The sequence below is a fragment of the Camarhynchus parvulus genome, chromosome 5, assembly GCF_901933205.1.
Source record: "Camarhynchus parvulus chromosome 5, STF_HiC, whole genome shotgun sequence".
Lineage (NCBI taxonomy): Eukaryota > Metazoa > Chordata > Aves > Passeriformes > Thraupidae > Camarhynchus > Camarhynchus parvulus.
In genome coordinates this window covers 47,111,153-47,255,331 of record NC_044575.1, presented here as the reverse complement: position 1 = coordinate 47,255,331, position 144,179 = coordinate 47,111,153, and the positions used below count along the sequence as shown (strand labels likewise).

Below are 144,179 nucleotides of genomic sequence, written 5' to 3'. Positions count from 1 at the left end.
CTAAGAGAAGCCTGGATATTCATTGAAGGTTTGCTGATTTAATTTTTTTCCCCCAATAATAGAGCTGTATATATATGTGGATACATATACATAAATACAAATACTTTTTTATCAGAATGACCTCTATGTACTAATATAAATTCAAGTAGTTCTGCAAAATTTAAAATAATTCCATCTGAATAATAAATACATAAAAATGTATTTTTCACTTTTTGTGTTAACATAAGGTTATCAAAGACTTTTTAATGTAATTTTTTAGAGAAACAAAACCTTGTTTTTTACAGGCAACTGCAGTTACATTCTAGACCCTCTTGATTTGTTCCTCCCATGAGTCAGCGAGGCTGCTTCGATGATGTGATTTGTTAAATCACACTGGTGACTGCAGCCAAGAAAGATCACATACAAAGGAAGACTACTGGTTACTAGAAAAGCAAAGTAGCTCCTGATACACAGTTACACAGAAGACAAATGCGTCCTGAGACATCTAAATAAAGTTTAGTCAGATGTCTCTGACTGACAGAGCAGCTGTTGGTACGCCACAGCAGGCTCAGGCAGTAAAACAGACTGAGGCTTTTGTGTTGTGTATGGTTTACACCCCAGTATTGTGTTAATTCATGCCTTGAAGAATAGAATGTTTGGGCTTGGATTTCTTCATAATCCTTCTCTTGGTTGTCACTTTATCCCTACAGTGTTAGAAGCAAGACTTCTAAAATGAGCACTGATACAGAAGCCCATCTGTGGACACTCATCCAAAATCCCCTGCAAAGTTTTGAGCAGTGGAAGCCATCGGTCCAGATGCTTCTGGAGACTCCAGAGCCAGAGCTGGCTCACATTGAGGTAGCAAAGCTGTTGCTGAGTTCAGAAATGTGGGTTTGACCAAGCCTGCCTGCAGCTGCCAGGCAGCAGCAGCTGGAAGGTGCTGCCAGTGTGGCAGGAACCCCCCAGGAGGGATGGAGCTCTTTACTTGGCGCCAGCTGTAGCATATTGCCGTATTTCTGCCTTCCCTTTGGTTAACTGGAGTGTCAGCTGAGCGGGCTGCAGAAAGTGCTAGGTATCTTTAACAGCAATGATAATATTGTTTAGCATTAGCCCAGATCTCCCTGGGTGGGAAGTTTGTGGACTCTGTTAAAGAATTATGTGGTGATATAGATGTGGGGTTAAAATGCACGATTAGTGCATGTTCCCAGCAAGGTGTGTTTGTTACTTTGTCATCCCTGTGATCTCCAGAACAAATGTGTCTGTGAACAGGGATGGAATTTATCCTCAGGATGAGCATTCAAGCTGTCCTTTCTGTTGGTTGTTTAGGCCTCTCCTCTGCACAGACAACTCTTTCCATAGTACAGCTTACCTCTCTTTCTGTTCACAAAATGGATGCAGCTCTGGTGCCTCTAACATTATCAGGAAGATTTTTCCTTTAACTGGGCACTGTCCAGGTACCTTCTGTTACCCCTTGTTGGCCCAGCATGCTGTTTTTACCTGACTTTGTTGTACTGCTTTGGTTGTGTGACTTGCGTGAGAATAATATGGTTATATGATTTTTTTTTTTTGTATGATCTCACTGGAAGAACTTTTCTCCTTCAGGCTGCTCTAGCTGAAAGCTCCCAGTTCAAAGAAAAGTTGATGACATTACAGGTAAAGAAAGATGTGCTAAACAATGTCCTTGGTGAGGAAAAAGCAGAGTCTTTGCTTCAAGAAGTAGCTGAAGCTTCAAAGGAGAGAGAAATTCTACACAAAAGTCTGCTGCAAAGCAAGAGCAAGCTCCAGGTGAGCTACAAAACCCATATACTGACTTTGCCTGTGATAAAGACAAAGATGAAGTCTTTACTATGCCAGTTTTATACATATAAATTTAGTACTAATCCCTTTTCCTAGGTTGATCAAATATTCAAATTAATTTGTCATCTGTTGCATAGTATAGCTCAGTGTTTGTCCTGAATATGAAGCAGATATTGACAAAACACAATGCCAAGGTATATCTATTAAATGCTGGACCTGTTTTCTTATTTCTCCATCTAGAATTTGATATTGCAACATAAGAACTTTGATGCTGGTTTTGCACCATTGCAGAAGAAATTATCTGCCATCAAAGCCAAATTAGATCTGGAGAAGGAACCATGGCCTGACCTCTTGGGTAAAAAGACACAACTCCAGAGACTCCAGGTACATTACAATATTGCTTGGCCATGTTATCCTCAGCTAACTGTGGTTCCTGTTTGTTCATATTTTCCTAGCATTGAGAATTTGGTATCTTTCCCCTCAATTGTGTGTTAGATAATTTCATTTGGTCCAGTTTATAGCATGAGTAAATGAAATTAAAGCAGTGCAGATGAAGCACTGGCAAACTGAGCTTGAAGGAAGGAAGAAGCAGCTGGAGCTGTTGGTGGTACACCTTCTTGGGCTAGTTTAATTGCTAAAGAAAGTGTATCCTGACACTTCCCACTAGCAGTTGGTTCAGGTTAACTTCCTCAAAAGAGTTTCCACTGTTCCACTTCCTTCTGTATCCTCCTCTTTCTGCTCTTTACCTTGTCACTTAGCTGTGACACATGCTGGATTTACTCCATGGCTGATTCAGCTGCCCAAGATTAAAAAAAAATAATGGGAAAAGACGAGAATGTTTTGGTTAGTGTTTTGAAGTGGTTCGGCAAAGGAGTAGAGCCTGTTGAAGGCATACAGTGGGATTACATACCTGGGAGAGGGAAGAGAGGAGCAGGAGGAGAAGGGAGAGGGGATGTGACTGCCACGGTGAGCTGTGATGGTTCACCTGTACTGTGGCACTTCATCCTTGGTGACCACAGGGTGTTATCACCACACTTCTTTGCTGGTTATACTATGGCTCCTTTGGCACTTCTCAGCAACTTATCTTCTTTGTTCCCAGTAACATGTAAAGGACATCCAACTATTTTTTTCAGAAACATTTACTCTTAGACATAAAAGCAATTAATTTTCTCTAATGGCGCTGGTTGTTGCTGTGGTTTTTTTTCTCCTCACACTGTCAAATGAAGCTACCTTTGGTGTATGTTTCTGAAAGTCCATGCCATGCCTAACACACTACACACATGGAATCTGTCTTTTCCTCTGCAGATGATCCAAGATGACTTGGCAGAGCTTGCAATTCACATGGAGGAGGTAGAGAAGCTTGTTCAGTCAAATACCACACACAGGCATGAAATGAACCAACTCTCATCTGATTCTCAGGCCCTGAAGAGATCACTGGAGGTAACATAAGGAAGTTTTTAGTTGCCTGGGGAGTTGTCAGTTGCCTCTATTTAAAAATATTTTAAATCCTCTTTGAGCAAATGACATTGCGTGCTTTGAGTGACAGATACTTTTATTTCAGGGAAAGAAAGCACTGAATTCTTAAGACTTTGCTAATTCTTCCAGGTTTCTCTGATTATCTCTAATGTGATTTCCCTTGGGGATAGGATGCCACCCACATGGATTTTGTCTATATAAACTGTTTCTGGAGTGGGCCTGATATTGCTGACCAAAAGAACTCATATTATCATGGTGGTGCTTGCACTTCACAGATTACAGGAGAGGGGGTTTGTACCAAAATGTTTGGGGGTTTTGTGATCTAGAAGTTAATGAGAGAAAAGTGCTGCATTTGCATAAATACTTTCCTTGTCCTGAGGCATTTTGTAGCTTGCAAACATACCTATAAAGTGACCTACAGAGCAATCTCAGAAGATTCTCAGAAGAGCTCATGAAGTTACCTTAGCTATGCAGTTCACTATAAAATTGTGTGTGTTTAAGTGTTATCTGAGCATGCACTGTGGAATTCTAATTTCAATTTCAATCATCCCATTTATCACTGAACTGAACTTTTGCCAAATAAATCTGTACAGTCTTTTCTGATTCAGAGAGTGTAAGATGTATTTGATATTGACTGGGGTACAAAAGCCCCAGACATGTAAAGTCTCTATTCCCTTTCAGCTGAGAAGGAAGGGAGCTATTCTAGTTCTTAATACCCCCCCGTGTGGTTGAACTCAGGCCTGCAGGAGCTTGGAGGTGTTTTCCACACTACTGATGCTAAAAAGATAGGGTTTTTTGTCTCTCAATAATAGCTGCTTTTTTCCTTTTTCCCCATGAGGTTCTGTGCCCATCATAGTGTTAGAGCCAGTAAATAAAGTACTTTTGGTCTGTCTTTGGTTGCTGACATCTTTTTATCATTTGTAGATGATGATACAGCAGAGTGAAGACCACGTTCAGAAGCACTGGGCATATAATGACAAACTGTCTGACCTCCAGCAGTGGATCTCAGTAACCAGGGAGAGGATTGACTCCTGCCAGGATGCTGATGGGGAGCAGAACACCGAGGGCAGGCTGGAAGACCTGGAGGTGAGAAAAGCATCTTAGTTTAAGATGTTAATTATTCACTTTGCAGCATTCAGACATTAAGAGTGGGGGTTTCTAGTGAGGATTTGGTGGTTCAGGAGAGTAATGATGTGTGTTTCTCCTGCAATAACTGTTGGCTGCTGTTGCCTCTATGCTTTGGCCTGTGTTGTGGGATGTGCAGCCATGTAACAGACAAGAGCAGTGAAAATGAGTGTTGAGATGGATAAATTACTATCCAAGGATAGGTGGTCTGTTCCTGTCAGAATTATCTCTCTGAGCAATACCTGCCTTTGCCTGTGTGTACTCATCATTATATTGAATATTCCTGCCATTTTAGCTGGCCTTCTACTTGTTGAACTGAGCTGGTCCAAAGCTGCCAGCTTTTCCCTGTGTACTTTGCATGTTAAATTCACTCTAGTAGAATACTTCAACTGGCAGCTGTCTCCATATGGGAGACCAAAATCTTCCATGGGAAGGCTACAGAAGGAGGTGCATTGACATCTTGCACCCTCAAAGTCCTCCCATCAGCTCTTTGACCTATGTTGGCTCTTTGGAAGCATCCATAGCATGTTTTTTTCCCTCTAGGTATGTTCTAGCTAGTGCCAACAAAACCAGCATAGTCCTGGACTGAACACGACTTTCAGTCTGACATAGGCTCCACTTTACCCAGGATACTTAGGAGTAATTTCAGGGCTTTGCATTTCAGAGATTGCTGGCTGAGTTTCCAGATAAGGAGATCCAGCTGCACCTTGTGGAAGCTCATGGCCAGTTGGTCATGGAGAATTCTTCTCCAGAGGAGACTGCCCATGTCCAGGCAGAGCTGGATCAGCTGAAGGAGTCATGGAAATCACTGAAGGAGATGGCAACTGGGTGAGTGCTCATGTAGGTCTTCCCTATGTCCCTTCCATGGGGTTCTTTTTACTGCAGTAAGAACAGACACACATGAGGCTTTATGCTCTGTGCTGTGAAAGTGAAGAGCCATACCACAGTGCTAGAAGCAAGATGAGATTTTATTTGTTTGTAAACTGAAAATGATTACTTTTAAGAAAACCTTTTTAAGACTCTGTGAACCACAATGTCTGTGAATCTTCCTTTACCTCGTGTTGGAGTAGGCACTGTCTTATGGCCTGGCTCACTCTTGTTCTGCCAGTCTGTGGCAGAGGAAATTTGGCACAGACTGGGTGACTTGTGCTGTTCTGTCTCATCTTCCTGTTCTCTTTAGAGAGGCCTCCAAGGAGGATGTATCTGCAATGGGATTTGTGCCTTTTGCAAACCTGCAGAACTATAAGCAGAGCTAAAAATCTTCTCTTTAGCTGGGAAATGAAGACTTAATTTAATTTGCCTCCACTGTGTTGTGCTGATATGCTGCTCATATTTGCTAGTCTGTATTAATATTTAATGGTGTGCTGCACATATGATTGTATTCATACATACTGTCAGAATAGGCACAAAAAATAAATTACAAAATTGAGGAAGGTTTGATTGTACTGCCTCCTGTAAACAGAAAGAAATGTATATTGCCAAGATGTTATTTTTAGTCCCCTAAATAAAAGAAAACAAAACACTTAGAAATGTCAGAACTAGAGTCCTGGTGCAGCTGTGAGACATTCTGGTTGGGAATAACTTCAATAGTAATATTGTTATTAGTATTAATAATTATATAATAATAACAAAAATAGTGCTGTTTCCCCAGAGCTGTCTCCTATAGCCCCAGTCCCCAGAATGTGGATGTTCACTGCACTGATATCTCTGGTTTTGTGTTTCCAAGCCTCCTCAAAAAGTGGCAGTTAAGTAGACCAGTGGCTGACAAGAAGAAGAAAAGAGCATTTGTGGACAGCAGATGGATGTCTAGACCTGCTTTCCACCTTTTTGATGTCGACCCCAACCATAAGCAGGTGAGATGGGGACTCTGTGTCTGCCTTCATGTCAGCTTCACAAGAGCAGTTTCATTGTCTTCATCTGATATGTGGGTTACAAAGTTGGAAGTTAAGATTTCATAGTCCTTCAGAGGAAACTTCTGACATAACAGTGAGGGCTTTTTGTTCCTGTTGTTCTGTATCCCAGGAGAAGATGGGAGAAGGGCAAACTGCAAGCAGCCACTTGAAGCTCCTACGTGACTTTGAAGAGTGGCTCCGAGGAGAAAACGCCAAACTGACCAAAATTCTTGCTGGGACTCCATCTTCTGCAGAGGAAATTAAGGAACACCATAGCAAACTTGAGGTTAGTTTTCAGGGGGTGAATGGAGAGAAATACTGCAATAAGTGTGAACTCTTTCAGAATTAAAAAATTCCAAACAACAACAAAACTCAGAACCACTCCACCTACCAACCAAAAACCCACAACCCCCCAAAAACCCCAGAAAATCCTCAAGAACAAATAGACAGAAAATTCAAACACTATACACTCTACTGTATGAGACTCTAGAGTAGATGAAGCTCAGGAATTTAGGACAATTTTCATCCTTTCTACTAGGAAAGATATGGCAGAACCAGAGTAGAAGGGAAAGGAGCACCTGGCATTTATCTGTTGGGCTGGACATTTCCAATGTGCTATGCCAAAGGTGTTCATTAAAAGAAGCTGATTAAAATCACTGTCAAATCAATATTTGTTCTCACTCTTCCTGTGGACTCTAGCCAAATGCCATGGCAATTTGTTAGATTTGTTGGATTGTTAGAAACTAAACACAGGAATATCCAAGGCTAGAGGAGTCCTGCAGGTGAATTTCATATTATTTCAGGCCAAAAAAGCAACAACAAAAATAAATGTATGTGTAAACCACTGTTTTATCAAATGCTGATTTAAAAAGTGGGGCCTTCCTGAATCCTGAGTTGCTGCTGAGCCTTGTCTTTGCCTTTAGGAACTGCAGTCTCGTGTGCCTCATGGTCAGCAACTCTTTGAGGACCTCCTTCATCTTCATCCTGTGGTGGGAAGTTCTGAAGACCTGGAGGAGCTGCGCTACCAATGGATGCTCTACAAATCCAAGCTGAGAGAGGCCCTGAGCTCACCAGTAAGTGACAGCTGCTGAGCTCTGCCATTGCTCTTTCAGGTTGCTTCACATTGCTAGTCTTACTTCAGCAGTATTCATGTGCAATCTGCTTAATTAAGAGTTGTGTGCTTTTTCCCTTTGTACCCTATGCTCAAGAGATTTTGAGATGGAAGTTTCAAACCAGAATAGTAAATGGCAAAGAGTGATGCAGCTGGGATCTGAGAAGTGTTTGTGTGTGTGAATACTTTGGGTGTGTGCCTGGTTCTGGGCACACGGATTTCTATTTTTTGCCCTTTCTCCACCCAACATTCTCCACAGAGTTATTTTTTGACAGTTCCTGCAGTAAGAATATATTCACTGTTCATTATTTGTGCCTCCTGCTGTGAGACAGAATAGTCACTGAGTGAACTGATTCAAAGTAACTGCACAAAAGGACTTAGTCCCTTTTGAAACTGTCCTTATAGGTTAATAATTTGGAATGAAATAAAGATGAGACAATTTAATTCAAAAACCAAATTATTAAAGAAGTTACCTAGTTGTTATATATAAGACATGCTAAGGGTGGCAGAATTCATCATCATATATAAGATATTCCAGGGCATGCTAAAGATACTTCTATGTTCTTAGCATAAACATATATAATTATTAATTAATACTTTTCTAGCTTAACTACTCACATTATCTGATAAGATTCAAGATACCATAATCAAAGGATTAGAATTTACAGGTTTGCATTTGGTACTTGCTGTATATGAGGGCTTTCAAACTTGAACACCTAAAGTTTGAGACATTTTAAAATTTTCTGCCTTGAGAAACCTTTTCTTGAAATCCAGAGCTTTTTTAGAATATGAATCCTTTAAAATGGATGGAAGGTAAGCATGACTTTTATTAATAAAGAGCATATTTCTGTGTTTGCCATTGATTGTAATGACTTATGGTTTGTTAACCAAAACCTTCTGTAAGCATTAACATAGTCAATAGGTGTCAGTAAAGTCAAAGCTATTGCTGGGAGAACTGCTCATCTCATTCAAGTAGTCAAGAACCTAAAAACATGTCTTCTTTCTGCCTAATGTTGTTAAAAAGCCCATTAAAAAAATCTCCTGCTGGTTCACTCTGTCCAGGTGACCATGAATATGAAAGAAACATCCCCTGTGTGGTGAATACTCATTTGCAGGCTCCTCTAGGATCTTAACTTCATGCTTCTTTTTTTTCTTTTCTTTTTTTTTCTTTCTTTTAAACAGAATGCTGGATCTTTGGAGGAACCAGACAGATTCAGAAAGGCAAGACAGTTTCTTATTATTAAGCTAAAAAAATGTTTGACCAGACATTTTGCAGAAAATGGTTTTAAACTTTTCTGAAGATTCCTGAAATCAATTAGCTTATTAAGAGCCACTCTTAAAGAATTTATTAATTCTTTCCAGATTTTTAAATGAAAAAATATTCCAGAGTTTTTACTCTTGAACTAGGCTTACTATATCTCTAGAAACTAAATATCCATTTAGAGAGACTATTTAGGAGAGGAGGGAAACTCAGTTTTTATACATCTACATGCTATATGAATTTAATTCATTTTTCAAAAGAGACCAAGAAAGAGCCAAAATATCTGTCTAAAGGATTTAGTGGTTAAGTGCCTAAAAAAAGTTTTGAAAATGGGACTTCTAATTCTTTAGACGCTTCTGAAAAAAAATGCTTTGGATCAATCAGCCCACCTTCTTTCTAATGCAGAAAGCCAGAGAAAGTCAAGAGATTTGTCTAATGCTATTAGACTAAATCCTTATTCTAAGCAGCAGAATTTCTCCTGTGATGGATTTTCTTTTTGAAGTGATGACATAAGAAACAGAAGCAGTACAGGAGATGATAAGGAGAAGCTAAAAGAAAACAAAATACTGCCAGTTTCTTATTAAACCAAGCAGTACTTTTGATCCCATTTTCATAAAGTCAGCAAATTTTTCTGTCACAATTTGCTTTGTTTGTAGAAGCTGTTCTGCTTTGTACTGTCACCTCACTTTCCATTTGTGTTTAGAAGGAATAGAATAAGGCTTTATTTGCCCAACACAAAGGAGATTGGATGAATAATGTGTTGCAGGATCATAATCACATAGTCATTCCAAGGTAAATCAAACCCTTGATTTCTCCTGGTGCAACACCTCTGTAGAAGAGACCAATATTTAAAGGGTGCAGTACAGTGCACTTCAAGGATGGCCAGAAATCAAGACTTTGCTCATTCTGATGAGATATTCCTCTTATTCTCAAATGTGGAGTAGCAGCTCCAATATTTTTACCCAGCAAAGTAGTGACCAGTTTTAAGGCAGTTCTCACACCTTCCTCAATAGTTTTGGCTGCAGTTCAGCCTTGCTGAAGACCCCCAAAGACTTTCTGTTCTTGCCTGTCTGGCTCAGCATTAATTGTTTCAGCCAGTAAGGTCACCAGAATTTTTCAGGCTGGAAAAACAATATGACATTTTAATACTTGGTGTAGAGGCAGCCAAACATTTAGTAGTGCTTCTTTTCCCTAGAAGAGGCTCACAGGGATATTCCAGAAGACTGACCAGGGAATTCTCTGATTTCATGTTGTATGATTGGTCAAGTTGTTTGTAGGGAAAACAAAACAAAAGCTTTAGGCATAAGCATGTCTCCAGTACAGTTAGATGCCATTTTTAATTCATCTGCCTCGCCTGCCTTGGGGTACATGGTATTTATTCACCCTTACATTCTCCAAATTAGACTAAAGTCTTCAGTTAGTTTTCAGAGATACTGGCTTAACATAATGGCAGGCAGCAAACATTTGTCAATTAGGCCTACAGCAAGAGCACAAAAAAAAAAATCCACTCTGTGAGTTTTTAATAGCTACTGAGCACAAAGAGAAACAGCTCAGGGTGGAAAGGACTGAAGAACTGAAATACCTCATAAGCATGAGGGAAATGGCTCCCATTGCACTAACAAGTGATTTGCAGTTTCCCTTCAGCCAGTACAGATGTTGCTGTAACTTATACCCTGCTCACTTCAGTGAGATTTCACTGACCTCAGGGCTTTTATTCTCTGTTTAAACAGTAACACTACAACAAGAATCCAAGTGCTGGAAGCAGAAGTGTCTTTTTTTTTTTTTTTTTACATTCAGGTTTTATCAGGATGTGATACAGTGTTGCCATAAGATTTTTGAGCACCACTTAAGAGAGCTAGAAAATAATGTTGATCCCTTTTGGGTGTATCACTGTTTGGCCTAGGAAAAGAGGAAAACCAGGCCAACTGCAGAATTCTAGGCTATGGAGTTTACTTTAAATTCAGATTTAGCACCTAAAATGTGGCTGGAAATGAAAGAAAGATTAAACAAAATATTTTTGTATGCATGAATATCTTTTCAAAGCTATGGTAAAGGAAGCCAACTACCTTGAAGAGAATGGCTGGTCTCAGGAGTTGGTATCTGCAGAAAGTGCAGATGGCTGCATCACTGTGCTTGCAACAACCAGTGAGTTTGTATAATATAAGATCAGGTTATCTCTAATTTGTGAGCTCCCTCATGCTCTTGAGTCACACAAAATCAGCAGAAGTGGCAGAAGTTGAGGTATTTTTGGAGTGCTCTCTGCTTTTTGCAGCACAAGGTCCCCAGTGACTCTGCTTGTCTCTCCTGTTGGAGCTGTGAATATTTTGCAGCAGCAGCAGATCAACATGGAGAAGGGGAAGACCCAGCTACAACCATTCTCATTTTACTGCCTTCTGGTTTTATTCCATTTCTAGCCTACATGGCCGAATGTTGGGCAGAATAGAGCCTACTCCATGAATAGTAATGTGCTTTTTTTCCTGATCATTCATCCATTGCTGAGGACATGGCCCTGCCACTGGTGCCCTTAGGAGCAGAACAGCCTAATGATTGTGATGTGAGTGACTTCTTGTTGATTAACTAAAAGCAGTTGCAGGAAATTGCACTGGCTGCAGTGAATTTTTAGCAGGTGCCAGTGACAGCCAATGTAGATGGATATTTCTGCAGGGTACCTAGCACACTCAAGAACATAATCAAGCAAGTGCTCAATAATAACTATGATAAATTGTACTTTCAAAGGTTGGCTCCCAGCTACCTGAAAATATTCCATGAGCATTCTTAGCATAAATAGGAAGTAGAAGGCTCATTATTTACAGGTCTAGGTAGCACTGTTTGATTTATTTTCTCAAGTTCTCAGAGTAATTACTTCCTTGCTAAACAAACAATCTGGCTTTATTGTTTGTACAAACAAAATAATTAGAATTCATTACATCAGTGGTCAGCTAATTGCTTCCTTTGAGATTCTGCTAAGAGTAATCTCCTGTAACATACAGGCAGAAGGAACATGTAATTTAATCTTCTTTAGAGACACCATTGATCTGGAGTCAATCAAATTAATGCAGTCATTCAGGAAACTGCAAAGCAAGAGCTGCCACAGCTTGCCAGGAAGAAAACAGTGCTGTGCTCTGCTCTGCCCAAGTGCAGATATGATGAGAGTTCCTCATGGCAGAAAAGCACAGCATTCTGTGGTAGTGCCTGTGGTAGTGATGCCTCTCTACTGAAAGTGGTTTCCTCAGGTCCTGTTGGTGTTATCCCCTTGAAATCTTCTGTACAATTACAGTCTTAGTAAAATGAAAAAGACTTATAAAAAAGTTTAATATCTCTCCATTATTTTTTTCATCACTCTGCCTATAAGCCCGTGTTTACCTGTTTTGGGAATTATGCCATGACCCAAACACAGGATGAAGGGCGTCTTAGCTTTAAAAATTAGCAGATAGACTTATTTTCTCCCTGCAGTGATGTTTGCTCAGAAAGGAAACTTAGTCAAAAAAACCTCAAAAAACCCCACCTCCAGAAAAATCCTACCTGCCCATTCCTAACTCAGACCCACTGTTAAGTATGCTGAGCCAGGCAGCAGCATCCCCTTCCTTTCCCAGCAGGCTCACAAGCTTCCCTTCATATTACTGCACCTGGGAGACTCCCTGCCTGTGTGCTCTGATTTCTGGAGGTTTCATGTCATTTTCCAATTTACATTGCAGTGTCCCCAAATGTTAGATAGCTGGGGCTCTTTGTTTGTTGTTTATCTGGTCCTGCCAACCTGTGCCTTGCCAGTGCTCTCTGCCTGCAGCAGTGCTGGTGCAAGGAGGTGCCATCCTGCGTCCCAGGACACCTGGTTCTTACTTTCCTTTCATGCTTGTGTGGTGTTTGTTAGGCAAGTGGTTGGTACTCCCTGCTTTATGTGAAGAGATGTGTCCTTTAGCTGCAGATTTTCACCAAGGAGATAGCTTAGAATGATTTTCTCAGCAGATATAATTTCATGTCCTAACTGAAAGGTAAAGAGAGAGAGATTTGTTGAGCAATAGCAGAATGCAACCACTTTTCAGTATACACCTGAAAAAACAGGTTTTTAACACAACTGTAAAAGGCACTGTAAGAAAAACATTTCTAATCATTACCTCTAATTTTTATACCTATTATTTATTTAAAAGTAAGCCATCATATTTTAGAGTCTTTAAATAAAATGCAAATATATTTAAATTATGTATAGTGACTGCTGAAGTTTAAGAAAGGTTTGATCTTGACTTGCGAGAAGTCACTTTAGAGAAGTTTCCAGCAAAGCAGCTGGATACATACATTGTTGACATGATACACCAGATTTTGACGTCAGTAACTTCTTCTACAAGTTCTAGAACATTGTGTCTTTCTTTCAGTTTTTATTCTTTCTATGCTTATTTTAATTAGTTTATTTCAACTTGCAAGGATGAGTGGAAGCTGGAAATTGGGAAAAGTTGTTTTACTCGCCTGCCTTCAGTGCTAGTTTAACAGATCAGGCTGTAGCTCTTGTCCTGTGATATGCTCCTCCTGAAACATGTCATGCTGTATGTGCACACAGAAGCTAACCTTTATAAATCCATTTGTGTCACAGTGGCATATGGCACAGTGCTTAGTTCTAAGTGACTTTGCAGCAGAAATTCTGAAATACCCACCATATGTGGCTGCTGAAACCTCAGATACGAACTGCTGGCTTGTTTCCTGTTTCTTTTAAATGAAGCCTCCCTGGAAGATTCTAGATTATCCCCCAGCCATGGTGAGGTACTCCAGAATCTGCCTTAAGGAAGAAAACAGTCTTTAATTTGCCTGTACACTTACCTATTTACATGCATATGCTTATGCATTTCAGAATTGAAAGGAACATTAAGGTTGCAAAGTCGAGCAGTCTGAAGATGGAAAATGTCAGAGCTAAAATTGCTTCTATGGCTGCAGTTAACCTCTCTTCAGCATTCTGGTTCATTCTGGTAGCTCTTTATGCAAAGGAGAATGATAAGCACAGGGATCAATGGGGTCCCAGGCACCCCCTACTTATTCCTCACTGCTGGTTCCCTACCCTGGGCAGTGTTTACTTTTAGGAAAATACAGCTCTGAACTCAGGGTCTTGCTGTCCTTTTGCAGAGGCCACGTAACCTCTAATCAGCAGAGGCTGATCCTAGTTCCTGATGTGGTTTATGGGATTGTGCTTTGCCCAGGAGCATGTTGGATGCTCAGTTCTGTGGTGACAGTAGTATCCAACTCCCCTAAATTATTTCCTTCTTGAGAAGGCCAGCTGTGATTTGCAATGTGTTGTTTATCTTGGAGAGGGGCATTCATGGCTCTGAGTTGAGAACTGATGGGAAGCCCAACTCCAAACAATCTCACACTGAGGTTAAAAAAAAACTATTTCCTTTGGTTTGAGAGAGCAGCCTGTGATCCCCCTGGAACTGATCTCTTGTTGTCAGTAACCTGCCTCTGTGAGTGACAGCTGAGGAAGTTCCCAGTGGGATCCCAAGTGGCAGAAACACAGGGCCTCTCAGAGACATAATGCCACTGATAAGGCAGCTGCTTCACCAAAACAAGTGGTGCTGCTTAATACTCCTGTCCAGGCATACTCCTCTCCAGGATGAAAGATTCCTTTCAGTATGGCAAGCTGTTGTTTCAGCCTTCCTGGCAGCTCTAGTTATTCTCAGAGGAATCATGAAGTGGTAGAATCCTTACCTGGATAGGTGATCCTTTCCAAGGCCTAGCTATTCTTCCTGTTAAGTTATTCTTCTGTCCCTATTGCTGTAGTTTGAGCCCAATATGTTGTGACCTTTCCACTGTGGAGGTAGGCCTGGATTCATCCTGCCTAGGCATTTAATTTAGGGTTTCACATCATCATGATTTTTTCTGAGAACATAGATGATGGTTGACTCTCCATCTCTTGTAGAATGAACTAGGAGCCAGGTTCAAAGCTAACACAAATTATTTGTTCTTCATGCCAGCTGGATCTCCTTGCTAAAGAACATTGAGGACTCTGTGTAGTTTGTGTAGGTTTAAGAGGAAACTGGACAAGTATCTGGAAGAAAGATTCCCTGAATGTTAAACAGATGAACAAGCCCTGTCAGGCTCAGGAAACTGCCTGAACTGAAAGTAGCTGGAGGCTGAGAATATTAAGGAGAAATTATTTGTGCTTGCCTTACTACCTATGCATCTGTGCCAACTGCTGTAGAATAGAGGATCCTTGGGCTGGGTACAGCCCTGGCACGAAGTAGAATGGCTGCTGGTGTCTGTGTGTCGTGACTGTAGGACACTAAGGCACTGGGCTCTTTACCCCTAGGTAGAGCAGGAGTTTTCAGGCAGCAGGAAATACTCTGAGGTAAGAGGAATAAATCCAGACTAAATATTTTTTCTCTGCTGGATGACTGACTCAGTGGTGCAGGTATGATTTTTGTCAGGCACGCTGGTGACATACAAGCAGCAGCAAAACCCTGCTAATGAGGCTGGTATGAGATGCTATATTGCTCTGCTCTCTCAAATAGCCAGATTAACTGTGTGTTTTCTTATATCCTGGAATGTGGGCAATAGCAAACCGGGGGGGGGCACTGATTTTTAGTAAAACACTTCAGCAACCTACACAGGAATATTCTGTAGCAAGTTCTAAAGTGCTTTTCTGCTGTTTCCCATCCAAGTGATTTTCCACGGTGCGTTTGGCCGGGAGTTATTAACTGCAAACAGATTGAGCTGCTGAGCACTCCCTGATCCAAACCCAGGCTTGTCACTCAAACACCCCAACATGAATCAAGTACAAATGTGAATTCTCACAGCCAGTGCAGTTCATTTGGAGCAAGCATGCATTTAGCATTACACAAAACACAGCCGTCCACCCCTTGACAGTCCTTGCTTGTCCTAGTGTTTTGAGGGAGAAGGGGGAGGACATTTACTCCTGATGGTGAACTTGAAAAGTATATTTTCCTTTTAAATGCCAACCTATTCCTTTTCCATGTGTGTTTCAAAAATATCTCTGACACTTTGGCTCAGTACCCAGGTATTCCAACTGTTATTCTAAGATGGTGGAAATTAAAATTCTGTTGACTTCACTGGAGCTTTGCCAGTTTTTCTCAGAGGAAGATTTGATTTCAGAATATTTAGTGGAGTCTATATCTGACACATGCACTGCAGGCACTGTGGGTGCTGGGTGGCAGCTGTACTGATGCCAGTAGCTGGAGTGATTGGGAAAGGGAAATTCTACTGTGTAGCAAGGGTTGTGGTTCCAACCTTCTCATGTTTCTCATCATCAACCTTCCATCTCATATGGAAATTATATATTCAAACTGTGTCTTGCAAAGGTAGAAGTGTGTTAGGCTGCTGTCCTTTTCTAATCCTGAGTGATGTGCTAAAGGGTTGGAAGTGTGTCCTGGCACTAGGACCCTGATCACTTTGAGTCCAGTAGAGCAGAGGTTTGTGCCTTGACCTCCTGAATTGCCTGTTGGGGCCATGGTCCCAGGTCACTACATCCTAAAAGCATCTCTTTTTCACATCACAGGTCTAAAAGAATATCTTGACTGAGTAAAATCGAAGTGCTATTTTTTTCATACTCAGAAAGGGAGTCAGTGCCTCAAATTTTCCACGCTTTTCCAAATGTATCATCTTTCATATTGAAATTTACTGTGTCTCCTTCAATTTTCTTTTATCTTTTAACACTTCTCATAGTTTCACCAAAAAAAAAATCCAAAACAAACAACAACAACAACAACAAAACAAACAAACACAAAAAAACCCAAAAAATCACCAGTTCACCAGTTGTTCCAGCAAGCACAAAGCAATGGAACTAATGTAGGTTTCATGTCACAACAACTTGGGCATATAACTAATGAATCCATTTGTAAGATACCTGCTGACCTCCACAGACAAGTAGTTCCTGATCCTGACTTTATTTAGTTGTTCCTGTGCATAATCCCACTGCAGACACTGAATGATAAATCTCCTGTGGATTTCAGTGTGTGCAGGTTGAGGCCCTCATTTATTAAGGGTTTATCATTGCAAATTTGCTGAAAACACCAAACCCTCACAGCTCCTGTGGGCCTCATTTTCAGTCCTGCAGAGGCATCATAATACTATGTTTGCTATAGCTGAGTCATTCCCATGACAACATATGGAGTCTAAAATACAACATTCTGACCTTGCTGTGTGATCAAACAAAACAGAGAAACTGGGCAATTAAGACAAAAGTTCACTGAACACAAATACCTATAAACCCAGCAAGTAGGTGGGAGAGAAGCAGCAGATAAAGAGAAAATATTTCTCCTTCTCTGAAGTTCTGCCCCAAGGTAACTGTCTCTCCACAGATTTTTTTAATGCTAGGAGCTGCTGTGGTTAGCCTGAGCATCCTCCTCTGCAGAAAGCTCAAAGGAGAGCAAATGAGAGCTTGTTAATAAATCCATTTTGCATTAATTCTTTCTGGGGGGTGAGCTGTGAAAAGCAATACTATTTTACAGCTTCTTCCAGTGTATCTAAAAGCACTTTGAGAAATGATGAGATTGAAATGTTATTTGAGTTATTAATAGTCTGCTATAGAAATCAAGGCAGAGTCAGTGAACTGCTCTGAATCAAATGCTGGATTGGTAGAAGAATCAGGGTAGGAAAAACGGTGGCTAACTGGCAGTGTGGTCATCACAGGAAACCAGTGCCAGGCCTGAGTGGCACTGAGATAAGATATCTGCACCCTGGGCTGTGGCAGGAACAGAGACAAGGCACAACTGGAAACACATTTCCCACCAATTCATAAGCAGAAAGATGTAACAGGGAAGAGAGATGTTGCAGCTGGCCTGGCAATGAAAGAATAGTTTCATATTGAAGCAGCTTTCAAAACCAATTCTAAAGGATTGACAGCAGTAAAACAGTTTTAGGTGTTGCTAGGAAGACTGGTGGTCCTTACAACTGTGTCAGTGAGAGGCGAATTTCTAAGTCCCAGTTTGAGTTTGTGAGAACATTTTTGAGGATTCCAGTTGGAGTGGACTATTGAACTCTCAGGATCCTTCCCTGTAACAACATCAGCATTAAGACTTACTGTGCCTTAGTGGTAGGACAAAGAGCATGGTTTGAATCATCCCAATGCAGAATTAACTCAAATTGCATCTTCAACTGACAGAACTCCAGCTGTTAATATCTACAAACAAACTTGCTCATGGATTCTGAAACCTGGCAAGAATCTTTTTCCATATAGATAGGGCACTCTGATAAATGTATTTGTCATATTGCTGTGTATTATGGATGCAATGAAGAATTAAGAATGAGAAACCTTTGTCAATGAAGACAGAACTGTGGATGACAGTGCACTGGTTTACACTGAACACACCAAGAAGTGGCTGATCCATGGCATTACAGAGACAAGCCCAGAGAGCTCCAACCAAGAGCTGTGGCTCTGCTCTTGTGCACAATAAATTTAGCATTGAGTGTAAACACAGAAGACCCTCCAGGCTTTGTTCAGTCCTTAGGCAGATGATATCCATGGGGGGAGAAGGATTTCAGGTCTGGACTAGAGAAGGGAAAGTCTCATTAGTACAGCTTTTTAAGCCTTGTACTTTGAGAGCAGGTCACAGTAGGAACAGGTGACATCTGTGAGGCAGCCAGGTTGGTGAAGCTTTGATTTCATGGGTAAATAATCACTGTACCCAGGGAACTTGCCCAGTGGTGCTCAAAGTCAGTCCCACTCACACCCTGGCATGTAGACTTTATGCACTGACAGTTCCAGTGTCCAGGGGCCTGAGTCCCTCAGGGAACAAATTACAACCCAGGAGCTGTGGGCCAGAAATGGTAGAGCAAGCAGCTGTTGCTCTGCTGCCTCTACATCTGCCTGACACAATAATTAAATCTCATCAGCCATTCAATATAATGGAAGCAAACCAACTACAACAGAAGGGTTTTGCAGCACACCTGTCTCGTGATGTGTAACTGCAGCTGTATATTTACCTTTGTAATTAATTCTGTAGGCATTTATATGGAATTACAAGAGACTGAGTAATTTAGAAAGCAGTGGAAGAGATCATTAAAAAAAGTGAAAAGCATAATTACTTTCTTCTACCATCAATCTCCTCCATATCTTCTTTGCTGATGTTTCCCATGGATAGTTTATGTTCATTATATTACCTTCTTAGCAAAATTATCTCAAATTTCATTTCCAGGTTGGGAAAAAGGCAACAGTGCTATAGTGGGACAAAGGCATTGCCTATTAAACACCCCACAGTGAGCAGAAGCCCAAATTTTGCTGCAGGACTGACATTGCCTGTAACTGGAACACAATAAATTAATTTCCTTTTGTGGAAAACGTGGGCCCCACTCCAGTGGATGCTCTGTGCTGACATTTATGATGTAATCTGGTACCTTATGTAGCTGATTAAGAACTGTATTTATGTTCATTGTATAAATCCTAGTTTGATTAAATAAGTGGGTTATTGAGCTCTTTTTATCAGATTTCTTTTCAAGAGAGTTGATTTTTTTTTTTTGGAAACACACAGTTCAGCTCATTGGCAGGAGTTACCCAGGAATCTTGCCAGTGGAAATCTCCATTCTTAATTAATCTTTTCTGAATTCTGTAGTCATAGATACATTCTCTCCTGGTCATGCTAAACCAGATCAAATTTATGAGATAAACTGACCTACTCTAGGTCTGCACCAGTATAGAGCAAGGTGTAATGGGACTCCTTTGTGTGTGTCCCCAAGGGCTGCACAGAAATAGGTGTGCCTTAGTGTCTCCTTCACTACCAATGCTGTGTTTCTCTCATTCCTTTGCATTACATAAAGTTTTAAGCTGGGCCTGGTAAGGTATAAGGCTTACTGAGGCAGGCTGCACTGTGGGGCCTTTTTTCTGCCCTCCAGTCTTGCAGACCCCAAAGCCAGCGCATGGTGCTGCAGGGCAGATGACTTGGGGCTGGAAGAGCTGCAAATGGAGTTCCTTTGTGCTGATGGAGAGCAGAAGCTGTTCCTCTCTTCCAGGCACCAGCACTCTCATTGTACTGACTGGAAAGTAGCAAACTCAGACCTTCTGTGCTGTGAGGGGACCGTCAACACCCTGGGCATGAGCGTATGTGACTCCCACTTTGGAAAATGGGCTTGGAAGCAATTCTAGAAAGTTTCTAGAAAGTCAGCAGTGTTTTCCTTCTAGAAAATTCCAGCAGGGAATGCTTGAAAATATTGAAATATTCTCCTAAAAGACATAATTAACTTCAGTCAGCTTCAGTATGCCCAGCACCCAGGCTGGATCCTCCTAAGCCAAGGACTACAGGGGCTGTTCTGAGCTTCTCCCTGGCAGTTTGATGTGTTTGAAGTAGACCTCCCCAGCAATGTATTTGAAGTAGACCTCCCCAGCCATGTCTTTTTCTGAGCTGCTCTTTGCTTTGTGTTTCCCAGGAGCGCTCTGGAGGCCCGTGCTCGTTCCTGCATCGCGTGCGCCGGGCAGCGCTTCCCCTGCAGCTGCTGCTGCTGCTGCTCCTGCTCCTGGCCTTCCTGCTGCCCCTGGCAGAGAGAGACAGCCACAGCTGCACCCTGGCCAACAACTTTGCTCGCTCCTTCAAGCTGATGCTGAGATACGAGGGCCCTCCTCCAACGTAACCCCTGGGCACAGCACCAGGTGACGGCAGAAGGGCAGAACTCTGGTTTTAACTGCAGCTCACGTAGGTTTTAGGGCTTCTAACACATGCCAACGGGCTACATCACATAATGCAACTTAAGATTAATCACTTTAATCAGGTATTTGAGTAAAATTAATATTTTTACAATTTTTTTATTATTGTAATTATAATATGTATATAGAGATTGTGTATGTGTATGTATGTACATATATATATATAAATGCATATCTGTGGTCAAACTAACAACCACCATCCACTCATCCACTGTTTAGAGATAATTCTGCAACATTTCTGCCATCTTTCAGCAAGCAATACTGAAGGATGGTGTTGTTGTGGGATTTTCTGGGTGATTTTTAACATCAGATTTTGGTTTACAACTGAAGTCAGAGCAAGTATGAGAACATGTGGTCATGTACCAGAGTGTAAACCAGAGAGCAGGCACAGTAGAATCATGAGTGGTTGACATTCAGCCCAAGGAAGATCTGGACTTCTCTCTTTGAAATCTTGAGCTGATTTTTCAGTATCTGGATAAAGGGATTGCAGAAGCTAATAGAAATGTTTCTACTGACTTCAGTAGGAGTGGGAGTGGACCTCCTCTTGTTCTTATTTTTTACAAGATTTCTTTTCCAATTACTGTATTTTCCAGCCCACCTGAATCAGGAGAGGTGGAATACAGTGGGAAGAAAGCTAGAAAAAAAAAGAATATATTTTTTTAGCATCTCTCTATCAGGAGAACTTTTAAAATCAGATCATAATTTTCTGAACAAATTTGTGAGCACTGAACAAAACCTTGTATCACCAATGTTGTGTATAAAAAAGAGTAGGCTCTTTGTTAGATTTTTGTGTTTGTGGGGTTTTGTGGTTTGGTTTGTTGGGTTTTTTACTTTATAAAGAGGCATTTGGTAACGGATTATAAAGCCTGAACAGTGGGATGCAGCCTGGGTCGGTGTCAGTAAAGCAAAAGTTGGAAGTACTTTAATAATACCACCCTGGAAAGAAGATTCCTACCTAGAATTCTTTTGTATTAATGGTTTATTGAAATTGTGTAAACTGATTGTATCAAACATAGTCAAGCATAGATTTCTGTGTAATCTAAACTCTAAAATTATGGCAACTTGTCATTTATTTACCTAAGCCTATGTCTGATTTATCAAATTTTTGAATGTACATTATACATTGCCTTTAATGTAAAAGCAGTTCTCACTTCAGAGGGATGAAGCCATTCTTAGTGGTGTCTTGCCTAATTGACTCCTGGGAGAAAAGGTAATTTCTAAAAATGTATGCCATTTCTGAGAGCTCTCCCTTATTGTCTCATGGTTTTAGCTACAGTAGTAATCATGAAAAAATTAACGAAAGAAACAGTTACTTTCCCTCTCCTGGCTATGTTGCAGGAGAAATTTCTGTGTATCAGTATGGGGTACTTGGTGTTGTTTTCTGCTTAAGGTCTAAAATAATATTGGAGCTGACAGACTGAAGGAGGAAGGCACTTATTTAACAAAATCATTAAAGTTCTGTTCAAGAAGCAAACTTGTGTAGAATCAGGAGGCATAACAGCACGGAGCTCAGTTTGGGCACAGGATTAGGAGAGCAGGCAGTGTGAAAGAGGAGCAGCAAAACGTAAAGGGGAGAGGTGTCCATCAATTTGTAAAGCCTTAGAAAAGGAGTCACAATTAACACACAGGACAAGAGCACAGGCTCTGTGGAGGAAAAAAATCTCAGAATCCTTTTGGCTCCCCTTCCCTTCTGCACTCCTGGTAATATTACATATTAAACAGCTTTTCTTCAGTTTTCAGGGTTTAAAATGGGGCGAGTAACAGGGCTTCTACATGTTCTGAGGAGACTCTTCCACCACCAGCACTGTGTCACTGTGTTCCTAATTATGTTTCTGACTATACTAGGTTTGCTAGTGTTGCATTAAAATGCCAAAATTCTGCTAAAAATGTAAAGAGTGGAAATTAAAGGAGAGACAGCAGGGATGGTGCAGGTATCACTCAAAGAGCAAGGGGAGCATGGAGCAGGAGCTGAGCTGATGTGGGTTAAAACCCTGGCTGTCAGGAGGCGGCAGAAGAGCTCTCAGGGCAGGCAGGAGGGACTGGAAGCAGAAAGGTGAGCAGAGTCCAGGTATGCCGAGCAATAAGACATTCACTTTGGGAAGTGAAGGAAGGCCTGTGATTTCTTTCCTGAAGGAGCCAGATGGAAGGGAGCTATAATTTGTCAGAGAATGGGGCATAGTAATTCCTTCCTTGCAGCCATTCTTTCTGGTGGCTCCCTCCTCCTGACATACCTCCTGCTCTCCTGATTAGCAGTGCAAGTGCCATGCACATTCCTCTAAAAATTGCTGCCAGCCCCGGGGGAAGAAACCCCTGTGGCTGCCCAACAGGGAGTTAATCATCACACACATCTCCATGTCAAATTAAATCTTCCTTTAGAAAAGAAGTGTGGGGGAAGAGGGGCAGTAACAAAACCTGCTCTGTGTGGTTGTGGATGTGTGTAGGTGTGCACACACCTTTCTGTGATGTAGCTACATTGCAGTTCTCTGGGTTTTGCTGAGCTGATCCAGGTGATGAAAGTAAAATACCAGTGAGAAAGTAAAAATAATGAGGAAAAATAAAGTTGCAAATGGAAGTCAGTAGGGAGATGGAAAATTTTTTTCTCTGAAAGCACAAAATCTCACATCAGATTTCTTTCTGCCAAGCCTTTCGGATCTGGGTAATTTGTATGGGTTCACAAATGCATTTGACACCATGGGAGTGTGTAACAGGGAGAAAAAAATTCTGCACAGAAGATCTTACAAGAACAACTGCATCATCACCTTGATGTTTCAGTGTGGTGGCAGGTTTAAAAAAAAAACCAAACAACTAAATTAGAAACACACTTTTGCTTCTGGGTTTGCAATCAGTTTATTCTGGAAGTCCCCTGTCTGTAATCTTGGAAAGTTTTGCTTTAAATCTCAGTCAATCCATTCTCATTAACTTAAATAATCTAAATATATCTCACAGAAGTGATGAATATTTCTACTTATTTGCAATCTAAACTATCCAAAGCACAGGACTTTAATGTTAATATCACTGAAAACAATTTAAGTCTTCCATAATGTCATTTACCTCACCTGTCCAAGGCAGGTGTGAGATTTTTCTGGCAAAGAAAGAAAGAAGAAAATCTCAAAAGCTTGAGATGTAAATGCAAAATTTACTTTTGTTTTCATTCTCTTGGGGTTTTTTTTATTTCTGAAAAGCTTGCAATACTGATTCCTGGAAGTGTGTGTAAATATTAATCAAGTCAGTAATTGGAGTAATAAGTCCAGCTTCCAGGAAACTGTACAAAGATCAGATTCCTCAAAACAGAAACTAAATCCAAAGGATTTAGTTTTTAAGGACTGGTTTCCAAACTACTCCTTAAAATCTTGAGCAGAGTTCCTCATCTTTGCTCACAGATGATTTGGTGGTGATATGCTCACTTTTGTGCCTATAAAATCCCCAGCTCATACATCTCTGACATCCAGATGTAACTGAGATGTGTTATAGCTCAGGTTCAGACTGGGGCCACTGCCTTAAGCCTTGCCTTGCCAAAACATGGGATGCACAGAGCCCTGGATGTGTCTGCAGCTGAGGACTTGCACTGTTTTGCCCCAATGCAGTTGCAGCCACAGTCAAAGGGTGCTAAAAGCCTCTGAAACATATGGAGTATGTTTGGGGTTGTGAGTGGTGTGTGCACCTGGCCTACACTCCCTGCAGACACCCAGCCTGTTCAGAGAGCTCTGTCCCAGCTCCTGCCTGCACTGTGGCACCCAGGAGCTGCTTGGCCACATTAATGACCCTGAGGGGCTGAAGGCAAAATCCTGCACTCCACTGCCCATGCATTACAGCAAGGCATTACCCAAAGGCACACTCCAAACCCAGCCTTTGGCATGAAAGCAAGGCTCATTTGTAAACTGTAATTGATTTTGAAGCCTGATGCTTTCCAGAGAATTTTCCATGGCAGCAATACATTGAGGTAGAAAATTGCTATTGTGCCGCATGTCTATTTTAACAGCCCTTTCTCTCATTCCAGCCAGCAATTTAAATGATATTAAATATTATTTATATATGCCCTCTCCAGAAATCCCTGTGTGAAAAACATCTTCAGTTCTAAGCACATGCATTAGAAATGTTGTATTCCTCTGCTAGCTCTCAATCTCCAGAGCAGTCATGATTTCTACCAAGTGCTACTTTATTTGTGCTGACTGACAGCTTAGAAGACTCAAATATTTGAGGCTGTAAATAAAGCTACTAGACTAACTAATAAAGCCATCTAGTGATCACTGAATAATTTGGACAGCTTTTAGAATGGCTCTATGCTTCTCCTTAATCTTTTTGATGGAGTATTTGTAGACCTCAGAGAGAAGAAATGTCTCCAAAAATTGGCCATTCCTAGACAGACAGATGGTGATCTCTGTACATCAGAAGAAAGTATTTTCTCTTTAGCTGCTCTAGACCTCAGGAGTTTGCTACATCTGATGTCCTTTTCAATATTAAATAGGGAATGCTTTACTTTGATGTGTGTGCATACACATCTCATTAGCACTAAAGAGATTTGAAGAGTGAGTTCATGTACAATAATTCTTTCAACTTCTGTCGACACAAGAGAGTACATTTCCTCTTTTCTTTGGGAAAAAAACCAACCAAAACTGCTGTGTGACAGAGATTCCCAGGCCAAACAAAGCCTTTTGGAATAACTGAATATTACAGACTGAAACTAAATTATCCACCATAGGAAACTGGAAAAATAGTTTGCCTTTCAAGAAATGCTGGTATAAAACCCCCAATAAGCATGTCTTTGCCAGGCATCATAGATGTCTTTCAAGTCATAGGTTATGTACCCAGCTGTGTGTAAGAGCTGCTTTTGGAGGGTTGACTACCCCATGGACAGCATCATTTGCTAGGGTGCAGCTGAAAACATATTTGTCCAGAGAACCTGTACCAACTTCTTCCAGAATTGCTGGGGGCTGTTGAGGATGTTCTTAGCAGCTCCCAGGCCACTGACCTGCTCTGAGCCATTACAAATTTATTGCATTAATTCATCTATCAGACGTTGGCAACTCTCAGAAACCAGTTTATTAAAATACTAAAGATAATACCTCTGGTGCAGGCAACATGATTCAATGAGAACTCAATCTTATTACTTTTGCCATATTTAAACCAAGATATTTATTGGTTATATTGGAATATAAACAGGTTAGTTGTAGATTTTGGGTAACAGCAGGATGTTTTAGGCATGAGGCATTTTGAGTACATGTCCATTTAAGAATTGTGGGATCATGTTGCACTTGTTGAACTGTAAAACAAAAGAAAGTTTCTTGAATTAAAAAAAAAAAACCCAACAACAAAAAACAAACAAACAAAAACAAACAAACAAACAAACAAAACCCCAAACAAACAAAAAAAACCAACCACCAAACAGAAATCCCTCCCTAAAAAAAAGTAGGAGGGAATAATCTGTCACAGAGTTGGGTTTTTTATTATCTCTTTTCTATCCAATTTAAAATATGAATATATGTCTAGCAGAGAGTTAGCAGTAGATCTGGAAAACAAGGAATATATATCAGGAATATACCAGTTCAAACTGTAGCCTAAATGGCACTTCTGTTCCCTAACTGCTTCAGCAAATGCCAGATTTTACCTCATTGTATCTGTGAGATAAGCACCCTCCTCCTAGTAGAGTGTGGGTAAGGTGAAACTGCACAGCTCAAGGTGCAGCTTCCCAGTGGAAACAGTTCTTCCAAAGGCAGCCTGAAATCTCCATGCAAGAGGAACTCATAGGTCTGGCACAAGGAGAGCAGTCCAGGACTAATGACACAGGCACAAGGGCTTTGCCATCCCAGGGCTCTGCCAGGCAGAATTTTGACAGCAGCCATCAGTACAGTTCAGTTTCATGTCCCTGGCTGTGGAAGGAGGCTCCCCTCAGGGTGATTCACTCCAGCTGAGATTTGAGCACTGGAAGTGTTTTTTTCTCTTCATTAAATGCAGAAGAAACTGCTAAATTAAACCCCTCAGTGACAGGTTAATGGTAGGTGGTGGGTGCTGATGCTCCAGGAAAAGAGGCAGGAAATGCTATTATAGATGGAAAGCTACTCATGATGGTCTCTGCTCAATCCTCAGGAGGCAGAAATGCATTGTAGAACTGAGGTGGGACTTTTTCTGTTCCTTTTCAAGTAAATGTCAGGTTGTCTTTAGTCGTCTGGATTTTGAGGGCAAGCCTATTCAGTGCCTTACTGCATGCTAGTGGCTTTCTGGCTTCAGAGCCATTTACACCAGTGAGTTCCACATTATTCCAAGCTGTGTGATAAAGGTATTCCCCTGAACTGGTTTTGGATCAGAAACCTTTCGTCTGGGGACTGGGGATGGTTTGATTTTCCTTCTTTTGGCCATTTTGTGCTAAATCCAAGGAAGCAGAAAGACCAGCACTACCCTTTCCGGGCCATGTTTTGTCTTTCCTTCTTTTATGAGAGCAGAGGAGATTTGGCTTTGCTTCCTTTCCAAAGTAAATTATCCCAGTATTTCATTCTTCTTTTCCTGTTGCAGTTCTTCCACAGCCTAGGTCATTCCTATCACCTTAAGTGTTTCCAGTAGCCATTCTTCCTCAATACCTAGAGAAAAAATCTGGTCCAGTTTCAATAAATTTAAAATCCAGTAATTTCTTCCCCCACTGCAGTTCCTCCTGCAGATGCTCTGTCTGTTTCTGCTGTCCCCTGTGTCAAACCAGCCTTCATCACTATCTGGGGCACTGCAGTCCTGGCCAGCCATTTCTTCCAAGTCTCCTGGCCATGTCTTGCCCACATCTGCCTTCAGTTTTGTCTCAGAGACTGCCCTTAATAGTCACATCTGCAGACAGGAGTGTGAGGCTGCCACTGAACAAACAATTATTAATAATGAAAACCTCACTATTAGTATTGTTCATAGCCTGCCCAGAGCCTTTTTCTCTTCACCTCTCCAAGCAGGTTTTGATGTGTAATCCAATTTCTGTGTGCAGAAAATTGCCCCTCAGTCAGCACAGAGGGCTGGTGGTTCAGCTGCAGCTCTGTTACCCTCGCATTGTCACTGCTGGGGTAAGAGCTCCCAGGTGCTGCTCAGCCAGGCTCTGTGCCCTTGAGCTGCCAGGAGTGTTCCACTGTCATTGTTATACACCCTAAATAAGCCAGAACCCCTTTTTCTGACCTGGGAGGGAAAAAAAGAAAGAAAAGGAAAATGATCGCTTTTAACAAACTGATTTCACAACTCATTTATCAAGCCCTATAGCAAGCCATTTATTTCAGCTCCTTTTTCCTCCATGAAAAGCTGTGTGTTAAAAGGGAGAGGGAGTTTGGAGAGCAGTGCCACCACCCTCAGCAGCACTTTGCTGGGAGGCCTCCCTCTGGAACTCAGGGGTTGGAGCTGTTATTTCTCCTGAAGTGATTCCCACCTAAATCAAATTATTTCTTTTGTCAAGTCGAATAAGCACTGAACACCACAGACTTTGTTTCACTGCAGATATGAGTGAATGCCTCTGTATGGTACTTTCTGTTGCCATGAAATATATATCTATATATGTGTGTGTATATATATATATATATATATGTAGGTAATGGGGAGCGTAATTATTGCTCTACTTAGGGTGACATTCCACTTCAATGTAACTTTTAAGTGCAGCTTTTAAGAGAAACCTTGTCTTAAAGGGAAGCTGGAAGAGTTTAGAGGTACATGTTGTAATGAGCTTTGATGAGATTTAATAAGCTTTGAGTTTGGGTTTCAGTCTTTAGGCTGAAAAGCACCCAAGATGATTTTTCCATCCCATTCCCAGATCAAACCCTGTAAGAATTTAACCTGGGAGGCATTGTTTGAACACTGGCTGCTCCTGAAGGTGTTTGCATGTGCTATGTATGTGTCTGTCCTCAAACTCCAGCCTCCATTTTGTACATGAGCTTGACTGGAAGGCAAAAGACACATCTTTGTCTTGCTCCAAGATCCTAATGGTAATTTTTGCCTCAGTAGATGTTTTCCCTTTGATAAGTGTGAGTCTTTCAACTTTTTTTCCCTTTTAATTTGTGTTAACTGAGTTTATGGGGTGATTCCAGGAGGGCACACTCCATCTGCCCAGCCTCAGAGCTTCCCTTTCAGCAGCAGACCTTCTTCTCATTTGTTTACTTGGCTGTACTGGACCACTGTGAAGCAATTACACAAGCAATAATGCAGGTGTTGCATTTTTCTGTCATTGCCTTTTGTGAGACATAACTCTCCACTGACTCTGTAGAGTGGTAGGAGACCCAGAAGCTGCATTGTGGTTTACTGGCAATATAACCCATGCCCAGTGCCCCTGCAGAGGTCCTCCCTCCTCAGAGCAGTGGGCTGTCTTGGGCCCAGTTTAATTCATAAGCCTGGATTTTAAACAGTTTTGGATCCCTTCACCAGCACTCCATCAATCTTGCTTCCATCAGTTTTTGTGCTTTTGTTTAGTTTCAAGCTAGAAGAAAGTGTAAAGAAATGTGCTAAGACTCCCATATAGGGTGAGTATATATCCCATATGTTTCACAAAAAATTATGACAAAATGAAGGGATTTGCTCTCACATTGAACAGAATTATTAAGAAGTTCTAACTGATAAATTAAATAGTTTTTAAGAACAGCCTGGAGGAAAGTTTCTGCAATCAAACCATTCTCTGCTTTTAATTTAAAAATCAGCAAATACTGAGGTACATTTTGCTCCCTTCTTATAGAAGTGACCTGAAACTAAAATGTGAATTCTACTTAACAGGAGGTTTATTGATGTAAATCTACATTTCACCAGCATGTCCCATGTTAGATCACCTGCCTGTGGGCACAGGGAAAACCAAAGGCTGTTCACAAGAGAAACTCATATTATGAATGGTTTTAAAATTCTTCAGAGCTCCTATCCACTTCCAAATGTCAGTAATGGGGAGGATCTGAAACCTTCCTCTGAACCCTGTCATTTTGCATGTTGAAATCCTGGCTTGAATTCAGGTCTCCACTTCAGCTTTTGTAAATGTTAATATTCAAGTAGAACAAAAACCTTAGAGGCAATTACAGCATGAACATCTCTTCTAGTTTATGTATAGTAGCTGATAGCAAAGTCTGCAATAATAATCTGTGTTTATACATGTGCTGTACAGTGTAACCGTTGAGTACAAAATACCTTTTAACTGTCACAAGAAACTAACTGGATTGATGTCACTTTTTGCTCGTATGAATATAATTATTTGCCTTGCGGGGACCAGTTCTACTTTTGTCATGTTATTTATGATTTTTGAATAAAATGGTGATAAATTAGGCTTGTTTCTAAGGTAAACAATACTGGAGCCAAGCAGCTGTCTCTGGACATGTGCATGTTATCACAGCTGATATCAAGTCCACGTCTGACTCCTTGCTTTGCTTGGACCTTTCTTTAACCTTTCAGGCTTATTCAGGGAAATGTGGACCACTCTATTTTCTTATTAAAAATATGGCTTTGTGAAAAGCTGAACTTATTTTTTAAATCCTTTCTTTTCTGGTTCAGAAAGACTGTAACAATCATATTTTTCTAAACTGCCTATTGCTTGTGTTGGGAAATTATATAGAGATATATATTTTGCTCTACAGATTTCCATGTACTTTTGGAACTCTTTGTTTTCATAGATAAATCCTCCTGTTTGCTACAATTAGCTCAAAAAGCTGTAAACTTCTGTATGCTGACTCTGTGTAATTCTATAAAAATGCAGCTGCATCAAAAGACTGACGTTATGTTTTATGTAAATTGTTGGAGCTAAGTCATCCTGAGTGTTATGCCACGCAAGAGGTACAGAAAGAAATCAGGTCATTGTTTTGAAAGGCTGGACAGTGTTATGTCATACTGCCTCAAAGTCCCAGATGAAAGTCAGGGGAATTTCTGCTAGAAATGGTACCATTTTGGGCCATGAGTCTGTAGTTTTTTTACACTGTTTAAAACCTTATTTGAAAATTACTCCCATGAAACTTCATGGGAAATACTAAAAATAAGAGCCTGTGGTGTGTGAATAGCTATGATAGAATAAGGACCTTTTCTAATGAAGAACAGGACCTTTTAAATACTTAAGAGGCTATGATTTGAGTATTTCAGGACAACTTTTTGTGTTCTTTTCTGAGCTGTGGACTCCTCCTGTGTATTGTGGATTTATTCCATAGCTGAAATGCCAGATTAAATTGATTTAAGCCCCATGAGCAGATGAAAATAATAGAAAGCAGTGAAATATTGCAGAAAATGGCCTGATTTCATTCTTCAGAGCAATAGTTAAAGTAACTCACAGCCTTGGCTTCTTTGCACCTCTGAAGCAGAGGCCCTTGTTTTGTACCTCAGCTGTGGTATAACATGGAAGGATTTCTGCTCTCTGCTTGGAAAATACTGTCTATTTCTTATCCTTGTCAAAGCATAATATTTCCCAAATAAAAAAAAAAATCTGATTCTTCAAGACTCATAGGGGAGTTAAGGGGCAGCTGGAACCTTCTGTGATCCAGCCACATTATTCCAAAAGTTTATCCCTCAATGACAAATAAAATATGATGTGACTTTGCTGTTTGCAAGTAGGATCAAGAGACTGGAAATTCATCACCCCAAGCCCCTGCCTGTTCTGTGATGCTTCAGTGTTACCAATGAACTGTGTTGAATTGGACTATAAAATCAGAGTATTTTATTGCATGTGTCCTTTTTTGAAATGAAAATATAGTTGTATTTGATGTTGCTGTTATAGTGCAGTAAATAAACACATGTGTATTTCTTTTTAAGGACTTTTAGGTTATTTTGGGTGGTGGCTACACACTTTTGCTGTGCTTTTTTCATATAATTAGAGTATTTGGGCTGACCTAGAAACAACCAGAACAAGTGAAGCAAGGATAAAATTTGCTGCTTCCTGCCTCTCTGCTCAGGTATCACTGGAAGATGGCTGTGCTAAATGTAGCTGCTTTATTCTAGTCCTTTGAGATTTAACAGAAAATGTCAGCTTTTTTGTAAGTTATTTAAATAGAACTCTGCTGGACCTGAAGAAGATGTGAATTTGCTAAATCATATTCTGATTCAGTGTGATTTCTTACAGCATTGGCCCCTGACACTTTCTGTGAGTTTCTCCTCAAACCCAAACCTGCTAAGACAAAGGGGAGGGTTTTTTTGTGAACCTTGGGTTTGAAGTTAACACCAATCACATGTAGTGAGCTAACAGTTTGTTAGTGCAAGCTCTGCTGATCTCTCTGAAGAGCCATCGCTGCAGCGTGTGTGTATGGATGCACAACTCTCATTAGCATCCAGGTAATTGCTGCTTTCTTTCCTTAGTCTTTATCAGAAAAAGTCTGCCAGTATCCCTGGTATCAAAGGGCTCCACAGGCAGTTCTTTCTGGACAAGTAGAAAACCACTACAATTTTTTGGTGAACCTGTGGGTTAGGTTCCCTGTTGCCTTTATGAACACACGGGGCTTTATGCAGGTCTTTGACTTCTCTCAGGCATTTGAACCCTGTGATCTTGTGCCTTCCTATGAGCTGTCTCCTGCTAAGCCCCCAAAAGTACAAATGCAGACACTTGGCTGATCACAGCCAAGGGTCAAGGTTGGAGCAGCAGCCCAAATTCCTCCTAGGAGAGAGCAGGGTAAAACAAGGCTGGGGCTGTAGGGAGAGCAGAGTGTGTCATGGTGGGACAGTCACATTCCCATCAGGGCTACAGTTGGTGTACAAAAGAAATTTCTGGTTTTACAGGTTTTCGTTTTTCCTTTGCAATGTATTTTTTCATCTTGCAGTTTGTTTTTTGTGGAGCCAGCCCGCTTTGTTTACATCAGGCCTCTTCTTCTGGAACCAGCAAAAAAACTTGGGGCTTCATTTTGTCCCAAACACTGTGCAGAGACCAGGAAAGGCCTTTGTCCAGCAGGGAGGAAAAGTTCCTATGAACAGATAACACAGCTCATGCTTGTATGCGGAATTCATATTTTGTTGATCAGGTTCAGCCTGCAAACAACTTTACAGCTGATTGGTGAGAGCTGGGACAGTCAGCCAGAATTATTATAAACACTTTTAGAGGACAATGAAATACTCCAGGTAGTTATAAATCTCCAAAGTCATATATTACTGCAGAAACACCTGTTTTAGATAGCAACCCTGCTGCTAGAGGATGGAAGTTTAGGTTGTAGCAGCAAAAGGTGGCAAGTTCAATAAATAAGAATAATAGGGTAAGACCCTCAAGTGGAGTAAATCAGTGTAGCTTCATTGAAGCTGTTGGAACTGAGTCAATTTACAGCAGTAAGAACCTGGCTTGTAGTCAACAGGGATTTTACAGAATGTTTAAAAACTCTCCATTTAGAGAGTTCTCTGCCTTATGTCTGTGCACTAAATCGCATCCACACAAAGTCCTTGCTGGTATAATGAGGTCATTTCGGATGTGAGCGTTCATTATGTGCTTAGGTAAATTAAGGGGAAAAAAATACATCATTAGCAAAGTCTTAAATAAAGGATGGAGCAAGGTTAGCGAGTGAGAACTATTTAAATAAAATCAATCTCAGCCCTGGAGAGTTAATGGGGAGTGGCTTTCTATGGAAAAAGGCTGATGGTGTGTTGATGCTGCACATAGAGGCTGAGCACTACAGCCATGAGAGATTAAAAGCAGAGACTGAGGTTTTTTTCTAGGCTAATATTTCAAGCTTTCTAAACTTCACTCTGTAACATACCATGAATGCAGCCCAGGTTTCCAACTTCAGAAAAATGCTCTGATAAACACATATTGCTGGAGCAAATGAAACTGAAGGCTCATCCAGTTTTACTGTAGCACTCGTAGTATTAAGAGGGATTGTAATATAATCCTCTTCAATGAATAACCCTAACAGATGTTATCAGGGCTGCTCTGTACGAGCTGTGGACCTCTTGCTAGAACTCCCTCTGTGGAAGTCCAGTTCATAAATTGTCCTAATGGGCTGCCTGCCTCGTCCTGCCGCTGCCGTGGCATGAAAGGAGGTGCTTACCAGCGGCCTTGAAAGGAGCATTATTCCCATCTGCTTTTCATTACAGCACTGCTAAATATTTCATGCTTTTTGTTTCACAAACAAATAAGAGCAGAACTAATCTTTTTGTTTAATGTTCGTTGATTGACATCTCAGGGAGGAAAAAAAGTTTTGGGTTTGTTTCGATTTTTTCTTTACTTCAGATCTCTGCAAAAGCTTTTAATGGAAGATAGAGCAGATTTCCGTCGACTTTTCTGGTGGGCTTTTTATGGCACCATTGATACAGGAAAAGATATGGGGGAAATCCAGATGATGAATGTGCTGCTCAATCAGCTGGGATTTCTTTGCTTGCAAGGAGATAACTCGATGAAGTGCAAACAGAGACAGGGAGCAGACGTTGACTGCTTGTCAGCTATACACAGAGCTATCTCTGGCTGGGGCTGCTGGAAAACACAGCAGCTATTAGTCCCCCTTTGCCCTTTCACAGCGCCCTGTCGGAGGGTCCCCAAGCGCTGCAGCCAGAGCCATCCATTAAACCTCAGGGCAGCAAGTCTGTTAAATTGCTGCTTCTTTACAAGGAGGGGGATGGCAGCCCTGGGAGGATTCAGCCTACGCTTTAACCCCCTGGTTCCCTAAACTCCCACTGAAGGGGATGAGTGAGGGCATTCCTGTGGGCATTCTGCATCTCCAGCAGCAGGTGCTGTCTCTGTCCAGAGGGATGGATGTAGGTGACCCAGCTCCACACAGGGACCTTCATCTCCAGGGCAGAGGTGGGGAGGGGGTCAGGAGTCCCCTGGGGGATGTGCAGCCTCCCATCAGGCCTGTGGACATGCTGGAAGAAGGTTTTGAGAGGTTTCTTTCCAACCCAAAGCATTGCCAGGCATAGAGAGAGGGCTCTTGGCTGATGCTGCTCCACTCAGGTGGCTGTGTTGGCTGGTTTGTCTGGTATTTGGACAAATACCTTCATTAGAGCACCCAGTGGGCTGTGTCAGCTCTGAGGCCTAATTGCAGGGTGAGATGAAAGTGTGAAATGGCCCTCAGAAAGGGCTAAATACTCTTAGAATCATAGGATGGTTTGGGTTGGAAGGGACTTTTAAAGATCACCTCAATCCAACCCCCACTCCTGCCATGAGCAGACACACCTTCCACTAGACTAGGTTGCTAAAACCCCCTCTGGCCTGGTCTTGAATACTTTCAGGGATGGGGCATCCACAACTTCTCTGGGAAACCTGTTTCTGTGCCTCACCACCCTCAGAGTAAAGAATTTCTTCCTAATATCTAATCTACCCTCATTCAGTTTAAAAACATTATCTTTTATTCTATTGCTATCTCTCCATATAAAAAGTCCCTTTCCCTCTTTTTTATAAGCCCCCTTTAGGCACTGGAAAGTGGCAAAAGTTCTCCCTGGAGTCTTCTCTTCTCCAGCTGAACAAGCCCAGCTCTCTCAACCTCATGGGAGAGGTGCTCCAACCCTCAGATCATCTTTGTGCCCCTCCTCTGGACTCACTGCAGAACACAGTCCTGGACACAGGACTCCAGGTGGGATCTCATGAGAGCAAAGTAAATATCAGTACAACATAAATGGTCCCTCCTTCCAGCCTGTTGCAGCCTGGCCTTGCAATGGAGCGGCAGTGTGTCAGTGCAGATGGTTAAATCACCATGCTACAGTTGACCACAAAGTAGTATTTTTATATCATTGCACAAACAGGAATGAGTTTGTCTGATCCACTCTTGAGGCAAGTTTTTTGCATTTATTGCAGGATTAATTTTTCCCTGATGGCTGATGCATCAACCACCCCATCCCTTTCTCCCACAGCTGCTGGCCTGAATTCAGAGGCAGAAGTGAGTCCTGGGGCCTGACCCTAATGCTTGCCTGCAAATAGGCTTTATGACTTACAATGAACAAGACACCCCAGCAGTAACATTATATACTGGCTTCCATATCATATTTCTTATTCTTCTAGCATTTTCCTTATGAGAATCTCAGTTCCCACTGAAAGGTTTGACTAATTCTCAACAGTCATCTGTGCATTAAGTTCTTTTAGCTGAAATACTATTGCCAGGGCTGAAGATTGCTCTTCTTGAGCATTTCTCTACAGCAGCATACGATGGTTTCACTCAGGACTGTAAAAATAAATTGTAATGGCCACAGTTCCTTGCATTTTATCATTTCATCATTTCATTATCATTTTGACGTTTGTCTTAAAAATTTTGAAATCCAGGAATAGTAAATGCCGAGTCATAAAAGCTTAGGAAATGGGTCAAATCCAGAGTGCAAGGCAGCATTACAGTGTCTGATCTGCTGTCTCTGATAATACCCTCATAAGACTAGGGTCTCTTTTTTTTCCTCCATTCCTGAATAAATGAATTGCAGCATGTATGAAATCTCCAGAGGCCATCTGTGACTGTAATTCATTTACCCACCGTATTATGGAACAGATTTTCCAGTGAGTTCAAAACTCAGGAAAGGGGGGAAGGGAATAGTATGATGAGAAGGATCTGTGATCCATATCTAAAAGTAAAAATATTATTCAATTGTCATATTTGATGGATAAAGTGTCTGACACACCAGGCAAAGCCATAGCAACTAGATAAATATGTTTAAAACATTTAATTTTGATACATTAAGAATGAGTTGGAGCAGGGGCTTATCGACATTGAAATTAAGCAGACATTTCTAAGTTCCTAAAAGCCTCTGATTTTGTTTAGTTTGGAAGAAAATTTGCTGTAGATAACTTGGAAGTGTAAGGGGAAGTTGGACTTGGTGCACAAAGGAGCAGCTCTGACAGGTCAGGACTAGCAATTACCTTTCTTCTTCATCTGTCATTTTCCAAGTGCCAGCAGCCCCTACTTCATTTGTGTTAGACCACAAGAGGCCTCTCAGCAAGCTTGCAGACCCTTGGCTTCTGCTTTTAAATTGAAATTAGCCCATTCATTTACGACTTTAGCTGCTATAAAAATATTTTTATATATTGGGCACTCTCAATAATTCTGTAGTGCTGTTAACATTCAGTAATTGTAATTAGTAACACATCCTCGTGAACAGCCATTTGGTTGTGTGGCTGTAAGCATCAGATTTCCTCCCTGAGTGATTCCAAGGATGTCAGTGAAGCTGCAGCAGGAATGAATTTGGTCCCTGGCAGCTGGCAGGGTTTGTGTTTACTCTGCAGGTCATGCTGGTACCCACAGAAGGGTTTTCATTCTGCACCAGGTCGTGTGTTTCTTCATAAAGTGATACTGTGCAGAGGAGGGAAATGCTGCAAACTTCTGAAAATTGTTTTCTGTAGACATCTGATTGAGATTTCTGCCAGAGGGAGGAAAATGTTCTCCTCCACACAGTAATTAGGGGGCTCTGCTGGAGCAGAGAGGAGTGAAAAGGAGGCAAGAGAAGGAGCAAGGCTCTGGAGGAGAAGCTTACCTTGCCATCAGTCTGAAATCAAAGGAATGTGCTGCATCCAGCCCTTCACCTGCATATATATCTATATCTATCTATCTATCTATATCTATATCTATATCTATATCTATATCTATATCTATATCTATATTGATATAGATATATATAATGATACCCATGATCAGGAAAATTTGTAGTGCCAGGCTTGTCTTGGTGAATGCAGACTCTAGGCAAGAGGTTAGTAAGTAAAACCAGTGTAGGCTTCTCCCTGTCTCAGCCCTTCTTGCTGCTCTTCAAAAAATGAGATGATGGTGAGAAATGTGGCTCATTGCTTTGGCATTGTTACTTAATTTACAAAGGGTGGCAATTTGGTCCCAGAAAACTAAAATCAAATTCAACTAAAACCAAAAATCATTCAAACCCCAAATTTCCAAGGCTAAATGAGAAAATGGAAATGAAGGAAAGATCCAGCAGTAAGGTTAAAAAGAAAGAATAATATCATTTATGTACAGAAAACAAAAAATCGTAAATGACAAATGAAGTGGCAGTTTTCTAAAAAATGAGAAGAGGAAAGCAGGGTGAGCTGCAGATGAAATGTTGTTCCAGGAGGAAGAGGAGGGACCTGGCAGGGAGTGGGAGTGGGTAGGAAGGATGGGGCTGTGCATGACTGAGCACAGGGCTGCTCCAGTGGGAGGGTGGCACAGAGGTGACAGCCTGAGGACACAGCACACCCTTGGTGTAGGCACCAGACAGGGCTGGGATTGCTGTTCTGCTTCCAGCTGGGTCATGGGTGTCTCTGGTCACAGGGGGAACCAGGGGCAAATCCCACTCTCCCCAGGAAGTCACTGCCAGAGCTCCCCTTGTCTGTCCTTCATTTCACAGTGCAATGGCAATTTCACACTTTGGGAATCTGGCTTTAAATAAGAGGAGAGGAACTGGGGGAAACTCGATGTTTTCCATGGCCAGCTGTGGGTACCTGACTTGCAGGAGACCCATGAGAAGCAGGGCTGGAGTAAAGGCACAGTCTCAGGCACAGCCATGTGACCCACACATGAGCTGTGTGGGAGCTGCATCCTGGTGCTGCTGGGGGATGCTGATGCCATCCATCCATCCATCCATCCATCCTGGACAGCTGAGGTGAGACCTCCAGGAGCTGATCTGCAGAAAGGAGATGAGCAGGGCTCTGCAGTCAGATCTGACTGTGGATCTCATGAAGTTCACAACCCCTGGAGCCATGCTGGGTTTCCAAGGGCAGAGGAGGCAGCAAGGCAGCATCTCAGGCAGTGAGGATCCAGTCGGGGCACAGCCATCAGCCTGGAGGGGCACAGCCATGCCAGGGATCTGCTGTCCACACCTCAGCTTGTTTCCTCAGCCCCTGACCAGAAAAGCCAAGTGCCTTCTGCTAATAATCACATCTAGAGATACTTCCAATCAAGACTCATGTTCCTTTTGGTAAGAAATTCCAAACTGATCTTCTTCCACGTTGTCTCTCTTGCTGTGCCTGGCTCTCCAGCTCCAGTTATGGCACTGGCAGGGACAAAGCCCTCCTGGCACAGGGGAATGCCCAATTCCCTGCAGAGGGGCCAGAGGCTGCAGAGCAGCCCCCTGTGCAGGCAGGCTGGCAGGGAACCAGTGAGCATGCTCTCCATCAGGTTTGGCAGAGCTAACGCCCACCCAGGGATCTTATAACCAGCAGTCACACCCCTTTTCCCTCCAAAACCACCTTGGCAGTGCTGTACTGAAGGCAGAAACCAACCAAAATCAGCTTCAGGCCTTGCCCATTGCCACAGGCACCCACACTCTGTGTCTCGGCCTCCTGGGCTGTCTCCAGCCTCCTTGGACAGTGCTGGGCAATGCAGCTGCCTGCCAGCAGCACAGTTCTCTCCAGGGCACCTGGTAGAGCTTCAGGAAAGCTACAGGGCAAGGTCTGATGGAGAGTAGGGGTAAATTTCTGTATCAAAGTAGTTATCGATGCCTAGTGCCTGCCTGCTGTGCTGGAGGGGCGGCTGGGGAATCTGGGTATCTCCTTTTGCTCCAGAGCAGTCCCAAACCACAAGGTTTCACCCCAGAATGAGCACTCTTGGCCACAGCTGTCTTTCTAGGGCCACATTTTGAGAAGAGCTCTTCCTGCTCTTGTGTGCAGTGCCCTTTCAGACAGTGACAAATGGTTTGTATTTGTCCTTGATAAAAGCCACACCCCGTCTGAGTTATTTTTACAGCATTTTAACCACTAGTCAATCACCTTGGTTTTGCTGTGGGAAGAGCTAAATGCAGCAATGAGAAAGAACCAGACAATATTTAGGGGTGTGTTTGGCACTGCTGTGCTGTGCTCACCCCACATGGCAGAGTGCAGGACCCTGTGGGCTGGCAGATGCAGGAGAGGAATGGCTGATGTGTGCCCTGCTGGGTGATTCCTCCACGACAGCAAAAAGGGCTTAATCTATTATGACAAAAACAGGGTCAAGAGGAAAAGATTTGTGATGAGCAGGAGGAGAAATGTAAATGTTTTCTTTGGTACCACTTTCTTCCCAGCCTTGGAAAATGGAAGTCGACATCCTGGAGAGCTGTTTTGGACCAAGCTGGTAACTCAGGGTAGCTACCATGAACACAGGTGTCCTGTTATTGCTGTCTGGATGTCACATTGCCCTGGATTTCTTTGCCTATATTGAGGAAAAACTTGGGTTCCATAAAAATGCACACCAGTTGTGTTAGAGCACAGACAGCTCTTGCATTTCTGCAAATTTTTCAATGTTGGAGAGAGTTGAAGAAAGCCAGAACTTACCTTCTGGCACCTAAAACATCTCTGAAATCTCACAGAAATCACAGCCAGACATGCATGCCATGCTGCTCTCTATGCTCACAGGAGTGCAGGTGGGAGTGCCAGCAGCTGGCAGAAAAAGGATCAGTTCTGGTTTTACACCCATTTGTGTCAGATCTCAGCCATGAGGAGCCTGGCAGGCAGGCAGGCAGCAGTGGGAAAAGCTGGGCAGTTCCACAGGCAGGGGAGTCCCTGAGGTCTGGGGCCACCTGCCTGGGAGCCCAGATCCCTTCCAGAGAGGTGCAACCCCAGAGTGCTGGGCATTCACTCAGTAAAAGCTGCCAAATGAGAGCAGCTGGGGGTGGGCTGTGATCTGCAGAATAAGAGATGATCTGATTTTTAAAGTATTTTTGTTTGGAGGACTTGTCTGATAGGACCCTCCGAAGGCCCCATGTGCTGACCTTGGATGCAATTGAGTTCCCAGTTTACATCTCTAATTTGCACTGTTGCCATGGGAAACCCTTTTGGGGCACATGTGTGTGCATGCACAAGAGGCTGTGCATGCTTCCCAAGGGAAGGGGGCAGACTCCATTTCCTCTGCCCCTTTTATACCACAGCCTGCAACGTTTGTGTTTAAATTCCATTACATGGTGAAAAACCTCTTCTGTTTCAACCAGCCAAAACCAGCTGCTATTTCTTCCTTTGTTTGGAACAGCAAAGCAAAACAGTGTTTACTTTAATTCTTGAGAGTGTCATAGATAATCTGTGGGATGGAGTCTTCATTTTCCATGCACTCCAAAACCACGGAGTGTCACGCACAGCTGTCAGTAGTACGAAAAATGAAATCAAGTTGCTTAGCTCAGACAAAAGCAGATAAAAGTTCTGTGTGCATTGTCCTGTGAGAAAAAAACGTGGAAGGGATGAGGAGAAGAATCGTAATATAAAAGAAATGTGAGGATATTAGGGACTCACAAGAGGATAAAAGAATCTGAAATCTGCCAGTAAAGAGGGATCTGTTGCCTTCCTGAAGCATGGGGATCTAATTACTCTTTTCTTCCCCCTCTTCATTATGAAGCAACTATTGCAGAACATAAATGACCTTGTAGACTCATGAGGCATTCCTGCCAAAAAGCGTGTCCATTATCAAGTAATACATTTTCTGCTTGTGTAGTTCCAGTGTGCTCTTTTGAAAAGCAGTAAGTTCTCTTCTGTCTCCCTTATCACATTTCAGGATGCCTTTAGTCGTAGGACTCAGCTTATTCAGTAGTTCATGTCAAATTTACTTCAGTAAGCAAAACTTAGAGTTCTTTCAGAATTACTTTCTGTTCCCCAGTGAGGGAAGTGTTAGGCTTGCTCCTTCTCTCACTAAAATACATTTGAGCTTTGCTGTTGATTTCATTGAGGCCATGAAGGCATGAGACAAGACTTTTTGAGCCTAAGTCTCTCCAGAGCTATTCTAATTCACACCATCTGAAGTGTCTTTTTGCAAGAGATCAACAGTGAAAAGAAAATAAGCTTTTGGGACAAGCACTTCAAAAAGGCAGAAACTAATTTAAAATTTCATCATAGCTCAAGTCCTCCTGGCCAGCTGCACTGCAAAGCATGAAACCTGGGTCTTTGATAGGTCTTTGTCTGAAATCAGACACAATAATTCCTGATAGACAATAACCCCCAAATGCTAGAAGCATTCTGAAGTGGGGAGGCTGCTCCCAGTGCCTTTGGGGACAGTTGTGACCAGTCCTGCCTCTGGCCCAGCTACAGGATGCTGGTTGGCATCAATACAGCCAGGCCATGGACCATCCCAACAGGTTATCCATGACCATGCAGTGGGAATGGTCACTAAAAAAGTAGTACTGTAAATGCATTTCAGATCCCAAATTCAGGTAAACATGTTGGCCTCTGATGTCAAAACCAAGTTTTAAGGGCTTTGCTTCATGATACATTTAGTAATACAATAATAAAAGATCATGGTTTTGTTAAGAGTGAGCAAGAATCAACTGTTTTGGCTAAGAGAGTGAGCCTTTTGTTTGTTCAAAATAACTCATAAATTGTAGTTGTGCGCTTAATAATACAGCTACTTGCTTTCATTTAAGAAAAAATTTAAATTGTTACTGTTATTGTGTCCCAAATTTTATTCAGTCACAATGGTACTCAGGTTTTTATTGTTGCTGTAAAACATTCAGGCATTTCAGGGCCATGAATGGAACACCAACCATTGTGGTGTGGTGCATTTTCTATCAGACAATTGCAGGTTTGCAACAAAAGAAAATTTAAAAAAAGAAACAGAGTTTGCAATAAAAGAGTCCAAGAAAGGCAGGAAAATGTTCTGGTTTTTTGAAGCGATGTTTCTTGCTGGGAGCTGAGCTACAGTCACCTCTCCAGCCTGCTGAAACACTGAGTGCCTCCCATTCACAGCAGGGTCATCAGCGGCGGTCCCACAAGCACCATGCTCCAGAGACAAAGTATTTTCTTTGTGCTTTCCCCAAATCCTGACGCTAAGAAAGCTGAACTTTTACATGTACTCACGTTAGATGCTTCAGGCTTTTGGTGGCCTAAGAAGTCCAGTGTCATCACCAGGCTGAGGTTCATGGCTCTTCCCGGCTCCAGCCTCAACTCCCACCCATCCTTCTGATGCATGGAAAGAGGGAAAAATCTGAGCATGTGTTAATACAAGTCAAGGTTGTTGTTCAACACACTGGACAAATGAAGCTGGATGTGGACAAACAGTCTACTTCAGCAGCAAATAATTTGGCTTTGGCATGATTTAGGCTGCTCTTAACTTCTCACTGCAGATGGGGCCAGAAAGTTATTTTGCGGAATCTGGAGTGACCCAAACCAAGCTCCTTATGTTCCTGGCAATAATCATGAATACTTGAGCGAGATCCCCTTCAAGGCTTGTGTCACTATCCCCAAAGCCATGGGCTGCCTTGCAGGGGTTACCTGGCAGTTCAAGGGCCTCAGAATGGCAAGCTGGTGTGATGGACCCTTCACAAGAAATCCAGTTTTTGGCTTGGGAGAGCTTTTCCTGAGCCCAGCATCCCTTTGGGGCCAATGCTGCCCCAGGGAGATGGGCAGTGCATGCTCTAGGGAGATGCCTGATGTGCCCTTGAATGCCAAATCCTCCTGCCCCCTGTGCTGCACCGCAGCCTGCATCTTCCCCAGCCTCAGGCAAAACAAACCTGGTTTCTGACTCTCCTGAAGGGATTACAAGGCAATCCCCATGGCTTCTGCAGGAGCAGGTTTCTGGCAAAACATGGAAGAACCACTGATTTAATGGGCCAAGCAAGTCTCCAACAGCGTATCACAAAGTTCTCCCTGTTGATCTGAATACAGTGGATTAAAAAAAAAGAATTTACAGCTTCTGTTTTCATTGCTTTTGTTCAGTTCAAGTTTTAGTTCTTGTGTCCAAAATAGGCAAATAAATGGGTTTTTAATGAGTTCCTTCCCTTCTAGTAATGTCCCAGTAGCTTTGTCTGTGTGGATGTGACTCGCAGGGTCTTTCCAGTCTCACTGCTGACCTGGGAAAGGTTCAGTCAGATCATCTGTACACTCCAGACAAGTCAAGGCTATCAGTCTCACTGTGTCCCAGTTTTCCTTTTCTGAGGTAAAATATAGTGTGCAATTAGATAGTTCCACCTTCTCTATGCCTAGAAAACAGCTTCATGCTGAAGGAGAAACAGTCTTCCAAGGTAAGAAATGGACTTGTTTGATATGGACTGTCTTCATTTCTCTGCCATCAATGTCTTATTGTTCTCAGACAAATCCTCTGGTCCCAAAATACAAATACTCCCTCTAAAAGACAGGGCTACTAATGTGTGTGTCACATTAAATGAAAAATACCTATTGATATTTTCTAGAGTACTGACAAAATAAATGCCACAGAACAGCTTTATAACTACCTCTAAGCAAATATCTACATCCATCTGTATCATGAGGAGCAGATCCTGGTTTCAAATGAATTTGCATCTTGTAGTTGATTCCTTTTTAAAAACTGCAGCATGTGTTTGTGAGAGAAGGCTTTATGAATGTCCATAGCATCAGAAAAAGCTTAATCAGAATTACCTTTTACTACACACAGGATATGCTCTTCATCCAGGAAAGACATCTTGAATGATTGGTGGATTTTTATGTCTAATAAAGCATTAACTGTGATCTAAACTTTTCCTGCAGTTACAGTATTTAGACTGGCTCTTTCCTGTGTGGATTCTCTGATACTCTCTCCTCTACCCAGCTGTTTATTTAAGACAGAAATTGCAGGAGCATCCTATCTTTGTGATTTCTCCCTCTCAGTCAAATCTGGTTGAAACTGGTCCCTAAGTTCAAAAGTTACTATGAGATGCACAAACACACACCTACACATTGACCACATGGGCCTTTTCACCAAAGTTAAAAATAGAAGACCAATGAAATACACAAAAACTGCTTTAAAAGATGAAGGCTTAGGCTTAGGCTGGAGAGAGGCTTTTTTTCCCCTCTCCAGTATTACCCATCAGTGTTTTGCTGTCTGGGCCTGGCACACTGATGGGTGCAGGGTAACCCACCAGCCCTGGCAGTGGCTTCTCTGATGAGCACCAGGCACTTGTACTCAACCCCATTCCTGAAAGAACGAGGACAGGAGTGCACCGGTTCCTCTGGGGAGGAAAAGCTGCAAATCCTGGCCTTGTATCCAGGCTGCCACCTCATCCTTTCCATGGACTGTCTCCAGGGATGCCACTGCCCCCTAATTTATATATATTGATATCACAAATAACCAGGGAAACGGGACTAAACCAAGACTCAAAGCGGAACTTCTGCAAAAATTTGCATCAAAATCCTCATGGCACTGAGAGCCTCCAGCTTTAGGGCTCCGGTGATGTGCCTGCAAAGGTTTGTCAGTCTTTCCTCACAGCACCTTCCCCAGGACAGCAAACCCATCATCCTGTAGGGTACCAAATCCATGTCTGCTAATGAAGATGATGCACCTCATGTACCTCAGCGAAGCACAGATTACCCAAGCAAAAACCACCAGGTCAATTTAGCAGCTTTTTGCAGGAATGTGACCTGCTTGTCTTTGTTTACCCAAATCCTAGGATTTCTCAGCTTTGCAGAGAACTGTTTTCATTCCACCTGCTGCCTGCCACAAAGTGTAGTTGTGCTGCCAGGTAAAATGGAGACGGCTGCAGAAAAGCACCCAGACTGCATCCACAAAAGGTCTTAAACATGAGGGAAACATCAAAAAAAAAAAAAAAAGCAGGACATGTAGCTCAGCCAATGCAAACATGTAAGAAACTCTGCAAGGGCTCAGAAGAGAAACCAGATTGCTGTTGAAATAGCTGGTTAACATTTTGTCTGGAAGCACAGCTTCAATAAAAATAGGTAAGGAAACCAGCTAAGGACCCCCAATGGCAAACATATTTATTGAGAATCCAATAAAAGTCTCAGAACAAATAGCCTGAAGGACCTGTAGACACAGCCTCTGCTGTAATAAAAATGCAATACAAGGCATCAGGGAAATAGTAAGGGAAAAGGGCTGCTCCATGAGAAAACCAAACAGGAATCCCAGAGCATGAGGCCTGGAGACACAGGCTGGGATGTAATAAAATATCTGCCATTGGGGAAAAAGAAAGAAAAACAAAACATCTAACAAAGGCACAAAGAAGCCCCAGATACCCCAGCTAGTCTAGAAAATCACCACAAGTTGCCATAAAAACACATGGGAAAATAGGAAAAGGGTAATGGCTGCAAAGTGATCAACTCCTGCAGGTACCCAACGGCAGGGCGTGGGTGAGGGCCACAGGAAGCCAGGTCAGCTGCAGTAAACTCTGAGGGTGCCTAGGAGACAAGGCTGTAAAAGGTGACAAAACAGCAACTTCGGAGGGGCTAAATCTCTGCATGGGAGAAAGATTTACTTTAAATCCAAACCCCATATTGCACGGGTTTTGTTTCATTTATCCTGGTCAGCAAAACTTCTGGATAAGCACAAAAAATGCTAGAGAATTTCTATCATAAGTGCACAGGAAAAATAGTTTTCAGAGACATCTGCTAGCTCAAAGGTTCAACCCATACCGGCTTATTGTGAATTTTCATGTACCAGAAAAGGAGCCAGAAAAATGGGCAATTATCATCACAGTCATTGTCATGTTAAGTACTGTTAATGAAAATTATATAAAAGAAGGGCCCCTAAGAACAAGCACGATTTTTTTAAAGCAAGTGAGTAAATTGGGAAAAGAAGGTGATTTTCATTTCCTGGCTTCAGTCACACACTGCAGGTCTCAGGCAGTAAAGAGCAGCTGCCACAGAAGGTGAAGATCTGGGGCTGTGCCACAAGAGCTGCCTGGGGAGCACGGGGGACAGCACAGGGGACAGCACAGGGGACAGCACAGTGCCTCTCAGCTGCTGGCAATCCTGCACACCCTGTTGCAGAGGGGCAGGTCTGCACACACACTTTTCTGCACTGCCCCTCGTTCTACCATCAGTGGGCGAGGGCAGCGTTTGACAGCTCTGCCTGGGCTCTGCAGGGATGCCCTCAGGACAGCCCGAGGTGCAGAATTCACCTGGTTTTCTCCAGGTAAATGCCAGCCTCAGAGGAGCTGTGGCACACATAACAACACAGATCTGCAGCAGAGATTTGTGTGTGTCTTCAAAAATTTATTCAATCCACATTTAGGGGTTTTTCTTCTTTAAAAAGAAAATAAAATATACATATATACGCAGACACACAGACACACAGACACATATATATACACATATATGCATGCTTCTTCTGAAACAGCTGCAGAATTAATTTGCTTTAATATGTCCTAGAAGTTTGCAGTAACAAAGTATTTTTTACAAGCCTCTTAATTAAGACGCCTAAAGCTGATAGTGCTTTGGATCCACTTGTCAAGTTTACTTTTCATCGCTGACAAAGAGTTATGTGCTTTTTCAACAACACTTCTTCCACCTGCTTGTCAGCTCTGCCCCTTGCACCAACCACTTTAAACCACCCACACTTTTGAAATTGTCCTTCCTGAGCTGGGCTGCACAGTCCTAGGGTTTCCTGGGCACAGGGTTCAGTGGCAGAGGATGTGGGATGTGAGATTTATGAATGAGTCCCCAGCCGAGCTGTTCCTCACAGCTTTGATCTCTCCAGTTCCCATTGATACTTTGGGGTAGAATTTCCCTTCTTGTGTAATTTACAGTGTTGCTCCCTTTCAAGGACACTTCAAGTGACAGACACCTCTTCCAGCCCACCTGAGGTGGATTTATCCATGGTATCCATGCAGCTTGCCTGTGCCGCTGTGCCAGGAGGAGCTGCAGGGACACGGCGCTGTCTGCAGTTCACCAAGCCACACGTGCAGGGGTGCTCTCACCACGTGCAGGTCTGGCAGGAGGAAAGCCCAAAAAGACCAGGAACAGCAGAAAGGTTAAGCTCAGAAAGGTTAAGCTGTTCTGTCTGTGGTCCAAAAGAGCGGTGAGCTGAGCTCATTCCACCAAGTCTCTTGCTAATCTGGTGCTCTCATGGGTGTGAAATATTATCAGCTGTTAGAGTTATTAACCAGTGTTAACCAGGTAGTGTGTGCACTGAGCTATGTTTAAGGTTAACTGCGCCATTAAGGGCTTACAAACTCAATTAGAGATTTTAGTGCTCAACAGCTAATGGTTAATTTCTGCAGATGTCCTGTTTCCAATTACTATTCATATATAATGTAAGCAGCATGGCATCACACTTCAACTCAGACAGACCCATTTTTTTAATATATATTTTAGACCAGCAGAAGGTTTCACTTAGTTGTGTAACACCAATATTTAGTATTCCTGGAGTGTCTTTGAAACCCCTTTTAAATCCCAACTATTTTCACCTTTCCTTTTCTATTATTATCACTGTTCCCCACGTCACTTGTGCTCATCTGACCTCACGAGGCTACAGAGATGTTCTCTGCATTGTGCCATGACCCTGCTGCCCAATAGGGAAAAGGACTGCTGCAAAGTGCTCCTTCTGCTTCCCAGAGTCACAGGGAGGGACTCAGAGGTTTTCTTTTTTATCTCTCACTAAAGATGATGTGGGAAGCTCACAGCCCCCAAAGTGTATGGAGGAGCTCAAATGCAGATTTAAAAGCCTATATCTGATCCTGCTGAGTTTGGAAATTTTTAAGCAGCAAAAACCCTCTTGTAAGACCAACTCTGATAAGAGAGAGTTTGACTAAATCTGCAGAGGGAGTTAAGTGGAAAGTTCTGAGTCCTGGAGTTACACCCAGGTGGAAGGAAACTTGCGGCTGTCAGTAAAGAACAAGAGTGAATAAATCAGCTCTCAACTAATGAGCCAAATAAATTCATAACTGGAATCACCCATTAGGAAAAATCAATTACTTTCCATACAGGCAATTGTGATATTCCTCCTGAGAAGGACATGAACACATACCTAGCTCTGCACATATGAGTAAATCTATGCTTATCATTAAATCTGAGTTAAGAACACAATTAAATTGAAATTAAATATAAAATGCCTTGGGAACTACTCATGAGCTTAAAATTCAGTCATTTAACTGCAATGTTGAACTGGGGCCTCTGGGAGAAAAGGACCCCAGGGAGATGCATACCACACTAGGCTTGCAAAACCCTGTGAGATGGTTTCACAAGCCCTTCCAGCCTTCTAAAGACTGTGCTGTTATTAAAAAGGCATGTCCCACCTCTTCTCCCTGCCATGCTTCCCCAGCACAGCAACCAACCACATTGTTTGGCCAACTGCATCAGCAAACTGATCTAGACAAAAAACAATCCTCCAAAAAGCCCAAGAATTTTCAGATGGGTGTGTTCCTTGACTCATATGACTGCAGGTGCTGTCCCACAAAATGGAGGGGTGGGAGGACAGGGTGATCCCACCTCTTGTGGTGGCTGCAGAGCCATCAGCTGGTCAAGCTGGTAAGGAAACTGGTGTGCTCTGAGGGCCTGTTACAATGTTCATATCATTAAGAAAGCATTTGCAGTCACTTCTGACCAGTTTCATTGTGTATGAAATCGTGGCTGTTTGAGTCATTCTTTCAGGCACAAGAGCTTTTTGGATGGTATCAAAGGAGATGTTGTTCTGTGACATTTATAGATGTGCAGTGTCAGTGCCTGTTAAGGATATTGATGTTAGTCTACAGAAAAGGTGTGAGCCACCCAATGATAGAGATCTGTTTTTTGCTGTAAGAAACACCAACAGGAGTAATTAACCCAGTGATGCAAGTGTGCTCTGCCATTTTAAATTGGGAAAGACTTGAGCAAGAGATTAACAGAAGGGAGATACAACTTCAGCTATTAATTACAAAAGAGGCAATGCTAAGTTCATACAATGGAATATCAAAAAATTATTGTGGATGGGAATAACAGATGGTTGGGACTCAGAATTTTTCTAGATGTCTCTGAAGTTTTGGGGTGAGATCCATCCTTCTCAGGTGTGCAGGGAATTTACACTGTGCATAAAGCTGCTCTGGGCAGGGGTCTCCACTCTGGTGGCTGTTCAGAAGCTGTGGGAGGAGCTCCAGCAAGATGTTAGACCCATCTTGATGCTCAGTGCTTCTTGCTCCACGTCCCCCACAGAAATACAGACTATTGAGCACCTCTAAATGCTCCCCACAAAGTCCCCAAAGGGGAGAGACTCACCCACACAAGCCTGTAAATGGAAGGCAAGAGAGAGGAGGAATAAGGCATGCATGACAGATACTCATCACATTCCTCAAAGCATCGCTGGATGAGGTTCACTTCCAAAACCAAAGGATTCGTCTATTAAAAGACAATGTGTGGCTGAGTTTTTCTTTCATTTAAATTAGTGGAAAAGAACAGACAATCCCACTTAAGGAGTGATTTTCACTTGGCACTTTCACCTTGAAGATATTTATTTATATCAGGCATTTACTTTACAAGGGCAGAGGCACCTCTAACCAAGACCAGGCCATCAGAGCAGAGAATAACCCCAGCTCCCTACAAAGAGACAAAATCAGGAGGAGTTGAAAGGGTTTCTCAGACCTCATAGGATTTTTCCTTGGCTTTTCTTTTTTCTCTCAGTAGAAACTCAGAAAAGCACTCAAGTGAATGGCAAAGTGTCTCACAAATATCTTGAATAATTTGGCAACCGCAGTGTTCCACATCTAATTTCATTACAGCACATTAAATGTTTGGGGGGTTTTTACAATGGTTTTTGCACCTTTAACAACATGTTGATTATTGCATTTTGAAATAGCTCACTTCTTTAAGAATAACTTAAGTGAAAATTTCATTTAGAGTTGCAACACCTGGAGAAAATCCACATCATGTGACTTGTAGGCACTTCTAAACAGGAAATACTCCATTTATTTTTTTAGCTGTGTTTGTGTAATAAAGTCTAGCATCCAAGTGTGAGCAACACATTTTCTCGTTTTATTAAACAGCATGAAAGGATTTATTGCTTCTCCACTGAATGCACTTCTGGCACCAAATGGAGCTGGACAATAATTGTCAGGCACTGAGTTTAACATTATGAGAAAACACCTTTGGTGGAGTTGAGAGTTTATTGTATAATGAAAAATACACCTAGATGGTGAAGCTTCCTTTGAGAATTTGTTTGGTGAGTATAATCTCAGGTACTGCTGCTAATAAATTGGATTCTTTGAAACAGAAATTAAAGTACTGAAATAATATCTAAGACAGTTATTTTTCTTTTCCTCCTTCAGCTATGCAAAGTTCCCTGAGAAAGAAAATAAAAACAGAAGGGATGGAGAACATTTCTTTTACAACTCAGCAGGTTAGGGCTGTGAGATGCTTGCAAGAGCCGTGGACCACATTTGGAATTTCTCCCCCTTTCTCCTCTGATCTTTCTTGAATGCTCAGGCTGCTCATCCTCCTGTAAAAGGAGAAAAAAAAGCCTTTCCAGAGAAAGGCTTGAAGGACTTTCCTCTCTCTCTGCCAGGGTAGGAACCTTGAGCATGGGCTTGGCTGGAGAGAAAGTCAATGAGTGTTGTGCAGGTGTGCAGCATTCTCACACCCTCAGGAGCTCCCCAGGAATGGAGACAGATGAGAAAAGGGAGAGATGTGGTAAAAATGGATATCCTGCACTTCAGAGGATGAGCAGCAGGGACTGATCTGCGGCACCCTGCTCTGAGTTCCCAGCATCGTGAACAGGCAAAGGTGCCTATGCAAAGTGCCTGGAAAATGTGGCAGTTTTATGCTCTCTTGACTCAGTCACAAACGACTGCTCAAAGTTGAAATAACAAAAAGGCCCTGTGTATCTCTAGGGTCCAGGGCTGACAAATTCTCCCCAATGTCTCTGTGCAGCACAGCAACACTCAACATTTGATTTGTTTTCCACTGAGACCGGCAGCGCATGTGTTAGAGGTTTCAGGTTAACTACAGGAATGGGAATAAGCTTTACACAATCCCCACATTAGGGGCTCTAACTAATGAAAAGCTCTCCCATTTACTGCCTTCCTCGGTGCAGAACAGCAGGCGGCAGGCACCCTGGCACGTCCCGCAGGGGAGTGCGAGAAGGTGGGGAGGGGAGCAGGGGTGGGCCCGGCCCCCTAAGGCAGGGAAGCACTGAAACCATCTTTATTGCCAGAGTCTTTCACACCCCCTTGGAGTGGCCTGTAAATTGGGTTATATCCAGGAAACTTTATCCTGTTCTGCACCGCGGTGCGGCTGTCGCGGTCCCCCCATCCCAGAGCAGCCCGGGCCGCCGGCTCCTCCCGAGATGCGGGCGGGCGCCAGGAGAGGGCAGCGGCGCCCGGTGCTCAGCGGTGCCCGGAGCTCAGCGGTGCCCGGAGCTCAGGGATGCCCGGAGCTCAGCGGTGCCCGGTGCTCAGCGGTGCCCGGAGCTCAGGGATGCCCGGAGCTCAGCAGTGCCCGGCGCTCAGCGATGCCCGGCGCTCAGCGATGCCCGCCCGGAGCTCAGCGATGCCCGCCCGGAGCTCTGCGGTGCCCGGAGCTCTGCGGTGCCCGGCGCTCAGCGATGCCCGCCTGGAGCTCAGCGATGCCCGCCCGGAGCCCAGCGGTGCCCGGAGCCCAGCGGTGCCCAGCGGTGCCCGGCGTTGCCCGCCCGGCGCTCAGCGCAGGCGGCTCCGCGGAGCCCCGACCCTCGGAGGGCAGTCCAGGACATTTTCTGTATCAGCCATCGCCACTCGGACGTGCTGCTCTGCTGCGGTTCACGTTGCCGTGCCGGTCAGACGGCACAGGGGCCGCCGGGCACACACAGGCATTCATTCCTCTGCAATTCCCGAGTGCAGGGCAAGCCATTGCTTAAGGAGAGGCAGGTTTTAAGGCCAGAAGGGACCTTTATGGTGAGGCACAACATTTTTACTAGGGCCTGTTCCAATAGGACAACGAGTAATGGTTTCAAACCAAAAGAAGGTAGATTTAGACTGGCTATAAAGAGTAATTTTTTTCAGTGAGGGTGGTGAAACACTGGCACGGGCTGCCCAGAGAGGTGGATGGATGCCCATTCCTGGAAACAGTCAAGGCTAAATTGGACTAGACTCTAAGCAACCTGATCCAATTGAAGTTGTCCCTGCTCATTGCAAAGAGTCGGGACTAAATGACCTTTAAAGGTCACTTCCAATCCAAATTATTCTAAATCACTCTTACTTGGTTACTTTCAGTTGCTCCTGAGTTTAAATGATCCTTTTCATTTGTGCGTACTGCAGATCTCATTGGCAATGCATGAGAACCACAGGTGAAACAAACTGGCAACAAGAGAAAAACTTGTCTACTGGTCTATGGTTCTCACAGAAGGAGTATAGTAAATCATAGTCAGTAAATGCATTTAAAAGTAGGATAAATCTTGAAAGTTGTTTGTGCTTTTACACATTAATGTCTGGATGCAGAAAACAGTTATGCATTTAATTGATGTTACCACCCTGATAATCCCATCGTGGCACATTAGCTGCAGGTATTTGCATTTTTACAGAAAGCCACAACAAGAAACCACAACAAGGTCTTTCAAGCTCTACCTTAGTTAGGCAAGTTGCAGGATTTTTCGTCCTTATGAAAATGTGGAGAAGTGACATTTTGAGGGAAATTATTATAATTAATAGATATTATAGGATCGAGACCTGGTTATAAATAACAAGGTCATTGCTAAAATGGGGATACTTTCCGACCAGTTTTAAAGTTTGTCTAACAAAAATAGGTCAGGCCATACTAAATGGTGTTTAAGGCAATTATAAAATCAGTTTGGAGGGATTGATTTAGATCTTGTATGAGATGTATCATGAAATTTTTCTACTTCAAGGAGCTCAGATCACATTTATGTGGTTCTACTCTGAACGTGAAACTTTGGTTTCAAAAAGCAAATAAGTGAACCTCAGAAATCAAATGCAAGAAAGAGGTAGTGAGAAAATGTCCCGAAAACAGTCTTTTTCTTATGGGATAGGTATGTTTGGCATGAATGAATGGCAAACTTCTGAGGCAGATCTTAGGGCCATGTTAATTGCCCCCATAATCCTGAGTCCTCACAGATCATAGATGTCTCCTTGGCAATCAGGCCCTGGAGTCACTGATAAAGGCTTCATTTGGCTGGGAAATGACTCCTGAGTATTGCAGTTGCACACACAAAGGTACATACTGTATGAAGGCCTGTTCCTATGGAAAAGTGCTGCTGGGATTCCAGCCATTGCTTGTGATTGTACTTGGTCTGTTTTTTCATGAAGTCTCTCCAGTGTGATACTGATGATAATTCTTGCCTGACTAGACAGCCTGGACACTGTTCCCAGAGACAGAAAAACCCAGCCTGATAACTCATATTGGTGAGACTGAACTGTGATAGGAGTAAAAATAATAACAAGTATTTTTAAGTATGTGTCTACTTCCAAGGTTCTGCACAGAAATTTAGAGCTGGCACTCCTATAACATTTTTACAGAATGGACATTGTTCCTGTCTGATGATTTCAGCAAAGCAGCTGAGCATGTGTTTAGATGTGAATGACAGCAGGAATGGAGAGAGAAAACATCATCAGATGTGGCTGTTTTTCCTAGGTGGGCTGTCGCAGACATCCTTTTTGTGAAAATCCTTTCTTAGGATTTTTCCTGCTGAAGCTGAGAAGTTTCAGCAACAAGATGTAAACAATGGTTATCTGCTGCTGTGGAATGCAACAGGCCTGTCTGGATTGGCCCATCTTGGATGTTTATAATTAATGGTCAATCAAGGGCCGAGCTATCTTGGACAGAGTCCGAGAGAGCTGCTTTTGTTATCATTTCTTTTCTTTTCTATTCTTAGCTTAGCCTTCTGAAGAAACCTTTCCTTCTATTTTTTTTAGTATAGTTATAATGTAAAATATATATATCATAAAATAATAAATCAAGCCTTCTGAACATGGAGTCAACGTTCTCGTCTCTTCCCTCACCTGAAAACCCCAGTGACCACTGTCACAATGGGCTTGGACTCTGGAGATATTTGGGATGAGGAGGTGATCCTTAGAAACTGGGCATTTATAATAGGGTTAGCCAGAAATACGTTACCTCTCAAGAAAAGAGGGAATTGGAAAGACTTATCTTGTACTGGTAAAATATATAAATATATATATAAGTACATAGCCAGCCTCCAAGTCAAGTCCTCTCCAGCACTACCCCCATGGAATGCATGGATGTGTCAATAATTTCATCACGCCAGTGCCTGGTACTTGTGCAGGAAGAGGTTAATTCCGCCTCAGCCTTTACAAAGTAAAAGCTTTTGTTATTTTTGTTTTGGTTTGGTTTGGTTTTTTTTTAACTGTGTGAAGAAAGAGGCAGGCTTTAAATATTTGTGTAGGCTGCTTGGCAACAGGCTGCATGCGATCTTTACAAAAACAATGAGCTCCCATAGAATTTACATTGTTCGAGCTGGGCGCTAATGGCTCCTGAGCAGTGCTCAGTGGCTGGTCTGTGGGAAGAGGCAGGGAGAGAGGTGTTATATTGTGCATTGTGTGCTACTGCTCCAGCTGCCCGGGAAAGAGGCGCTGGCAGAAGATGAGGACCAGGACAGGAATAAAGCTGGGGCTTTTACAGCACATGAAATGCATGAGGTGAGACCTGACAGTGGCTGTGTTTGCGAGGTTAAGTCTGTACACACGACACGGGGCTCCCAGACAGAACCGGTGGCTGCAGGCCTGTCTCCTTTGGCTCAGGAAACAGCAGCGTTCCCAATATTCTTCCTTCAGAAATGACATCTACTTGTCTGCAGCAGCGACACTATTAAGCAGATTGCAATCCTTTCCCTATCAGCTGGGAACTGATTTAAAACTGATATATCATCTGTTCAGCTGTTCAGGAAAGGCAGAGCATCCCTGCGCCTGCAGCTGCTCAAAAATAATTGAAATCAGCTCAGAAATTATGAGATGTCTCAGAGCAATAAGCATTACTTTGCTTGTTTGTTTGTTTGTTTGATTGTCACTTTCACCTCTAGGATACAACTGCAGCATGTTTTCTTAGGTTTCCTCCAATATTGGAGCAAAACCATACTTCATCACTCCCCGAAATTTTCTTCCTGATAGGGAAAGGGGCTTTTAAGCAAATATCCTTTGCAACAGCAGTGAGAAGAAATCTGAGAATTTCTGTACTGGGTTTGTAACCCTTTCCATAATCTGGAGTGATTACACCATTTCCCTGCCCTGACAGCCTTAGGTTAAGAATTCTGGAACCATTCCTAGTGATCACAGAGGGGTTAAGCACATGCAGTACTAACTGAGATACTTGAAAAGAAGACATAAAAGAGAACAGAACATGGGTATATCTGATACCCTACCTTAAAACATGCACAAATAAAAACTCTGATCACTGCTGCTTCACTTTTACTAGCCAAAATACAAGCATTGCTTTCTGTTTATACAGGCAATAATGAAACCACACAGCTTTCCTGAAACTACCTCCACATGAAGAAACATGAATATAGCAGTTCACAAGAGCTGGGAGAAGTAAGGCATAATAAACCAAGAGCATAAATATAAATAATAAAAAAGAAACATACATAATATGAATTCAGAGAAATTAAGTGACTTACATATGATCATGTATGCCCTAAGCCACAGCCAAAGCCAAACTAATATCCAGACCTTTCAAATTCAGGTGCTCCCAATTGAGTGAATGATGCTGAGAACGTTTTGTAGGTGTGTCAATATTTGTGTTTTAATTCTCAGAACATATCTGAATGGGGAAGATGAGCTCTTGACAAGGATCACCTGGTAATAGGGCACCCACTGACTCGCTGATCCTCTCTTTGCAGATACCATGTCAATGTTCTGAGTCTTTATGAAATTACATAAGAGGAGCAGGAGGCAGTATCTTCTTGTGCTCAGATGTGTATGACTCGCAGAAACAGTGCTGAGTAAACCAGACGTTCACATGCTCATGTTCCACCAACAACTGTCTTCTGTTTACCCCCATGTTTATTAATTCCATACACCTGTATATACAGGTACATACATGACAATTTTATACACACCTTTGGCAGAGAGGCCATTCAGGTTAGGTACACACATGGGCATGAACTGTGCCGTAACAACCATCTAGCAACGCGTATTTTCAAATGTCATGGCATTGACTATAAATTCAGGATAACCTTGCAAAAATGGACTGTGTGATTTAGTGACTGTCTTGCTGAATTGATAGAAGAGAATTAAATTATGACTATCAAACCATTCACCTTAGTCAGTGGATCTAATCACAATCCGTGTGAGAGCAACCAAAAAAATGTGTCTGACGGCAGCTTTGTAGCTTTGTGAATGAGTGAATTAGTTCCCACTGGCTGAGCACTAACTGCAAACTGTTATCACTTCACAGTTGCTGTTATGATTTTGCTTTGCTCAATGGCTTCATTTTCCAAGGTAGAAACCTGTAAGGAATGGAATTAAAATACTTTGACCTAGTCTGTGCAAAAGCTGGAAAAACGAAAATAAAAGCAATACTCTTTTAAGATAAACCTTACAAAAATAAAGGCAAAGGACCATTAGGCAGATCCTCTGATACAGCTTTTATTTTACAAGTCATTATACTTCACACAATTAACCCACTTTTGAATAAAGTGTACTGTTAGTATGGCACATCTTCTAGAAAGGCACGCTCTCTCTCTGAAAAAATTAAGAGTTGGCAAATCATCATTTCTCTGGATGACTGACTCACTATTAAAATCTCCTCATTTGGATTCATCTTGGCTTCCGCTTCTGGCCACTGGTTTTTGTCTTTCTTGTCCCCAGTGCATTTTAAAACCCCTTAAGGCCTGGTGTTTTCTTCTTAAGAAAATTAACTGTGTATGTGAAGAGCCCTGAACAGTTTGCCTCTACATCAAACACTTCAGGGATGTTTCTCACCAGTGATCATAGGAAAGAGCTCCTGGACATATGCATATTTTAAAATCAGTTGTGCAATAAAATGCAACAAGTTTTGTAAGTTTTTTTACTGCTGTTAAAAAACTATTGAATACAAAAGGCAGAGGTCTCCAGCATGCCTACATGTGGTCACAATTTTACCTCATCCTGGAATCTCAAAATGCTCCCATAATAGTTCCATAATAGTTCTTCTTCTTTTGGATAAATGGGATAAGCCATTGACTTGTATAAAAACACGAGAAAGAAAATGTTTGGTCTTCAAGTTTTGCACCTTTTGGCAGTCTTACTAGAACTTAACAAAATTGGGAAATTTGTCAGATTTTTATCTCAACAGTTCTGCAGTACTGGAGATAAATATTGCTGTAGGGACTTCCATTCAAACCCATCACTTGCAATTGTGTTGGTTTTGAGAGGTTAGGAGATGGCACCAAATGCCTTTTCTGGGCTCTTTGAAGGGGAGAATTAAAGGGTATTTTCAATCTCCAAAGTTTCTACTCAAATTAGAACTGCTGAATTTTGTACTGTGGTATCTATGATCATCTGCCACTTCAAGTCAAGGGAGCTGCAACATAAATAGATGTATTCCTAAGCCTCTCTCAGAAGCAAAGTACAAACATTTCCATCAAAGCTGACTTAAGTGAGGATGCCTCATACTTTTGCCTTCCTTGTTAACTGTTGTTCATTTTTTGCAAAGTTACTATAAGAGGGAAAACAATGCATAAATACATACAAATCCATCCCTTTTATCTTCTCAGCCTAGCTCTGTGGTACAGGAGGGACTGGGTGATGCAGACGGAGGTTGGACACGGGGAAAGGCAACATTAATAAAACCCCTGTACTGAACCACAGGCGAGTCATCATTTCAGCCTGCATTGCTATCCTCATGCACACACCAACACCTACAAACTGAGCACAGAAAGTTCTTTTTGGTACTCCATACCCACAAGATATTGCTGTTTTTTTCTCTCCAGATTCTAGATTTTTCTGTTTAAAGGATGGGTTTGAAATCCAGAGCTTGGTTTGGGAAATGCAAAGAGGACAAGAATAGATCAGAAGGAACCAGGCAGCCACCTCTCGCCGGACACACTTCCTGGCTGGGTGCTGCTCTCCAAACCAGCCCTGCTGACCACAGCAAAGCAAGGACATCAAAACCTGCTCAAGTAAAGGCTCCACTGTGTGATCTCTAACATGACTTGTAAGATTAGTCTTTAAGGGCATATTGGTTAGAGGATGACAAACCCTGACACTTAACTGTGCTCAGGTGAAATACCACCAACCATGATTTCTAAACTGCCTCTATGGGCACCACAAGGGCATTCCAGCACTTCTCAAGGTCACACTTTGAAACATGATAAAGAGAAACTTTCTAAATCATCAACTTCCTTCTTCTAAGGAATGACTGATGGGTTTTAATTCTCCCTATTTTCAGAGGCTTCTGGCAGAACTGCGACATTAAATATTCAGTGAAATATAAGTAAGGTTTGAAAATGCCTGCTCTGAAAGAGCTTGGAATCATTAGTGAGTGCATCTCATACTGCAAAAGCCTCTGTCTGGCAGGTTATGCATCAGAATCATCCATTTCTTACCTCAAAAAATTATCAATTTATTTATCAGCTACAGGGTACAGCCTCTCCACTTGAAGCATTTCTATATTTTTGTTACTTTCCAAGCTAATATTGTATGGGAAGGTCAGGGAAGGAAGCACTTCTCACATTTCTTTCACAATCAAGCTGACTTTACATTGGATGTAAAATTGAAACCCCTTCTTCAAACAGAAACAAACAAATAGGGAAAGGTTGAATTGATTCAGAAGGGTGCTGCAATGACAGGCAGTTTAGCTGAATGTTGCATTTGAAGAATATTTGGCATCTCCAGTGCTGTGAAAGAGGTCAGGCAGTTCAAAAGAAGCCTTCTTGCTTGCTGGCTTCTAAGAAACCAATTCATTTTGTTACTATGGTGAAGTACGCAGAATAGATCACACATAATTCATTCCTCCACAAACATTTTATTGCAAAAATATACTGTTTGTTTTCTGTAATATCAAATATTATTTCAGGGCTTGTAGATTTTGTTTCAGACAGGTTATGCCAGGCAATTACAGAAAATTGTAATATACAAGAGATTTGAAATCTGCAGATGGAAAGCTGTGTATAAAAGTCAGCAATGTTAGCATTGTTTATACAGCAACTGCAGTGCTTGAACGCTAATAATTACCTGATGCCATGCTTCCAATCCTAATATTGATGGGGTAAAAAACAGACCAGGCAATCTCCATTTTCACTTGAAGCATTCATTTTTAGTTGGTGTTGGAGAAGGTTGATTTATAATTTACCCCACATTAAATATTTGTAGTTATGTCCAGAAATAGTCTTTGCCAGAAAGTACCATTGCAGAGGCCTTGACTTCTATCTCTGGGGTCCACAATGAATGCACCACAAGTTTTTCTAACCAAGGTAATTCAGGCAGAAGAAGGTAACCAGGCCAGCCAGGGTGACCTGCAGCTGAACATTGTGCAGGGATGCCCCCCCACGAGCAGCATCCACCTGGATTGCTTCTTCCTGCACAACTTCACCAGCTCACACTGCTCTGCAGGACCCTTCTGCCACCACCACCATCTGCAGAGACATCCACACACCAAGCCTCTGCTTGCTGTCCCTCTCTCCTTCCGTGCAGGGAGCCCTGACACAGAACTGGCCCCTGCGTTTCCTGGGTTATTGTTTAAGGCACTGCTTGCACCAGGCTGGCCTCTCTACCTTTGCATGGAGACCAGACAGAATGAAACCATGAAACTCATGTTAGTGGAGCGGATTCTGAAGAGATGGAAACTCCTAGGAGATGCTCAAATGCTCTCAAGGTGAAAGCTTTGCTTCTTTGGTCTTTTTTTCTGGCTTTTAGGGTGCTACAAACCCTCTAGAGCTGGACAAATGATCCCTTTACTGGTAAACATTGCAACCTTTGCTCAGTATCTACTGGGGAAACAAACCTTCATGGCCTGCTGGAGCACACAGAAGGGAATCTGAAGGTCCTGAATTCAGCTGGTCACAGATGAGTAAGAGCAAGTCAGGCTCAAAGGGGCAGAATTACACAATACTGTCACATGGATGAGACAAGTGCATCCCACATCCATCAGAAACACAAGGAAAATAGAGGCAGAATAAAAGGGGAAAATAACAAACAAGTTTCCAAAACCTAGATAGAACTTCTTCTGTGTCCATTCCTCTCTGAATCAAGGAAGGGTTTTGCCCTAGTAAGGGGAGATTTTGAATGAAAGGCTCATGGCAACAGAAAAGAAATCAGTTCCACAAGTACATAATATTCAAAGGAGTTTTACATAACTACTCTCCTTTTCTTCCAACTTTCATCTGCATGGAAGAACAGCAGAAAACCAAACTGAATGTAAAAAACCAGCCTGAAGGCCAGAGAACAGCCTTTCCCACGGCCTCTGTCAAATACAGCATATATGTTCTCAATAAGTCACCTTAAAATAAACCACGCTTACAAAACAAAATGAAAAACCAAAAGAGGGAGGACTGAGAGTGACCCACACAACCCTGCTCCCACCACAACAGCTGTTCTGATGAAGAATCAGAAGGAACTCACCTCTACAGCTCTAGCCCATGGAAGCTGTCCCTGGGATCCCTCCCCATCACCTCAAAAGACCCAGACTTGGAAATAACCAATGATTTCGTTACTAAGTCAGTCCAAACAAGATTTACCTTGGTAGCAAGCAAACAAAACAAATTCACCTTCCAAGTCAGAAGCCACTGTAACTCCTGCCATTATTCATGGACTGTGTGATGAAACCCATACAGAGCACATAAAGACCTTCCAGCAATTTCCATAGTCTGTTTATTGCCAGTATGTAGCACCAGTTGTTGTGAATCACTGTGGCTCACCAGGGTGGCCTATGTGGTGGACTTCTGGGAGGCAAGGAAGGAGGAGACACAGCACAGGGAGGCTGCTCAACTTGCAGAGTTTGTAGATTTGCTCAGTGGTACACTGAGGCAGAGCCAAGGGTCATCATCCCTCTTCTTCTCTTACCATCTGAAAGGGACTAAGGGGAAGATGGGTCTAGTGGGGTACAACACTCCTATTTCTCAGCTGGTATTCATTTTATTCATTTATACTATCTCAGTGTCTCCTCTTAACTTGGTTGAATTAGACTGTCTTTTCCTCTCCTTTTTTTTTGTGTTTTGCTTTGAAAGTCTGTTTTACATGGTACCCCTCCCATTGTTTACATGTGTGTGGGCAGAAGAGCCAGACTATGGGGTGGCTGCTGTCAGACAGGGTAATAGAAAATAAATCTTTGCTTATCCATTCATCTGGGAGAGCTAATGAGTCTTTTTTCTGCGCTGGCCCTCCTTAGTATTTCAGATATGGGCTGAGCAAGGAAATTAAATCTTGATGAGACCTACAGGGGCATGATTATTGCCTTAAAATGGAGTGACCACTCAAGTTGGTTTGTAATGTATCTGTAAAATATAAGAGTTAAATAAGAATGTGGATTACTTTTCTGTGTTACACACTTTAAATTTTCTCCTTTTTTTCTCATTCAGCTATAGGGTAAGACAACATCCATTTTCAGTCCTCTTCCTGTATGACTTCAGAAAAAGGGTTAAAAGTTGAGTGAGATCCTCACATACTCTGCAGCCCCTTCAACAAGGCAGAAGCACTCAAGGACAATGCCAGTAGTGCAGGGGCAGGACCCAAATGCCCACCACCTTTCCCAAAACAGTGTTTCTCATGGGCAGAGAAATACCTTGCAGACCATGGCACTCAACAAGGATGTTTTGGGAATGTAGGCAGGGGGAGGTCTAGAAAGGATCAGTGGAAAGCTGGTTTTGTAGCTCTGTGGTCTGAGCAGCCATGGATGGCTGAGGCATGGTTGGATAGGAAGTTACACTTCTCAGAGGTTTGGGTTGAAATGCAAGATATTTTCACCTATTTCAAGATAGACAACACCTTTTTCTGGTCACCATTGGTCTGGAACTATTTTAAACAAAAGCAGGAAAAATCCATTCCTGGAATGACTTTTCGTATGGAGAACTCTCTTTATAAAGGCTAAACAAATTAGCTACAATGGCATAAATGTCTTCCTTAATTCCAGAAATAGCTTCCTTTGTGTCAGATATTTCTCTTGCCATTTTAGCAGGAATCACAAGGATTCTCCATCTGGACAGGCGCAAAGCTGAGCTGTAGAATTTGATGGCTTTGTCCTTACTATTACACAACCTTCGAGTGTAAATTTTCTTCTCAAACTGAGAATTCAACTCATTAAATCACTCACTGGTAAGATAGGCAAAGGATGGGAAACTAAAAGCTTTTTAACATCCTTATTCTGCATACATTAAAAAAAAGATAAAGGCAATGCAGAAGAGTGGTAGGTTCCCCATGAACTTCATATCAGACTCTCTGCCTTCTCATATGTGACAAAACTCTTTTTTTAATAAACCAGCTATTATAGTTCAGAGTCTCTGCCAAGTGTTTACAGCATTGCCCTAAGTAACAAGTCTGAGCCAAGGGACTTAATTAAATCTAACCTGCTTTTTCAGTTATAGAATAGGCCTTTAACTTCAAAAGGCAAGTGGACTTTGTTAATAAAATCTAAAATCACTTTTTGTTTAAGAGAAGTTCTTTACTCCTCACTGCATACAATCAGTTACTTCTTAGAAGGCATATAGTATTTTCACAGATAATTTCCACAAGCCTTGACAGAGTTTACAACTAACATAAGATTTGGTGTTCTAGCTTTATATGAGAATTTCAGATTTCATACTTTCTTGCTGAGCTGATTCACAGACCCCAGGTTGCAGAGAAAAACCAAAAACTTAAAGAAAAATGTTTATACAGGATGCCCTGTTGATCTTAAAAATTTTAAATGTTGTTACAACTTTAGAGGCTTACCTTTCTACTTTGGAGCACTTGGTTCTGCATATATGGCAATGTCTTTTACAATTATCTCAAAGGAGGTTCTACATAGGAGGGCCTCTGCTAACCACAAAGCTGATTTGGGAAAGGTGCTGGAAGTGAAATCTGAAAGTCTTGTATGGACAAACACAGGTGACATGGCTGCTGCCTCCCTGCACACCTGCTAAGTGAAACTGGATCAGAGTTTTCATCCACAGCACCTCATGGCCCATGGTGTTCATGTAAGATGAGGTTGATGCAGCTTCTGTTGATGTGCTGGGCTGAAACTGGAGCGATCAGACCTGGCAGACAGGCTGAAGCCCAGGTGGAGTCCTGCCTGACTCGCTGGCAGGAGCAGGGCAGGCTGCTGTGCCGATGGCTTTGCCTCCACTGGCACAGGAGGAACTGGCAGCCCAGCCTGTGCTGCTGCCTGTACAGGGCAACCTGTACAGGGCAACACAGAGCAGGTGTTTTCCCAGCTAAGAATGGTTTAATGCCTTTCTCCTCTCTCCAAGCGGAAGTTTTAACTTCCCTGTGTTCACAATGTTAATCATTTACATCTTAAACCCAGCCTGACTCTGAGACCCAGACTGTGCAGGTCAAGTGCAGCCACCTGGCAGGCCTGGAGATGTCAGTGGCGTGGGCTGCACCCTCAAACACCGTGAGAGTGGAGGTGGGCAGCTCTTGCAGGAGGACAAGGAGGAGGGTGAAGGCAGTAATTAGCTCTAGAGACATCTGCAAGAACAATGAATCACAGCTGGAACATCACAGGTCAGCTGGGGCTGACAGAGAGGAGTTACAGCAGAAAGAGTGTGGCCAGCAGGAGCAGGGCAGTGACTGTCCTCCTGTACCTGGCACTGGTGCAGCTGCACCTTGAATCCTTTTCAGTTTGGGGACTTCATTGCAAGGAAGACATTGAGGTGATTGTGGAGCTGGACCACTTCCAGACACGGGCAAAGAAGGTGGTGACAGGTCTGCAGCACAAGTCTTGTGCTTCAAAGGAGCTGCTGAGAGAGCTGGGAGGGTTAGCCTGGAGAAAAGGAGGCTCAGGAAGGATCTTATTGCTCTCTACAACCACCTGAAAGCAAGGGGAGGGTTATTCTCACAAGTTACAGGTGACAGGACAAGAGGAAATAGTCCCAGGTTTTGCCAGGGGAGGTTTAGATTGGATATTAGGCAAATTTTTTTCACTGCAAGAGTTGTCAAGCATTGGAAAAGGCTGCCCAGGGAAATGGTGGAATGTCCATCCTTGGAGATATTTAACAGACTTGTAGATGTGCCACTTAGGGACATGTCTTAGTGGTGGCCCTGACAGTATCATTTCACAGATGAGCTTGATGATGTTAAAGGTCTTTTCCATCCCAAACAATTCCAAATCTGTGAGTCTATGATTGCAGCTGAAGGTTGCAGGTTGGTTTCCTTCTCCTCATTAATTTGCCTGCATTTCATACAGCCTTCCCTTGTCCAGCTGGTGTGCTGACCATAGCAAATGGCCACTCAGAGGTCTCACAAGCAGGCCAGTGCAGAATGGAAAAGGCTATTTAGAGGGCTCATAACACCCCAGCTCCAGAAGGATGCTCACACACAATGGGACAAAGCCTCAGCTGTCCCCATCCGGCTCTGGGAGTAATCCTGCTTTGAGCTGCAGCGTGCATGAGGGATCTCCAGCCACCTCTGGAAGACAGTGTTTCCACTGATGCTGTGAAGTCATTCACCTGTTTTCCCCACAGCCACACTTGCTCAGTTTCCAGCTCCACCTCTAAATGTGGTACTGATGCATTCAGCCCACTTGGATAATGCCTAGAAAAAAAACAGGTCCTCCCAGTGTAAAATGAAGGCAAAGCCTGGCATTGTGATTTGTGCAAATCTATTTGAGTTCAGATGTTTTTCTTTACCACAAGCTGTTTTTTCTGCTCCTTACATTCAGGTTTATAAACTCTTTGTCTTGGCATTCATGTGTCCTTACACCTGTGCAAAACTTTCCAGTCTTGATATGTAAACACCTGAAGACTGCCTCAGACTCTTGGAGACTGCATTTTGGGAGAGCTGACTGCTGCATGTTATAGTGGTGACGAATCCTTATGAGATGCTTAAGGGATGACTTTGCTTTCTCACCATCTCCATCTGATTTTGAGTGGTAATGGCAAAATCACCAGAGCAGGCTGTGGGAAGAGTGATGCATTCCTGAGCTGGGTGAAACAACTGGTTGTGTGGAGTGTTTGCTTGGGATCACATAAACACTTCAGACTTGAAAGAACCACAATTTCTAGATCCCCGTTTGTTTATATTTAACTTGGTAGATTTTGCTTACATGTTTTGCTAGTCTAACTCTTGATGCTATACTGGTCTGACTGGATCATGCCAAAATTTGCTGTTTACCTGCACGAAGGTACAAATAGGTACAAATATTGCAATGAAATGCTTTGTATGCAAATGAAATGCTCAAGCTGTTCATCAGGTTTGTAGAAGAGAACAAATCTCAGTGACACCGAAGGGCCTTGGTAACAATTACTGTCCAAGCTGGATGAAAAACAGTGTACGTGAAGACGGCCAATGTGAGAATTCACCTCAAAGGAAATTTGAGAGCCTGAACAGACTACCAAGAGCAAGCTAAATCAGAATGCAACTGTTAGTGTTTTTAACATGTAGTGGCACTGATTTCATGCCCTCGAGGAAAACCCCTCTGCTGCTCATACTTTTGTTCTTCCATTGCTGCCGTGGGTGCATGACACTTTTCTAGGGACGGCGCTCCTCTTGTCCCCAGGTACGGCAGGAGGGCTCGGCGTTGTTCGCTGCCCCCTTGCCTCGGCAATAAACGCGTTTTTATGGCACGGGCGGGGGTCCCGGCCTGCGCCCGAGGGGGCGGCCCGAGCGGGGTCGGGCCGGGCCGGGCCGGGCCGGGCCGGGCTGAGGGCAGGGAGGGCAGGAAGGGGCGGCTGAGGGCAGGGAGGGGCGGCGGGCGCAGCGCTGCCCGCGGCGGGGGCACGGCTGGACCCCCCGTCCGCTCCGGCCGGGAGGGCAGAGGGAGGGAGGCGGTGGCAGCGGAGGGAGGGTGGAGGGATGGAGGGAGGGACGCGGGGCGGGGCGCAGCCGGCGCGGAGAGGGGCCGCCCCCCCGCTCCGCTCCGCTCCGCTCCGCTCCGCTCCGCGCCCGCCGTCGGTGCCGGTGAAGGCGGCGGTGGCGGTGCCGCCGGCTCCCGCCGCCCCCCTGGCCCCGGCCCCGCGTCCCTATGGCCGGGCAGGAGTGGGACTGGTTCCAGCGCGAGGAGCTCATCGGGCACATCAGCGACATCCGAGTGCAGAACCTCCAAGGTAAACCAACACCCCCGCAGAAACCCCTCCCTCCGCCCCCGCCCGCCCCGCTCCGGCCCCTGCTGCTCCCCCGCCGCTCCTTCCTCCCCTGCTGCCGCCCCCGGGCCGCCTGCGCGGGCTCCCGCAGCTCCGCGGAGCGGGGGCGGTGTGGGTGCCGGCCCGGGGGAGGAGGGCGGCGGGGCCAAAGTTTCCCCCGAACGCGGCTCCTGCCCGTCCGGCCGCGGAGATCCCGGCGCTGGGACAGGGAGCGGCCCCGGGGCAGGGACGGGGACGGGGCGCGGGGGCTCCGCCGCGCTGGGGATGCTGCGGGGGCGGCACTGCCGTGTTCCCCCGGGCGCTGCTGCCGCCCACAGCCTCCCCCGAGGGCCGTCGGGGCAGGGTGCAGGCTCCGGTGGGGCTCGGGGGAGATCTGGGGGGCGCCGGGGCTCACCCTGCCGCGGGGTCCCCGCGGGGCCCGGCCGCGGCGCCCCAGCTGGGGGCAGAGCCCACCCGCCGCTCCCCTGCGACACCTGGGGTCACCCGGCCGCGGTCAGGGCACGGCTCCGGGCCGCACCACCGCGATTTGAAGCGAAGCCGCTAACTATCAGAGGACTCAAATTAATATATCTTCTAGTATGCTACTGTTGAATAAACATGGACAGAGCTTTTGGATAAATAATCTGCGAGATGCTCTCCTGTTCTGCCACAAGCTGTGCCGGCGGAAGGGATGCAAATACCTGGCTCAGAATGTAGATCGGTATCAATGTAGCCGTAGTAGTAGTTCCTCCAAAGTTATGTTTGCCCCTCACCAGGTAACTCCTCGTGACTGGAAAGGACAGCAAGACTCGATGGAAGAGGAAAAAACCAGCAGTGGTTTATGGGAGAACAACTTGTTCAATGTAACATACTGATCTTAATCAATAGCTCACATAATACTGCGATGTATCTTCATGTTCCATAAAAATAATAGACTTGAATCAGAGGTCATTATCTCTTCCTGTCTGTGCATAATTATATTAAGGCACTGTCTACTGGCAGAGCAGTAGACTTGCTGGAAATTAGTTTCAGTTTGGATTGATTATAGAAGATATATAATTTATCAGAAAAGAGAGTCAAATTAGCTGTTCTTTCAGCTCTGGTATATTAATGCAGTTAGCTACTGATGGGGTCACTCCACATCATTTTGACTTGCATCATCCTGCCCTCTGAAATTCAGATTTTGAGCACAGTCAGGGCCGTTGATTCCAGGTTGCATTCCCCTTGGGTTTTGACAGTCTCTCATTACATTGTAGCTCCATGTTTCTGGCTTCTGTCTCAGTCCCTTTCGATTCTCTGTGTTAACATGGCTGGCCTGCCTGTGATCTCTTGCTGCTCAAAACTGTAGTCATTAAGCGAAGTTTAATCCTTAATTCATAGGCATTTTTGAGAAGGAATACAAAAGTAATCTGTTCCTAGAAAGAGTAGTATGTTTTTGGCTTTGCCTCTCAGTCATTTGTGAGAGAATGGTTAATTTCCCTTTCTGGAACTTAAAATGCAGATGCACACAGTACAAATGCACACAGCCCCATCTAAAATTCCTGTAGTTGTGTAGGAGAATGTCATCCTACAGAGCAAATTCCTTTGAATGACATTATGCTCATGAAAAAACCTCCTGTTCTCTTCTTATCATCCAAGAGATATTTTGAAACATATATTGATGATCACCTTGCTTGCACTACTAAATAGGTTTTTAAGAGGTTTCATGCCTCATGTGAGCTCTTATAGGGCAGAAAAAACATTTTTTCTAAGGTGCTGCTCCAAAGCAAGTGATAATAGCTGTCACAAAAGATATGATTTGTAACACATAGTTCTCACATTGTCTTCTAGAGATGAAAAATATTTTACAGATGGCGAGTCTGATACTCGTGAGAGTGTGATTTTTGTCGCTTGGGAGCTTGGTGGCAGAGCATGGTGCTTCTCTTCAGAACAGTTTCTTGTAAAATAGCAGCATATGCTCTATGCTCATATGTGGTAATTAAACTTTCTTCTGCTTTATAATTCAAAATTCACTCTCTCCTCTCAAAACAATGCCATCTGAATAATTGCTAGTATCATTGTCTATCAGTTGCAGAACCAATAACAGCTTTGATGTGCTAGAAAGTCAAGAGTTTGGGATGAAAAACTAGGTGAGGACAACAGAGCATTTCCGTCAGCACCATCAGACCCCCTGGGCCCTGCTGTCCAGAGCCACATGAAAGGACCTGTGCAGTGGAGGTCCCCATCTGCTGCTGCATCTCCAGCTCCTGCAGCACTCTCTTGTAACTCCAGCTGTGTTTAGAGTGTCAAGGGGATGGTTTGTCTGATTCCAGAATGCTCCCATTCAGTGGGACATTGTGCATATGTGGAGGTCCCTCCTGGCCTCTGGGGAACCCATCATGTTAATTCAGACCCAAGAAGGAGTAAGGAGAGGATGGGAGGCAGCAGCTCAATATTTGCAGATATGAAGAACACATGCAAACACTGGCATGTGTGCATGCAGGGGTGGAGACTTCTGGGCTGATGCAGAGAGCCAGAGAAGTGTGAGGTGTGCAAGGCAGGCAGAGGCAGTGCAGCCACGCTGTGTCTGAGCCATCCTGCCCAGCTTGGAAGTGCTGGAAGAGCCCAAGTGCTGATGGTTCAAGTGAGAAAGGGTCCCAAGCAGCCTAGCTGATATTAAGGTTTCTGCAGGAATCATGCAGACATCTGCTGTAGTAGTTCTCCGTACCCTTTCTGGCTCTGATTTAAAAAGTGAAAATTGTTTATTTCTCTTGCAAATTTCTTCATTATGTCTTAGCTAAGCTATAGAGCACTGCTGACATGAATTCTCTTTGAAGATAGCATATGTTGTCTCAGTCTGTTGCATCTTCCCTCTCTAGTTTGGTTGTTCCACATCCAGGAAGAGCCCAAGATGCCAGTTACTGGGAAGTGTCTGCTCTCATGAAGATGCTTTTGCAGTGGTAGGATCCCACCAAATTGAGATGTTGTAGGTTCATGTGCTGGCTGCAGAAGTAGCTTCAGGAACTATATGTTCTGTCATGTGTGAAATTATAGCCGCTGTGGGTTTTTCAACTCTTTCATAGGGAGACTAAAACTGACAGCAAGGGGCAAAATTTACTAAATGGGCAGGACTTGGGGGTGGGAAAAAAAAGAGTTTAAAAATGGAATTACATCTTGATATTTAGGCATGTAATGATGGGCTTCTATTTTCCCTTTCCATCAAGAGATTTTCTATTTGATTTTTTAAAAGTAGGAAGTGACATTTCAAAACTGTGTCAGCTGAGTGATGCTAAAAGCTGGGCACAATTCTTCCATTCTCAGCAGAGGTGATTTCAGAGAACAGAAGCAGAAGTGACAATCTAATGGAGAAGAGGAGAGAGGAATATAAAGGAGGAGTAAACACTAGGTGTGGTGATGCACAAACCAAGTTCCTCCCTCCCGGTGTGTTCGGTTTCTAAATGCATGTAATAAACTGATACCCTCGTGCTCTTTGTTCTGATTGTATATTCTCCATAGTGAATTTCTCCACATACTGAGAGAGAAAAATGGAAAGCCTGCACAGAATGTAGGAGCACATTGTCAAGCAGGGGAATGCTCAATAATTAATTTCCTGCCAGGAGATGGTTTTTCCCTCTTTCTTTCTTCCATTACGACACCATTGGGAACATTTTGTTACAATACAAGAATATTTTAAAATCTTCCCTACTGGAAGCTTGATTTAGGATCATCAAAAATATACTTCCTTGTGTGGGGAATTGCACTTGCTAGAAAGAAGCAACATCCTCATCCTCTTTTAGATGATATGTTGATTGTGTGCTTTGCAATAGTCTAAATGTGTGTTGAGCAGTACATATCTTTCCTTACATTCCTTGGAATGAAATATATAGAGATGAATAATTGTGCAGCCAGATGTATAATCTCTGGCAAACAAGTGCTGCTACCACAACTTTAAAATAATTATGGTTTAAATGTTCATTTTGTATATTTCTAATAGAGTAGATGGGCTGGGATGGTAGAACTCTGCATTTCTGCTATGAGAGGACAAGCCAAAGTCCTGCTGCTTGTTATTTCACTACTCACTCAGGGTTTGATCCAGAACTCAGAGAAACCTGTACGCATTTATTCCTCGGTTTCTGTAGATTTAAATATTTTCTTGAGTCTCCTTCTTGCTCTGCTGAGGGGTACATGGCCTTCAAAAGTATTTGGAGGGCTACACAGGACTGTATTGTAGCATTGACAGAAAGAATGGAGAAAAAGAAGAGTGTCAGACTGGAAGAAATAACCTGAACAATATCAGCCCCATTGGTTCCCCATCCTTGCCATAGTTTAAATCTCTGGGTGGATCACTCAGTCATGAAGTCCCAGCACTCTGATTTTGCTTGACTTCCTGTTTGGATCCTTGAGATCTAGACTTCATAAGCTTTGGACAGTAGCAGTAACTATAATTGTCACTAACATGAATCTCAGCATCTTATGAGGTAACAGATTCTGAAGCCTCTGTCTCAAGATGTAATACAAATGCCTAACTCACACAAGTTAACTCTGGCAGTGAGAATATCTAGATATCTTTACTTTGCAGGGACTTAAGCATCACTGATGGATGGTGATGCACCAAAGGCAGTCAGTCTTGAAAATGTTTCTATACTTTTTATTTATGTATGAGGCCTATTTTTAATGACTTTTGCACTTAACTACAGAGAGTAATAGTTTTCCTTTAATTACAAGATACAGCATTCAACTTGTTTGCTGTAGTTTGACATGCTTTTCAAATACATGGAAATTTCACAAGTAGAAGGAAACCTTTTTAATGTATCCATTCATTCTGACAAAAGTAAGGTGCTATAGCTGTTCATTACTTTAACTCTTCTATAACTTGTCACCATACTCAGCAAGATTTCATTCTGCCTGGAGGCGTGTTCATTTAGTGGAGATCTTTGTAGATTCAGGTGACATTTGGAAAGATTAAATTGTCTGGAGAACCTTAGGCAAAGCACTGTACAACTACAAAGTGATCCTATTCTATATAAAAGTTAAGTTAAATAAGCCTGAGAATTATAAATGTGAACCCCCAAAATAAAGATTCAGATCCATGAATGAGATGAGAAGCCAAAGTAAATGCTGGAAACCAAGTGCTCTAGTGGGCATGGTCTGTGTAAGGGCAGTCTCTTACCTGACAGTATCTGTCAGCCATGGAGGGAAGACTTGCCCTGCTCCAGATGTAGGAAACCCTGGACTGAAATGAAGGAGCAGGAAGAGGTGAGACAAAGTGCAGATTGCATGTTTCAGCATGCAATTTTAACAAGGTTAATGCCTAATTTCTCTAACAAATTAGAAGTCTGGGCTCTCTGTCCCATTGAATGGATGAAATGACATCAAATTCAAATCATGCCCAGTAGCTCCACAGTCACACGAACTCACTTGTGTGCTGACACTTTGTCTTAAGAGAGAGACTGTTTGGGAGCTGCATGGACCTGACTCGAGGCACAGGGTTGATGTGCTGTCACTTGCCAGCATCACCTTCTCTGTCTTTCCTGGGTGAGCTGTTGTTCAAGTGCTGACCAGTTTCAGCACTGGGAGAGCTGGTGAGACCTCAGATCATGTCAGTTGCCTGAAGTCATAGTTTAAAAATGACAGTCTTCAAAACACCGTGTTAAAACTAGTGACGATTTAAAAATATAATGGACTTTTCATAGTTCTCCTGCTTGTTTTTTGTTTTGCCTACTTGACTTGGACAGAAATTCAAACAATTTTCTTTCTCCTAAGGACAATTTCAAGGTTATGTCACTTGCCTTCTGAAGAATGTGTAGCATTTATTTTGAAAATATCACAAAGACATTACTTGATTTCATTTTAAACTTTTAAAGACAGACTTCTGTTGGACTAGAAGAAGCAACCTTGGGCATTTTGGCTTGTCAGTGTCCATTTAGACATTATTTGTTTATGTCCTAAGTTGTTGAACCTTATGTTGTTTCAGAATGATTCTTAAGGGCATATGTCTAAAGGGAAAGAGCCAAATATCTGTCTTGTCATGCAGAGTCAAAATGATCTCAAAAATACATTCAGGAGTAGAAATTACCAGATAGGCAGTGAGATGTGTGTCAGTGCTGGGGTGGTGAAGGGCATCACAGCACCCTATAAGAAAAAAGTGTCTTTTTCTACATGTCTCTGTACCTGTTTTTCTATTTTTATATCTCCCCAACCAGTTAAATACAGAGACTGTAGGTGGAGGATTGCAGGATGAATTTTACTTCATTATAATTGCTGCATATTTCTGTGCAAAGAGCTGAGCTGTATTTTAGCTGTATAGCCATGAACAAAAGTTTAAATTGGCATCTTCCAGGGATGGTTGTAATAGCAACAGCCTGGATAGCTACAGAGTGAATGCCTGTGGACCTGTAAGCTTTAAGCAGAGGATTTCTTTATAAAACCAGAAATCCCACTGAATCTGAATAGATGTTATCAAAAACATTTTCAAGATTACTCTAATCCTGTGCCCATTACTTAATTTGATAGCATGATTCAAGACATATTTGTTATAATAATGTAATACTTTGAGGGATTCTATTAATTTTCCACTAATTAATTTCAGACATAAATTAAAATGTATTTTATGCCTTAGTATCTTGAAAGTTACTCCTGATGCTGGTCAATGTAATTCAGACCTAGTGTATTTGTGAAGAATGAGTTACCTTGTTTTTTATACTTTTAATATTAGCATCTCTTACTGTTAGCAGTCAGAAATGAGACCTTTCTAGACTTTCTAACAAATCTAGTCTTGATTTGCTCCATTATGTTTTTCCTCTTTTTGTAGTGTAATTGGTAATATAACTCCAGTTGTTTAAAAAATAAATGTTCATTAAATATGTTGTCACAGAGTTCATATTAAAAACAAAGATTTATATACGAGTCCTTTTTATGCATTCATCCTTTTGGATCTTCATTTTATCATAATTAAGACTGGAGATGAGTGCATTCTGTAGAGTCTAAAGCTGCTCTTCTATAGTGTCCATTACCAGGACACACATCTCTTTAGATGTTCCATATGCCTGAGTTCCTCTTGAGCCCTGCTAAGGTCAGAGATGCTTTACCCATACCCAAGGAATGGCCCAGATCCATTTTTACTCTTCCAGCCTGTTTTTTCTAAGTTTTCTTCAAGAGATGCCCATAACAGTGCACTAAACCCCCTGACAATTGGGAGGCCATGTGTTATTCATATGTTGTGAGAGCCGTATCACAGCCTGAAGTGTCCATTTCACAGGACTCCAGCTGAAGCTCTGAACTGCAGCCAAAGCAGAGGGAGCAGTTATGTGCACAGGCTGTCTTTCTGCTGTGCACTAATGGCCAGATAGAAGTACTTTGCCATTTTGTGTCAGTCCTTTTGAGGAACCCCTAATGTATGTCAGTAAGTGTTGGGTGTATGCAGTCAGGGTAGTTCACAACTGAGGGCTGATTATGCTTCTCTTGGCTCAGTGAGAAATAGGAAGGGCAAGAGAGACCTGGCTCTGTGACAAATGAAAGCAGTGCCAATGAAGATAACTTAAAATCTGATCCTTCATATGACTGCATCTGGACACATGATTAAAGTTTTCTGGCTCTTACTGATGTTCATGATAAACATGAACTGCAGCTGTAACTTAATAAAGATATAGCATTTATAAATAACATAGTATGAAATATCCACTTCAGACTTATTGTCTTAAATACAAGGAATGAAACATAAATCTGTCTGGGCTGTTTGCCCAGGGAGAGTAACAAGGCAAACAGAAGCAGGCCCACGGGGAAGAGTGTGCTCCTCAGAAACCGAGATAGTGCAGGGAGGGACTGTGGCCAGTATTTGCATGTCATACTTCAACTTGGTGAGACATAAAAATCCTGCCCAAATGAGAAGATGATCTTTCAGAGACAAAATTCCCATTGACTCTCCCTTTTTGATAAGGTACTCCCTAGGCCTGTTTCTGGTACAAATCCTGAGTGACTCCAAGAGTAACTGGTAAGAGTAACTGGGAAATATTTGGTCCCTCTCCTTGTTCTCAGGTTTCAGGCTGTGGAGGGGACTTCCTGGCCCAATGATTAGTACCACTGAACAGCATTAAATTCCTGTTGCTCTCATTGTTTTTATTTTTCTTTTTTTTTTTGTTTGGTGGTTGTTGTTGGTTTGGGTTTTTGGTTTATTGTTTGTTTGTTTGGGGTTTTTTTAAGATCTCTCTGGATACAGGACAAAGGGTGATTTGAAGTTTTAGACTCTTGCCTGAGTTCTTCTGTTTCTTCCCATTATAGAGAAAAAGTTGTTAAGGGAGTTGATGTTGGTTTAAATCACTTGTGCTCAGCCTTCTTGCAGAAGTTGTTTGGTTATTGACATTGGAAAGAAGACAGAGTATGAATTTTTACTGGCTAAACTACATTTCTTCTTGTGAAGGTAGACAGTCTTTTTGACGTACTAAGTGCTGGCCTTTCAAAACTTCAAAACATTATGTGTTTCCTTATCCTTATCAGAAGGATTAAAGAAGATAGGAGGTTTTCATTCAACAACTGTGTATGAAGAGAGGAAGCACCATGTTCTGGTTGCTAGCACAGCTAAGGGATGCTGTAAAATCCTTGGTCTAAGCTGCAGTTGACAGTATCAGTCATCATGAGTTTATTTTAATTTAAGAATTTGAAGGTTGCACCAGTGTGACTCCTGTGAAGTCAGGAAGTGGTGGATGGGTTGGCCCCTGGTGATGGGAGCCCATTTCTGCCGGAGAAGGACAGTGCATGCTTCCTGTCCCCACCCAGCCGAGAGGGGCTGTTCTCAGGTGCTGAGAGATGCCAGTGTAGCTGAGGAGGCCTGGGAAGCTGATATCCATCTGTCTCAAAATTGGAACCTAATTAACACAGCAAGTTATATTCAGATTTTGTTTTAGCTGGTCAGATCTTAGTACTTTTCAAGTCCTTGACACCCTTTAATTTTGGGAAAGGTTGAAGCGTTATTTCATTGCCCATCCCACAGATGGCTCAAGAGCAATGTTTTTTTCATGCAGGATCTCAGCTTTTTTCATGCACAGTGAGTCCTTTGCTTTTATGTTGGGGCTGATTAGGAAAGCCAGTTGCAGAAGCAGCCTGGATGCCCACAGCAAGCGCTGATGAGACCCCCTTGCTGCGTCACTCAAGCCAGTAAACAACTTTGTCATTTAGGCACTTAATTATGAACTGGATGTTCACTTGACCTCTTATATTCTCATTTCACTAATGAACCAAAGCTTAGGAAGAGTGACTGACTTCAGAGCTGCAGCAGTTTGGGCTCTTTGAGCCAAAGTTTCCACTCATTTAATTTATCATACTAATGATCAGTTTTGGAGCCTAAACACAGGAGGTGCATGGAAAATACAGCGTAATGTGCTAATGTGATGGCCCCGTGACAGAAAGATTAGTGGAGGCTGCCCACTTCTTCTTGGCTTTCTGGTCCTGCTACACATGTGTATTCTTGCATGCAGCATCCTTAAAGAATGAAGGGGTTGTTATGGATGTGGAAGTAGCATTTAGGAATTCTGGTTTTACAGAGGGGTCAAACTTGAGTTATGATACTCAGATAATATTGATGCCCATAGGCTTTCTTTCTTACTTCTTTGTGTTTGACTTGACTGAAATTGAGATGTGTTCCTACTGCATTCTAGCAGGGATTTATTTTTATTTTTTTAGTGTTTGAGTGTCTCATGGTTTTAATGTATTTCTCTAGATGACACCCTTAAGTTAGGCTTGAGGATAAAAGACACATGAAAGCCAGAGGATTGATTTAAGTTATCCAGAGAATCTAATGACATGCTTTTCTATGTATGAACATGGAAAATTTTGGTGGAGCAGGCCTTGAATTGTGGTATTCTCTTTTCAAGGTGACCATTGGAACTACCTGACCAAATTCCTTTCTTCACACTTTCTTCTCTCCTTCACTGTGTTATGGCAAAAGCTAACAATGTCCCCTAACAATTCATGTGACATATATACTGCCTTCTCTGTAGAAACTTTTACAAGCTGATAATTGCCATGAAGCTCCAGACCCATCTTTCAGCCCAGTTTGCGGTGTTCTCATGTTGGTGGCAGGTGGTTCCCCTCTGGGTTTGCATGTGCTTGCTGGTGTTCTGTGCAGTGCACACCAGTTGGTGCGAAAGTTAACTGCAGTCAGATTTCACTTTGGCTTGACTTGGGGTTTTTTAAATGAAAGAAGAACAAAATATTTGTAGAATGGAATAAACCTGCTTTGTTCTACTTTTTCCCTATTTGTGAAGATGTTTTTTTGATGTCTCATTTTGATCATCTCTATGAGTTACTAGTTATCATCTTCAGGTAGAAACTCTTTTTTCCTTCAAGGGCTTTGGAGTTACCTCAGTTAAGATCCAAATTAGCTGTGTTCCCTCTGGCCTTTTGTACTAAGCTTTCAGTTCACTGAGTTTGTTGCAGAAGTTTTGTTTATTTTGTTTTGAGTATGTGTTTCTAGAAAGAAGATAAAGTAAAGCTGGGGAAGGAAGAAAACTTCCTGCTAGATGGAAGAGGGTAATTAATGATGAACATCTCCAGGAACTATAATTTGTTTTCTTTGAGAAATGTATGCTAATAAAAGCTTTCTGCTTGCATGCATAAATGAATCAGATTAAATTTTGTCCCAGCATGAACTTGCTGTCAATTCATGCTCTTCAGTTCTCAGAATCATCCAAATGTTATTTTAACAGAGAGCAATGCTATATCCATTGTCCTGAAACCCTGTCTGCCTTGTGCACAGGTCTGAAAGAGCTCGGTGGGGTAGAGAGGAAGACCAAGGAAGAGCTTGCCAAGGGCATGGATGAGGCATTTTTATCTTATGTGTGTCTGCCCTGGATGATCATAGGAATATGTTCTGCAAGAGAAAGAAATCAGAGAGTTAATAAAAACAAAATTAGAAATAGGACAGCAATCAGATTCTGTGTTTTCTTACTGCAAAGGTCACAGAGGATGAGGCAATTAATTGCCTAACCTTTAGAAGTGGTTTATAATGGAAGCTCTGCGATATCTGAGAGCAAAAGCTGCCTTAAATTGAAGCAAGTTGCAGCTGGTGTCTTGTGGAGTTACAGCCTGATGAATAAGCCATTCTGACCTTCTCCTGGAGGATTCCTTTCCTTCTTTGTCCTCTATTCCCAGTTTCTCAAGCTCTTTGGTGTTTGTTTGGTCATCTCCGTCTAGGCTTGGTTTCATTGCACAAGCATAGGAAAGCTGTTTTAGTCTCGTTCTTAGAGATGAGTTATTAATACTATGAGGAATGAATAAATGACAGGTGCTTTGCTGGACACCTTCCCCCACCTTCTCAATCTGTTTTCCACCAGAGCATGGGAAGTGCTGGGCCTGCTAAGTCCTGAAATAGCCCTGAGTCTTCCCTGGGCAGGTTCTTCCCACTGCTCACGGGCACTGGCTTGCGATCAGCATGTGCGTAGGAGCTGATCCATCACTTAAGGCTTCTTTGGGAACCCCAAAGAACAATAATATCCTGTTGACTGGGATTTTACTATTTATATCCATCAGCTGAGCAGCCACCTCCTCTGTCTGCTCCTTGGTTACCAGTCTGTAAATCTGTCTTTGGACCACACCGTCTACTGCATGGTTGACAACGTGGTTTTAAATTTCAAGATGAATTTGCTTGAGACACTTAGAAGAGCAAATACATCGATGACGAAAGATGTCAGCTTTTTTTGCTTTGTGAACCTGTTCACTTTTTGAACATCAGACAAAGAGACTGGCAGGAAGCTAACCCAAAAAACAAGAGCTTTCATTAGGAAATAGTAGAATAACAAGAGGAAAACAATCAGATCCCTTATAGGTATCTGACTGTGAGGAAGTGCTGACATACACCTGTCAGATTAAAGACTGAATCCTGCCACCCACATACTGTCCTGGCAGTTTATTTATTTCTTTTTTTTTTTCCACTCATTTTTTTTCTGCAGTAGATTTTCAGTCTTCTGGAGTAGAAAATATATCAGTTTCTTCCAGAAAAAAACCCTTCCCTGGCTTTGAAACATAAGGAAAAACTGTCAAATTTAGCCTGGTATTTTCTAGGCTTTTTTTTTTCTAGGCTATTTTCTATTTTCTGTTTTTTCAAAGGTGAGCTTTTTAAGAGAAGCTGTACAATTTACTTTGAAGAGAAAAAATAAAGCCTAACCTGTGGGAGTCAGCTAGAGTGAAGTGAAAATAAAGCAATGATTTCACTGCAAGCGTTTATGAAGATTTTTGAGGCTCTTATCAGAAAATAGAGTGTGCTAATAATGGAACTTAGTTACAAAATACAGCTGCTTTTGTTCCAGTATGGATAAACCTGTGGACAGAGGGGGTTAAACCAGATCTGAATCAGAAGGGGCCATTGCTCCTCCTTGGAGCTAATTTTAACTGTTTGAATGTGGAACACTTAGTTCTGTAATTCTGCTTTTGTACCATCCTGCTTGACCAGAGACCGGTTCTTTTCTGAAGACCTTGCCAGTATATCCACCAAGGAAGCACCATACAGCTCTTGGCTTCTTGGCGCCTTCTTTTCTGCACTTTGGAATGGGATGGCTCTGCCCATCTCCCTTCTCCTGTGCTATCACTCCCCAGCTCTGCCTTTTGAGGTTTTCCAATGCATATTTGTCCTTCTTGTTAAAGTACGGCAAGTACTGCAAAATACATGGCAAGTTCAGCACTTAAAAGTGAATTAGAAATACTCAGAGAAACTGGTATATTTTCTAAACCATTTTTTAATTATAGTGAAAGCTTTGTGCTTATAGAAAGTTTTGAGTATTTTTGGTACCATCTGGACACCTAAGCTTGGACAACAAATCACTTTTGACATAATGACGACAGTGTATAATGCTGTGTTCTTCTAACCCATGTCTCATTAATGTGGAAGCACATGGATTTTCCTGCAAAATGTGGATTCACCATCTGTGCTAGTATTCTTTGCATGAAGTGAAAGCCTGTTCTCTGTGTTGTGATTGCAATGGACCCATTCTGGTTTTACTGCCTTCTCCCTTGGACCAAATGGATAGGTCACAGAACAAAATACATCTCACCAAACACCTCTTACTGCTAATGCTCTTTTACCTTACATCCAGTGTGGGAGATACCAACATTTATTAAAGGTGGAACTCACAGATTAAGTGACATTTTTCTGTTGTTCCCACTTTCACTTCTGTATGCTTTAACATTCATTGGCTTGTTTGGGCTGGAACCTTTGGACTTGGGGAAACTGTGAATTCCTTGTATGCCCCTTGTAGATGTCAAACCTAAGGGACAGTAGCATTAAGAGATAAAATGTTACAGGCAGGTTTATAAAAGATGCAGGAGTTGCCCATTGAGCATGTTGCAGCTTGGTTTGAATCACATTGCGCACCAGTTATAAAGTAGCTTAGAGGTTATTTGCCTGTAGAGCTAGGAATGGTGTTTCAGTCTGATCCAAGGCTGGGGATCCTCAGCTTCCCTGTACTTCACCATTGATGTCTGAACTGCTATTTAAATTCTCCTGCCTTCATTGTGACTCCTTTTAAATTTATGGAATAATAGTTAAGGTTCTTATAGAGAAGGTATTGCAATGCAATCTGTCTTTTTACCATTATGAAATTTGAAATATTACAAAAAAAGTGGTTTTGTATGCTCTGAAACTTTATACCACTAACTGATAGCTTCATTCATACTCACAAGCTGATACTGATGGTTTCCCCATGAAACCTGTCAAGCCCAGGGATCTTTCATCATCTTATTCTTTCTTCATCCCTGTCAAGTTCTCTTTTTTCATACTCTTGGCACTGAGAAATAGATGGAACATCTTTAAGTAATAAAGTAAGTATATTAGCAGTAAAAAATTAATCTGCTTCAGTAAATTAATTGATGTAGTATGACTGAGCAAAGTGCAGTTAAGGGACAGATTCTATTTTCTTGTGCTTTCAGTAGTTTTACTTCTGCAATCTTATGGAGAGAAGTTGCTTTATGGAAGATACAGATCTGTGTTTTATTAATGAGTTTTTATGGTAATTTTGAAACATCAGTAAATAATACCAAAGGGACAGGAAAGGGCAAAAAATTGGATTTTTTTTGTGGATTCAGAGTATCAGCTGAGGGGTTAGACTTCTCTAAGGACACTGTGAGGGAAGACAGTTCAAACAGGACAGCAAGAAGCTGCTGGGGCTGGAAGGGAACTGAAGGGGCTGGAGGACAAGCTGGTGTAGAAGGAAGGTGCCTGATCCCTGTGCTTTGGGGGCAAGTCCATCTTTCTTCAGACACAGCAAATTACTTACTGGATTTGGTAACGTATTTGAAACAGCAATAACAAAGCCTTTCTTAGGTCCTTGAGGCAAAATTCTGGTGAGGTTTAACTAAGAGCAGTGGCTGGTGGTGGTCAGCAGGATATTATCAGAGAATTGGTTGGAGCAGTGTTTTCTGAAATTAGAGAGTATCAGTAGGAGAGACTTGAACATGTAGGTAGACAAAATCCTATGATTTTGCCTGCTGGGATGAAAAAATCCAAAGCTGCTCTCTGGGAACATGGAGGAGGAGATAGTTATAACATAGGAAGCTAAAGATTTTGATGCTTTGTTCATGACTTAAATCCACCAAACCATGTACTTGGGCAAACCTCAGCAACTATAAGCTATTAAGCTTGCCTTCATCCTTCCTACTTGTCATATCAATTTCTTCGCCTGCAGCTGGGATCTGATCTTGCACCCACTGAATTTTTTGCCATTGAGCTCAGTGAGGCTAAATCTGGCTCCTGCAGTAGGGGAGCTGCTCATCTCTGCCTGTCTCACGTGCACAGAGTAGCATGCTAAGGCTCTGAGCACACAGCGAGGGTCCTCCAAGGGCTGCAGAGTGCCTGGAGCCAGTTTATATAAATGTACTGCCTGCAGTTCAAAAACCTGAATGCACAGAACTACATACCAGAATTACATCTAGATCCTCGGATCAGCCCAATATCCCACACACTTGTTCTGGGTTGGCATGTTGCCAGGTGAGCCAGCAGCACACCTGTGCAAGAGGGGTGATGTGGAAGCCCCTGGGTGGATGTTGCAGTGCTTTATGCAGTCATTTGCCCGGCTCCAGGAGTCATTCTTATGGCTTCTGGCCTATTTCTCAGCAAAGAAATTAGCAAGTCCGAAAGGTCTTGCCTTAAGGCTTTCACAAGCCATGAATTATGCATTTTATTCTGTGTCCTGCTTTTCCTTTCTCTAACATGCTCTTTCTGATCATGTAATGTCTTCTTTTGCCCTCCCATAAAATCTGACAGCCTGGTGCCCAGAGCAGGGGCACAGGAAAGCCTTTTCACCATCTATTTCCAGCACACAATTTCTTTAGTTGGTTTCCAACATATAACTTCTTTAGTTGGTTGGCTGGTTGATTTTTTTCCAGGTAGTGTTTATGAAAGAAAATGCTTGTTGCGGACAATGATATCTTTAGGCTATTCAGTGCCTTCCCTTGTGAGAGCAATACCGATCTGCAGGGCATTTAGCAGCAACAGCTGCTGCCCTCCTGCCACCATTAAAACAACAGGTTTAGGGTTTATTTACAGCACCATGGAGCCATAAACGTGGCCACTGCCACTCTGGCCTGCTGCAGCTAAGGAATAACACAGCCTGTGTCAACATGAGTACCCTCAAAAGTTAATGAGAGTTAACTTTCCTGAAAGCCAGCCTGGATGCTGGTGCAATGGTTTCCCTGAAGAATGAAGGGGGCTCTGCCTCAGCTGCTCACAGTTAAATGTAAACTGAATTAAGGATAATTTTCCCCTCTGCTGGTGTTCTACATGAGACAAGGTGTTAGCAGTGTGAATCTTCCAGTGCATGCTTGAAGTTGACCCAAGTGCTGACAACAGCAGTGGATGAAGAGGGTGGCAGAGGAGGGGACCCTGAATCCACACAGTTGGGCCAAGCATGTGCTTGGTACCAGGATCAATTCCTGGGCTCATTCCCAGCCGCTGGTGCTGGAGGCTGTGCTGGGAGGGGCAGGCAGAGGAGCACTTAGGCTGGAGAGGCTGGGCATAGAGCCCTGTGCTGCTGGAGCACCCAGGCTGAGGCTCATTTGTCTGTAATTCTGGTTTTTGCTTTTGACATCACCTTGAGGCAGGGAGGAGGAGTTGTGTGGCTACTCTAAACAAAAATAGGCTAGGAATTAATTTCAAGAGTATTTTCCTGCTTTTCTGTCTCAACAAGAAGCTCACTGGGGATGCCTGAGCTGCTGTTAATAACAAGGATGCTGGAAAGTGACCACATGGGTGTGGGTATGTTTACTCTACAGCTGACAAAGCAGGGCTATATACCCAATAGCTGTATACCTATAGTGGCTCCTGTAAGCAGTTTATTAGGCCTCTCCAGACTTCAAGGATGCTCCAGGGAAAATGCCTACATGGCCCCTTAGCTATACATTACCTGTTCATCTGCTGATCCATGGGATGCAATTATTCCTCCAGGCTCACAGAAAATGCTCTCCTAATTCAGTGCTGTGGCAGTGAGTGTGGAATGAAAGATGACTTTTAGCCACTTCAGGAGCTTGCTGCTGCCTCCTCTCAGGAGTCCCCAAGGAATCCTGCACACCTGCAAGGGAGCCAGCTCGTCTCTCAAATCAGTTATTTGGGATCCAGCCCCACCCACTCTAGATGGTAATTCTGGGCAGTGTCAGCTGGAAGGTAATTTGGTCCCCAGGCCCATCGTTTTGCTGCTGGGGATTCTCCATGGATGCTGGGATTGCAGCAGGTGGGGGTGGGGGAAACTCAAAGGCAGATTCAAAGCCTGTGCTGGCCAAATGACACAAGCTGTGTTTCCAGTACCAGTGTTCTCATGCTTTCTTTGCCCTCCTGCACTGAAAATCTTGTTTAGTTAACAAAATCAGTTATAAGCTGAGGCTGCTCTTGGACTTCTAGTAAATGTAAAATTTAATTGCTAGGATGGGAAATATTTGAGCAGTGAATTTAGCACCATGGTATAAGCAAGGCAAGGTTTGTAGGGAGAGGTAATGCCTTTTTTAGGCTGGCTGATAAGTTACTTTGTTGTTTTTCCTGATCCTGTTTGTTGGCCTAATAAAAGCTCCCACCTCACCTCAGACTTTTTTTGGTGGCATGCTTATCTGAGCAACAGAAATCAATGACGTTAGCCTAGTGAAAGTGGTCATGTTTCCAGACTGGACTATGAAGCAAACAAATAAATTCAATGTTAATTTGTATAAACCCAGTTTATTTGTTGTCATATATTGCTTTTCTAAAATCTAATTTGTGACCATTAAGAAAAAGAATTAAGTTCTTTCCTTTTTACAGGGTAATCTCTTGAATCAATACAATGAATAGATCATTGTGTTTTCAACAGCCTAGCTACAAATAAGTGAGGTTACAGTAGTGACTGACTGAGAATGACAAGTAACAGCACAGCCAAGGCCCAGCCTGACTGCAGATGCAAAATGTGAAATTTGGCCTTGGGAGGTAGTAAGTGGATAAATTAAACTACAGTTGTAAGCAGGAGAGCACTGTTTAGCTGTACTGCCATAACCTGAGTTTTCCCAGTGATGCCCAATCCCTGAACAAAGTCAACCATCTGTGCTTCATGGTAAAAAGGAACACATAAAATACCTGTCCAGTCTGCAGCTTGCTAGTAATCCCAGCATGTATAATGTATCAAAACAAGAAGTTTCACTGCTTGAAATGCAAATACTACAAATCATATAGACGTTTTCCCTAGTTTGTTTGACTGTGTAGGGCGAGGCCTATTTAAAGTTCATCCTACCTTAGCTTATTTATGCATGGAAAGTCCTTGAGGAGTACTTCAGGGAGGAGGCTGGGAGATGCCTGAGTGTTTCCTCAGCCCTTGCCAGGCTGTTGACGTGGTCCCAGGATCATTCATTCCCAAAAACACTGTTAGGATTTAATTCACCTTTTCTGTTCTTGCAATGGCTAGCAGAGCAAAGTGGAAATATATTTTAATTTAGTAAAGCAATATCTGAGGGACTAACAAAAGCCCTGTGTCTGGGAGGACGTCGGTGTAAACAGTGGGGAGATTGTTTGAACTGCTCACTTCCAAACTCCCTCAGCAAATGTTTCCTTGATCAGTACAGTCTTCTCCTACCTGCAGCCACCCTAGCTGCTGGTATTACACGCCTGGAAGGTCCCTCCTGTTGACTTAGCCCTCATTAAAGCTGTGCCTTTCTCACAGCTGTGACTCTTAAGGACAAACACTGAGTTGTGGCACTTTGCAGGGGACTGGATGTGACCCCTGAACCTTGCTGCTCTGTCTAATAAGAGTCCCGGGACTCTCTTTACAAATTCGGCTCACTGGGTGGCATTTCTCTTAAGCCCTAACTGGAAGCTGGACCTTCTCAGCTGGTCATGTAGATTTCCCTTAAAGCCTTCCCTGGGTTTGATGGTTGTTTGCAGTACATGAGAATGTGAGATGCTAAATTCCAGGCTGGGAAAGCACTCTCCTTTGCTGTGAGAGAATCAGGCTCAATTTCAGCCTCTGCTGTAACTCTGCAGACACAGAAAAAGGTTTGGGGCCAGCGATGCAAACCCTGCAGGCTGCAGTGTGAGCCCTGCAGCTACCGAGGTGGCAGGACTGGCGGGGGGGGACAGAGGTGGCCCCGTTTCCTTTTGACAGGGTCAGCAAACACTGATCCTTCCCTGCCAGGGGAAAGCTGCTCCCTTGGCTCACAGGGAGCCCTTGGTCACGTCAGCCCATGTTTGTGCACCCAACACAGCATGAGAGCACATAAAAGAGCAGTGTTGTCAGCTGAGCCCCCCCGCCCTGCACAAACACTGCCTTGTTTAGCCAGCCTGGCTCATCATTTTTATTTCATTTTGGTAGGGTAAACTCCTTTTCTTTTCCTTCTGTGGTGTTGGTAGAAGACTGTGTTCCATCTATTAGTTGTATCTAGTACTTGCTCGTTGTGTCTACCTTAGGAACCTCCAGGTTTGTACATCTGCACCCTCCCAGGTGAAGACTGCAAGAGGCGTATTCTGAACTTAACCTGATCTGCTTACCCACTCTCCTGGTTTTCTTACTGAATGCAGATTGAATATCAAGTGCTTATGCACAGGTAAAACTATTTGTTATAATTGAGTCCGTCCGGTTAATGCTGAATTAACAGGACAATTAAGTGGAAAAAAACCTTGGGTATGATTGCTCATGTAGGCCCAAAGAGCATTTTGCTGTGGACTCTTCCAAATCTGAGTTCCTGTTAATCTACAAAAGAAACTTGTCAGATGATTGCAGTTTTTGATTATTGCTTCATTCCCTTGGTCTTCCCCCTCCCACCAGCTTGAATTCACTATTAAGTATCACTAAATTATCTCTACAAATCAGAGTGCTGATATTTGCAAACTTGTCCTTGCAGAGAGGTCATTGCTTTTCATTGTAAAAGCTGCATATGGGGAGCAGAAGCTAACTCTAGTCTTTTCTCCCTGAAAAAAAATTTCCAAGGTCAAGGAGAGAATTTTTGTGTGCAGAACTTACAAGTAATACTCAAAACATTGTTGAGGTCATGCTACTTTTAAAGAACCATTGAAGTGGTATTGCAGAGAAAACCAACCAGTGGAAAGCCCCCCAACACCCATTCCTATAGGTGCTGACTCTTCAAGAGGTGCCTGACTACATTTTCCCTGCCACTTCTACCTTGGCATGGTGTGCCACCTTGGACGTGTCTAAACTATGCTGAGCTTGTCTGTAAAGAGAAGGGAAGTGCTTCAGGGTAGAAGCTTTGTGTGTGTGTGTGTGTGTGTGTGTGTGTGTGTGTGTGTGTAGCTATGCAGGCTGGATCAAACTCTCTTTAAGTTGTGCTAATAATTAACCCTCAGCTTGTAGTAACTATCCAGCATGATAACCACGCTGCTGGCTCCTGTCCACAAGGTTATTGGGAATGTACTGCACAGCAGATCCCTTCCACTCTGTGTCTGGGAGCTGATCTCTGTGAATGTGAATGAATGTGAAAGATTCTAAATTAGCCACACTTGCCAGTATCTTTTTCCAGATTCTAATGCTTTATAGGCAGATACCAGTTCATCTGTCCCTTGACCTGTTATGTCAGACTGGAAGAGTATTCTTCTTGCAGAGACTTCATTAAAGCTCTTGAGCACACACTGTGGGCTGTGCTCTCATGTTTGTGTTAGCAGTGGTGCTTTTTCATGTTAAACTGGTTTGACCATAAACTGGATGAGATTAAGTCCACGTCTCTTTTATCTAGATTGTTTTTTCCTTCTTCTGTGTTACGTGAGGATGGGTAAGCAAAGCAGCAGTTGGGTCTCTGTGTTGCTAATCACCCATTCTGTCCAATTCCTTGAGGTATGAAGGAGGCAAACAGGCAGTGAGTGTGTTTCTGGCTGCCAATACTGATGCTTTGGCAGCTCATATAGAAAATATTACTAAGAGGTCCAGGAATTAATGTAACTTTTGTTTGTGCTTAAAATATAATTTGATTTAAATATCATCTGCTTCTTCTTGTCGGATGCTTTGCCCTAACTGCGTTCCCTCACCTGATTGTTGTGAAAGCTGAAATCCTGGCACAGGCAATGTGGCTGCAGAGTTCCATGACTGAACCTCATCCTGGTGGCTGAAACCTGACAATGAGAAACTTTTCACTGCAAACCAGAGGGAGCTCAGGCAGCCTGGGAAGGGGAGCAGAAAACATGCCCTCCCCCCTGTGTGACCCTGCATGGTGACCCTGTGTGCTGACCCTGTGTCTCACCCCGCAGACCAGCCATCCTGAGTCTCCCACCAAGCTGATTTACAGCCTCTCCTTAAGTGCATGTGTGGAGGAAAGGGAAACTGAGCTGTAGTTAATCTCATGTTTCTAAGCAACCAGGTAATTCTCTGCAGCCGATCCCTAAAGGGAAATTCCTGTTTTCCTGCACCCCTGCTCAGAGGACACCTTCCTCTTTGCCTTCTCCAGCTCCTGGGCAACGGGCAGTGGGTCTGAGGAGGGTCTCAACTCTGCAGCATTTCTCCAGATGCTGTGGGGGAGGGAGAGCAAGCACAAAAAGAGCACTTTGTTAATGGTCTGTAACAGGTAAGGAGGTGTTCCTTGCAAAATCAGTAGAATAGAGGGAATGTGGAAAGTTTAAGTGTTTTTCCCAGAGCTAAACTGAAAATCACAATCAGAAGTGTGTGTGGGGGGAGGGGGTCCTGTGCTCCAAGAAGCTTAAAAATGTCTGAATAGTGTATTCCCAATTCTGTTTACAGTGAAACCTGTTTGCTGTTATGTTTTGGTGATAGAAGTGACTGAATTATATTCTCAGTCTGTTTGAGCCCCTCGGAGTGACTATAAGGAACTAGCTTCTATTGATAAAAGGCTCCCAAGCCTCAGACCTCAGACTATAGAAATAGGAGTTACAGGAAATTGAGATGAAATGAGATCTCTGAGCTTCTCCACATTTGGAAGAATGGAGGCTGAGCTGAGGCTTCATAAAAATAATTATTTTTAAGTTTGTTTTTTTTTTTGACATGGCCCTTACACAAGCACTTATACTGTAGGGACCTCAATCTGCTCAGCTCTGCCACTGAAGGTGATGTGTGCTGAACCCAGAGATGTGCTGGAATGGTGACAGGAGTTGGGCAGTGAACTCTAGTCACAGCTCCAGCCCCGGTGGGGAAGGTCAGTACCTGACCCTGGAATTAGCTCATTTGGTTGGAGCATGGTGCTAATAATGCCAAGGTCACAGATTTGATCCCTGAACAGGCAATTCAGAGAAGAGTTGGAGTCAGTGATCCTCATCAGTCCCTTCCGATGCAGAATATTTTGTGATTCTGCTCAGGGAAGCAGTGGTGGGTAACTTGAGAAATTATTCTGTTGGTTGAAGGCTGCCCATTTGACCAAACAGAAATTCTGGTTAGAGTGGGGGAAAAAAATCCTAGAAATTCAACAGCAGTCAACAGGAGGAAATATAGTTAATAGAAATGGACACGCTGTGTAGGACAGGTGCATCACTGACTTGAGGTTTGGGGTTTTTTGCCTTGCTTGGCCTTTTATAATCTGGAGCTCAGCTGAGAAACTGTCCCTTTTGGCCTTTGTCCTGTTTGTTGACAAATATGTGCTATTGGCTACTGTTGAGAACACCAAGTCCACTTCCATTTAACCCAGATAAGATTCTGTGTCAAATGGACACTTAGGTGTGACCCAGCATTCTGTCCAGAAAAATGTGTATTAAACCACTCTGCACAAAAGTTTTATAGCTTGGGTAACCAGATGTTGGGAGCACAATTCTTTGGAACAAGTCTACAAGCCTGATGCATTTAAGCCTGTAACAGTCAAGTGATTTTACAGAGTGAAGTACGGAAATAACTTTTTAAAATAAAGCTTCAAAGTTATATTCTTGAGTTGTAACTTATGGGAGGGGCACTCATGAGATGGATTTGGCTGAAGTGCTGACCAGGCATGGTGCCTTGTGCCATGTACCTCCTCAGGGACCACATGGGAGCCGCAGAGCCACACCTCTGTAATGGCCAAGGAGCTTCTCCAGCACCACCCTGGCCCTTCACTGGGTTGCCCTGGAAGCCCAAAGGAAGGTTCACCTGGGAGTGGCCAGCCGAGGGGCTGTCCTACCCATCCTGTGGCCGGGGCGTGGGCTTGCCTCTGTGGTGATGTGCGCAGGAACACAACCAGAGCTGCCTGGGGCTGGACAGACTTCATTTCCAGGCAGGAAATGCTGTCAGGGCAAATTATGAGGAAATCTTCCAGCAGACTCATTTTAGTTTTAAATCTTGACTACATTTATCTCTTCTCATGGCAGTAGAAGAGTGTGGCAGGGCAGTGTGGCTGCCCTTGGAGCTCAGAGGTGCAGCTCACACGGGCACGGCAGGCACGGTGCCACGGCGGGACGTCTGGCTGATACCTGGCAGCTGGTGCACAATGGGTTTCTTCCTCTGTGGTACTTTTGTAGAAGATGTGACCATGGTTAAGGGGAGGGATTAGTGGGCAGGAATTGCCTGAGAAGACAGAGAGATTAAAGCTGTTGTAATTTTGGTTTGGGAACACACAAGAAATATTCTAGTTGACAACCACCAGCACTGCATATGAGGTAGCTGTTTTCTGTCAGGCGTGTCTACTCTCAGCACCAACATGGGCTTTCATCTGTTTTTAAATTAATATTAATTACAAGTTATTAATACTTTTTTAAGCAGCAAAATGCAGCTGAAAGCAATTACCCCTAATTGCTAATTTGTGTATGTACACCCAAAATGGTAATCTCTTCATCTGAACATCCAGTTCTCACTGGAGTCAGTCAGTGTGGTTTTGCTTCCATTATTTACTTCAGTTCTGGAGTGTATGATAATCTTTCTCTTAAATGGCTTCACTGAAAGTACAAGATCTCTTCTCACAAGTTCTGTGATCTTCTGGACAGCATGATCTTGTTAATTTTTAAGGAAGCCTAACTAAAGAGATGTTCTTTGGTTTTGGAGGGGTGCTTAAAACAGTCACTGACATTGGGAATTAATCAGTTCTTGCAAGTTGTGCATAACATGCACTTGAATTTGTGCTGGATCTCAATTTCATCTGTGAACATCATCGTCCTTTTTCAGAAGCTGATGGCCACAAAGGCAGCTTGTGCTGGTGAATTTGTGGTACAGTTCTGTGCTGACCTTTGCAATCCCAGGTCTCAGATGGTTTTGGACTTTAAAAATTTAATTCAGAGATACCATGGCTTCTCTTTCCATTTGCATATTTTCATCCTTGCCAATGCAGGAAAGGTTCAAAGCGGCCATATTCTGCCAGTGGGAGATGGCCTTTCTGGTACTGCAGTCACAATCTGGTAGAACAGATTGTTAGATGGGTTGAAATCTGCTGGGACCACCTTCAGCTGGACTCCAGGAGATCAGAGGGCTGACATCCAGCTGGCACCAAGCAGTGAGCACCATACTCTGCTGGAGTCCATGTTGCTGGACGTTTTGATCAGCACAGAGTGTGCCTTCTTCAAATGCGGGAACAACACTAAATTAGAGTGGCAACAGCAAATGAGAGAGCCTAAATCCACAGGGATAAACTTGGTGACTAGGCCAACGTGAAGCTCGTGGAATTCAGAAAACAGAACGGTCTGCACCTTGGTGAGACCAACTCCTTGCAGTGGTTGGGAAGCAGCTGTGTGACTTGTGGTCCAGCTGATATGGACATGGGTATTACTGTGAACACCAGAAGATGCCAGTAGATCTCAAAGTTGAAAACAACCCAACAGTGCACCTTGACTGTGAATGAGTGAAGCCGTCTTCTGGGTTACATTGGGAAGGTCATTGCCTTCTGTGCTTCAGTGTCAGCCACAGCCAGTCTTCTCCAAGGGGCTATCATACTGCAGTTGACATTTACAGGCTGTGGGAGGGCACTTGCCTGAGAGATGGTGCATTCCTGAACACTTGCATTTGTCTGAGCACCTGCATTTTGTGCAAAGTGTTTTTGTCCTAAAGTTTTACTTGAAATGTGCCTGTTTGCGCTTGCATAGGAGACCTGAAAAGAGATAAATATGCTAAGGCAGGAAAAATGTTATTGGGTATTGACCAATTGTTAAAACAATGGCTTTTCTTTGTCTAAAATAGCCCAGCTTTTAAAAGAACTGAAGGAGGAAATAAAAGTGATTTTATGCCACCTATTCTTAGTGTTACAGAACTGCCTGCCCATTTTGGAAGATATGCAGTACTGCAAGTGCTCAGGAATTTCCTTCCAGAAGCCAAGACCTGCAGCTGAGCCCTGTGCCCACTGCCCTTTGGGCTGCCCTTCCACAGCCAGCAAACACCAACTGCAATGTGGTCATTCCTTGGAGAATATTGGGGAGAATATTGGTGACTGATGCTGAAACACTTCATCCTTCAGTAGTGAGGACTCCCAAGTGGAGGCAGACAGGACTCTGCCATGATCAGCCTTCAGCTGTTTTAGTTCTGTTTAGCAAGCCGAGTATTCAAAGAGACTTTGTCATCAAAAGTTGTTCTCTTAGTTTTCTTGGTTTTACATCCCTACCTCAAATGATAGATTCACCTCTTAGCCTGATGTATATCCATAGTACTTTTCCTGCACTAATGAGGGTAAGAGGACTTCTGACTGTGCCACTGGCACTTCAGAGCTGTCAGGCTGTGAAGGAGGAGCGTGCAGCTGCCAGCTCTACTACAGACCTCACACGTGTCTGTGGGCAGCAGAGCCAGCCTCCATTGTGGGGCTCCAACACAGAGATTTCTGCACTGGAGAAGCATTTGTTGCACCTCCCATCCTGCCTGGGTAGGTGTGATCATGCCATGTGTGCCCAGTCCATCCCACTGTGCCCCAGCACAGCTGGCAGCACCCAGCCCCCCTGGAGAAGCTGCCAGGGCTGTCAGCTAGCAGCAAGCTTTGCAGCTTTGCTGAGAGCAGGATTTTAGTAGGCTTCACCTATGGAAAATGATTCTTCAGCCTTGGTCTATATTTAACTAACTTCTGTTTGTGCAGCATTAAGTCACTGGAACAAGATGAGTTTATTTCCACTGATATGGCATCTTGCAGCTAATGCCAGTCAAATCCCACACTCTGAGCCCAGCTCTTGTTTAACCAGGTGGCACATTTCATCCTGGAGCAGCTTGTAAAATTAAACTGGAAAGGAGGGAACCTTCATCTGCCTGTAGTGTCCCACCAGCACGGTGCAAACAGGACAGCTGTGTGAGTCCTGCAGAAGGCAGGGATGCCCGTGTGAGGAGCACATTCCCCAGCTGAGAGCCAGAGTGTCTCAGGATCAGTGGGTGTGTGCTCTGCAGTCAGACATCTGCTGCCAGCCTGCTCTGTCTGTGTCCAAGGGACCTTTGACTCCTCTGAGCTCTTTCTTATATATGAAACTCTGGATCTGCTGGATGTTGTTCTGCTCCTAACTAAAGATTTAGTTCTGGTGAAGAATACCTGCTACCTTTTAATTATTCTTTCCTTCAGCTATGAAATAACCAACAGAGAGGATCCTTTTATGGTGAGCTGGATTTAAAAGGCAGCAGCCCCTTGTGATTCTGATATTTAATGCATGAGCAAAGACTGAATGCTGCTATCAGGCCTCCTGAGATGGTGCATCAGCTGCTGCCTTTGGGCAGCATAATGCAGAGATGCCTGAGGGGTGTTGTGTTGTCTTGTGCAGGCCTGAAATGTTATAGCTGGAGCGACTAGGTGTGTGTCATGCTCCCCTAACCACAGCTATCAGAGCAGCATCACAAGTGGGTTATGATTGCTCTGGCTTTCCAAATTGTTGTCTGGTAAGGAAAGGAACTACCTCTGCAGAGCTGCACCACTTTATCAGCTGTGAGATGGAAAGAATGAGCAGGGAAGGGAAGAGGAAGAGATAACCCTGTGCCAAGATTACAGCCAAGATCAAAGACTGAATGGGGAAATCAGCACCAGCAAAACAGAGAGGTAGGAATGATAAATGCAAAGCAGGCAGGGAGGAAGATAGTTATTGATCCTTATGTCTCCAACCACTTGTGCAAAACAAAGTCCTCCATTCACATCATTGGGAGTAGGATTAGGACAAGCAGCTAACAAAATGTGTAATTTAAATATTGTAAATCAACAGTATGTGTACTTTTTTTTGTGGCTTATGACTGGATAGCTAAAGGGACATATTAGGGAGAGAGAAAATGAAGAAACTGTTAAGGTAAGGACTTTTCTTGTAGTGCAGACCCTGCAAATACACAGGAAAGATTGGACAGTCAGCCTGTTGGCAGACATTACACATACATGGTTTTTATCACAGCTCTATGTTGCATTTTTGAATGTTTTTAAGAATCCTGAGCATCTAAAGGTTTTGTCAGCTGTTTTTTTCATAGACATAATCAAAATGTTAGTTCTCATCCTGAGACCTTACAAAGTGCATTGGTAGGGAGACTAGGGCATGAAAACAAATTCGTTTGCTTCTCTCATGTTGGCATACCTCAGCAATCCTTTGCTTTAACTACCAAACTGCAACTATTTCTGAAAATACAGCCATTGTAGGCAGCCATTGGATCACTCAGTATTTGATTAGACATGCCATAATTTTCCCTCCTATATGAGGACTTATGCTTTGTTTATGAAGTGTCTCCAGTCTGGACAGCAGCAAAAATCTCTGTGATGTGTGTGTGACTCAAGAGACTAAATAAAATGGCTCAAGGGCTGTTAAGACATACTTTAACATACAGTTTAAATGGAAATAAGCCAGTGCTGCTGCCAAGACAGGCAGAGCTATAACACACCCTTTTCCCCCTTGGCTCATACAGGCACAAGTGTTTGTGTGACTGCGCAGTGAATTGGATCGAGTGACCAAGTTAAAATAAACCCTTTTGTCCATCAGGTTAACTTTAGCTGGCATCAAATCCTGCATCTGGTTTCCCATAGAATTACAGAAGGATTTAGACAGCTCTTCCTTATCCCCCACTCCCAGCCATTTGAGCTGATGGAGAACATTAGGCAAATCTTAGCACAAGAGCCATCTGCATGCTCTCATTGGGTATGTAAACAGTGATAAAGGTAGGGAAAAACAGGTATGGCACTGCGCGTCACCTTTAGTCATGTACCACTAAGGGATGAAGAAAAAAGCAAATTGTCATTCTGGGTCTTTTCTACCTGATGTGGCATTGCAGACTTGCAGCTCTGTCATGAGATACATGTTATGTGGCTGATGAAGCTTCCTGTAGGCAGGCATTTCTCCATTTCTGCATTTCTGCTTTTGATTGCTTCCTAGGATGGGGATTTGAATCTAGCTACATGAATGCTTCTAAGTTAAAGAAGTAGTAGTATTTTAGCTACAACCTCTGTTTCCAAGAATAGGAAATTACATGACTGATTTATAAACATATTCAAATACGACAGTCACATTAAAAGTAGCAAACAAAACTTATTTTGCTTTTGAAGACTGTGAGAATATCCCTTCCCTTGCAAATAAGCTCTGATCCAGGCATTCCACAGCCACCCTATTTATAGGCATAAGGGCTTTAGTTTGCTTCCAGACCCTCATGGGGAAGGAATTGAGGGCAAAATGAGATGGGCAGAATCTGCTCTTCTTACTGTGCATTCAGGTCCCCTCAGTGGATGTAAAAGGAAGTCTGAGGCTCTCCTGGGTTGGATGGAGCTGGCTGTGCCAAAATACAAGATGAGCCAAGAACAGACTTCTCATTAAGTGTTTCTGTCTGATGCCTTAAGTTTCAGCTTTCATATTTTCCAGATTCTGTACTGCATTAGTGTATAACTCTGAACTTCATATAAAGTGCTAGCAAGTTCTCTTCATCCTTTAGTTAGGCAAAACAATCCTTTTCCAGCCTGAGAACCAAGGACACTGTTCAGCTTCAGGCCCAAAAAGTAAAAACATCAGTGAATTGGGGAGAGCAATGTGAGAGGATGGGACTTCATAACCTGAAGCTCTAATTGGACAATTAACCCCAATATGCAAATGGACCAAAACTTATAAAAGTGTGAAAACTTGTGACTCGGGATCCATCTTGGGTGGAGCCTTGGCTGGCTTCTTGTACTGCCCAAGGTGTATCCTCTGTAGGCCTTTTAATAAATCCTTTACTTTATTCCTTTTAATAAATCCCTACTTTATTCCTTTAACACTGTCTAGCCTCTGTTCTAGGCATCTTCTCAAGGCATCACCTCCTTTCAGTGGGTGCCAGGGTGTGATGCACAGGCTGATGGGTGACAAACTAGCTCATGAGGGAACTGCATCCTACTGCCCCAGCTCATTAAAACCAGGAGTTATTTTAACACTACCCAGCCCATTGCTGTTAATATTGATTATATATTGTTGCTGTACAAGAAAACAATGTGGATGTAATCGAGAGCACATGTGGGCTCACGTTTACTTCTCTCCTGCATTTGCCAGAACATGCAATGAGGAGTTTGACAGCTCTGCACTGACCTGCTGGCTGCAGAGCACCAGACAATAACTGATGTGATCCAAAACTTGGAGAGATGAAATTAACTTCCAACTTTTTTACATAATAAAGCTGCTAGGTTAAGATTACATTCGTTTGGCATTTTGTATGATGTGGGTTTAAAAAAAAAATTGGTTCCAACAATTTAGGATGGATTTACTGTACTGTTGAATTACAGTGTTGTTCTTTGCTGCTTATGTTATTAAGTTATTATGTTTATCTCTAAAGATAATGAAAATGAACAAAAAATTGACTTGCTTTGCAAAGGTTTTAGGAGGCAAACTCTTGGCTAGGGAAAACAGCCTCAACCCAGCATTAAAAGTATCTTTTTGAATGATTTTCTGGGAAAATAACCCACAATTGGGATCCAAGCTACCATGGGGAATAGAGAAATTGAATGCATATGGGGAAAATCACAGTGTCTCTAATTGTGTTTCTTGTCATGAGTCTTGGAACATCAATAAACATTTAAAAATGACCTTTTTGAAAGGGTAAGAGTGCATTTTTCTGAAAGCTTTAAGCAAGTTCTGAAAAAGCTTCAGCTTTTTCAGAATGCAGCATAAAAGCTAAACTGACAAAGGAATAGAAGATTATGAAAGTAATTATATTTAAAAAAATTAAATAAACACATCCAGAAAACACTGGCAGCTCACTAAAGAAATACCCAGTGAGTAATTTCAATGATTTGCTAGGCAACAGGTATGTTGCTTGGGCTCCTAATGTGTAGGTGACCTGAAATCTTCAAATAATGCTTTTGGCTCCAGAGGTGCACCAGGATATCTGTGCTTTCCTGGTAGCACCACCACTCTCCTGTGGCACCTCCTTATCCTTTTCCTGCTTCTGTGCCAGGAGAGGAGTCTCAGGTGTCTCTCTGCAGATGTGGCTGCAGGTCTTACATCCTAGTCACAGTTTAAGGATATTTTGCATGTAACAGTATTAGGTTTGGGAGTTTGTAATAAAAAAGTTCATTCTGATATGTAGAGAGAATGAACTAGTTTAAAAAATCAACAGATCTAATGGATTATGATTCAGTAAAACTTTGCATTTTCAAAAAACAATTCACAGCTCAGTGTAACTTTAACCAAAACTTACAGAAGCTTAATGCTTCAGTGAATTGAATTGGATAGTCATCTTAGGAGCTACAAAAATGTCTGAGGTGCTGACATTACTCCAATGATAAAATCTACACACTGATCTTTACTTAATAATGTGCAGAAATGCTTCCTTCTCTTTCTTCTTTCCTTTCGCTGAGAATCCTTTTGGCATGGAAGTATTAATTTTCCATCACACTGCAGTTGCATGGTTCTTTTTGATGTATCACGCTTGCACACTTCCCACAAGCTCTGAGCTGCTGATTAATCTTGTTAAGGAGTCGTACCCAAATTATACAACAGGAGTCAGTGGTCCTTTTGGAAATCCTAACAAACAGCATTTACTCAGCAGAGGAACACTGTGTTATTGATGAGAGTGATGCTTTTAAAAGGAAGTGGCCTGCACAGCTGTTTCTTAATTGTTGAAAACATTTAAACTGAAAGCAGTTTAAAATATAATGATGCTTCTGTAGAGGAACCTTTCATGTCCCTGAATTATTTACAATATTGGTCTGCTGTGCTTGCTTTTCCATCTGCCTTTAATATGCATGAAGAAAAAATGAAAGTGCCTGTGATTTGCACCTACATTTTTTCCTTGCTCCTGAAAATGTTCCTACTGAAGGTCAAATTATCAAACCTGGAGAAGAGACAGAGATGCAGCTTGTTTATGAGGAAACACAAGAACTGCTCAAAAGCATCATGGAGCAATTTGCATTCAAATTTGAGGAAGAAACTCAGTTTACAGAGGGCTGGAATTTGGAGAGCCCCACAAGGGTTTGTGAGCACCTAGTGAGACACAAGACAAGCTGGTCTTGGAATTAGCTGAGGTGTTTCTGAAACCAGCCTTTTCTGATCTTTTCTGAAACATTATATTTGCTGGTACTTGGTATGTGTAATAGAATCTAATAATCAATTTAACAAGTAAAGAGTAGAGCAGGAAAGCAAAGTAACAAGAAGGGCTGTACATCCAGCAGAAACTGCCTGGAAAAAGGGGCTCCTTGGCAAATAATGCTTGCTTGCATGTGGAAAAAGTGCAGAACCTGAGTGCAGAGAGGATCATAGGAAAAAAGAAAATTAAAAAACCTCACTTAATATTATTGTCTAGTGATAGCATGGGGGAGCGAATGACAAGCTGGTGAATCTGCAGGGTTTATTTCTGGTCTTCAAAGTACATGGTGCATCAATTTTTAATGGGATAGAATGTACTTTTTGGGGAGAGAGAAGTATGCATATTGGTTTTTTTCTCTGACTTGACTCAAGAAGCAGAAGGAGGGTGGATGGTGGGATAATCTGTGGAACATGTGACTTCATACCCCAGGAAAAATTGAAATTCACCCCTAGAGAAATGCCTGTAAATTGCAAAGGCAGATGAACTGTTCAGGGAAAGGATAAAATAATGCCAGCCACTAGTCTGGAAAAAGCTTCCAGGCTGCAATTAAAGGAGCTCGAAGAGATTAATGAAGACATAAAAAGTAGCATCTTATCCAGTGTGCATATGTTAGAGGCACGCGAGGCATGGACCAAAACTCCTCCTTGCAGGTTGGGGCAAAGCAGGAGGAAGGGAGGGCAGTGCCTCAGGGCCCAGGCTGGCAGAGGGGCCCTGGGGAGCCCTGCAGGCTCGGGGGTGCCAGGCTGGGGCAGGCATTGCTGCAGCCATGGCTCTGCTGCCCCTGGAGCTGCTCTGACGCTGCACCCTGGGACCTCCTGCACTGGGGATTCAGCAAATGGGGATCATTCCAACAGAATGGGCTGGCTGTGAGCACCTCTGCAAATGGAGATCATTCCAACAGAATGGGCTGGCTGTGAGCACCTCTAACCGAGCACCTCTGCAGTTCTGAGAGGACTTGGCAGGAGGGTAGAAATCTGGGACGGGGATGTGGGACACTGACAGGAGCCATGCGGAGCACAAGGACGTGCCTCTGCCAACGGGCACCCAGGGGATGTGTGGGTTTGAATCAGGGCTCACTGGGCCTGTAACTTCCTAGTGAGGAAGGAACTCCCTTTTTTTTCTAAAGCAGCAGAGTAGAGGACAAAAATTATCCATTTCCAAGAACTGATATGTCTGATACCACTCATACCACCAGCTCTGTTCAGGGTAGAGGGTTTCACTGGAAAGAGCATTCTCCCAGAATGAGCACACTGGTGTGCAGAGCTAGCTAGAGCACCTGTGAACCTCTTCAGTACAGACAACTGCAGACACTGTAGCTTGGTTTCAGGGACATTATTGTACAATTTCGAGCAAGAACCAGCAGTGCATTTAAAGGTAAGCATGAGTTGGTGCTTCCAAACTGAAGGCAAAAATTCAGGTGTGCCATAATTGGCCATCAACTTCTCATTGATCCATGTTGCAACTTGGGAAACTATAAACTTTTTAAAGAAAGTTCTTCTCCAAAATTTGATTGCTGACAGCATTCCTTAATGCAAAACAATTCTACCTTCTCACCTCTGTGTCTGAAATGCATACGAAGTCTCCAAGCCATAAGAAACTGCTGATGAGTGTGTCCAGACCAGTGCAGGTCATTTGAGGTTTAAGGACTACAGTGTGAGAAGCTCCTGCCCAGGAACTGCAAGGGGTGGCAGATAGACTGAAGGGAATGTGTCCTTGGGAGTGCAGCACAGGTGGCTTTGTGGGAAAAGTGCTTGGATATGCACCGTGTGCATAGGTCATGAGTAGTCACAGCAGCACTGGGGACTGAGATGCTTCCTCAGTAAGAACACAGAGTCCTTTTTGATAACTGTGGTATTCTCTTTTGCTCCAGGCGCAATTTATGAAAAAAATACCAGTTAAGAAACACCTTTTTTTTCCCCCTCTCAGAAAAGAACAGAGGCAGCAATGAGATGCTTCAAATTGAAAGAACATTCTCATATATCACCACACCCACAGAATTCATCAGAGTCAAATTCTTTGCTTAAAATTCTTTCTTCTTGTCTTTGACTGATAACTTCTCTGCTCAGAGCTTATTCCAGAAGTGCCAGGATGCTCTTACAGGCCCAAGGCAAGGACATTGGACAGTAGATGCTGACATGCCTGGAAGCAGCAGTTTTCTTTACAAACACTCAGTTGACGTTGTAGTGTTTACTTTTTAAAACAAGTAAATACAGTAGTGACCTTGTCTGTTAAGCAGTTGCATTGTTAGGAAAACCTTTAATAGTAGCTTTTTCTGTATCTCTAGCTGCTCAGCAAACCTGCAAAATGCTCTCCTGATGAAGGGAGGGAAAGAAGAGGGGTGTTCATACAACCTAGTCAGCCCAAGGGAAAGCAGGGATGGCCCCAGGCAAAGCAGGCAGAAGTGCCATTTTCTGATCTCCATGGAGGACCTAGGGGTCAGGCTAATATAAACAAATCTGCAAGGAGATGGAGAAATAAATCTCCAGAAGATGTTGGCATCAGTGAAATAGTGCTCACTGTGAGGGTAAGAGAAAGTAACTGCTCTTTGCCTCTAGTCCACATTGAGCAGACTGTTTCTGGTTTAAAAATATTCTCTGTGGTGACCCGTCTGAGAATAATTTTGTGTTACTTTCCTGACTTTATTTCTGGCTTTTGATTTCCCACAGAGATCTGGAGCCTGATGGATTAGACCTGTTTCTGGGAGTAATTGTGGCAGTCAGGAAGGGCCCCGTATCTGGAATGTGCTTTCCTTGGCAAGCACTGGGAGGTGGCAACCTTCAGGGTGTGACAGGAGACCTATTTATTTACTTTGGTTCTTATGCTTACTGTGGGGGTTTTCTGTGTGTCCAGCTTGGGATGACAATACTTGTCTGCCAGCCATGGGCTCTGTGATAGCTACACTGTCCAAGACACTGCAGAATTTTTTCATGGCTATTTTATAAACAGACAGCTGGTTTAACAAGGCCAGCTCTTTTAGAAATAGGTTAGTGCATTTTAAGTTAATAAAGTAATTTGTTAAGGCAGTTGACTTTAACAAGGTGTATTAGTTTTTACCAGTAAAAGTGAGTGAAAGGCTCTTGTAGCAGGAAGCCAAAAGGGTTGTTTTATCCAGGTCCTTCCTTCTCTCTGATTTGTTTTTTAATATTGCAGTCCATTTAAAGGTGGCACCATACAAGGTCATGCAAAGAAGACTTTAAATTAGTGTCAGGTATGGTAAAAATCATCTATTTATCTGTAGTGGTGAAAGTCCTACTGTAGGCTGGACAGAGCAGGCAATAATGAAAAGGAAAACCAAACCCAAGGCTCTTGCCTTGCCACTGCCATACAAGCATGAAAAAGCAAAGGTTTCTTTTTCTCTACCTCCCAGGGCCTTTAATCCATATAGGCCTTTTTCTTCAGCCTAGAACATGCCAGCATGCCTTCAGCCCAGGTTCTCTCTGACCTGTCCCACAGCTGAGACTCATCCACTGCAGTACCTGGCCGGGAATGTGCTGGAGGCAGGTGCTCACACAAAGGTCTGCCCAGCCAAGCATCTCTGACAGTGCCAGAGGGGGTACCTAGTTAGTTTGAGAAAAAGGCAAGAGTTTTCACAATTTCCTCATCTAGTCTGCAACCATTTGCAAAACATGGACTTCCAGAGACAGGAGGCAATTTGCTGATAAATAACTCACGTGAATTTTCCTTTAGTGACTGTGTGTCCCCTTAAGCTCTCCCTAAAGGTGTTGAATCCTCAGCATCTGGCTGTGAGGACTTCAACAGTGCAACTGTGTGAAGAGGCAATTCCCTTAGTTTTGTTTTTAAACCTGTGTCCTGGTGTTTTCATTTGATGTTCCTTAGTTCTTTTGCTGGGAAAGACAGCAAATTAGTCTCTCAGTGCCACTCATGAGACACCTCACACAAAGAGAAAAAATTATTCTGTCAAATCCTAAGTCTTCGTTTCTTCAGATCAAATAATCTTACTCTTGCCACCACTCTTGTATCAAAAGATCAAAGAATTGTTTGTCACCAGAAATATCCATCTGCCAGGTAAGTAGTCACTAGAGATTAGCATGAGGTGCTCCAGCATCTCTGTTCTGGTAAAGCATAAAGATGACAGGGCAAAGGCTGGTATCACCCATAGACTTTTTTCAGAGCCAGCTCTTCCTAGGCAGAGACACAAGACGCAAGACAGCACTCTGCCAAACCCACTGCAACTTGGAGATCTTGTTAGGAAACAGGCCAGGACCCGCACTGCCTCCTAGTTGTAGGTGGATATTGGCACGAAGTTCAATGCAGGGTAACCAAAAGGAGTGCTGGAAAAAGGCAGCTCCTTCTTCTAGCACTCTAGAAGTGAAATATTCACCAGCATTTATGCTTTATCCATGAGGAAACTGGGACTAATGCTTACATTAGTGCCTGGATAAGGAAGGAAACCAGACACCACGGTGACTTCACAGATTTCCTCCACTGGTTCCCAGGAGCTCCTCAGAAATGTGTAATTCATCATAGCTTAACTGGTGCAGCTTAACTGGGTCTTACTTCTACAAGTGATTGGTGCTCCAATGTGCCAGGCATGATATGAAGTCAGGATACTTTTCCCTTTCCTGGAATGCCTCTGGTACCTGGCTGAGCACCAGCTGTCTCAGACTTGAAGAGTAATTAGTGGTGCATCTCTGTTTTTGTGCCAGAGGTTAAAAATGTTTTAGGGCTACTGCTGAAGTATGAGATGAGGACTTGCATGCATTGACTTTTGGAAATAACTTGAAGCACAGGTTAGGTTTGTTACATAATGTTGTTACATTAAGTTATTAAAAATAGGTGGATCCTGAGAAACTGTGGGATTTAACTCGAGTGGGCAAGTTTCAGGGACACTAACTCAGCATTGATTAGCCCATCTCTGTTCTTGAAGAACAAACTGTTGGGACAAGATGTGAGTGGAGCAACTGTATTTAGAAACGTGTTTCCAGGGAAACATTAGTTTCCCTGGAAGACAACCCTGAGACATGAAATTTTATGTGACTCTTGGGACAAATGTTAAGTTTGAAGACTTTTTCTTCCCCTTACTTTTTATAGCAAGTACATTCTGCTCCAAATTCATTTGCTTCAAATCTGTATGGAAAAACCTATTTTAACTGTGGAGTTCAGTATCTCAGTGGATTTCATTAAGAAAAGGGCCCACGCAAGCTGCATTTCAAAGATCCATCTCTTGCATAGCAACTCAAATCAAATCAGAGCTTTCTAAGCATATCCTGGCATACCATGCAAAGTGTGATTTAAAAGAGCAAGGCTTGAGACGTAACTTGGCTTCTTGTATGACATCAGACAAATCAGTCAAATGTAACTTGTTTGTAAAATCAGTACAGTGATAATTTCTTATGTTTGACCTGAAATTGCATGGATCAATTTTATAAGTGTCTAAAAATCCAGAGGAAAAGGGTCCGTTTATACCAGCAGAAGGTTTTTCCTTTGACTGGCAATTCCTTCTGAAACCAGATGATTTCATCTCTTAACCCCTTGGCAGCTTCCTTACCAGTGAAGTTCTCTAGAAGACTGCTGTATCTCTCACTTAGTGGGCAAAGTTTATGTTCTTTATGCAAGGAGATCTCTGTTGAAATTGTAAATACTATGAACTTGTCTAAGTACTTTTTGTCATTATTTTGAAAATTTTAAACTGTTCATAAACTCAAAGTTTTTATTTCTCTTCATGTTGTCTGTGACAAAAAATATGTCCTTTGCTATATAATTGTACTTCTATACCTGATTGTATCTTTTAAAATTTTTTTTTAATGGAGAGAGTTGGCTGAAAGTGTCTGAGTGGAAGGATTTATATAACTAAGCTTTAAAATGCTATGTTTAATGGTCATAGAAGTAAATAAATTGATTATTGTTTTTCTAGTGGAGATATATGATATATGATATACTGGCATTCATAAAAGCCACCAGTTATCTCCATTTTTTAATTTTCTGGCCAAGGTAGGAGAGGAAAACAAAATTTATCTTGGGAATTTGAATGACCCATGGTCATTCTGCTCATCTGTTAATATCAAAGTGTCTTTGTTTGCTTACACATGTGAGGTTTAATGTGACCACCCTACAAAAACAGCTATAAAATTAAACCTTTTCAATGTTGAAAGAACAGAGTAACTATTATTTATTATTTTATTTATAATGAAATGATCGACAGATTAAATCTGTTTGTTTTAGAAGACAAATAAAAGCTAATCCTGATGCTTATCTTGAGCTGTGGGTGCCGTCAAGGAAGAGCCTCTGTGGGACACAGCTGTGCCCAGAACACTGCAGGATGGGAGATGAGTGAGGAACCAAGGCTCTGCAGCCCTTAAAGAGGTGTGCTGCATGTTGTGGTGTCATAGCATCAAATCCTGATTAAATTATGTGCTTAGGGATTTCTGACAGGCTTTTTGTACTTAATTGCCACCCACGTGTTTCATCTGTCATGGAATTGTAAGTAATTATATTGCTGTCTTTGGTCCATACATCCTTTCCTTGCATTTATCAGCGGCTGATCTCCAGCAGAGCAGCAAAGCCCTCTCCTGACAATGTGTCTCCACTTAGAGGATTCCCACCTACTCTGCACACACCACAGAAAATAAGGAGTGTTCATGTCATTGGTGTGGCTGTTGCTGACCATTTGAAAACAAACCAAAAGTGAAATTACTGGTCTGTCAGCCAGACGCAGCTGTAGGCAATAGTGTGAGCTGCTGGCAGTAAAGCAACATGGAGCAAAGTTATTTTTCAATCAAGTTAGGCTTTACCCTACTAATCCACTGAAACTGCAAAGGCTGTTTTCAGTAAACTCGTTGCTTTATTAAATGGGAGCCAAAGCCAAAGGAAATCCACTTAAGAAAGAAATGTTAAACAATGTAATTCTGCAGCTGTAGAAACAAATTGAAATAGAGAAGGTATATTTTCAAAGCCATTCTTACAGCTAAATTGCAGTCATAATTATTAATGGAAAAAATAAACTAAAGGGTAACCACGAAAAGTGTCTGTGAAGTTACACTAAAACAAAATTCCCATCCTGACTTTTCTGGTGACTTTCTTATGAATGTCCTGTTGGTGAGCAAGGGAGGAATGGCCTGGTGATAAAGTTCAGTTGTAACATTTTCTCCTCTGTTACTTCCAGTATCAGTAACTTCCAGGGTTAGTAGGTAAAAGGTGTTTCTGTCTTTACAACTTTACTGCTCTGGGGTCAATATACAGATGCAAACAAAGCCAGCACAAGAGAGGCACACTGGTGTATCAAGTCCTGTTGGCATTCCTTCCTTGGCTGTGCAAATGATGTTATTGATCAGCAGTTTTGGTGTTGTTGGATAGATGAATGATGAAAGTAATCTTATGAATTCCTTATTTACTAAATACTAGGGCCTGACTTTGCACTCAGTGTTTGTGGGTTCAGTTTCAAGTTAGCGTCAAAGTATGAATGATTGCACTGTTACAGATGAGAAGCACAGAGCATGAAAATTTATCCAAGGCCTGAGAGAAATTCCCACAGGCATTTAAGATTTTGAGCCTTCTCCTTGACATACCTTACACAGGATTTTTTGATAGAGGTCATATTCTGGTATCCATAACCTTGCTAGCACTATTTTGTAGCAGAGTCTAAATGCTGTTTTGCATTGAGAGTCTTTTTTTTTAATGATACCTCAGTTTCAAACTAGCATCTTCTGCTTAAAGACTTGGTGTTTCCCTGTTGCCATGCAAGAGGCTGCAGTCAGGTTGTTGCATTCCTGATTTTTTTTTTCTCTATGAAGATTTCATTGTGTTTCTAATCCTGAGGGGAGCTGACTGTATGATCATGTTTTAGTCATGATTACTCAATTCTCTGGTCTGACTTTGCTTGTACTATGGATGCTGCAAGTGCTTTGATGATGCTCATTGCCATGCACACTTCAAGCCTGCCAGAGTCCTTGGAATACTTAATAATGTCTTTCCATGATCTCAAAATGACACACAATGGGGATATGTGAACTCTAGCTCTCAAAATCCATGAGTCATGGCTCATATTTCTGAAATGTTTTGTTTGTTTTAAGTCATTTCATACAGCTGTAAAGAGTAGAAGCTCCTCACAAGAGTTAAGGTTCTCAACTTAAAACCAGGCTCTCCCAGCAAAGCAGTTGCTGGATGGCATCATCCAGGCAAGGCACTGATTGCTGCACAGGACCATGACCATCTGCAAAAGCTTCTCAGCTGAAAGCACATGCAAAGGCAGAATGGGCAGAATGGCTCTGTCCTGGCTCTGACACAGCTCTGTGAGATACCTGGGCTTCTTGTAAAAGAATCTTGTACAAGTCATATACAAACAGTCTTAAAACAGCTTTGAAATCTCTAGGTCTGAGCACAGGCAGGGCCTGAGTGAGGAGATTTTGTCCCATTCACCCACAGTGCCCGTGCCTGTGCTGTACTAGCTCACCTGATCTCAGCGCTGGTGACAAGGTGTTCAGACACCAGGGTCTGTGTGCAGTGCAGCCTTCCTTATGCTTTTGGTGTCTTTTCCTATTTTAATGGATTGTCCAGCTCCTTAAGGATTGCCATAAGGAGCTGGAGTATGTAGTCCTGACAGCATTGGTGTCCTCTTCTGCTGTTCATCCATCTATCCATCCATCCATCCATCCATCCATCCATCCATCCATCCATCCATCCATCCATCCATCCATCCATCCATCCATCCATCCTTCCTCCATCCATCCGCCTATGTTTGAAGAAAAATGGAGGCTAAGGTACTGATTTTTTCCTGTTGGCATGCATGTTCCAGCTCCAAGGTAACTGGAGGCCTACAGAAGGTGGAGGTATCACCTATTAACCATATCCAGCACATACCAGCATTCCTCTGGGCTGAAATTGCCAGGTGTGCCTGTCAGAGAGAGGAAAAGGAGACAGAACAGAAGCTGACTGATTAGAGCTCTCCTGACTCCTCCAGCAGCAGGAATGCTGTCAGCCCTCATGCTCTGCATAATTCCCATTGCACAGCATTCCTTATTTGATATGGCAAATGGATAAAAAGCCAGGAGGAACATGCACTAACCATAATCCTGTTGTTAGGGCTTGGGGTGAGATGCAAGGCAGTGCAACAAGGGGAGCAAGAGTGAGCTCGTGTGATAGTGTCTGTAAGTGTAAGTGCTCTTGGGCCAAGGGCTGCTGTACACACTGGGCCAGCTCTGCTGCCAAAATGTGGCTTGACCCTGCCCTTGTGCTGGGCCTCCCTCTCCTGCCAAAATTCCTCTGCTAGGGAGTATGACATATATTGGAAGGTCTGCCTTTCTCTGGAATATCAGATTAACTTCTGAGTACAAGCTAATATAACAAATAGATGGCTTAGGTCCCGTTGTGAAGTGTATCTCTTAAACACATCTCAGGAGGGATCGTTACGCATGCTGGACACACATCAAAGCCACAAAATACCTGTTCTTTCCATCAGCTTTTTTTTTTTTTTTAATTTTAAGCTTGGCTTTTGGAAAGATGTGATGATGCCATATGAGCACTGCCAGTTGTATTAAAGGAAGGGCTTGTTGCATATGTGATAATTGGTCCCTGAAGTTCTTGCTGCTCCCATTTGCTTCTTTGTAATAGAAGAGACTGCTGTGTCTTGTCCACAGGCATAAAAAAGTCTGATAAGGAGGATGACAGAGCTGATGAGGTTGAAGGTACCGTGCAAACACAGAGTAATGTACAGTACAAACACACAGTATAGTTATGTAGTAATGGGGGTTTTGCTTGGAAGAAGATTTTCTTGCTATGGGTAAAATTGTACATGAGGAATGTCTCTCTGGTAGATTTTGTCTTTGGAAATGTCCATAAACAACACAGATATTTGCTTGGCACTAAAATCCAAATTCTTTTACATTTGCCTTTCTTTCTGAGTGGATATTCCATGTTTTGGCTATGAAGGACAGAGTGTGAATTTTCATGGTTCCTGCCATGTTCTTATTTGAAATTTGGAAAATAGATGCAAAAATTAGCAAGGTAGAGAGGTGGTGGCTGTCCTGGAAGCTACAGGTGAACTATTTAATAGCAAAGTGAGAAGGCATGTCAGTGTCAGTGTTGAAGATGCATGAAGTGTCTACAGCTCACTGTGCTGTGGTTTTTGATGACATTGGTTTAATGCCATAAAATGGTACTATTTTACTGTTGGATCCTCAGAAAAAGAGAGCTCATACACACATTGCTCTTCCTTGGGTTTTCATCCTGGCAGATTTGTTCAAACCTGCCTTCAGGCACATAGCTAAAAATGTGGAGCTCCCTCAAGAGCATCAGTGAGTCACTTGAGGGCTGCATTTCCACATTCTGTGAGACTCAGGGAAAACTGGGATTCTGAGTGTTACTGCAGGCCTTAATCCAAACCCAGTCCAAAATTTTGTCTGACACCTTCTAGTTTTGATTAATTGGTAAGCTGTGCCAATATTATTTCTGAACTATGTTCATGCATTCTAACCTGGTCTTAGAGCCTGCTGGAGCAAAGGAGAGACTGCTGCTGATTTCAGAAAAATAGTTTCTCTGCTCACTTTTGAATAATACTCAGGACTTTCAGCTCACAATTCCCTGTGCTACCTGAAGCAGTGCTCTCCAGGGTGCAGAGGGGACCAGGCTTTCTGCTGTGCTGCCCACATAGCCTGTGTTAGTGCTAGAGGGGCCAGGCTTGGGATCTTGTGGGGGAGACTGCATGATTGACTTCACTGAACACTTAGAATTTTGCCATCCTTAGTCTGTCTGTAACTTCTTCTGTGGCAGCCACCCTTCTAGAAAAGCAGGAGTAACTCTCTTGAAGCCTCCTAGAATGAGGCTTAAATGACCCAACAGGTCATTTTAGTCAAATAGCAACTCCTCAGGAGTATGTACTGGTACAGCATATTGGAGTATGCTAGGCTCTTGCATTTTATAAAATGCATCTTAAAAAGGATTTCTACCATAGTTCAGCTTTTTATCCATTTTAACCCAACTTTGGCAGCCTATGGTCTGCCTTCATCCATTTTTGAATGGCGGTTGCCTCGCACTGCAATACAGCACCTTATATAGTGTAGCTCCCACCTCTTACACTGTTTTTGGTTTTGTGTTCCTCTTTGTGCCTCCAAAAGAGGCTTGTACCCTCTACTTCAGATCACATGTCTGGCCCACAAAGAACAAAGCATCTGCTTATTCCTCCAAAGCCAGAGGATTTTTCTCTAGTAAATATTAATCTCCATAAATCTCTTCAATCTTTTGCTCTTAGAGTTGCATGTATTTCTGCATGTCTCTAATATTCACCTGATTACCATGCTCCTCACTCTATTTCTTCTGTGCTGCTTATTGGCTTTGATAAGAGACATTAAAAGGAAGAATAAGTAGGATAGAGGCAGCAGGCAGTGTGGCTCTGGATTCTGCATATCCATATGAGGCCACTCCATTTCTTGAGCACACCAATAGGTTTTGGTGGTCCCTGCACTTTCTGGCTTTTCTACTGCTCTTTCAGTTCTGCAAATATATAACTAAATTTTACTTATGAACCTCTTCTAGTGCTGGGGTGTCCAGAAGGCTTTGTGAGCATTCCTTGGTTTGGATGATGTATAGCTCAGGTAATCTCAAGTTGTTTGGGGACAGTGGGGGAAGCAGAAAAGAGAAATCCAGAAGCCACCAGCACCCCAACAAGCAATTTTTGTGATTTCAGGGCTTTTGCAAGGTAGTTCTGTGACATGTTCATGGTTGCCTTTTCTTACCTGATTTTAGAAAATGAAACTACTGTCTTTTAAGTTTCACACAGGCAAAGGCAAATTCCAAAGAAGATGATGCACCTCTGGCAGTTGTCTTCTCAGCCTTTCTGTACCATCCTGTGGTGCTTTAAAGATCTTGGTTAATAACAGGGGGAGTTAAAGACTGATTTGTCTAAAGACGCTCAGGAAACTGCCTGGGACTCTTCTGTGGAAAGTGGATATGTTGCCAGTCCCCTGCTCCTGCGTTTTCTTCATTCTACTTGCAGATTTAATTACAATGGTTACAAATGCATAAAAATAGAGTTAAACACCAACCTGTTAACATTAACTGACAAATATAGGAAACAGTGGGACTCTGGGCACGTGCTAGTTCTCATCTGATTCTGAATGTCAAGAAATATCCCTGACACATAATGTGGGTTTTGTTTGGCTTCTTTGCTCATCTTAAATTATTCAGGCTTTAGCACTGTTGTCAGATGTGATGTATAGCAGAATATCTTACTGCATTTCAGATTTTGATGTCTCAACAAAGTTAACCAGCCAAAAGGACTTTTTTTCCTCTCTAGGAATGAAAAAATGTGAAGAATAAGGAATGCTTCACAGTTGAAGCTTTCTAGGTCTGCCATAACAAGTAAAGGTAAATGCAAAGTGGAGATGGAATGGACTGGACTCTGTGACTAGCCCTTACTTGCTGGATGTAGGATCGTCTCTGAAGGATGATGTATTTTTCATTTTAGATGCCACAAGATGAGAATGGAGATCTTTCCAGGGATCACTTAGAAGTGATACATAGAATATTGGTGCAGATGCTGATATGGTTGTGGGACCTGCTTCTCCATGTGGGAGGGAAAGGTCTGTGCTGGTAAAACCATGTCAATGTGAACTTTATTCAAGAGCCATTTCTCTAACTGATGGGAAGATAGTGCTAACTGGTACCTGGCTGAATGTGACAACTTTGATTTTGTTAGTTTCAGAGGGGCGCTCCTGATTTTATTTTTGAGCAAGTACAGAGAATCTGACTGAATATACTCAAGTAGGTAGAAAAGGTGCAAGAGGTTGAAATTGAAGTTAAGCATTCTGCTTTAAAGCAGAGTTCAATATGCCAGCAATGACAGGGATGGGATATTTTGCCCACTGCAGAGCTGGGGCCTCAGTCCCAAGAGGTGAACCATTTGGAGAAGCCAGTACCAGTGCAGCAAGCAGCACTGGAACATCATGAACTCTGGGTGAGGAATAACTCTTGAACCACAACGTTATTGGTTGCATTTCACCTAATGGCACCTGCTGGTAACAGCAAATCCTGTTTCATTTCATACACAGAAGGCGGTATTATTGTCCTCGAATAGTGTGTAATAAATCACAAGAGGTGTCCTGCACAGCCTGGAAACCCCTTGCTGGATTGACACTTAAGTCACTTTTTAGATCAGTTTCAAACCTGTTGACTTTAGCCTAGTTAAAACTTTATTTGGGTGCAGCAATCTTCATGGTATACACTGATGTCTGTTTCATTCAGTGTTCAGAACAGAACTGCATTTCTCTTTTTTAACCTTGTCAGATTTTATTTCATAACATTCCTGGCATGTAAATGAGAAATTTTGTTATTCTGTTCAATAACATTTCCCATGTATACAAAGAGCAATGTGAACAAAGATGTTTGCTTTGTGGTTGAAGGGTACATGGAGGGGAATCTTTACCATCTGCCACTACTAAATTAGTTTTCAAGGGAAAATATAAATCCCTCTTATTGGAAGCTATTTTGATCAGCTCTAATAGTAATATTTTATGTAGGATTTCTCTTCCAAAGCCCAATAGAATTTACAAGTAAATTAATCTAATTCTTTGGCAAGAGAAACATCTGTCTCAGATATTATGAGGATTGAAGCACTAAGTGTTTTTTAGAAATCTCATATTCATCTTGTAGTATTTGTCTGGTGCATGTAATCTTAATACACCAATTGCAGCAGTAAATATTTTGCTATAATCAGACACTGAAGTCCAAAAGAAACCTGTTTAGCTGCAGCTAATGAAAATGTAATGCTTGGGATCTTACAATGTTTGTGTTCTGCAGCACCAACCTGAGTTTTAAAGAATTTTGAACCAATAAGACTTGGACTCTGCAACTTTGATGGAATGAAAAAGCCTCAAGCTTTCAACACCTGCCATAGAAATTTAATAAGGACCCTAATAAATGGGTCAGTTTCAACAAACAATTAACTTAACAACTTCATCTGGAGGGCTTAGAGGCCCTGTTCATAAGAGGTAACTTGAGAGCAGACTCGTGTTATATAGTGTAGTTAATGTTTGCTTTAGAAAACCAGGGTTTTTAAGATTTAATATTTCATGTGCTCCAGATTACATCAAATTGGCATATGGTGCACAACAAAGCCTCCAACCCCTGTATAGATCAAACAGAAAATTTATATTAATCTTCTAAGCTGTTTGGGGATTTCTTAAGCACAAGGTAAATATAGAATTCACAGGAATTCATAAGCTTATAAAATTAATTTTGTGGGCAATTTGGCTAAAATTTTTCCTTATGTTTTGATTATGCCTTTAAAATTCACACTCCTACAAATATGGAGATTTTTATGTGCAAGTACTGAGTATTCACAGAGCAGTGCTGCTGGTCTGCACCATATACATGAGAGGAATGTTTTGAGCTGTTTTTTCATCCTCTTGTGAAAACATTTAATAGAAATTATGTCTCTGAGCATTCATAGTTCAATGTGTTTAATGTAACTCTGTGTTGACATAAAACAAAAGTACAAAATTTAATTGCACTTTTCCCTGCCCTACTTTACACATTTAATCTTAAACTCTCCAGTTTTTTTGCTGTCGGTTCCTACCCCCGCACCCAGTTGCTCCTGCTCACCCCCCTTTTCCTTTTGTTACAGTACACCTTTAATCATCCTCCCCATGCCAGATGTGTTGCTTACATGTGCTCTGTCCTTGGGCTGTGCACCTGAACTTTGTCCCATGTATTGTGTTTGAACAGTAGAAGGTCTCTTGGACAAGGATCCGTACTTCCCATGGGTTGTCTGTATCCGGTATCTGTCATCAGCATCCTGCATCCAGTGCCTGACCATGTACTCTAACTAATGGCCTGGTCTCTGTTTGCCTGTAGGCAATTACTTGCATCTATCATCATCTCAAATGAGCATTTTTAGGTAAAATCCATTTTCTAAGATGTCAGTCTGGCTTCCTTTGTGAACACTGTTTGCAGAGGAAGGAGTATTCAGATTTGTTAGTATGATGCCTAGTAATCAGAAATACCTAAGCTGTGTCACAGTGCAGGAACACCCAGTTTAAAATCCTGTTCTCATTTTATTTAGTGGCCTGGAGTTCAAAAGTGGATTGTTCAATGTGTGTTCATTAGAGACTGATTGATTGCTTAACTCTATGAACGTGAGTTTGGCGGTGAGGAAGGCAGAAAAGAGGAATTTGCATTTCCCAAGACTTAGGGTGTCTGAACCATGTTCCACTTTGGAGTTAGGCTGTAGTATTTAATTATCATACATTTCCCCATCTATTTTTGTTGTGTAATAAGAAGTGTCATTCTCTCCTGATCAAAGACATTGGCAAATGCTGGGATACATCCAGAGCCATGCACATTATGAACTGGTTCTGTGGTGGCCACTGGGTACTTATGAAGTGAATATGGGGTGATTATCCTGGCAAGTTATTGCCTCTGCAGCCAAGGGTGGTTGAAGCATCCTCTGTCACAGTTAGATGGCCAACACCAGCATTTCCATCTGGAAGACTTGCTTCTTGTTAATAGGGAGTGTATCTATAGAGACTGAGTTTGTGGTAGAAAGAAGGAAGGTGGATTTTGTGCTTCTTACAAAACTGGAACTTGGCAAGATGACTGGAAAGTAAGTTGTAAGTGGATGTACAAGCCAGCTTAGCCTGTTGTGAAGGTTTTAACATCATTTGATGATGATATCCTAGATGAAATGCTAATAGGTTTGGAAGCACATTTAAGTGACCTTCTGCTTTGCTTTGGGAGTAATATCCATACATGCAAATCAAGCAGTTTCCTGAAACGATGTAATTATACACTGACAAGTGTTCTACTCAAATCAGCTTCCATGTTTCATAGTTCCTTGAAGTGCCCAGCCCCATGGTGGTGTGCCTCAGAGGATTATTTATAACTGGTTCTACAACAACAGAATAAATAGTATTTAAAAGCAAATCAATATTTGCTATCTCCAATTTGCTGTTGAACATAGAGGCTCTTAGGGATTGGCTTCCTGCAGGTGATGCAAACAGTAGTGACCTTTGAGGACATTTGGGAGGGGAAGAAATGCCATTAGCAAATGCCCATGGAATTTCTAGACTGATGGGGAAGGAAATAGTGCCACACAGGAAAGCAGCAGAACTCCCTTGTGCATTAGCAGCTTAACCTTGAATTTTGCCCAAGTGGTTTTTGAACTAGATTAGTTTTACTCTTTGAGGAATTAGTTGCCTTTGCATAAGATTTTATGAAGCAGTATATCTTTGTGAATATTGAATACTGACTAGGGTGCAGTTACTGGGGCTGAGCCAAATTCTGCCAAATTCTTCTGTCCTCTAGGACACAGCTGTGGGGCAGAGAACTGTGTAGGTTATACAATAGGGTACACCCAATCCTAACAGTACACCTTTTTCCTCTCCAGTGGCTTCTTTCCCTCTAAATTATTGCAGTTAATGCCTGTCAGTGCCCTACCCATGCACTTTGATAAAAACATTGTTCCTCTTACATCCTCCTTACTGGAAGAGTCTGGAAGACCCAGCTTCTATGAGTGGTCAGAATTTGTATCTATAATTTTTCTCTTATATCAAGGCTGAGCTGAGCTAAATCAAAAAGACAATTCTGGACTTTTTGCCTTCCAGTATTACATCTTTCAATTCAACCCTCACAGCAGGTATCCTTCTTTCCCAGTACAGGATTTGTTTAGGGGCCAGCCATATGGTGAGTGTAATTATTATTTTATAATAGTGTTATTGCTCTCTAGCTGCCCAGTAAACACAGTGCAGTTTTAGTAAACTATATATGTAAGTATAGGAACTTTGGACTTGAATGATTTTCTTCACTTTTATATAATATTAGGTGTGAAGGAGAAAAAAAGATTCCATTTAATTTATAGAAACTGCATAAAGTTTATAGAGTCCCTACAATCGTCTTAAATGAAAGGATTGTGGAGAGGAGGGGCTGTACTGAAACTGGGAGGTCCACAATGCTGGAGCAGAATAGCAGTTAAAGGCACACACCAGTAAATACCTGTGCTGAACTTCTCCCATTAAATCTGCCATCCAGCATATGGACTGCATTAGGGGTTTGTGTGCCTTAGGGATTTTATAAACACATTTCCTCTCCTTTCCTCTTCCCCTTCCAGTTACTGTTGCTTTAGAATTTTACAGAATCAAATAGTGCCCATTCTGGGGTCATCACTCTTCCTGGAAAGAAGCTGTTTGCTATAGAGACAAATTCATCTCAGAAACCTGTCTATGTATGCAAGTGCTTTCCTGAATGTGCCTTTTTTTAATGTTTGGTGTGTGAGCTTCCCAAAGCAGTAATACCAGCTTGGCTCACCCATCCTTTGAGGCATATGTGCAACTCCTGATTTGCATCATGGCAGAATTTCTGCAGCAAAATTAGGAGCCAGTGTGTGCTCAGTTTTATGGATGATCTGTAAATAAACACAACTCTCTTTTGCATCCTTATTTACACTGAAAGTGAAGGTTGCCAAAGTGACTGGTGAAAAATATGACAAGAAACCGAGCCTCTGATGAGACCAGAAAACACTGTATTTGCTTCTGTGAACATTTCTGTGTTTCCTTTTTTATTTTGGTTGACATTGGAAATCTGTATATCCAGCCCATTTCATAGGGTCTCCTTTTTCTTTTCTGAAGCCTGGCACTGGTGCCCATCCAAGCATTCCTCAGCATTTCAGACAAGTTTAATGGGTGGCCCTGATGCCTACTGCTAGCTCCTCTGCCTGTTCTGTACACCTGTATTTGAACAGAAAGAAGCATATCTGGGAATAATTCTGGCTTAACCTCCACCCACTGTCCAAGGTTAATTTTAACAGCTCGATTGTCGAAGTTACACCCTGGGTGACACACAGCACTTCTGCTGCTCAGCCCTGGCTGTGGGAGTGAGTGCATGGAAACCCACTTCTGAAGCTGAGGTGCTGAAGAAGGCAAAGCCCAAAAAATATGTGACACATCTCTCAGTTTATTGTACTTTGAGATTTGTAGGTGGTAAATGCTGTGGGTGTTTTTTACAGACACTCTGGAGTCCTAATATAATTTACAGTTTCATTTGGAGAGAGCTGTTTCAAATCTTTGCACGTTCTTCTAAGACATTTTAAAAGGAAAGCCAACAGCAATAATTAGTTTGGCATTTTCTATGTTTTCTAAAGCGCTTAAAGCATAATGACTTTTTTTAACCAATCTTGGAGAAAATCAGGTTTTATGGAATAAGACAACTTTAAAGGCCTGAATGGACATCAGTGACAGATGTACTTCATGCTGAAAAGCTCTATTCCACTGCATCAAAATAAGGAAAACAGTTATACACATGATTAGAGGCTGCTGACCCTTTGGTTCAAATGATCAAAAAGAACAGTATTAAAATTTGATTTACAGAAGCTACTGCTTGGCCTGTAATCAGTCTGACCAATAAAAGCAACCCAGACTTTTTCAGAATGTGATTTCCCAGTAGATAGGTTAGCTGTTTTTGTAGGGCTGAAGAAACACAAAATGGTTTTCAAATATATTTGATATGCTCTATGAGTAAATTGAAATACTAGCATATAACTAGTTTTAATGTGTTTTGTTCATAAATTGCCAGATTTCCTTAATTTAAGTGAAACTGGGTAACCACTTGAGAATAATTGTCTTTAAAGTGAAATATTGCTTTGACAGTCTACTTCATTTATATTAAATGTATGGTTTACTCTTTTATATTAGGAGGTAAATGAAAGCTGGTCAGTAATATGATTCCCCTTATACTCTTGCCATAGTTCACTATGGAAATGGATTCAGGAAATGGCAGATTTGATTAAAAACTCTTCAGCTGGCCCAAGAGCTGTTTGTACAGCACAGTTCTGGCGAGGACAAGCACTCCTAGTTGTATTGCAATATAAATAAAATTATTCTTCAGCCTGGGGACTTAGAATTTTGATTCTAAATGCACTAGTTAGGAGAATGGGAAGATGGGATTTCATGAGGCTTTTCCATTCATAAGTATAAAGACAAAATTGCTGTGTTGGTCCTGTTGCCTTTTGCATGCAAATACATTGGAGTCCACTCCAGTCCAATTTGCATGAGGGTGTCAGAGCAATAATCCTATAAATTGACATAGAAGGGTCAAGCTCAGAGAGTGGCAACACTGGAGAGCTGTGCACAGCACATAAATGTTCACCTCACTGAAGATTGCAAAACTAAGAAATTCCTTCCTCCTGCCTTTTAAATGCATCTACAAATGTACAGCCCATGTCTGGTCAAAGAAATTGAATAAAACACTGAAACTGGACCTTTTATCTCCTGATTTAGAATATATTTGTTTTATTCACCAAGTTCTCATGAATTCTATCTCTTTTGTGCATCAGTTTCTGAAATTTACTACCAGTTTTCCCTCTTCTGGAAAGTTAAGTGCTGTTTTTTGTTTCTGATATTTCTAGTCGAACGCGAAAATGTACAGAAGAGGACCTTTACCAGATGGATAAACCTGCACTTGGGAAAGGTAAGACTGACAAACAGTCTTGATATTGTGCTACAAGGACATAGCTGTAGCCAGATTGCAGTTAACTCCTCTAAAGTTGTTAAATTTTGGAAACAAAATTGACAACTGTTCGCATTTTGGGGAGAATGAGTGGAAGCTCAAAGCCTGTTTCTGGATTAATTAAACTTCATCTCCAGGCACAATGAAGGCTTGACTGGCTTTTATCATCTCAGGTGCGTTTAAATCTTTAATGCCATTGCCTGTTACCATGAGAGGAGAATTTTCCCATTGAATGCACCCATTTAAAATCAAATGTGGTTGAGGCTCTCAGATGATGATGTCTGTGTTCTTCCCTGAACTGGAAGTTCGAGCATCTAATGAATCATGGCTAAAGAAAGCTGTTCTTCAGAACCTGTCTTCATCCCAGATCTGAAGATGGAAAATAGTAATTCCTTATTAATCGTGTTATGGGGGGCAATATGATGGGATCTTCATAAATCCACTTACATCAGAGAGCTAATGTTTGGACATCATATATTTAAGTTGTAATTGTTTCTTAATGACACCATAGTATGGCTCTTAAACCTAAGATACTGTTCTTATTGATAGTAGATAAGTACTACCTCTCCTGAGTAGTTTGTCATGCAGAATTTTTTTTTGTGTTGAGGTTGAAAAGAGAAAAAAAAAATCCTAATATTACTGAGACAGCAGCAATGCTTAGTGCAGGATCTAGGAATGAGACCAGCTTCATGATCTACTCAGACTGGTGATTGAGCTTCACAATGCTTTAGTATGTGCAGTTAAATTTCAAAAAGTACAGAGTGGGACTAGGTTGGGGCTGACTCTCAGTTTAGTAGTTCTTGAGAAGTGATTGCATTCCAGACACAGTAAAGTAAAGGAGTTTTAGAAGAAAGGCATCACATATATAGTTGCCTAAGTCCACTACTCTGCAGTGAGTGTTTTAGAAGGCATAAAGGGATCCTCCTAAATCTCACTGGAAAATCAGAATAAGGCTAGTTGGAAATGTTTTGACTAGCAATTGCTCCCAAGGGCCTCTCAGAACGAAGACAGTGTTACATGATGCTTTCATGAATCAGGCTCTAGGGCTTTAAACTAACTGCAGGTTTGGAACTTGTCAGAAAGGGTTGTCAAATATGTGACTGCAAAGAAGGTCTTTGATTTACTGAAGGAAAAAGGCTGAAAGGGTGCTTCAATTCTGGTGTGCCAGGCTTATGAAGTCTTAGAACCTTTGTGGGCAGGTCAGCTTTCTCTGGAGTGAATACAAATTTTTTTTCCTCTCTGATTCAACAAATAAAAATGCTTTTCTGGAGAAAGGGTGAAAGCCTTTTGCTATATTAATGCATTTCCTGGAAGTGGCATAATAAACATAACCATGTAAACAATGACAACTTCACTGGAGCTCTCTTATTTCAGGTGATTCCCTGAGGACACTCACTGAGAAAGGTGTCTTCTGCCTTTATCCTCAAAGAGGCACTTCTTACAGAGTGGGTTCTCTTTTTCGGAGGCAGCAATGAAGTCTTCTTGTACTTCTTCAGGAAACTTTTGGTGTGATCCTACTTGTGTCATCTCTTGAAAGGATCTGGCTCTGCTGATCATGGGACAATTTGGAGTAGTCTGAATTTCTGAGCTCTGTTTGTTCTTGGTTTAAGTACTGAAAGAATAGAAAGTGTTTGGGGTTTAGTCTTTCAGATAAGTTATTTAATTTTGCTTTCTTTCATGGAGCATTGTTTAGTCTCTTGGCTAGATTAAAGACCAGTGATGAAAATGTGTGGTCTCAGTTTGCCAGGAGCAGTGCTGAATCGAACAGAAGTGCATTGCCCAACCGAAGATGAAAAGATTGGGCTCTTTAGGGGCACGTGGGTGAGTGGCACCTGAGCAGACTGCAATTGCTGCAGCTGGGACTGCCCCTAAGGGCTGAGCTGACTTGGCTGTGTGCCTTGAAGTGCACACATGTACCAACACCGTAGTGAAGTGAGGAGATGACTCCCTTTGGAGGAGTTTGCTGAGAAAAGAGAGACACAATACAAGAAGTTGCTTTTTAAAGTAGTTATAAAATGCTGAGAGACAGAATGGCACCACCAGAAGCCTTTCACATGAGAAGGGACATTGTGGCTGGCTGCATCATGGGCTTATTTCTGCACAAAGTGGTATTTGCTTCTGCTGGACATGTTCTAGTCTGGGGGATCAGCACCCAAGCCCTGGGTGGTTATTTCTTAGGCAGAGTATTTAGCGTTAGATTCTGTTATAGGAAACCTGGAATCAGTCCTTGTATGATTTCAGTTTTAGCTCTAACATTCATAGGACAGAATTGCCACCAATGTGAAGAACAATCAGCTCTTTCCTACAGCAGGCTGTGATTTACCTCTTGTATCTCTGTTTTGTAAAATTCTCCTTCCATCTCTCTGAAATCATGATGATTTATCAAAAAGCAGTGTTTTAAAAACTACCTGGTTTCTTTTCTTCGCAGTGCAAGCCTCCTTTGAAAGTGAAAGACTTGTTTATTGATATACAAGATGGCAAAATCTTGATGGCGCTCCTGGAAGTCCTGTCAGGACAAAAGCTGGTATGTACAGAGAGGGAGGAGCCTCCATTCCTAGGAGCTTGGTATGTTACAAGCAACAGTGCCTACATAGCCAAGGAATAAGGGTGAATTTGGGCCCATGTCTTGCATAATGTAGTAAGAATTTCAGCAACTTTGTTGTCATTTCCTTATGTTACAGGTGGGTGTCCTGAGCTACAATGTAGATTTCAAGGAAATATGACAATGAGGTGTAAATGGTGTGTGATCAGTGTTAATGTTCCATACCCTGAGGGGTTTTTCGGCTTTAATACTTTAATGCTCACACATTCCATTTGGAGATTACCCAAGTTACATTACCAAGAAAACACATATTAGCTGTATCATTTTTTAATCCCTAAATTCTGTTTCTATTTTTTCTAAGATCATTATGACACTCAGTAGCTCTTCTGATGCCTGCTGTAGGTCTGAGTTTCATTCATTGATTAGATGAATTAAATTCATTGATTTAGACCATATGAGTAAGACTAATGAAACCTGAGTTTCATTCTGGTATCCTGACTCAGGTTTCATTAGTCTTACTAATATGATCTAAATCAGCAGGGCAAAGCTTTACTAATCAGAAACTTCTCTCCTCCTTTCTTTGTAAAAGCTATGTAAAGTTCCACATACCAGAAATGGAACACCCAATGCAAATATAAATGCCCAGTTGATTTTAATGTTTTCTTTCTTCATCAATCTTGTCATCAGAACTCTCCTGTGTGTGGCTACCACACCTGGGTAAGAGGAGCAGCTGTCTCACCACTGCAGATGCACCTGGCGATGCTCTGTAGTGACTGACCACCTGCACAGCCTGCAGCAGGAATGCCCCCTGAATGTGTGCTCACACATTCAGAGTCAAGAATATTTTTTATTATTCTTGAAGGTTGGCAGAGCTGCAGCAGAAGTAGCTGTGTCTCTCTGTGCATTCATACAGATTGCATTGAGGGCCAGGCTTGAAATGAATTGAAGGGGAAGATACATCATGGTAAACCCTAGGGTGTGCTTTGGGAGGTCAGGGAGGAGGTGAGAGAAGGGGGTAAAGTCAGCTGGCTGCATTTCTTGTTAGCTGTTTCTGCACATGTGGGATAAAAACAGTGTGCCAAAGTGGAATTGCAGGGAGACAGGCATGTAAAATCTTTTATTTCTGCCAAAGTGAAGGTTTTTGCCTCCCACCTGCCTGTGCCTGCTATTAAAATTGCTCATGCTTCCTAATTAGGATAATTTCATTTAATTCAAGACAAAAGAAAATCTATTATGATGAATTTTCAGGCAAACCTGATCCTGTGACTGAACATGGCTGGGGAATGATTACGTAAATAATCAATGTGGCAGGTCCAAGAGAGTGGTAACATCTGGGGAGCAGGAAAGCTGGTTGCTCACCCTGTTTTGCTACAGTGGTGTAGTTGAAGCATTCTACTGCTCACAAAAGATGGCAATAATTTTTCATAGATAGATTTCCTTAGCTTTATTTTGCCTCAGTGCTTGTAGTGTTTTAAGCTTTGTATGATGTGGTGAATGATTCCACCAGTTTTAAAAACAGTGTGGCAATTCTTTTTTTTAGATGCACGAATACAAATCTTCAACCCATCGCATTTTTCGTTTGAACAACATAGCCAAAGCACTTAAGTTCTTGGAGGACAGTAACGTGAGTATTTTCAAAGACTAGTCTTAATATTTTCTCCTGATGTGTGCTGCAAGTTGTAATTGTTGCTAAGCTGATGTGCAAGGGGAGTGCTGCGTATATGCAAGAGGAGTGTACTGCTCAAGAGGCTGTGACTTACCTTAGCAGCAAGGCTGAAAAGCCACATAAAAATGCACAACAAGAACACCTACAGAGTCTAAAGCAAGGATTATTTGCTCATTTTATATGTTAAAGTTCAACGGGATTAAAGGATCAAGAACCCAATATTAAAAGAAAATAAAAAGAAATGCAAGAAATTTTTATGATCTGGGTCTTACTGGCATTACTTCAGTTACACTGATGGTAGATTATTTTCTCAGAAATACTTTCACGTATAGAAATCATGTATTTAGCTGGTAAACTGATTGCTGCAGCAGCTGGTCATGAGTCAAAAGCAGGAGAAAGTGAAACTGGGAACATGATATAAATGTATAATTCCAGGAATCAAAGCCTTACATGGATATAATTTCTCTCATAGTGAGTGTTCTACTATCACACAGCATCACTTCCTACAGTTATAAGTGACCAAGTGTGATCAGACCCTGTAGCTGGAAACGATTAATTCCTTTTATTTCTCCTGTGATGGGTTTATTTCAAAGCCCTGTGGAAGTGGCCTGTGTGTTGTTGAGAGTAATGGGGTCAAGAGAAGCCCCAGCCATGTAACAATTCATATACATGGTATACTTAGATCCTCCAGAAAGAGTAAACAGATATTGGGCTATTTCCTATAAAGGATTCAAGTAAGGTTAAACTTCATGGCTGAGGAGGGATCAGTGTGTGCAAAACCCCACCTTGTATGGGATGCTCCAACAGCAGTTGGTGTCATTTTGCTGCTTCCCTGCACTGAGCTTAGCTCCTGCTCCAGCAGCAGTGCTTGTCATGCAGGAGAGCTTCTGCAAACCCCAGTGCAGGAATGAGCATGATATGAGGTCTCAGCACATCTCTTGTGACTTTGTAGGTGTGGGAGGTTTAACATCCTTTGCCTTTTTCCCCAGGAGAGGATGTGAAAGGTCAAGAAGTTGTCCAGTAACTTCCAGGTGTTCCAGGCTCCCTATGGAAACTCCATCAGTAGGGGCTGATCTGGCCCTAAATGTGTACGTCTACACGTCCTGCTGTAGAACTGCTAAGAAATATTTTACATATTCCCATATTTCTTAACAGTTTCCCAGTTGATGCTTTTTACCCAAATCCAGCTAAGGCCCACTGGCAGATGAGATTGTTTCTCTCTGTTGGTACCAGTGCTTGGCAGAGCTGAAGCATATCTGGTTGCCAGGACCTCACTAGGTCCTCAATCAGCAAGGCCAGGGAGGAGGAACCTTGAATGCAGGTGGCTTTTTAATTAGTAGTTCTAAAAACAACTTTCTTCTGGATTTCCTGTTCCCTTAAAAGTAAGCAGTCAATATCTTCTAGCTGAGTTTCTCTTCTGGGCTGGGTGACAAACATAAGCAGCAGTAAGAGGATGGAGCTCACACTAAGCAGTGAAATGGTAAATGTGACTTGCTCCCCATTTTGGAGAAACTGTTATTCAAATGTACTAAGTCCTAAAGGTTTCCCCATGCCAAATACCTTGGAGCTAGCAAGAAATCTGATCCTTGAAATATGACAACTAGAGGTGTCTTCTTGCTTAGAGTGAAGATGTTGTGCAAACCACTAGATAAAAAGTTATTTTGCTTTCCTTTTTTCAGCTTAACCAAACTGATTAGTGAAGGGTGGTGATGAAAGTGTTGGCAAAATGCCTTGGCTGCCAAGAGCTTCAGGGTTAGACATTAAACCCCAGTGGGTGGAACCCGACAGTGTCTGTGGAGCTGGGGCAGCAGGGAAGAGCCCTGCTGAGTGATTCACCGTGTCCGGGATTCTCAGGGATAAATGGGCTGCTGGGTGCCATGTGCAGCGCTGACAGCTTCCTTGTCTCCTCCCTCCTCCGTGACCTTTGCCAAAACCAAATCTGTGTTGTCTAAGAGAATAACATCCTGGTGTTATCAGCTGGAAAAAACCTCAGTGTGGGAAAGTCTAGAGTTTGCTTGGATTAGGCAACCCTATCCGTTGCTAACTGATTTAATCAGAACTCTGTGACAAGCTGTGTAAGGTGGGATAAGGAAGGAGAAATGAGATGCATAGAAAAAAAGAAGTAAGCAGATCTTACTAGGATTTTAGATTTTTGTATGAGAAATTACTCTCTACTTTTTATGAGTGGGGTCCACTGGAGAGGGCCCCATCTTCCTCCTTTTTTGTATGGAGGAAACGCATTTGTAGTCCCAAAAATGCAAAACTTGAGTTCACTTTTGTTCTGCAGACTATGCTGGGGGTTTCAGATAGGAGTTCCAGGAGAAGGGTGATTGTGATCAGGGCAAATTTTCATTAATACAAGATTACAGCATTGCTTTTTTGCTGGCCTGTCAGTGGCAGCAGTGGTAGGGACATATCCAGTAGTCTCAGTGAATTTTTTGCATATACCTTGCTGCTTTGAATTTGGCTCTGAATTTACGATCTCTCCAACAGGTAAAGCTTGTTAGCATTGATGCAGCAGAAATAGCAGATGGAAATTCCTCTCTGGTACTTGGACTAATATGGAATATAATCTTGTTTTTTCAGGTAATAAAATTTGAATACTTTAACCATAAGTAATCAGTCTTCATGGTATCCATCTATTCCAGCTGAATACTGATTTTTAAATTGGTTTTTAATCCTAAAGAACATAATTAATCATGCTAAACCTGAGCTTTTCCCCTCCTAATATACACTAATTTTATACTTGCAGCTGCTTTCATTTTACTTTGTTGGACCTATTTTGATGTAAATTGGAGACAATTTAAGCCCTCATTTAACTTGGACCTGAATTAGAGCTTCAGATTACTGCTTTCCCTTCTTTTCTGTGCCTTCTCAGGGTTCTGTTCCAGATTCCCTGGAACTGAACCAATGTCCTGGGTATGGTTCCAGGTCACAGTTTATTTTCAATAACCTTTACTGGATTTGGTCCAATGTGGTGGGAAATTCCATTTAGAATCACTGTTCTCTGGAGACTTACTCAACAGAGCAAAAATTCCAAACTGATATACATGGTCATATGAAAGATCTCAAAGGACCTGGAACTGATAACACGTATTTGAGCCTGAAAATTGATTTATCCCCAGGCTGAGATTAAAACTACTCCCTAACCTACCCATGGTTTGGAAATTACCTTGTAGACAATCCCAAATTCTAATGGACAGAGAGAGATGGAGGGAGGGTTCTGCAACTCTCATGAAACTGTGAGGCCCTTTCATTCTCTTGGTCTGATTTAAAAAATGGCTGTAAGGTTAAAAACATGATCTCAAAGTTGCACTGGGGCTTCTCTCCGTGGCTGAGCTCCTGAGGATGAACAGTGCTGCACAGAACCAGTTTGGCCAGGCAGACTCACAGGCAAGGATGGTGCGACCAGAACCTGCCGCCCTGGCAGCAGAGGGCACCGGGGTGGGGAGACCCAAAAGCAGCAGAGTCTCAAATGTCAGTGCTGGTCAAGGACAGGAGTGCTGCTGCAGGTCACCATTTCTTGATGAAAAATATTTCACTCAAGCAATTCCTGTGAAGAGAACAATTCATTTAAACTAACTTTTCTCTCAAGGACATGTTTCTTTGCTTTTTGTTTAATTTGCACAGTTTGGCCTGAACTGGGAGCTTGCTCTTTCTGTTGCCTGGGCTGCTGCTGGCTGTCATGCTTGTAAAATACAAGTTGAAAGTTTAAATGAACAGGTTTATAATTATCACTTAAAATTCAGCTATGGCACTGATCTCTTTAAAGTTTGCATGAAAACAAGGACACGATGCAGCCAGTGATAAAGCAGAACACTGTGTATTTCACCTTTTATTACAGATTAAGGAGCTTACAGGCAACCTCAACAGGAACTCCTCCTCCTCCAGCCTGTCCTCTGGACCCAGTGGTCCAGAATCAGACACATCCCCCAGCACTCCCAGCGTGGAGAGAAACATGTCCATTACAGTGAAGGATCAGCGGAGAGCCATCAGGGCCCTTCTAATCTGGGTGCAGAGGAAAACCAGAAAGTAAGCTAACAAACCCTGAACAAAACAGTGTCTTGCCACCTGCCCCTCTGAAGCTGAGTCTCTTTTCTCTGTCCTGCCCCATGGGTGTGTTGCCATGTGCTGTGGCTTCTTCTGCTTTTGAGTTTGGGGAGCACAGGGTCTCTGAGGGGGGTGTTTCACTATGACCATGTGTTCAGAGCAGCCATCTGACCTTGAAGGCCACTGCTGGCTCCACAGTTTGAGTGTTAAATGTTAACTTGCACTAACCTGCTTGATGCTGTTTAAAACAGGATCAATCTCTACTCCCCAAACCCCAGCTTTCATGCAGTCTTTTCTGATCTTTTGACATCTTTTGCTGATTAAAGGTTAGGTATAACCAGGGAGTGAACTGAAAAAATAAATGTACTGAAAGGCTTTATCAGCAGCCTTTTAAATGAAGCAGTAGCCCAGAGGAAGCTTCTCTGTACACTGCAGAGTGCCTTGAAGGACAGAGCCCCTACCAGAGTCCCTACTTCCTCAGTATTAAAGAGGGGAAGGGGGTGAAACTTAAGTCACTTCTCTTGAACTTGTAACATTTGAGTGGATTTCCACTGCACATCTCTCTCCTCTTTAATAAAAAGTGGTTCTTTCACTGAAGCATTTTGTGTGGTAATGCTTTATCCTGGCAGAGTTACTGACTGGTTAAAAAACTGTAGTGTAAGATGTCTCATGCACATACAAATGCTTGGAGTGTATTTTACATGTATTGTTATTTGAAGTAGTGACTGGCAGAGAGTTTTTATTAAAGAGGGCATGTGTCAAAGTTACCTAGAGAGGTTGGTTAGCTGTATATTTGGCATTTTTGTCTCTGGTTTTATATCTTGCCTTTGAACACAATTTTTTTTTAAATTTACATCTTAGATACTTGGTCCTGTGGACTGCATCATCCCTTGGTTATCTCCAGTGAAGCTAAGGGTGCTTGCTGAGCAGATAAACTTGCCCCCTGTAGTTCACTGCTGCCAGTGCAGATCACAGAGGAAGTACAGTTTTAGTCCAAAATAATGCTGATGTTGTTGTTAACAGGTGGTACAAAGAAAGTGAGGACCTGGGAAGTAAAGGCCACAGACTTTTCAGCCCAGTCAAAGACTGCAAATAGAAAAGATCTAATAAGAGAAAATTGTTCTTGCAACTGCATATTTAAAACATAATAGCATCATTGTAATCCTGTTATCTCATTATCTGTGCAGAATTTTCTATTCTGGGGCTGTATTCCATTGCAAGTTTGATGGCTGTTTTTCCTCCAAGACTTTGGGCATCTAACACTCTTGTGGTTTATGCATATGCTGACACCATTTGCATTTGGCAGATTTTCTGCTATAGAAGGCCAAGTACACAGGAATGTGAATCATTTATGCTTATGTGTTTAAATATTTAAATCTTGGAAGTTTTCCCAAGCTATGGCATTAAAATGCTGGAGAGCAACAGAAACAGGAATCACAGAGACATTTGGTTTTGTGAATGTTAAATGTGGTTGCTGAATTCTTAAGGGCTTTGTTTTCACTAACTACTTCCTACAAGCAGGTTGGTGTCAGCTGTTAGCCACACCAATTCAGTTTGTGAACCCATGTGTTTTCTGAATGTATTTCTAGATGTTGAAATCCAAAAATATCTCAAATATGACAAGTGCTACTCAGCAACCTTACGTTTTAACTTTCAGGAGTCTGAAAATGATGATGCCCTTACTTTGGATTTTGTAACAAACCACCCATGTAAAATGCATATAATTCTGTTTAGGTATGGCGTTGCAGTCCAGGACTTCACGAGTAGTTGGAGGAGTGGCCTTGCTTTCCTAGCTGTCATAAAAGCCATAGATTGTACTTTGGTAGACATGAAGCATGCACTGGAGAAATCAGCACGAGAAAACCTGGAGGATGCTTTCAGCATCGCACAGAATAAACTGGGTGTCCCTCGGCTCCTCGAACCTGAAGGTAAACACATCAGCTTTTTTGGGTAACATTCAGTCTACAATGAATTCATGAATATTGCCTTGTGATACATACCAAAAACCTCACAGTGATTAGGCTGCTGATGGGATCAGTGTGCTGAGCTTTTTGAGAAGAAAAATAAAAACAGTCAGTGGCTTGTAATTGTATGCTTCCAGTCATTTGTAAGCTCCTTGAGGTCAAAGATCTTACTGTGGTTTTAGCTATGTACACTATGCCTGTGTTTAGCTATGTTTATAGCTGGTCCTGGTTCCAGCTTAGATGCTTTGTGACATCTGCACTCAGAGAGGGCATTAATTGTTGTGGTGAGGGGTGTCTCAGTGCATTAGCGGTGTTCTGTAACACCTAGGCTGCAGACTAAATGTCGCTCCAGGATGAGCGGTACAAGGCTGCCATACCAGGTAAACGGAGAGATACCCATTCAAATGTAACTGCATCTCCCAGTTTTCTCTTTGCAGTGCATATATACACACAAGTATTTATACCTGTAAACTTAAGTGTGCATGTGTATATAAAATATGTATAAATGGATTTCTTGTCGTTCTTTTTACTGAACTCTATGAGACCGGCGCTAGGCCTTCGTGTCATGATTGAAAGCACAATTGCACTTTCATCACCTGTTAGAAGACTGGGCCATCCTGCTAAAAATAAACCTCTGTATTGTCACTCAACAGCAGCCAACTGTCTAGTGACAACGGCATGAATGGCAGTATAAAAGTGAATGAAAAGGGAACCCTGATCGGGGTTCAGCATGTGTTTGGAAATAGGAAAAAGTGAGTGTGAATGGGATGTTGAGAACTCTGTCAAGTGCCATCAGCAGTGAAGAGCATCTCTCTTATCTGTCAGAAAAAAAGAGAAGTGTTTGTAGCTGTTATTTCTGTGCCCATAATGGCAGGATAAATGTCTGACAATCTGTTCTCTGCAAGAGCATTTCAGAGCTGTGTGTGCTCAAGCCCCTTGCATCTGTCTCCACAGATATCATGGTGGAGTCCCCCGATGAACAGTCAATTGTGACATATGTGGCACAATTCCTGGAGCACTTCCCAGAGCTGGAAGGGGTATGTGTTTACTGCTATGTCATGTCATTTCTTTAATTTGCCTTGGTGTACGTAATAAAGTCAGATTTATTTTCTAGGTTTCTTTTTAGCTATTTAAAATAAACAACAAACCTGGATTTGATTTTTTTCACATTTTTGTTAAATCCAGTGAAATGGGCTTTCATTGGTGATTACTAAAATGCTTTAGGTAGAATTGTGCTTTTATACATTTACATCCAATTTTAACTCTCAGAGGTTAGAATTGGTTTCATAGGAATCTACTACTTTGCTATACTGGTTTTAAATAAGACTGAAATTTATTCCTTTATCTATAATGATTCATTGGACTTTGCATTTAATTTTTACTTCTGTCTTCTCAAGTTTGAGGGCCATGATCAGTCTGAATTTAGCAGGTATGAGACACAAGACCCCAAAAGCTGAATCTTGTCAATACAACAGTAAAAAGCACTCATTATAAGCATGACACAAACTGCAGTTTAAATGACCAGGACTTCGATGCAAAAATAAAAAATTGAGGATTAACTAAGGGTTGACAGTGTCAAAAACTGGCAAAGGCCTTTTGAAAAAACAGGCATTTTCTCTAATTTCTTGACTGAATGTTACAGTTAGCATATATTTTGTAGTTGATAAAATTGGTGGGCATTACTAAAGTAATTGGAATTAAAATTATTATAGTAATCTAATAATTATTATTAGATTAGATGAGCAATAAGATTGGTTGACATTAAAGCTTGTTGACATTTTTATGAACAAAGTTAAAAACTATCTTTCTTTTAATAGAGTCTGTTGGAAGGAAATAATCTGGTATATCAATGTATTTCACAGTGGATTTATTGGAGTTGTTAGATTTATGTTATTCCCAGGGTTTGGGATTGTGTCAAAAAGCCAAGTCAATTGTCTCCACAGGTACAGCAGGGAGAGATAAATACATTAACAATTGAGGAGTAGGCTTGTCTGCATTCTGATCTTCCTGTACAACTGCCTTCTTGACATTGAGCTCTGTTCAAGGCACTTGACTTGCCAATTTAGTTTTTGTACTTTCAAAATAAGTGAGTTATTAATTGGCAATTCAGAAGGTAATGGACTGAAAGACTAGGTATTTTTTCTTTCCATTGTGTTTGGGAAATGTAAAATGGTATCTGAGCTAGGATTTTTCTTCTAATGGTGTATCATCACTTACAGGAAGACTTTACAGATCCTGACAGGGAGCTTCCAATTGAGTCCACATATGTCCACATCAAAGACACACCGTCAGAGAAGGAAGGCAAAATCTTGATTTTAAGTGAAAATGAAGAAAACATGTATACTGTTAATCATGAGAGGAGTCATCCAGCTCCTCCAAAGGTCCATATTCATGATATCCCTGAGAGAATCCCATCAGAAACCACTTCTGAAAATTGTAATGGGAAACTGAGTCAAGTGTTAGGTGATTTACAGGAAACATCCGAAGAGGAGCCTCAAAGGCCTACCTCACTGAAAATTACAGGACCTGTCAGTTTTGAATCCAAGTCCTCTTGGGAGGTTCTAAATGATAAATTCATGTCAGGTGAAGAGAGCATCTCTGATGATCAACTGAAACAAAATGATGACCTTTCTCCAGCTGTTCTGACAGATCAGAAAAATTCTGTTGACTCTTTTGAAGAATACTCTGAAGAATTAACTAAGGAAACCCCTACTGAATATGACAATGAAACCAAGAGCCTTTCAGCCAATACTTCTTCTTTGAGTCCATTATCCTGGACTTCAGGTATACTTACAGATGATTCTATTAATAAAGTCGAAGACAGCAAACCCCAGTCTTCAATTATTTTACCAGAAGATACATCAAAACAAGAAGATACGCAGAAGTACATTCTCCACCTTCTAAATGAGGAAATACAGACACTTTCACAAGATGAACATACAAAGGAATCACCTGGCCTTGAGACAATAGAAACAAATACTTGTTCACTGAATGATTCTAATCTCAAAAGCCAAGAACTATCTACACAGCAGGAAACATCTGATGACTCTCTCTCAGATATACCTAAAACTCCAGAGGACCTGGACAGCTGTGATGAAGTTGAATCTGCAACTGAAGTGGTACCCAGTTCTTCAAAAGTATCTGTGATACCCCATGATCTCTTTTATTATCCACATTATAATGTTCCCATATCAGCAGTTCTGAATGCTTACCTTGAGCCTTGTATCGAAGGTTATGATGCAGGAAATGAAAAAGCTTCTTCTGAAACAGTAACAGATGTTTTACATGACAAGAACTTACCAGAACAGGACCACAAGGAAGATGATCCAGAGCTAGACTTGGAGAATAAGCTACGTACCCCTCCATCAGAAACAGATACTGAGAACAGCGAGGAGGAAACTACAAAAACAAGCAGTCACGTGAATTCTTCAGATGAAAAAGAAGTGCCATTACTAGTAGACGAGTTAGAAATAGAAGAAGATGCCAATAAGGCCACCAACCATGAAGATTCCACTATTCCACAACATCCTGAGGTATTTTACTTTATTACCAGCATTTCTTTGTGTATACATGTGGACTTAGCATCAGATCCCAGTGGTTTTCATTTGCTTCATTTTGCAATGTTTGGGAGAAATACTTAAAATGAACCTGGTTTCCTGTTCCATTATACTGTTTGCCACAGCCCCCTACTGGAATGAATGGAATTGCAGATCCCTGAGAAGTTCTGACTGTAAAGGAGAAAATAAGTCCTAATACTAATGGCACTGCAAAAATGAGAATTTATATTATGTTTTAAAATAATTTGAGATTTCTGTAATCCCTATGCATAAAAGATTACCTTAAAGTACAGCAAAAATGTACAGCCTTTTTATTATGTTTTAAAAGAGAGGTTTCTGTATAATCCTTAGGTATAACAGATTACCACACAGGGTATTTCTAATAACCTGTAATGAGATTAACAGAAATTAGTATTGCTTCTAAAGAAAGGATACAGGCAATATAATTTTGTCTCAATCCAAGTAAGCTTGCCTACAAAAACTTAGAAAAACAATTTGAGTAGGATATGTTACATGGATGAAATGAAGGCTTCTCTGCACTGGAGGAGGAGAAAGAAATGGGTACTTTGGGGGTATTTGGTTTAGGCAGTTTGCTCCTGCATCTCTTGCAGACACCAGTTTGAAGTGCCTTACATGTTTTCCAGCAGTAATTTTTGACAGCATTTTTCAGGAATGAATGTCCATTTAATGCTGTTCTAGATATTGCTTAGACACGTTGCTTGAACATGTTTTGATCCTGACTCTGACTATAGAAATGAAGTCAGTTTGCTGTTAACTTGAAGGACTAATTGGGGGGAGATTTTAAAAAGTCCAGTGAATTGCTTCAAAGAGCCATGTCATGTCCTGACTTCTTAATAGAAAGATCTGATTTTCCAACTGTATGTATGTATGTATGTATGTATGTATGTATGTTGAACTGATGATTCCATGTATCACTAAAGATTTTCAAGAAATTAATTTCTTTTTTTATTTTCTTCAGTGAGACTTTCAGTCTCATGCTATCTGCAATTGCGTGTCTGAGTAGGCTGCACCACTAAGATATTTGGAAGGGTGGGGAATCAGTCATGTTATCTAAAGCAAAACATTTCCTGATTTCAACAGGCCATAGTAGAAAATCTAGAGGATTTACCAATAGCCATAAAGACACCAGAAGAAAATAGTAATACAGAGGAGGAAGAGAAAAATATGATTGAAGAAGATTTGCAGATCTCAGAAGTTGCCACTACTACTCTATCACAAGATGACCTGGAAGAAAATGCTGAATTCCAGGAATTTACCAGGTATTCCACAATAACTTTTTCTTAAACATACCTAAGTGGTCTTTTGCAATTGCCCTGTCCATTGGATGTTTGTTGTAGTCTTGTTTTAGGAAGAAGTATTGGGATTCATTGGCTTCTTCCTGTGTTTCTCTTAAATATGTCAAGTGATTCAGTGGGACTTGATTTGACTGTGCTACAAACTTTGCCACACAAAACCCAAGTGGAAGCCCAGTGCATTTTGAACATGGAAGTGTTATAATTGCTTTCCTAACAGAGAATTTTGTAATGTAGATTAAATAGTCCATGTGCATTGTGACACTATGTGGAACATTACACTGATTGATTTCAGTAGATACTTTTTGGATGTTTTTTCTGGTTATGAACAAGTAAATGAGGTGTTGGAGAGAAAATAAGATGAAGAACTCATGGGTCAAGGTAAAGGCCATGTGTGAAAGCAAATGAGAAGACTAAAAAGAATTTTATTTATTCTCTATTTCCCATCAGCCTGGCAGTGTCCAGCCACTCCCTGCGAAGCAGGGTGTAGTGGCTGCTTCAGAAGACAGATATAAGAACAAGTGTGTGTGTGTGGGTCTCACTGCCCCTTGGTCAGTTTGGGTCAGCTCTCCTGGCTGGGTCCCCTCCAAGCCTCTTGCCCAGCCCCAGACCACTCCTGTAGGGAAATTTAACTGCATCCCAGGCAGACCCAGTACAGTGAGTGTCTACTCAGCTAATTTTGCTCCATTTACTTCTGGTTTTTCTTACATTCTAATTTATTCTTAGGTAATCTATTTTAGTGGGACATGAACTGTAATTTGTTGATGCTTAACACTGGAGCACTCTAATGAATTTGAGAGTTTGCTTAGAAAAACCCATTGTCCCCTTCAAGCTTACTGTTCCCTGTCAGTCCAACTTTTTATATCAATGGCCATAAAACTCAGGTATACTCTCAGTTAAATGTCAGTGATGTCAAGGGTGCAAAAATGCTCTCCAAAAATTTTTTTTAGAATAGATTCCTTTTTGAGAATATGATTTTTTTATTGTGCGTCAGATTTTCCCAAAGCCATTTTTATCATGTTACTGATAAATTCCAGTCCATATTCTAATACACGCAGCAATGCATATTTGTGGTTTTGTGTAGCTTAAACCTGTCACGTCCATTTGCAGTGTCTCTTTTAAACTTAACTTTATGAATTTAAAAACTTTGCTTTTACATACAGAAGCAGTGACAGTGATGTCAACATTCATCTCCGAAAAAGGTTTTCTCGTAATGCTTCTGAGGAGGTAAGTGTGGACATTTATTTATTGCTGTTTCTCTGGTTCTCTCAAACTCCAGAAGTTCACACACTGTAAAAAGGCCTCTAACAGTATGAAGGTCTTGTGACTTCTAATGATTTTAGTGCTAAAACCAGGCATAGTTGCAAAGTTTTACTCAACTTTCCTAAAAATATACTAAACTTTACTGAACCTTAAGCAAATTCACAAAGGAGTACCTAATACTACAGTTAAATCTATTTGTAACTTTAAATCTTACTTGTATAGCTGCAACATTTTGCTTATTTGAAGCTACTTTTGTCTGCTGCTCCAGTTTCTTTTAGTTTTTGCATTCTCTGTATAATGTTGATGCCCTGGTCTCAACACTGCAAAAATGCTGGGTGTCTCCTGAAGAGCACTGTTTCTGCAAAACTGGGCTCTGTCCCTTTTCCTCACAGTAGCAGTGTATTATATTATCAGTAGCAGCAGCTAACCCTAAAAGAATTCTAGTTGAAAAGTGAAACTGCGTCCCTAATGACAGATGTGATTCACACTGGATTCTTGAGAGCACACAGTACAGCTGAGGTCTGGATTTTTATTTTTAAAGCTAAAAGGAAGGGACAGCATCAGCAATCTGGGCATGCTGAGCAAGGACAGGAATATGGCCTTTTTTCAACACAAAAATAAAATTCTGACCATCTTGGAGTTTTAAAAAAAATGCTGCCACCAGTGTTCAGTGAAAGGGAGGTTTCACACAGATGCTTTAGTTTTGCAATACTGTCAGAGCTCCTAGAAGTACATATGAACAAGGGGAATTTTATACAGCTATGAAAGCAATTGCAAGTAAAAAAATCTTATTTCACAACCTTTTTCCTTTTCTGTGTGTGCACCAGACTGTAATGCTGGATGTGCTGACGGAAAATATGTTTATAATCACACTTTCATTTTATTTGAGCAAACATCAGATACAATTTGCATAAAATACACAATTACCACCTTTGTGAGATGCTGAGTTTTGTTATCTAATCTGTTTGTGGTTTGTTTAAGGAAACCTATGATGTAAACGAGCAGATGATGACAGATATGGGTGAAAATCCATTAATCGTTGGGTGAGTGTTTCTTATTCAGACTGACTTTGCAAGGAAGCCATAACTCCTAGGTACTACTAGCAGTGATACAAAGGAAGCTGGAAATTAATTATAATGGTAGCAACTGTCTTCTGCAATGGCTCAGAGTCCACATTTCCCAGAGGCGTAAGATATACAATTTCCTTATTGCTCAATCTGTCCCTTGACTAAAATGCTTTTGATTGACTTGAAAGATTCAGCTGTCTCAGCAAGATTCTGAGTATTTTCCCCACATGGTGGATATCTCAGGCTGAGAGAAGAGTGGGACAATTACAAATGTTAGGCCCTCTGGCAGTGATGACTCTTTCCAGGTTTGGAAGACTGTCAAAACAATATTTAGTGAGATCAGTGCCAGGGAAAGTCAATTACTTCAATGAAGGACTGAGCATCTATGTATCTATGCATCTTGGAGCATCTATGAGTTTTGTATGTGTGTTTAGTTTAGACTTAAGGTGACTGGTCATGAACACATGCATCCCTTTGGTATTAGGGTCTAAATATCTTTAAGAAACAAGGCTCACTTTAGGTTTTGCCTCTTAGCTGATACTGAATAGTACATCTCACAACTTCTAGGTAAAATGGCTGTTATATTTAGATGCAGAAAACACACAAAATATTATCAGGATCCATTGGCCTCTCTGTTAAAAAAAATTACACAAATAGCTGTTACAGTTGTATCAGTTGTACAGTTTGCTGATATTTTGTGTAATAGTCAGGTATATATCCAGTAGGAGGCCCCAAGCAGAAAAACACCATTTTTTTCCAAAAGTAGATTAAAAACAGTTTACTGGAGTGTTTTTCTTGCAGTACTAGAAAATTATAAAATGATTGTGCCTTTTTAAAGAAGACCTTTCCTTGTCTTTGTGAGAGCTCAGCAGTGCTGGCAGAATCCATCAGCCTTTGCCCTTATGAAGCACAGCTGGAAATTTTTTGAAGTTGAAATTTTGGAGTTGTCCTGCAAACCCCCAACTGTTAGCTGGTTTCTTGGTTGGAAGCCTTGGGCTTTTTCTGTTTAATATTCTAGTGACTAGCATGAGGATGATTTGGGGAAAGTATATCAAGTCAGATCCAGTATATAAGCAAAACTGTAGAAGTGTGAGATGTGTTGCCCAATGCTATGTTTGCTGTTCTGAAAATAAAAGGGCATCTTTTTGACTTACATCCGAGGGCTGTGCTGTAATGGCACTTACTTCAACTACCTGAGAATTTGTCTGAGTTTTCAGAAGATTGATTCTTACATTGTTGACTCTGCAAGGAACACACTGCTAAAGCACAGTATGCCCCTCCTAGTCTAGCTGGGGCCCTCCAACTGACTAGACTGAAAAGGTTCATTAAACTTCTGTCTTTTAGACCACCCCCTGATCTTCACAGTAATTATTAACACTGAAGGTTTCTTCTTCCTTTCTTTGCCTCTTACTGAATTCTCTCCTATTTTCAGGAAGAAAAAGGACTTGGAAGCAAGCGAGACTCCAGCACCAACTCATGAGATAACAATTTTTGAGCAGCCAGAGCTATTCTACTTTGTAATTTTCTTTTGGGTGCTGGTCTACTGCCTTTTACTCCTTCCACAGCTGCTTAGCAACAAAGTTTGATCTGTGTGAGGTGTGGAAAATAAAGGGATGGTGGCTGGATTGCTTTGTGTATCTGCATATGAATATGTTCCTTCAGGTGAAGCACAAACAGAAATCCAGAACCTGGTATTTGTGTTTATTATCAGGTTGTCCTCAATTCTGCTACTGTTGTGCTATGACAGTGTCAAAGCACGTTTTATATTATGGTAATTGTGTAAATATATATAAAAATGATCTGATTTAGTAGATGCGATTTTGTACATTTGTGCCTTGCTTTATAAGATGCTAAATAAAACCAGATAATTATCCGTAGAAGTATGAACAATTCCGAGCTCTAGTCTTCAAAAATTATTCTTCTGGCTTCACTTTCTTATGTAGGGCCTGATAGCTATGGAAGAGGGATGGTGTTGACTTACCTCGGGGTCTGACCACCTGCAAGGGCAAGGCTAGAAATGATTCTTTACATTTTCCATTTCAAAGAGTTGGAGGCAGAGCAGAGCTACAGGTAGTGAAACACACATCAGGAACTGATTACAGTTCCAGCAGCAAATCCAGTGGAGCAACAAAATCAGGTTGAGGGTTTATTGGGGTAGGGAAGTTAGATTTTTTAGGATTTAAAGTAATTTTTATCCTGCACCATTTGGTATGTTTGATTTGTAGGAAGAAGTTGGGTATGAAGAAGTGTGAAGAACATGCATGCTAGCTGCTTCTTAGTAGACTTTATATGGGAAATCTCAGGCCAGAAACTAAAGTTTTTTAAAAGTACCTCAGTGCTTCTGAGTCTGCTTCAATTTCTTTGCTGCTTTTATTAACAAATTGCATAAAGATTTCTCTCTTTTGCATATACAAAAATTATAGATAACCAGCTTTGCTGAGGCTACTGTTAAGGCACTAGGGTGTGGTAAAAGAATTAGAAATACCTTTTAAGTGTCCATTTCAATTGAGAAAGAAATGATAGATGTAAAACTAAATACAGAAAAATGTTGACAACAAGTATTGACTTCCTAGTGTGACTGAAGAGATTCCTGTGGCTTATCCATGGGCACTGTTGAGCTACTTCTGCCTCTTGCAATTTTTGTCCACATCAATGATCACTTTAGGATATTTCATATAGGATTTTTGGCAGAGAAGGTGTAATCCATGCTTTGTAGGACAAAAGAGAAGTCTTCAATTTCATAGCAGTAACTTTTCTCCATGTGACTTTTAGTGAAGTCACTACTTCTCATTGGCACATTTTATTTTCATGGTGTACTTTATGAGACTACATCACATTGCTGCTTCCATCTGAAAATTCAGAAGGTTGACTGCAATGTGCTTCCTAAAATGAAGGGTTTTAAAATTTTACTCTGAGTGAAAATTAAATAATGGCTGTAAGTTTTACATATTTTGTGGTAGCATAAGGTGTATCCCTGCCCTGGCTAAGTTTTCAGATGAACTAATTGCACCTGGGATCAAGATACATCAAAATATACAGCAATTTATTTGCAGGTATTTAAAACCTGTCTGTAATCATGTTATCTGCTGGGGCAATCCTAACCATTCATCACACTTCATTCTTCTTCATAAGCTTTTTGTCCTCCTGAGATTTTTCTCCTGAGCTGCAGTTAGAATTCAATAGAAGTAAGGAATGACAGGAGATCTTAAACATTGAAGATAAAATTCTGAACACCTTTCAAATCTTTCCTATACTGTCCTGCCACTGTTGACTAGAGCTGGATTCACCCCATGAACCTAGAAATAAGATCCATTGTTCTTGAGGAAGAGATGCAAATGTCCCAAATTAATTTGGTTTAAATCAGCTTAAGTAAAAGAAAAAAAAATTCTTTCATCTTGTTCACAAAAGCAGTCAAGATTTTGAGTCAGCTGATTTTGTGATCAATGAACCTGTTTATGCTTGTTGTAGAAGACAGTGATACCTTCTTCCAAAAGAAAACCTATATAAGAACTTTTGAAGGTGCTTTCTGGAAGTAGACTAAAATAGAAAGTTGAAGCTTTCTCCTCTGAAAGAATAAAACTTAGTACAAGAAACATTTTATGCTTATCCTGAAAACCAGGGAATACCAGGCTGGGGTATAGCATCTATTTAATAGCTGCAAACAGCAGTGTACTACACTACTTTGGAGCAAAACAGGGACAGTGTTTCATTATGTTCCACTCTTCATAGGTTTCTTTGGTTTATGATAACTTTTTCTGACCCTTTGTATTTTTACTCTGGTTCTTCCATATTTATTAATCTTCAGCAGAGGCTATTTGGACTTGGATTGCAGTCTCTTTATAGGGCTTTACAGCTATCAAAGTTCAATCAAGTATGCTCCCCTCTTCTTTCCTTCCTCCTAAGAAAATGAATCATGATGAGGAGCTCTTTGGATGTCTTAGCTAAGCAACTGACATCCATGAAGAATGGAAAGGTGAGCAGGAATGCAGTGATGCCAGAAATGTCATTACACAGTATTTTTGTTCAGGAAGGAGAAAACCCAAGGTTTTCTTTGTTACCTGCCACTGATGGAGAGTGACTGATACAGTGCAATGAGCAGTTTAAATGTCAAACAGCATCCCACAATTGTATTGGTCATCTCCGCCAGTGTTTCAATTGAGGTACACTTTCCAGCCTATCCCATTGAGAGACAGAGATTGCTTCTTCCATCCAAAATAGATGAAAAAAAATACTAAGCCATTCCATGATACTTGGTATTATATTGCTTTCAATTTTAGGGTTTGTTTTGTTGTGGGTGTGCTATAACAGTAGCAGTGTACCTTACCCAGCCATTCCATAGGTGAGAAGACCCAGGGTGAAGCACTAAGAGTGATTATACTGGTCGATTGTGCTTAAAAAAACTGAATTCTTGAAGAGTTTTGCCTTTACCTCGAACTGTAAAGACTGACATCTGCATAAGCAGCAGCCTCCCCCAGTTAAACTGACTTGTGAGCCTGCATCTCTTCCACAGCACAAGATCCAATTCCTTAATGCAAGGGCCCTGTTCTGAAAACACTGCTTGGTTTTGGGGTTGGTGACCTATTCTGGGCTACTGCCTGAAAGCCTGATTATGAAACATTTATTATGGCAAAGCCTATTTTAACTTGCTGCCCAGAGGGCTGGCTGGTGATAGTGGAGGGTTTAAACCCTGATGGGAAATCCATTGTGTACCCATTTTCCAACAGATATGTGCACTGTCTGAATACAGAAGTTTTTGCTGAACTTTGCCTGGGTTGAAAAATGCTGAGCTTGAACTGACCACATATGGTATATTGATTTGGCAGCTGAATTCAGATACACAGAGGTACTGATCTGTCAAGACTCTTTCTAAAACCTGCTGGGTTTGAGCAAATGTGGGTAGCAGGGCATTGTGAAGTGTAAATGTCAGAAGTGCTTTGAGGATTGCTGGATAAAGGATGTTTGGTGTTCACAGAAGCAGCATTAAAGACTGAGTGGCAACTGTAATAGGATGGTTCAATGTCATTGTAGTCATAACTGCAAAGTGTTTTATTGTGATTTTCTAGAAAGTGCAAGGAAAGTTACACCATTAAAGACAGAACCCCACTAAACATTTATGGGGCAGATGACTTAGAGCTGAAGAAGTGAGTTAAACAGTCACATAATCTACAAACTGACCAGAATATAGCTTTTGCCAAATTGTAGGAAATTATCAGTGCAAAGGCAGGGCAAACACAGACTACAGTAAAAAACGACAATCAATTTTCAATGCCATGAATATTTTTGAGAGATTGAGCTCTAAAATGTATTTTTATTGAGTTTCTAGATTGTAATGAATGTGTCTACAGAATTTTATGCAAAGCTTGAGAGTTCAGCTGTTTTAAAATGATTTTTTTATATAGCAGTGATTATTTTATCTATATATTTAATAGAATTGTAAAACCATTTTAAGAGTACCTGTAAAATTCTATGTATGTGATACGATTATTTATTAATTATGACTCATGAGAATGAACATTAAGCTATGCATTGGTTGTGTCATCCATTTGAAAACTGGAAACTGCAAACAGGAGAAGAGCTTTTAATGAACAGCAGATCTGAAAAGCAGGGGAAATGATTGAATACATTTGTGTCATTCTTAAAGCTGCATAGCAATATGTCATTTTGTGATGTTAAACTTTCAGCTAAAGTTGCAAAATATACTGAGTGATTGAGCTACTTTCTTACATTAAAACTTCCTGAGGCTGAAATTTCTACATCTTGATATTTGGCGTCTAAACACACTTAAATCCCATACATTTTCTGGACACTCCCAGTTTACTCCTGTTCAGTATGACTATAACTTCTTAATTCAAGTAGTGCTCCACTGACTTTACAAGGGTACCATGCTGTACCCAGTGGGGTTTTTTAGGGTTCTCTGCACTAATCCTCAAAGAATTTGAGCTTTAGGAGATTCACTTGGCCAGTGTGTGTGGTATCACATTCAGCCATCTAACACAATAATAATTATAATTGTGCATTATCACTTATGCTAGCTTTAAATACTTGGGAGTCCCTTCTTGCCAAGCACAAACGTGAATGCATCCAGAGATGTGTTCAGTTCCTCTACTTCTGTGGAAGTCAGTGCAACACATCTGTGTGCTAAGCACACACTACAAGATCTGGCCCTGAGGGCACTTAAATCAACATCAGCCGCATAGGCCATGAAGTTGCTGAAGCCTGTGCAATGCCCATGCAAATCCAATGTACACCAACCATACACCACTCACTTTGGTTACCTCCATTTTACACAGAGCATTTGTTTGCCTAAATTCTACAGAATCAACCCTCCAAAGAGAGGAAGTTAACATCTACTTCTGTCTTCAATTAAGAGAACAGCAGCAGGGAACAAATAACTGGAAAACAAGGGTGAGGTTTCAGGCTGGGGTATGGCCATGGAAGTTCCCAAACTGCTACAGCTGAAAGCTCATACCCTGACAATAGGTTGCCTGCTGTTTCCATTGAGCTAATAGGTAGCAGATCTGAATGGAGGTAAAAAACCACAAAATCCTTTGTATTTCTGCATTGTGCAGGTTTTTGTCAAGTAAATAACTTCCCCTGGCACACCACTGATAACACTAATTTACAGCTGCCCAACTTACCATTGTTCACGTTTCAGGTCTGTATATAAACAGGACACACAGTGTGCCTTGTCCTCACCCATTCCAGCCCCAGATCATGAAGCCATTCATGCAGGAGGATGGGATACATGCACATTCAATGATACGGAAATCATTGTGTCATATTCTCTGTGGAGTAGCTCACTTGCTCTGTCCATTGCTTCACACAACTCCAGAGCTCACAAAGGATGAAAAATTAATCCTTATTTTTTCAAGTGCCATAATCATTTCAGGGTTATCTTAACTGAAATTGTGGAACATCAAAGTATTTCTTTCCTCCACTAAATGTAAGACATGGAAAACCTCCTCCTACCTTAGTGGCACTTTTGACAATTCCTTTCCAAGCAGCTGCTACTGCTGATACTGGAAAATGAGACCCACATTATTTCTCCCCATAGTGGAGGGAAATGTCTTAAGTTTGTGTCTCTGGAACATAAAATTGCCCCCTGAGTGATTAATATTTTTTTTCTTCATGAAAAGGTCAGAAGGACCAATAAAAATTATTTCACCTAGTAAGAAATACTATAACCTACCACTCCAAGAAAGGCTAGTTCCTGGTCATCACTGCTGTGTTAAAGCCAGGTAATATCTTATTCCCCAGACAGTTTCCTTAATTTCACTGGGCCTTCCTGGAATCTCTTTGATTCACATAATAAATTTGCTGTGTCCAAGGACTAGTTTGTACAGGGGGGTCCTTGGTCCATGGCCATTATTAAGACTGTAAGAGAAAATCACTCTTGTTTATTTCAAAATCAGTGGTCTTATGTGAATCAAGTAACTTTCAACGTATATGCTGCTGAGTTCTTTAGAGGAACAATGGAGTCACATTTTAATGCCAAATAAGTTACACAAATCAAATAAGTATTTTTACTGTAATGAAAACTTCAATTTGTACTTTTGTCTTGAACAAAACATTTTAGTAGGCATACCACCTTGTGCTATTGTATACCGCCGTGTAAAAAGCTGAATAAACGGTTTTACCTTTCTTGTTAAAGTTCTCTAGTTTAAACTGTAAAGTGCTAGATGGCTAAAGAGTTAATGAGGGACTTCATCCTAAATAAATAATTTGTAAGTAAGGAATGTAATATTTAAAATACATGTTTCTCTTTGGCAAGTGGTGAGGAATGATGATTTTTTAAAAATGAGAACAAATGCTGGGAGGATTTGAGTGGTGTCCAGATATACTGAAGGAAATGCATTTTCATGTACTATCAAATACATTTCTTCTGAATACTTTCTGTCAGGGGCTTGTACTGGATGTTTGCACTAGTTGATCAAAGCTAATTTTTGTGAGAAAGAACTAAATTCTTCTGTATAGCTGGTAAACAAAATGTTTTTAGGAACTGTTATGCTGTTAGAACAATAGTATTTACTAGTGAATAGCTCCAATTTATTTTACAGAATCTCCAATTTTGAAATAAATGGACAGGCTTCCTGTATCTAATCTGTTACCTGTGGGTTTGTCTTGTGGATTCTATTTGTTCAATTTATTAATTATCATAATTATATATTGTATCTGTTATATATATTATTTTGTATCTATTACACATTTTCATGTCCAGAAACTAAATGCATGTTCTAGGAGAGAAGACCTCAGTAAAGACTGCAAATTCATAAAGTCCATTGTTTCCCACTTGCCCAAAAAGTGACTTTTCATTTTGGAGGAAGAATCTGAACTTTTTTTCTGGTCAACAAACAAATGGATTTAAATTTTTTATAAAGGGGAAGAATTACTAATTTATTAATGCATAGAAAATGGCCTTATAAAGGGAAGCCACAAGAAAGCTTACAAAAACAGTTGTGCTTAATTGTTTACTGTTCTTACAATTTATTTATCTGGGCTGTTTCTATATACATGTTTAGACTTGGGGATTAGTAAATTATTAGCTGCAGTACTATTTCATATTTACTATGTACCTCCCCCTACACCTTAATTCCCTTTGCAGTATATGAGAAAAAGAAAACATAGTACAATAGAGTTGCAATACAGTTCAGAATCAGCCCCATGATCTGTGTCCTGAAAAATCGATCTAAATTAGATAAACACATTGAAAGGAAATGGCATATGGGAAAGGTATAGGAATGCTTCCTCTCTAAAAGTTTCATGGGTATCACACTTTAGGACCTGTAAATATTCCTCTAATCCTTTTACAAAATCAAATCATCTCACATGTTTTCAAAGTGCTTCTAACCACTCCTGCAGTAGTTGTACCTGCCTATTGGACCACTCTCCCCCACACCTAAGTGTACAAAGCAAGAGAATATTCATGCTTCCGTTGAGAATTTGGGATATTTGGGTCCAGTCCTGTTAGCAATGTAGATTTCCAGAATCATAGAAGAGTGTGGGCTGGAAGAGACCTTTAAATGTTATCCAGTCTACCCACTCTGCCATGAGCACCCCCATCAAATCAGGTTGCTCAGAGACCTGTCCAGTCTGGCCAAATGTTTCCAGGGATAAGGCATCTACCACCTTTCATTACCAAAACTTTAAAATCTCTAAATACACTTTGGGTTTTGGTTTTGTTTGAGGGCTTTTTTGGTGGCGGGTTTTTTTGTTTTTTTTTTTTTTTTTTTTTTTTTGTTTTTTTTTTTGTTTTTTTTTTTTTTTTTTTTTTTTTTTTTTTTGTTTTGTTTTGTGGTTTGTTTTTTTTTTGCTACTGACACTGTGGTTAGCGGAATTTGCAAGTGCACTGGGGAGGGAAGGGTGCAAGTGTGTGTGGAAGCAGAGTAAACTTACAATGGCATGAGATCCAAACTTTAGTTCAAATTCAAACATAGTAAGACAGGAACCATTGGACTGGTTTTCTTTTAACTACTCTGGGATAAAAGAAATTCTGACAGAAACTCAAAAATAATCTCCCTTATCCTTGCTCTGTAATCACAATTATTGTAGCTTGAAGATGATGGACGTACAGTGTTGGAAACACACTGGATCCATCTGGATCTTGGCAGCAACAAAGACAAGTACAAGGTTCATTTCAGATAAGGAGCCCTCCAAATGTGTACACACTGAGTATGCACTTGGCTTGTGCAGGAGCCCAGACCTCCCAAGGATAACCTGTGGCCATCACACATATTCTTGCTGGTAGTGTAAACTGAAGCCTTCATCCTCTCTTCAGGGTTCATTTTACCCGGTCACTAAACAAAAGCCAGCAGGAGCAGGAGAACTTTCAAGCTGGTGAGTGCAGAGAGCAAAGCCTTTGACTTGAGCTGTGCTCTCTATGATGACACCAATATATGGTGGTAATCTCGAGTTGCTATTTCTACTGATGTTACAATGATTATTTCCAGGAGAGCTAATTGCAGCAATTTATGAGATGCCTTCTGTGACTAACTCCATTCCTTGGTGAGACACTACCACTGGCTTACCAGTCTTTGGCAAACTACACTTTATCTTGGAATACCATATAACACATGATCAAAGCAAAATGTATAGCTCCATCTGCTGTAAATACTTTGAATTGATTATTTTTCATTTCTTTTTTATGGTTGCTCTGTACCCTGGGGAACAGATTTATCACTCTGCTGATATGTATTTTCTGCATGTTAACAAGAATCGACACACATATAGATTTATACATAGTAAATGGTATTTCTCAGTTCTCAGCCATAAATGAGCATTAACAAGGGTACATCTCAAGGACATTAGGAACTTCTGTTAACTGTTGTACAACAGATCTTTTGCATTGTGCCATTGCAGCTACTTGTGAAACTGCTCCCCTCTTTCAGTAAAAAACCCCACCAGGTGAAGTCCCAGGTGACTGGAAAAAGGAAACACTGAACCCATTTTTAGAAAAGGCAGAAAGGAAGAGCCTTTCCCGCTTGCTCCTCTAGTTCCCTACTGGCACAAACCTGAAAAGAAACAGTGCAGGACTCAGTTCTTCATGGGCTAACATCATCAGTAAACCTGAGCAAAACTTTTCCTTCTTGCTGCCCGTGTTCAGGAGATGTTTTTAGTCACACCAAAATCTTTTGTGACTCCTTCCTTTTTCTACTTTTGATGTATTTCTAAATTTATAGAAAAAATTAATCACAGCATC

At 41.8% G+C, this 144,179-nt stretch overlaps 2 protein-coding genes across 6 annotated transcripts in view; both read left to right on the top strand.

Annotated features, from left to right (window-relative positions):
* SYNE3 (spectrin repeat containing nuclear envelope family member 3) overlaps positions 1-30,974 on the top strand; it is a 65,682-nt gene extending 34,708 nt beyond the window's left edge. For 3 of the 4 annotated variants that reach the window (XM_030948895.1, XM_030948898.1, XM_030948896.1), the window contains exons 8-18: positions 690-837; positions 1,582-1,764; positions 2,017-2,160; positions 3,082-3,216; positions 4,177-4,338; positions 5,042-5,205; positions 6,104-6,230; positions 6,400-6,555; positions 7,193-7,342; positions 8,563-8,601; positions 19,997-30,974. In XM_030948895.1, coding sequence (XP_030804755.1) covers positions 690-837; positions 1,582-1,764; positions 2,017-2,160; positions 3,082-3,216; positions 4,177-4,338; positions 5,042-5,205; positions 6,104-6,230; positions 6,400-6,555; positions 7,193-7,342; positions 8,563-8,601; positions 19,997-20,197 — 1,609 coding nt within the window. In that variant the 3' untranslated portion in view covers positions 20,198-30,974. The remainder of the gene's footprint in view (positions 1-689; positions 838-1,581; positions 1,765-2,016; positions 2,161-3,081; positions 3,217-4,176; positions 4,339-5,041; positions 5,206-6,103; positions 6,231-6,399; positions 6,556-7,192; positions 7,343-8,562; positions 8,602-19,996) is intronic. The other variant, XM_030948897.1, reaches the window with a different exon arrangement.
* Positions 30,975-65,628: 34,654 nt separating this feature from the next.
* On the top strand, positions 65,629-139,230 carry CLMN (calmin). Of its 2 annotated transcripts, none has more exons than XM_030949074.1 (13): positions 65,629-65,809; positions 115,961-116,022; positions 118,490-118,585; positions 120,144-120,227; positions 122,763-122,855; positions 124,114-124,301; positions 126,054-126,247; positions 127,238-127,320; positions 128,503-129,816; positions 130,942-131,120; positions 132,320-132,380; positions 133,398-133,459; positions 134,916-139,230. In XM_030949074.1, exons 1-13 carry the CDS (start codon positions 65,728-65,730, stop codon positions 135,067-135,069), a joined length of 2,652 nt encoding a protein of 883 aa, XP_030804934.1. In that variant the 5' UTR covers positions 65,629-65,727; the 3' UTR covers positions 135,070-139,230. The 2 variants fall into 2 exon arrangements, with proteins under 2 accessions (XP_030804934.1, XP_030804933.1); XM_030949073.1 differs by having other exon boundaries at positions 132,317-132,380.
* The last annotated feature ends 4,949 nt before the right edge of the window (positions 139,231-144,179 follow it).

Coding starts and splice junctions, on each gene's coding strand:
- CLMN (XM_030949073.1), top strand. CDS start 65,728: ATGGCCGGGCAGGAGTGGGACTGGTTCCAGCGCGAGGAGCTCATCGGG. Junction 118,586..120,143: donor TCCTGTCAGGACAAAAGCTG/GTATGTACAGAG, acceptor TCTTTTTTTTAG/ATGCACGAATACAAATCTTC. Junction 129,817..130,941: donor CTATTCCACAACATCCTGAG/GTATTTTACTTT, acceptor TGATTTCAACAG/GCCATAGTAGAAAATCTAGA.